We start from the raw sequence: 144,179 nt of genomic DNA, 5'->3' as shown, positions 1-144,179 counted from the left end.
TCTTACCCACGAATGGCGCGCACCTCGGGCATTATCCTATAAAGAAGAAACCTTAAACAATATTTCCATATTTATTAACCCTTACGTTTAAAGTAAACAAGCCTCGGACGCAGTTGCAGCATTCGTGTCAACATGGCCATTGATGTACCTTTATAATAAAGAGAGTAGCAAACTAGAAACAGCATTTGAGGCAAAACTACTGCCCCGTATTGAAAGAGATGATAATAGGCCAACAAAGTGCAGCAATTTCGTACCTTAACTATGTTAATTCAAAGACAGTAACACTACGAAAGTAGCAGCTTTGTAAATTGGTGTACATTGCCTTAACTCAAAAGCAAATATTAAGAAGAATATATCTTATGTAACGACGTCTTGTCTCTGCAGAGTTCGCCATTGAATAAGTGAATAATGTAGCCACGTTGCTTTAATTGAATCCGTAACGAATATATCTCATTGAAACTCAAATAGGCACACCTGAGGATATTGTCTAGCCTTAAATTTGAATCAAATGAAAATTCGGCGATTCTTTCTTCATACTATTGACGTATTAGGCCACCTCCCAATCCTTCGAGCAAGAGCAAAGACAAATTAGAACATTTAATCGTCTAATCTTGGCTAGAAACAAGATTTCATATGAACACCTAGAGCCATATACATAATATGTAGATGTCAAAACTCTAGGAATAATAATATATGACTGAGGAAGTAAGTGATTTTGCTAATGGTCATACATTATGCCCTGTATTTAGCTCTCGGCATGGCGCCTTCATTTTAACAAGAGGCTCAGCAGCACCTAATAAATTTAGATATAGCGTCGTTTTGGAATATCAAAGTTCCTGAAAAAAAAGTGTTCATGTTATATTCACGAATCTAACTTTATTATAATGTTGTCGACCATGGGCGGTTTTGCCTGGTACCCATTATGTGCATGCGTATAGGTAACCATGGAATACTTCCACAGTGGTTTTAAAATGGTCGCTGCTCAAACTTGCCAATGGATAAACATGACCGATAGACCTATGGCTTGATCAGGTTGCTGACACGAGCGTCGTGTTCCCTCAGTGCAATAGTGATGGTTCACTCGTTCTTAAAAAGGCTAACGGGGACCTGACTGTTTCACCCTTCATGTGATTGGTTAGTTACTGGCGCCATCATTGAATGTTCGATGTTTACACTACAGTAGAATCCGCACTGATGCTCATTATAACGATGGAGACTCAGACTAATTTGTCCATCAAGCCTTGGTTAAGACACTATTCAATGAGAGAGAACCAGCAAGGCTGCACGGTCTTTAATTGCTCCTCGCGGGCTTTAATTTTTAAAATCATCTCGAGTGTTTAATGAGCGAATACTGCTATAGCGACAACAACAAAACATCCCTAGGTTATATAAGTTTTCCCGCTCTGAGACACGGTTGCACGTTTTGCTGGAGAGGAAGGTTGCATGCCTCTAACCTCGTTATTTTGTTTTAATCAAGAGCAAGCAAAACAGCAAAATGAGCACCGTATGTGGTTTTATTTGATATATCCTTCTATACCTCACACCTGGGACTTCATCTCACAACAAGCCATTAGTAAACAACACGAGAACAACACAATGTCTATCAGGTTTCAGAACATTCACATTTATTACACTATACCTTGTTACCTACAAATGTTTTGCTTTTGAGGTTCAAAATAGAGCAACCTGAATTCTCTGTGGATGAATTCAACTCAAATATTACACTCAAAAATAAAGCAATATCATGTCTACAAGACACCCTAAGATGTTTCTTGTAGGCAAATATCCTGTAGCAACTATAAGCAAAATATTGGTACAAATTCACTCGTGTGTTTAAGAGTATAATACATCTATAATTAGTAACGTTATACAGTTAAGAGTGTTTACATATTGTTGGTACCACATCAACATTTAAACTCGATACCATTGTACTACACCCACAGTGTGAAGAACTGATATATATATACACACAATCTTCCAGCGTATTTAATTATACGTTAATTAGATTGAAAATAAAATACAGACTCACTGTGATTATTGAATACGTAACACATTATAAAAAACTAACTATCTCATTAGATACTTATACAACTAGAATATTCGTGGACTTATATATATATATATAAATATTTACAGATATTTTACAGATAAATATTTATACTGTTCAAGCAGTTTATATGTAGATACAGAATAACATTCAACATTAGAACTACGCAGAAGGAAAACGATGCCTAAATCATCGTCTGCCGCTATGGCTTACAGAGGGCCAGTTCAATGCATCTGTTTCATTTACTTTGACATTGAAATTACAGCCACCAAGCAGCCATATCCAAGTATTTCTTAATATTGTATCAAATTAAAATATATCATAATCTTCGTGCCCTTATTTCTGTCTAAATATGCTTTGCAACTGTTGTTCTATGGGTAGCCTTCACTTGTTGTTTACACGGACACCAAATGAACAACAAGTGCAAATCTAGTATTTGACAAACTCGAGCACTTTGTATTATCATTGACACAGCAACTGATCATTTGTACACTATTCTTTTTAGATATCAATGGTTGTTTAAACTGTTGTCACTAAATAAGGACACAACAAAAATGAGACCTATGATTGTGGCTCGGCACTTATTTATTTATTTTTGGTCATACAAAAGTTAAAACCTCTCTGGTGTTATTTCGTCGTTTATTACCAATGGCATTATCGGACATAATCACGAGACAAACGTTCAGGTTGTTATTTAAAAAATGTTAATTCTCTAAAGACCCATACTTATAGGAAGATGAAGCGCTAACAAACAAGCACACTTTTCAAAAAGTGTATAAAGTGAGGAATTGTGAAACAGGTGTGATTCCTCGTGTATCATGTCTTGTTCATGCTTTCTTGAAAGCCCACTCGCACTTCGTACTTGAAAATGCACCTTTTTCGAAAAGACAATTGTAGCTTCTTTCCGATCGATACGCCAGTGTGTCCCACTAATGGTGCACGTTTAAGACGATGCTCTCCAAATATAGGATTGATAGTAGGTCTACACGTAAATGCACGAAAGTTGTTAATACATATATATGCCTCTAGGGGCGGGGATGCATGCACCGTCCCTCCCTACAGGCACTGGGGGGCTTTCGATGCTTTTAGGGACATCGAGCATGACGCCATACGTGTTCCCCTACAGTGGACATCTACACAAATCATACAAGGAAACCTTCCCCTAACGTGCTTAGATGTGATCAATAATCACACTCACAAAGTGAAGCGACAGAATTTCTGGCGGGAGTTTTTGGCGGGAAACAGACTAGGAAGAGATACAAAAACGTCCGTGGCCCGGCATGATCATCAGATAACGTTCTTTTTGTAAAAATATCAAAATCAGACGCAGTTTTATCTTTGAGCCTTATTTTGAAGATTGTGGATGGACGGGGCGATGAATTGTGACAGCTAGGTGACATGGTCGATAGTCAGATTTGTTCAAGTGGTTGTTTTGAGCGCGAATTGGTAAAGTTTGAGTGACAATGGCGGCACTTAAAACACTAGTCGATCGCTAAGAGCAGCTTTGGGATATCAGGCTTTATCTCACTACCATTTTTACGTTTTAGAATGACGATTTCTTGGTTGATTTAAAACAAATGAAAAACATACTTGCTCTACCGACTTGAGGGTTTTAATTCGAGCGATCCGTAGACAACCACACGGGCACACGGAGTTAGGAGCGTCAGTCAATTCCTAGATCATTTATATAGTCTTAAACGTGGAAAGAACAAGCCTAGAATTAACTCAGGACCATTTTATCCTATGAACTAGCAGTGGATTTTAAAACTCGGCAAATCATTGTGTTCATTATGTGATTACTTATTTACAGATCAGTAAAAATGATGAATACATATATTGGATATGGTGTAAAAACAACGCCAATTGATGCCTAGTGACCGGAAGGGTGTGGGAAAAAGTAAACTTTCTTTCAAAAGTTATTTTCATCCGATGTCGCGGATTCTTTGAGAGAACCCATTAACCCTGATTTGGGGTGAAATTAGCAGTTGGGATCTTGGAAACTTGCGACTGATCGTAATTGAACTCGTAACAGTCTGGATTTAGGTAATCAAATTGACGCCACTGGGTCATTCTTTTATACCATTGTTATTTAACTGTTGGCCATTTTTGTACACAAATCCTAGTGTGGGTTTATCTCAAATAATAAAGGGAAGTTTTACTATTGCGTAAAGGCGCCACACTGAATGTTGTACACGTGCGATCTACAATCCAATAAAGTTTCCATCAATTGTAAGTAACAGCAGTCTAATTGAACTCCCTAATGTGACAATCTCAACTTCACCACCGAGGTTGCTTCATATCGGTCCTCAAAGACGCGACCAGTTTCTGTCGGCGATGCGGAAAGCTCAATAGGGGCATATTGAACAAGAAGCAAGTGGGACAAAATGAACACCCACTTGAGCCCACGATAAATGGCTAGATCGAGGGTACCTTAGACACCGGGTAAATGTCAAGAAGGCTGGCCTAGATCTATTTTTAACTATATGTGGGAAATGATACGGAGTTGTATGTAATTCGAGAAGAGAACTGTTAGAAAAGAAGGGAACAAACAGACAGAAACGGTTGCAATTCTGCTCCAGTTTTTGTTGGAAATCCAACTCTAACTAACAAACGTTCGGGAAAATAATCTTCTGCCTGGATCCTACAAAGGAATTCTAAAGCAGTGGAAAAAAGCATGGTGTAGAGTTTAGCACAAGTGTGATATTAACAATGCCCGAACCGGACGAGGGCGTGGTCACTTGTTTCAAAGACCAAAAGAGAAACAACCACCACATCAGGGAGTAGCTTCAGCTTTCATTCAATACAAACGAAACTGCGTTCTAACAAAGTGAACATTGGATATTTTTTAAACATAAGATATTGTCGCAACTGATACATAAAGCAATCACAGTCGGTAGTTTGAAAGTATATGGTTTCAAAGTATAAATTTTCCTCTGTTCGAAAATATCTCATTTCAGAAAAAAAGTGCATTTTAGGTTGAAGGCTTGCATACAAACGTCATAACAAAACCCATACTATGTGTCTTACCTACAAAGTTAACCATAAACCTTTAAGTCAGGAATTCACTCGGATTTCAGATTCCCCAGGGCCTGAACCGCTTGCGGGTCAAGATGACCTGAACATTTGACAAAGGTTTTTTTTCTTTGTATTCTGCGCCATTTTGACCCCTTTGTGTGTGGGTAAATTTGACACCGTTTTGGGGCTATACTGACGCACAAGTTTCGTTTTGATGACGAAATAAATGGTAAGTATATTTTTATTTTTAAGTTGCCATCCAGCAGTTTTTATGAAGCACAAACTGTGAAAACCTCATAACAAATTTCCGCATACCCCGCTCGCAGCGCCTCTCGATATACTCTGAGATTTGGGCAGGGCGATATCAAGGAGCACCCCCCCCCCTTTACCCCGCAGAGATGCAAAGCTATACAATTAGATCAATTCAAAGAAGTTGTGTGGTTTCATTATCTCAAGCATTTGTTTTTCAATTCATCAAATTCAATTTATTAAACCGTGTGTGCCTCTCTTTGTCCTTCAGGCATGAAAACATTAAGAATGTGCAAACATCACTAGCAGGCAAAGTACCAACGAAAACATGGAGCATGTGCCACCAGTAATGCCAGTTTCAATGAAAACATTGAGCACGTGTCGATAACACTGGAAGGCATGGGGACCAATGAAAACATCGAGCACGTGCTTTTGTTGAAATTGAATTCCATCTTTAGCCGTTACACGGCAGGGTGTTTGGACATTATTAGGGCCGGAGTGGGTGTACGGGTGTATTGTGCCCTCTAGTTGGACCAAATTGGAGAGAGGAATATCTACTGTTGAGGTCATTGTATGGTAGTTCAGTTTTGGTATCTTTTAGAATGAACTTCATCATGTCTTTCGCCTGCCACAAATTCTTGCCACGAATCCAGAAAAACTTCATACGTGTCAGTTCAAATCGTAAAGCTTCGAAACAGCTTTGGTTTTTCTGATGATCACGCACTCAATCGTATCCCCTCGTCTTCAATAAAGGCATCGTACAAACCAACCAATTAGGTTCCACCAAGTTAGGTTGTCACGTTTTCTAGCGAAGGCAAACAAAGTGATGTTTTTGATCTGTTGGGGATTTTGTGCAAGTTCGTGCGTTTGCTTAGATTTAGTAAAAAATCGAACTTTGAAATGAGTGTGTTGGGACAAATCTCACGCACGTGACAGTATTTTCAAACCAAGAGAGATCGGTGTCTGGTTTATACAGGTGTTCTATCATCAATAAATTCTCCCGATCGTAGCCAATCTGGTAAATAAGACCTGACCATTTTTGTTTGTTTTTGGTATTGCAAATTCGTCGCAACAGGCGCTTGCACTTTCTCCGTTGTGCAACTGCACTTACATTGTACACTAATACGGTCCTTGGGCGGGGTAATATTTTGAAATTAATAATGTCACACTAGACCAAGATGGATTGAGTGCCTATATAAGCCATGCCTAAAGAAGACATGTTTGGAACTGAAAGAGCTCTTCATTTTAGCTTCTGTTAGCTTATATTATTATTGATTGATAATCGTTAATGTCATAGTCCGACTGTGCGTCCATCAGTCAAGCGTCTGTGTCTGTAAAGCAGTTCATGTATTCAATGTTCGTCAGGTCCCTGTTAATATTGTACCCGTTCACATCAGCAATACTTCTTACTGCTTCCAGGCCCCACTTCCCGACCCCACAACATCCCCTCGAAATCAATCATTTCATATTGTTGTATTATTGGTTTTTGGTTTGCTTTCCCGGGGTTTTAACTGCGAGAGTGCTTTCATATGCTTCCAATCTGTTATCTGCATTAACCTGAATTATCGAATTCTGCATATATGCTACCGTCTGAAACATTTCAATAATGACAGTGCACTAAGAACGAGGTTTTTAAATAGAAAACGTGAACACCTTTCCCATGTTTATAGCATACTCTTTGTCTAATCAAATCATTGATTTTTAGCCTCACACAAAAGCCTCCCAAATGAGCCCAAAGCGCTGGAAGTCACGTTCAACATCGACTACCTCTTTGAGACTATTGGGACCTGGCAAAGACACAGACTCTGTCCGCCATTTTAAAGCTGAGCCGAGCGCACACGGCTGCATCATGGCCACCGGTGCCGAAACCTGAATTCACGGTTAGAGATAAGGATTCCAACATGATGGATAGGCTCGGTGTAAAAACGTGACCCTCAACATTCACGCAATTCTGGGTTCGATTCAATAGAAACATGCATGTTCCGGGTTGGAAAATTGAAAAAGAACGAGCCCGAAACGCCCCAGGCACCTCTCGGCCCATCAAGTTTGATTAACGTTTCTTGTTTTCCCCGACAGAGAGAAATCGTAACTAACTATTCCAGTGTGGATCATGAACCTGGGAACTCAGAGCACTTCAAAGGAGCTGACGATAGGGGGGATGACTCAGATTGTCGCCTGACCCATTTTCGGCTTCTCAATCACCTTGAAACTCACATGGCAAAGGGAAGCAGAATGAACCGAGACAGAGCGATAAATCTGAATTATATATTATTCCGCACAGATTGAAAGATACATGCCCTGAATGCACCGGACACACACCTGGCGGGAATTGCCTCACTATTGTGATTGCCACTGGACGCAAAATAAAAACAGCTATTTCTGAAACTGTTGAATGGATTAGGTGAGTCTGCAATACTTATACAGTTAGAATGCAAATATAGTTCACTACAGCAATTCTTTACAGTTGTCATATTTACCGGGGCAACTCTCAGATTGAACAGTCACCCATAGATCATACCAATTATGTTCACATGGCAACTTTGATCTCAAAACGTCCCTAACCCGTTTAAAAAACGCCAAGTGGTTTCACATTGAAGTAATCTACACTGTGTTCGAAGTGTGGTGCACAACAAAATTGGAACAAGACCATTAGGGTCATGTTCCTCACAGTGTGTCCACATTGGGTCCACATCGGCACACAGTATGTACACAGTGAGTCCACACTGCGTCCACACTGCGTCCACACTGCGTCCACAGTGGGTCCACAGTGGGTCCACAGTGGGTCCACAGTTGGTCCACAGTGGGTCCACAGTGGGTCCACAGTGGGTCCACAGTGGGTCCACAATGGGTCCACAGTGGGTCCACAGTGGGTCTACAGTGGGTCTACAGTGGGTTGTGGGTCCACTGTGTGTCCACATTGGGTCCACATCGGCACACAGTATGTACATAGTGAGTCCACAGTGCGTCCACAGTGGGTCTACAGTGGGTCCACAGTGGGTCCACAGTGGGTCCACAGTGGGTCCACAGTGGGTCCACAGTGGGTCCACAGTGGGTCCACAGTGGGTCCACAGTGGGTCTACAGTGGGTTGTGGGTCCACTGTGTGTCCACATTGGGTCCACATCGGCACACAGTATGTACACAGTGAGTCAACAGTGCGTCCACAGTGGGTCCACAGTGGGTCCACAGTGGGTCCACAGTGGGTCTACAGTGGGTCTACAGTGGGTTGTGGGTCCACTGTGTGTCCACATTGGGTCCACATCGGCACACAGTATGTACACAGTGAGTCAACAGTGCGTCCACAGTGGGTCCACAGTGGGTCCACAGTGGGTCCACAGTGGGTCTACAGTGGGTCTACAGTGGGTTGTGGGTCCACTGTGTGTCCACATCGGCACACAGTATGTACACAGTGAGTCCACAGTGCGTCCACAGTGGGTCTACAGTGGGTCCACAGTGGGTCCACAGTGGGTCCACAGTGGGTCCACAGTGGGTCCACAGTGGGTCCACAGTGGGTCTACAGTGGGTCTACAGTGGGTTGTGGGTTCACTGTGTGTCCACATTGGGTCCACATCGGCACACAGTATGTACACAGCGAGTCCACAGTGTTTCCACAGTGGCTCAAGTCACTGTTTCAAACTTCTCCATCGTAATAAAACAATGTGTGACAGTAAAGAAAGATACACTTAGCATTGACAGCCAAGTGAACACCGTGAGAATTTGTCGGGATGTAGGGGACATTTATCTTGAACATCATAGTCTTCTTTAATCAAACTTATTCCTCAAGAAGTGGCTTCTTAAATTTAAATTGCAAATAACTGCTTTGTTTGTTTGTTTTTGTGTGTGTTTTTTTAATCAAAATCCCCCATTAATCATTCTTTTAAATACAAAGTATGTCGGCTAAAGTAATAACGAGGTCGTTTGCCCTCGAGACTAGCCGCTAGAGAGGTTCAACAACTTCAATAACAAAGAATTGTGATGTATGTCGTACCGCTACAGCATTTCATCGGTGCATTATTGCTCACTTTGTGTAACACACTGCACAACACCTCATAACATAACAGTAACCAAAAACTGCCGAATGTGCGGTAAGTGGTTGCACTCAGTCCAAACTACGTACCGAGCGGTAACAAAAACAGGCACATTTTCCTGTTGTTGTATATATGATACTTCACTTAAGGGTTTGTTAATGCAGACCAGGTCAAGTGGATTTTCTTTAAAAGACATGGGTATATAATATCATAATTATATAAAATTCCTTTGATATGCTTGCAGGGTAGTATTTTTAAGGTAGGCGATTGATATATTTCCCACCGTAGTCCGGTCATTAGTCACTGTCTATGTATAGTTGGTCATTCTAAGTCACGTCATAAAAGACCCTTTAAACCTTGACTAGCCCCTCTCCTTAAAACAAAGGCAAGACTTCTTGATTCACACTCATCGACAGATTGTAGTATGATCAAGTTGCCCAACCATACACCACATGAAGTTGAATATATATTGGAAACATAGAAGGTCGACATACTGGCGAATTAAATTGATAAAATACATTGCTCATTTCTAATGACGCGAGTCGAACCAGCTTCTCGTGATACGCTTGTAGGGATTCGCGATGCAAACTCTTAAATATTGTTCTCCCCCCTCCTTCTAAAATTACTGGATCCGCCCCTGGCATTGAAATCGTACTTCAAAGTAAAGCTAACAAGCTAAGCATTTACCTTCAAAATCCGCAAGTTTTAGTGCGTGGAAAATGCATTGATGTTTGATTCATACATAAAACATAGAAGGCTTTGAGTAAACAGGTCTGGAAGAAAGAATTCATGCAACACAACTGTCTTCTTCTTTTGAAATAAGATATGGACCCCATTGTATGTGACGTCACAACCTCATTCAGCGCCCCCTATCACCACGTGCATACTCTGCATGCGCGTTTTAACTTTCTGATGTGATGTGTATGGTAGCATATCAATAATAGTTAACTGCTTGTTGCAATAAATCATTTTACCGATTGTATATCCGCAAGGTATCAAATACCGTCAGATTGTCACATTGTCAGTTAATGTCTCGATCCCCCAGTCCTTGAAGAGTCAAAGATTCCTTGAAGTAAACTGTATAGGTCCGTCTCAGTCAGTCATTTTATTTCCTATCCCATCTCTTTCCTATCCCATGTTATTAGCTTATAGGTATGGTCAATCAATCCATCAGTCAGCATGACAATCTGTGGAGATATCATTAATGAAGCTAGTAGCTACTTGAGGCGCTAGCAATCTTACCCATCAACCAAGAAGGACTTCCCCGAGTCTCAGCAACAAATAACCCCCCTTCCGCATCGCAATGTCCCGTAATGAGAAGGGAAAAAGTACAGCGAACCAAAACGAGCCATTAAGTGCAACGACTTTGATGATATAAGTAATTACTGGACAAATTCAATGTTCAATTTTAAGATTGGAGATTTGCGGGAGAACGAAAATGGATTTTCAATTTGGACAATTACAAGGTATTTCATCATCCGGCGGAGAAGGGGATTCGCTGCAAGACGGTTAACGCCAGGGAAAAACACCCATGATCAAAAAGTGGCGTCTGTCTAGTAAGTCTTTGGGATTTCTGCAGCTTTGCCAGTTAGTGGTAAAACATGTAGGTATGTTATAAAGGATATGTGATAGCTAGTGTGTCTCAAACTACGGTATAGACTGAAGGGTATTGTATCAAGCTCCAGAGTCAATTAAGAACATACTAGCGGGAGTCAGAGTAAATGCATTGTAGGTTCAATCAAAGTGTTTATTCCATTAAGCTAAAATAAGTCACTCCACTACTCCACATCTACTTATTAGAACAAACCGAGCAATAATACGAAGGGGTCGAGTTTGTTGCCCGATGTGCCGATAAATGTTGAGGGTAGAGGGCACCATAGAGGGCTTATGATGTTAATAATAATGGTAATGGCACTGCGTGCTCCCGTGAACCGCCACAATTCGGCAGTTAGTCCAAACAACTGCCCGGGTGCCCTGATCTGTTCTAAGTGATAATGCCTAGCCCTATTTAGGACTCTTCATCTGTGCTGTACACAGATACGAAGGTATGCAATATGAAAGTGAATGGCCGCAAGACCTAGGGTAGAGCCCCGCTCTTATTTTTTATTTTGTAAAGAATACTGTATTTTTGTCCGATTTCACGAGAGCTGAGACGGTATTTCAAGGAACTGATATCAGTTTGACGGAAGTAATGCAGGCAACGTCTTAAGAGAGGTAAATCAGATATATTGGTTCGGTCAAGCGACGGGCAGAAAATCAAGCGAGCGATTATTTCTGTCAGTAGACAGTCTTTTATCAAACCGTGATCAGGATACAGTATTACCACACCGTGTGAAGTGGTGCATGATGTCGCCTTCGCTCGACTTCACTACGCATAAGAAAAGAAAAATATAGACCTCGACCTTCGCATACTGCTCTTGGGGATTGTAAAAGACTGTCAACATTCCCCAGTGTGAGAAAGGATAGTTGTTTGATTAGAAAGGAGAGGAACCGAACTATGATCAATCCATGAGTTTGGCGCTGTCAGTGAAAACATCTAGCCGCGGGATTATGAAGGCATATGATAATAATTACGCACCAAAGACGGTGAGCGTTTTGAATGAGGCAATACAAGTATCGACAACCGCAACCAGGATGCGTCGCAACCGGGGCGGTTTTAAAGTGCGCTGCACTCCTTCTCACACAAAACGTTTATATGTATTCAAACAGGTTGAGATATTCGAGCGGTCTTACCGATAACATGCACTTACAGCTTCTCAAAAAATGCATCCCTCTTGAACATGCTGTTTTCTCTTTCCTTGTACTCAACAATTTCCCATAGAATTTGTACACAATATTTCTTGTTGAGCATCCCAGTATTTAGAATTTCCCTTAGGAGTTTTCCCTTTGTTTTGTCATTGGTGCCCATAAGGTGCCGATAATGGGCATACACGCAGTCATAATTTAATGTTATTAGTGGTCTTAACGCAATTTATTAAATAGTATTCCACATATTGGTAATTGCAAAACAGCATCAGACTCATATTGCAAGCAGGAGTCAGGGGAAAGTATACCCGATAAAATCACGGAGCATGCAGAAATGCGCGCGTTAAATATTCTTTAATCGATTAGCTAGCAGTATGGATTTTGTTAACTGGGGTCAACAAGTTGCCCCGCCGACGGGCAGAGCGATGCGGGGAAATCGGTGTTAAACATCGGCGACGAATCTGATCGGACTTGGTCAGCGTGATGTGGGTTGAAAGAAAATAGAGTAAGGAAATAATTATGGACGATAAAAAAAAGAATCTCGCCAGGCTGCAGCTAAATATCACGTTTTTCCCATAATACAGAATCCAAATGCGTAATTCAATTAACCTTTTAAGAGGAACATGATTATTGATTGATATTAAAAATATTTAAAAAGGGGGGTTCGCATGTCGGATTTCTGATGCAAATCCTGGGACGACAGTGTAATACGCTGAAAGACGCTGAATGACGCTGAATGACGCATCTTACTTTCGTGAAAAAAAAAACATCGGATTGCCGCTTGTTTGTATTCTAAAACACCAGAGCCACATAATAAGTCTGTTGTATTTCGTACTAAATACAGTGTCCGTACATGACCCACTGCAGGGGCTAATTTGCTGTGTTGTATACGCTGTAAAAATTGACATGCATTCTAGCTCGGTTCTGTAACAAAAATTACACATCATAACATTTCGGCCTTCGCAACATTATTTTCAAATTAAAAAGTAAAATTGAACCAGCCGTCTGTGTATGCCTTTGTACGCATCATTATCAAGGCTTAGATTGAGGGAGAATATAAGTTGGAAGATGATATAATTATTGACATATCGATGGTTTTTGATTCTGCATTTGAATCTGCTTTCTGGCAAATTAGTCCCAGCTGCCGGGAACCCCAAAGGCCACTAAGCATTCATGAGGACCTTATTGATTTAAATTCAGTCTGTATGCATATAACCCACATGCGATAATATAGTCAAGTAACTTCACTGAAAACCCAGGGTTTTATCCAAGGATTAATGTGTTCTGAAGAGCACTTGTGGTTGCCGCTCCAGATAATTAAAACGCTCCTACTCTACTGGGCTTGTGTGTTTCTATTGCCAGGTATTGTCTCTCAATAAAAAGAAATCTGAACATTTATAACTCCTCATCGCGTGGTTTGTTTGCCTGTTATTAAAAGAGTCGTGCTCCCGCTGTAGCCACTTGACACCGTGAATTTCTCCCCGTTGTGGGTTAGTTAGCATCAGACATACCAAGGTCTGTCGGCATTATCGTGGATTAGCATGGTAGGTGGATTGGAAATCGTCGCTTTGTTGTAGATGCGGCAGTCCCGTCATGCATAAAACCCAATGCCTGGTTCACGCCACAGATCAGCGTTCATTGGTGCTTGATTTTCTATCTTTTTAGCCCCGAGCGCGGGAAATTAGTGAAAGTATTTTCTCGTCTTCTCGTAGAGGATGATAGTGTGTTAGGCTGTGGTTTATGGGTAGGTTTGCACAAATTCATATAGAGTAGTGCTGTATTCAACAAGCGAAACCTGGCTCTCGAAACTTAGTAACTCTAACGACGTACGTTTTTTCGACCGTACATACCTCCCCCTTTCCCTTCATATGAAACTGAAAAATGCCTTACCTCTTTGTAAGTTCACCAAATCAGGTGAACATTTTTTTTTTTAAACAGAAACACGCATATCGCATGTTTCCACTGAATGCTCTAGCACACATCTTTTTAATTTCCCAATTTGGCATAGAAGGATTGCTACTCAATTGGCGCAATCAATCGCCCATTCATCTTGACAAGCGAATCTTAAGAAGTTATTCCGAATTGCACCAGAGCGATCATCTAGTTTTCAAATCACGATTTTTTAAATGCGACCGGCAAGTCCATCCCGTGTAATGCATTAAACGTTGATTGTGTCCTTTAAGTTTAGTTGCAGGCATATTAAGATTCCTAACGAAGAAATAAACTAAATATGCATCGCTAAAAATAATCGGCGCCGACTGACTTGATACAGTTCTTCCGATTAAAGAACGAACTGTATAATTAGCTTGACAGATCTACATTTTGTGCGGCGTTTAAGGATCGGTGCTTTTCACAACAGAGCTAGCCTTGTTCTCCCTTTCTTAAAAACAAAATCATAGACAAAATCGAGTCATGGCGCGTCTATGTTGAGTTCCCAGGCTAACGGGAGTACTTTCACCATGTCCGTTTTAATCAACGGTATTTTTCATATTCGTGAGGCACCAATGATCTTTGCCTCCTCATTTCTCAATAATTTGATGGAGATGCATTTATGGGTGTTAAGCACACGATGGTTCGTACTGCATGCTCCATAAGTTTGTAGAAAACCATGGACGCAATGTCGTTCATGTATGTTTAATCGTTTGTCTGTTGGGTTGTTAGGGTTGTTTGGTTGTTTGTGTATTGCTTTATCAGGGTTTATCTGGAATTATTATTATTTTTTTTTTTTTTTTTTTCTTTGTCCTTTTTTTAGGTTTGCAAGAAACATAAAAAGAGTTATGTTTACCACTAATGCCACTGGTACTAAATAACACTTTACGTAACACATCTTTATCCATAATAATTACCGGTACACCACAATTCGGCTCAAATTGCCGTTAAATTATTATGTCCAAACATAAAACATGTGCAGCCAACCAAATATAATGACGCTAATACCCTCTAATTATACGGATAATATGAGAGTACATGTAATGTTCGCCAGCCAATTAATGATCAGATAGTGACGTCAGAGCCAACGGGTGATGCGTGCAATTTCTTCCAGACGAAATTGCAAGGCATGAATGAACATGACTTCCAAAGTTTAGTTATTGGATACTGAACAGTGAAAACCGACTTCCGTTTTAGTATTATACATGTAGCTTTAGAAAGTCGTACTTCAAAATCGGCATGAAACATCAGATTCAACCGAGAGTGTTTTTTTTCTTTTTTTTCGCAAGCACCTTCTCCACGTCAATTTTTGTATCCACACGGTGATATCACACCGATGATGTTACACATCAGAACATTCAGAAATCAGAACAACATTCTTCAAAGATACCACAAGGACATGCCCGGCCACGTTTTACTCTATAGACATTTAGCACCATAGGCAATCGGCACAGTCACAACGTGTTCAAGTGTGCACTATTCATTCTTGCATTTGTATAGAGTAAATAAAAAGGCGCAACTTCTTGGAAAGCACTCACGTTTTGTGCGTGAATATCATCTTCTATTTCCATAATGTACACTCGACTAATCCACTTCAATAATTACATTAACAAAAGGTAATACTCAAGTGGAAATTTTACTCTGCATTCAAAACCCAACAGTGTTAAAGGTAGGACACTATGATAATTACTCAAAATAATTGTAAGCATAAAAACGTACTTGGTAATGGAGAGCTGTTGATAGCATAACACATTGTGAGAAACGACTCACTCTGAAAAAAAACGAGTTTCTGAGAAAGAAAAGTTTGTTTTTTTCTTTCGTTATTCTCTTGCAATCTCGATGACCAATAAAGTCAAAATTTCCACAGATTTGTTGTTCTATGCAGATGTTGGGATGTACCAAGTGAGAGTACTAGTCTTTTACAACTACCAAAGGTGTCCAGTGTCTTTAAATTTATTATATGAGTACATGTATCTAAATGTTACAGCACCGACACCGTGTTTCACCAATCATATAGTAATGTGATTAATTGCAACACTTTGTCGGTTTGGTCATAATTTGATACAGAGTTAATTAATTCAACACCCAAGCTTGTGCGGTGGACCAGCTTCAAACCAAAATTTTTCTAGTGAGAACCCTAATTGAAAAATAATCTGTTCTGATAAAACCAACGGACTTCTTCTGAGAATCTCACTTAAAAGAAAAAACTCGATACATTTTGAAAAACATGAACAATGTAGCACAACTTTTAGACTGAATGGCTTGTTCAAACGTAGATGTAAAAGTGGGTAGCTTTATGTGTTATCAAGACTTGGTGACAGATGAAAATGGCAAACGATCCTTTTTTAGTAATCGTTCCCTAGCCCATTGTTCACACTGCGATAAGGGCACATTTTCGTAAGTGGTGCCCATGGTCACGGAATACAACTTAAAAGCGAGGCTTACAATATTTCTACCTGAGTTAAAATTGTAAGACAGGAGAAACAAGTAATTCTAAAAAATAGTACCGAAGTAAAGTTTTGGGAGACAAAAACTTCAAGCGCTGTTTTTTCTACGTTTTATGCTGAACTACGGAAGATATGAACATTTTTTGTATGACTTTTGTTTGTGAAAGGAGAATTTTAAGCAGCATTTGTATACAGTTTTATCTTGAGTCTCTTTGCTCAAACATAATCGTCGATACGAATTCTTGAAATGACAATATCATTACATTTAGGTTCCGTTTAACACACAAGGTTCCACACAGTGTTTAAATGTTCAAACTTTACTTTCTACTAACTTACTAAAATACTAATTAAATAAACCTTAAACTTAGTGTAAACATTAATAGTTTTCTTTCTGTTTAACTTCCTTCGTGTTTACTCACCAATTCATGAAAGCCCATGACGATCAAAAAAGTTTATAGCGAACAGGTTCGTATTTCATCAGTTTTATTCTGTCCATGCTGCAAATTGAAAGCTGTTTTAGTTTGCGATGATTTTGGGAGGGATAAGTTTGATGAGTTTGCGTCACATAGTGGTATCATGCTCGCCACTCTTACCCGATGAGCTCTTCTCGACGGACGTTGGCTGTAGATATGTCGCCATACTCGGCTGTGAACGTTTATCGATCATGAAATTGGTCGTGGATGCCCCTGGCTGTGACGGCTTGACGCAGCCCACGTTCCGGGTTTCTTTCAAGCATGGAATGCAAGGCATCATTCGGTGGAACTCCTTGCGGAAATTGTCATTGAGCCAAGCGTAGAGAAGAGGATTTAACCACGTGCTCGATACGGCAAGTAAGTACACAGCAGCACCAGTAAAGTGACTGGGTGGGTCACCTTCTCCGAGTTCTTGTATGAGACTGACGACATTAAATGGTAACCAAGACACAGCGAAGACGGTAACTACTGCGGAGAGCATTCGATTCGTTCGCCTTCGACGGCGGTTTTCCATAGCGTCATTATCCCGACTACGGGCCCCAGGTTTGACGTTTCGCATGAGTTTGATTGCAATACTGGCGTGTGCAATACTTACCAGCAAAAGAGGGTAAGCAAACTGAACAACGAATAGTGCAATGGTGTACTTTTTTCGATTTTCAAGGTAGTCCCAAATCTCAATGCAGACGATTGTATGTGTGGTTGTGTTATAAATTTCTGCCAAGTCAATGATATAAGATTGCAGGGCAATGGGCAGTGTCATTGCAATGGCTATGATCCATATAATCACTATAGCAACAATACATTTCACTTTGTCAATGGGTCGAAGGAATGGGTAGACAACAAGACAAAATCTGTCAATAGCAACAGCAGTAAAAGTTAGTGACGAAACAAATACCATACAAGCTGTGATCATGCTGTAAATCCTACACGGTGCGAGACCCAGAGTCCATGATGAACTTAGCATTGCAACCAGCGTAAGTGGAGCTCCAAAGCTGCAAAGCACCAGATCAGACAGTGCAAGATTGCAGATGAATAAATTGATAACGGTCCGCATTTTGGGCCTTCGGATGACCACGAGGCAAATCAAGCCATTACCAAACATGCCCATTAAACAAGTAACAGTATATAATATAATAACAATGGACATGGTCCCTGGTTCAACCAATGGGTTGGTAGGCAGATCATTGTAGATACTACCCTCATCAGATTCATTTTCTTTCATCATGGTAGACATGGTTGTCATCTGCATGCTGCTGCAAAAAACTAACTCCAGAAAAGTTTGTACTCACTCGGTCAAGTTAATCCCACACTTCTCATTAATACAACACTCGTGTACATCAGTCATTGGTTATGGCATGTTTGATGTGTAGAATTGGTGGAAGTTTGATCATCCCCGATACAGGGTCGCTGGTCGATGGATCAACGATGTAGCCCGCGAGGAAAGAGAGCCGACTACCCCGCGATGGAGAAACATCTGCATGTAGCGAGTCGAGCAGCATATATCACAGCAGGTAAATCTAGCACAGTCTGCAAATCTCACAGTCTGACTCGCACTGAAGCAATGACTGCTCCTTTCAGCACAAACTCTTTTTTATAAATAGACCTCACTGCATACTCATCGTGCAGGAGGGAACGAGTTACTATGAAAAGCGCATCTTAATGAATGTTATGTTGTGGTGATTTTCTGTTAACCAATGAAGACACTGTGTACGCTAATTGGCATCTTACCATAGGTGTTTGGGAACACAGATACCGTCCGTCTGCTTCCCACTTAGTGACGGTGGGTGTAATGACTGGGCGGGAAAACAGATTCACCACTCTCGCAGATATCACCTGTGTCGCGCGCGCGCGCACTGTCAAGAATCGCAGTGATTGGCTGTTCTGAGTGTGCATGTGATTTACATACCTTGTACATATCATGTGCTGATGCTAGCTCCACACTGTGTGTCCAACAATCGCAAGGTATGAGCAGATGAGAAATTACGCTGAAGCAAGTTGCTTCACAAAGACTCGCCTAATGCAGACTGATGAGTCTGGTGTAACAGTGCAATCGGATGTTTTTTATTTCTTTAATCCCAAGCTTTCCTATTCTAGGTGTTTTTACTGGCAACTAAAGGCAACGTGTATCATATCAGCCTATGATAAATGGAACCGTTCGTTTTTTTAATCATTTAAGAAAGTGGACACTATTGGTAATTGTCAAAGACTAGCCTTCACAGTTGGTGTATCTCAACATATGCATAAAATAACAAACCTATGAAAATATGAGCTCAATCGGTCATCAAAGTTGCGAGATAATAATGAAAGAACAAAACATCCTTGTCACACGTGGTTGTGTGCGTTTAGATGGTTGATTTCCAGACCTCAAGTTCTAAACTTGAGGTCTCGAAATCAAATTCGTGGAAAATTACTTCTTTCTCCAAAACTATGGCACTTCAGAGGGAGCTGTTTCTCACAATGTTTTGTTCCATCAACCTCTCCCCATTACTTGTCACCAAGAAAGGTTTTATGCTTATAATTATTTTGAGTAATTACCAATAGTGTCCACTGCCTTTAAAATGTGTAGATGTATATACAAGAAAACTAAAACATTTTATTTCATTTTATGAACATTTTATTTCCAAAGGTGACCACATTTTCGAGACAGCATCGAATCCGGAGTATGTCCATGTGGGAAGATTTAGCCTTACTTGGCATACACGATCTTGGAAGCGTTTCTTGCTCTGATTCAAAGTTTGGGGCATATCACTTTTATCTTTTTACATAACTAAATTACTTCGAAATTAAACGTTTCTCGAAATGATTTTTACTATCAATGATGCCGAAGTAGGCTTCTCGCCGAAGTTGTTAATTTTAATTGCGATTACCAAACGCAAACATATCCTCTGAATAGACTTGTTCTTGAGTTGAAACTTATTATCCTTCAACAACATGTATAAACTGATTTGATTTGGGAAGTCGTACAGGTTTAAGGTGAAGAAGGGCACCTATTTGGGTATTTGACAATCAAATATATACTTATTCTCTACTTAGACTTCAAAAAAGAGCTGCCATGATTGTTGCTAATGATTCTGATTTATGTAAATTCTCAAGGTGATGATATAATGAAAACTCTTTCTTGGTAGACTTTTGAACAGAGGAGGGATTTCTTTTTTAGCCTGCAATATGTATAAATGTGTTAATGGTTTAGCCCCAGACAGACTTTGTAATAATATTGAGCTGTACTTTGATATGCATTGGTTCAATATCTAGAAATGCTAATTCTCTTTATGTTGTTCTCCCTAAGCCTAACATGTAATGTTTTAAGCAATCTTTTAATTGATCTGGTGCTGCTATATGGAATAAGTTACCTACTGAGGCCCAAAATGCATCGTCTATTGGTGGTTCTAAAAGTATGTATAAACAAATCGATTTTAAGTATGTTTTTATCCTCATGTTGTGTGGTTTTTATAAATGTAAAATCTTTTTACTCTGACTGTTTGTATTTTTTTTTTTTTACTAATGTTGTTGGTTTTGGGGTTTTTTTACCACAGGACCATAATGTTAAACAGTGGTGATTTTTGTATCCTGTATAAAAAAAATTAAATAAATAATAATAGATAAATTAATATACGTATTTTCTTTTTCTGTGCATTTAAATTTCCAAAGACTTGCTACAGTTACAGTGTGGTAATTATTCCGGTGACAATAACCCTCCCATACAGTGACGCTCCTTCTTTGAACAAATAAATCTGGTTTGTCTGGTACAGCAAATATTTACACAACAATACTCATCACTGGTTGATTGTCAAATATGTAATCCAGGTCAATTTAATTAATATACAGGTACTTTCTCCAACACGTGTTAAGGGGAAAAATTAAAATACTTTGGACAGGGTATGTTCAAGCCATCTGGTCTTAAAAAAAGTAATTTAATGCATAAATAACCTAGTTGCATAATAACAACAATGGTCATATGATCAAGTAATGACGTATATTATGTATCGATATGCATGACGAAGCTTCACACTCATCATAGATACAATATTATTTATGTAAAGTGTCTGCAATGATCCTATCAGTGTTTGTATGCCAATTCCATGATACACTGTCATGAGCAACAAATGGCAATGAATGACTGAATAGTAATTTCACATTGACTTGTTATGCTATAGTTATCTCAGTGAGTTTCCCTTGTAGTTATAATATTTAAGTATAAATTTACAAATTCAACCATGTTCCTCGCAAAATATATGAAATATTTATACACAAACGGTTATAAATGTAAGCAAGTAAAGCCCCATTTTGCTTCGTCTTAAGTGTGTACATAGCCATACTGCGCTCATGTCGGCCTACTGGAGAGGAAAACCCACGAGTCGTTTAATGTTCATCTCTATGAATGCAGTTAATACATGACAGGATAATAACGATGATATTACTACCAATTCCCAACTGATGAGATTGGTTTCCAGGTAGGCTACAACGTAATACCAACTAAGCTTCCAGACCACTAATAATGTTGCAGTATCTTCTATTATTACTATTTCATGGTAAGAAATGTTATGCATTTTTGTTAAATCAATGATCCCGGATTCAAACTCTTTTGAAGGGTGTACGTTGATTGATTACAGAAAGATGCAAAGATGACATATTGGTCAGAGCATGCTTTAGGGTGTTTTGTGTTTGGTCGTAGTCGAAGCTAGGCATTCGTATTAAGGAGTGGATTAGTCCGATGACATTAAAGGGTAAAGCATCTTGCTTTAAAGGCAGAGTTTAACGGTGGGTTTTGGAACCGGTCTGGCGATTGTTTAAATCCTAATCTGTAGATGTACACGCTATAAAACAAGGTAATGCTTAGATTCTTATTATTTGAAAGTTTCAATTCAAAAGGTTGTCGGGCTTTTCTGCAGTGAATAGTGTCCATGGAGTAACGTAGAGTTTTGAAACGATGGCAATGTGTCTGAGTATGAAATTATCACTTTCTGGAACTTAAAATACTCTTTAGCTAGCACCATTTCTGAAAACGTGAATAACTTTCATAGTAACTGATAAATCAGGGATTGAAAGATAAACCATTTTATGATTTTGAATATGGCATAATGCACAATGGATATGGATGTTAGTTTAATCTTGCATGTTAATCACGTAAAATCCTTTAAAGACTGAGAAAGTGTTTGGGGGATCTCAACCTTTCTACAAGTGTGCTCTTAGCTGTCGCCCTGAGACATCTTGACTTTAAGTTTTCGCCTCTGACCAATGCATACACAATTAATGCATACTCTGAGGCTACCTACTTCATGTATTAACCTTAAACAAAGAAAGACGAATCATCGTCCGATGATGAATGTGACAAATGAGTCAGGGGCTCAATATTTGACGGTCAGTTTACTAGTTTTCAATAAGATGCCATAAAGCGTAAACATTTCTTTAAGAACTGAGCATTAATTTAAACTTATTGACATTCTTCTTTTTATTGAGTAGTTCGGTATGGGGTAATGATATTAAAATTGTAAGCATCGACAGCGTTATTTAACATCTCAAGAAAGAGAATAACCTATTGGTCAAAAAATGATTCAAATGACTGTAAATCTATCCAGAGTGACAACGAAGAGCAACATCCTAAACGAAGTTTCCACTCAAGTGCATCCTTCATTCTGGCAGAAATCAGCGACAGAATCAATGTGTCTTATTTTCCAGTTACCTTCTATTGTATAAGATCATTGCAAGGCGATTCGTTCAATCGTGCTTCAGAAAAAACGCCAGGCGAAATAATGCACGGCCAGTTTGACACCAGTCATACGTGTAATGTTAAAAGATAATAAATTCCATCGAAAATTTTTAGCGAATGAAAACAACCTTAACTGATTGTTGTGCGCTGGATTTTGAACCAATTTAAAAACGTTAGTCCAAGGGCTGTTCGTTTCTTACTACATCTCCTTGTGGTTGGTAAGCAGTTAGCAATTCTATTTTCTCCTGTCTAAAATGTTGCACACAGACGCAAACTGATATTGTGCAGATTGAAAGTAAGATCTAAAGATGGGCTCTTCGGATTATCCAGCCACCCAGGTTTACTTTTCGTAAAGTATAAATATCTTGACACATCTTGTGAATGTCCCTTAATGATCATACAAATATATTCAGACCCAAGGGGCTTTTTTATAATCAAATTAAGACTCTGAGAAGAAACATATTCGCAGTAGATTGTTAGAGGATGTCGGCGGTGAATAACCCAATAAATTTACGACGTGTGGTTTGTACAATCATGTTTATAAACGTCCACATAGAATGTGATAAAGAACACGCAAGATAATTATGTAAAAACAAAAATAGCCTAAAGAAACACTGACCCGTACTTCGTTTACTAATAATTTACTCCCTCTCTATACACATTGACGACAATTGGAAACTCCATCATTAAGGACAAAATGGCCACTGGGAATTCCGAAGATGCGTTCCTGAAGGAAATATTTACTGACATGTCTGTTAAACATGAACCTGGGGTTGTCAGGAAGCTACTTTTACACGCCTTGGTTAACAGGGAACAGTCAACCGCAGTGGGAAAATGTCAAAGTGGACGTACCTTGATTTATACAACAAAAACAGGGATTTGGATGACATAGGAAACAAGGTTCTGAGATTTGATACAGCACCAAGTCCATCATCTGAAGACTGATAAAGTAAAGGCTTTTAAGGCACTGGACAATCACAAAGATCAGTCTTCTCATTTGGTGAGTCCCAACATATGGATCAAACAACAAACCTGTGAAATTTTGACTCAGTTGGTCATTTGCAAGAGAATAATGAAACAAAAAACGCCCTTGTTGCATTTTCTTTGAGTGCTCTCGCCTCTTTCTCAAAAACTACGTTACTTCAGAGGGAGCCGTTTCTCACAATGTTTTCTCGCAACAGCTCTCCATTGCTCGTTACCAAGTAAGCTTTATGCTAACAGTTATTTTGGGTAATTACAAATAGTGTCCTGTGCCTTAATTTGTGGGATTATATCCAGTGTAACAAATGTCAGTCAGTAAGTCTTTCAGTCCACCGGACTGCCCCGGATCAATAGTTCCATGTCAATCGATATCAATACGTTGCAGCGGGATTTGATCTCCTTTTGCATCCGTAATCGATAAGAAGAGGTCCGGTCAATCCGTAAATTGTTCCGCTTTAAGTTTTTCCGGTTGACGGGATCAGGGCGCTTAAGTTTCAAGGTGAACTTGTTTGTGTGGATCAATTATTTATGTTGTATATTATTTTGTATTGACTAATGTTTTCCTTTGTTTGATTTATTTACTTGTATTGCTTATTTATCTATTTAAAAGAAGTATGTTTAATCATTATTTTGTTTTACTTATTAAATTAAACAACTATATTATTTGATTTGCTTGTTATTGTTATATTTTATTACTTATTTTTTGGTGGGGGTGGGGGTGATTGTTAAACAACATTTTGATGGCTATAGCTTTAGCATGGTTAAGCGTATTCCACTAACTGCAACTAATACGCAATGGTGTTAAGACGTTGATGTCTAGATCTAAGATTATGTGGTTATCAATCTCAATCCAGTACCAATCAACCGGGAGAAATGTTTCCATCTGGAAATACTGAGACAGTAAGGAAAAATTCATTTAAAGACGACCAATGGTACATTTAAGGAGCAGGATTTGGAACACTGAGATCTGGAAAGAAATTAAAGGAGCTAAGAATTGTCACTCATGACAAGAAGCAATGGATGCAAGTAACGAGGGACTTAGTGTGACTTGGGGTAGTTTTTGTATACAAAGTACATAATTTACATCACAATACTATCTGTGCGTATTTGAGTTGCAGCAATCGAAATAAAAACTAAATTACTCACTCTCAAAACAAAATTGAAATTAAAATTAAGGTAAACAAACCCCTGACAGAACAACAAGCTGAATATTTTGGTTGAGTGTCATTAACTCGAGACGACAAAACGTGATGAATTTTTTCACAGGTAGGTTGAATGTTGCGGTGTTTATTAAAAAACGACGTCAGGATGTGAATTTAAGGATGTGAATTTAATATACAAACTAAAGACTAAACTGACAGTCTATAGAGAAGAGATGGAGAGGGACTCTTTAATGTGGTGATAGCCTCAGCTACAGACGATGTTGTTTATCCAGAAGATTCTGTCAAGGTTAAACAACGAGAAGATTGTTGTCTATAATTGCTCGCTTTGTTTTTACTATAATATAATTAACCTTATATTAAAGGGGGACTGTCGTCATGATTAGAGATAGGCTAGTGATTGGAAATGGGAATGGACTTTTCCTGTGTAATATGCAACCCGCACATCACACGTGCGCATTAATAACGCTATACTGGTTGGCAACATGAGGGAATATAATTTTGTCTATTAAAAATTGTACACTTGCAATCATGGAATTTATGTTTGAATTAAAAATTTGCATTGAAAAATGGTTTCAAATTGTCAAAGTTATGTCACAATATCTGGGGATCGATTGTTTTGCTAATGTTTGGCGGTCAATGTCAACCAGCGCGTTTGCATATCAACCATCAACCAAAATTTTTTAAATTCATTTCATTTTTTTTTATTTGATCAATGTTGGATTGTGCAGCAGCAAATGCAACGGCATTGCAATGCCATTAAGAAATTTACCGATCGGAAATGCATCTAATTATTCTAAGGTTAGGCGTTACCGGCAGGATAACAAATGAATTCAAAAATCTTTTAGACATTAGCTTGGCATGTAAAGAAGTCACTTTCATGTCAAAATTGATATGAAATGCACATACAATATTGTGTAAAAGATTATTTGATTACGATCTAATGGCCACTCAGGGATTTGTGTAGAAATTAGGCTCTTAATAATGCATTTGAGTTAAAGATAAGTGCTCACCTTCAAAGCCTTTATCGTAATAGATCCAGCTCTATCAAAACAAAGAACTTAAATTGTTAAGAATAAAGATGATTCTGGGGGCTTAGAATCTTTTCAATCTGTCCTCACAACTTAATAAGAGTATTGAATTCAAATGCTTCATTTCCTTAAAAGCGTCACCTAAAGAATTACCTTAATAAACTGCTGCTCTAGAACAACACGGCAGGGTTATTGATATCCAATTCGCCACGAGTGGCAAAAGTTTGTTCAAAATGCTTCTCCGTAACTTCTTACGGAGAGCAAAAGAAAAAGCAAAGAAATCTCCTAATGCCCTACGGTACGGCAGCTGCTTCTAACGGTATCATTACAACGACGAACTGCAACTGCCACTGGAGGTTTGTTTCTCGTAACAATATACCCAGACAGCGTGTGTATCCATTCCCCGCTGATATCTATAAGGTGTTATACCCAGGTTTCTCGATTTGCATCCAAACTTCCGCCCCTTTATTTCCCACTTCTCAGTGTCAAAGATGTAGAGGTTCCCCAATACACAACAATCAGGTTTGAATGACATTTTCCTTTTCCGCTCTGTGTTTTGAGCAGAGATAGAATATCAACCATAACAAAATCAATTCAACAACTCTTGCTGTTGATTTAACACAGATGTAAAAATACTACTATCGAGTTGTAGGCAATCTCGTGGGAGCTTTTCTCTGAACTTGCGGCAGCGTGGCGTGCTTAACATGCTTTCTAAAGTACGCTTGGTGTTTACTGATATAAGTTTGACAGGTATCAAGTCGGCGTTCATGATGGGGATAAATCAATATAACCCTTTTTTTTAGTCTTTAGATATTGTTTAGAATCTCTAGAGATTATTTCAATAACGCGCAATGAACTTTTGTGGCGCACACCTGCGAAATGGTATAAGTATTAGCCCTTGAATGTCTCCCTTGAATCTCTATAGGTACGACAATGCAATGTGTTCATCAGTCGTACCTGTCTTTTCAATGACGGTGTACATTTTGATTGGGGTTGCTTTCTGTGACAAATAACCGTGCCGTGGTACTTCTTTTTGCGTTTATGTCGCAGGGATAATTTGAGTTCTATTTTTATACAGGGAGTCGGGCTATACTTAACTCTAATGGCACACGTTTTGAGTCTCGATAATGGCTGTTGCGCGTGGTCTCTGCGTTACATCTAATAAATCATGTATGCTTTGTCACCAAACACAAAATGTATTCACATTCAGCGTTCAAAATATCGGCATTGTATTTGTTTTGGACCAAAATAAACCCTGCATTTCTTGTTTAAATACCATGCCTATCGAAGTACATTCATAATACACGCCTCTCTTAATACTTGCGCATGACGTCATAATTCTTACCCAAAATGAGGCTATGGGCGCACGTTCCCCATCACTTGCAGTGGCTGCGCCCATCGCCTCGTTTTGAGTTAGCATTGTGACTTACCTCATGCATATATTAAGAGGTGTATACGCCGTTACATAGAGTCAACTTGGAGCAAGTCACTGACAACTATATAAAATATACAGACTGAACAAAAACACGGACTGTTAATTTATAGATTTCAAGTGTTGGATTGTTGGATCTACACATGGATTGATGGCTCAAAGAGATTGTTTGATCCTACACAGAGTCCTGGGTCCACAACGATTATTGGATCACATTTAAACATAGACATTTAAACATAGACAGGCTAAAAAAGAAAAAAAACATGGACTGTTGATTCATAGATATTGTGGGATTGTTGGATCTACATGGATTGATGGATCCACAAAGATTATTGGATCAAGTGATCAAGTGATCAAGCAATCGATCAGAAAGAATATCAAACTGCAAAGTTGTAACATGACGTCATCAAAAACGTCACTGCCTTCTTCTAGCATAGAGAAAGCATGCAGCAAACCAAACACCGTACAATACATCTACATTCAGTACAACCACACATTGGCAGTGGATAGTGCTTACACTGGTACTCTGCGTACCATCTACGTATTTGTTTGGGAACACAAGTGCTAGCCATTTGTATGACAAGAAAACCTGTGCTCCAGAAATGAAATTACATTTGCCCTTTCATATTTTGAAATTTTCCAATTAGTTAAGCACTGTCGCTTTACTTGAAGAGAAGCGAACTAGTAGATAAATGGAGGTCTGGGAAAAGCAGCACATCTGTTTAAAATCAATGAATATGTTAATATTTTCCAAACCGCATATATTTTTTATAGTTGAACAATGTTATGACCTACTTTAGCCAGTATTTTGACGCGCGATGGATTTCCATGTTTTGTTTTCAATCTATACAAAGATATTATTGACTGTGGTTTAAAATAATACACAGCAAACGGGCACCCTCTTCTTTCTGTTTACTTTTAGACTGTTTAGTTATCGGCAGTAGGCAATGGTTTGATGACGAATGAACTGTGAATAACATTTGGAATAACATGCACATGCCTTGTATTTTAAACATGATTTGTAATAATGGCGGTTGCAATACTTAGAAATTACGTACTCTGTGTGTTTAACAGGCCATCTGGTTTCGTTTACTTAACATTTTCAGCAAATGCACGCATACGAGAGGAAAGCTATTCCTATGTAAACTTAGACCTGTATCATGCTGCCTCCATCTTGTTCATGTTCCTCGTATCGGATCACAATAATTAATGCAAATAATAATTTTGCAAATAGGAACCAGACTATTTTGTTCACCCAGCCTCGGTTGGGTAACATTGATATCAATGGGAGAAAGTAAAGATGGCTGCACCATGAAGGTCTATTGCACAATGAGTAAACGCACTTTTACTTGGCAAAAAGCAATGAGCTGTTAATAATGTTTACACACAAATTGAGAAACGACTTATATTTCAATATTAGAAAGGTTTTTCCATTAGTTTCTCTCAGACTGTGTTTTCCAATTACGGGTTATTCCTCCTGCATGGACATACAGATTTTGGGCGAAATCTCATAAACGCCGTTTGAATGGATTTCCACGGTTTAATTTGATTGTATATACGTTGTAAAGGGTCAGAACATTCGAACGGTTTCAACAACCAAAGTAGTTTTTTGTTTCCTTCAAGAGATGTGTATAATTGGAATGGGAACTAATTGGATAGGAGAAACATTTGTAGGTGTTTGGGGTCCATACCACACTGTGCTTTATTTTGGTTAAAAACTTGGTAGCCTATGAGCATTTTCTGTCTTGCAACTTCGATGACCAACTGAGCCAACATTTTCACAGTTTTTTTTTAACTTTATGCATATTCTTGGATACACCCAGTGAAGAAAAAAATACTAAAAGTATACCGTGGCTTTTTTTAGATGAATCTTGGCGTTTTATTAAATCGAGCCCAAGCTTTCAGCTCTAAAGGAGTGCGTTCGGAAGTGATACGTGAATACACGTACGAATTTGAGCACTGAATAATTATTCTTTACCAGTCCGCCCATCACATGCCACACCGAAAGGGTATCTTCCATAAACTCACATCCTTTACTCTCCGGTATTACCCAAGAAGAAACAAGCTACACCCATAACTATAGTTTTGAGTTCTGTAAAGGGCACATCAATAGTACTAGCCACAAGGCTCCTGCTGTAAACGTAAAACCACTGGATCAAAATTAGATTCCTACACCGCCTGCGTGTTTATTCACTCCCAAGAGAGGCTGCTGATTTCTCGTGGGCTTCTCATTATTTATCATCTTTATAGCCTTATCTAGCAATCGATGAGTTTGGGGGGAATTCGTCTCCAGTTATGATAATTCCTTGCTCTATAATCGAATTGTTTTCGACAAAAAAACACAGTTTTTGTTCTCTTCAGGGGGAACCAGCACTATCTGCCAATCTCTTTCCCTTGGCATTTAGAACTTTTCCTCTTCTAATTTATTTTTTATTTTTTTAATATTTCCTTTGGTAGATGTGGTGATGATTTGACTCACAGGTCGCTGAACCAACTTAAAGATCGCGCATGCACATTTCGAGTGAAATCTGATTGTAACGGGTGTTGGCTCAAACCAGGAAAAAGATGTATTATGCAGGAATGATATTGACTTGTATATACACGGAGAGTGTTAAGCCCTTTCAGTTACTGGAGGTATGCACTGACGAAAGTGCAAAGTGGCGGATTCCAGACTCCATGTCAACTGTGACTTTTTACACCTCATGCATGTAGTAGGCTTACCCTGTACGCGTCAATACAGGTGAATGTAGGGATTTTCATTATTTGGCATCAAATTCTAAACACTTCTGGCTGAAACATCTTAAGCTGTACGTAAGACATGAATGTATAATGCCATGCAAAGAAACATAAACAGAACTTAGTATGGGGTTAGGGAAATGTAGGCAAGTTATTTTCCAAATCGGGTATGATATTTGCCAGTTTGCAATGCATTAGTCCTTTAAGGCATTGTGAGTCTTTGATAAATCCAAGTCCATTGGTGACTTTACAGAACGTTCGTGTAACCCGAGTCTCAGTCTTATTACAATCGATATGAGATACCCGGGAACATGCAACTGGTACCCACAAGGGAGTGATTTGGTTGCATACAGCAGAGTACATAAGTTCACAACGAGAGTCAAATGCAGGGATAGACCTGATTAGGCATTGAGGGCCTTGTGCATTACAACTAGAGACCTGGTTGTTGCTACTCCTACTCGATCTTTCTAGGGATACAATAACTTTATTTTCAGTTCCTTGGAAATTCATGCATCTAGACCTGTCCGGAAAACTTACATGATTTCCCGGAACATACCCCCCCCCCCCCCCCCACACCCCACCAACGATTGTTAATAATAAAAGTGGTCGGAGCTGAGAGGGACCGGGGAATCAGAATGAGGTTGCGAACAAACAGATGACAAAGATGTATGGTGTGGCCTCGTAGTCACCCCGAGCCAGGTTTTCACACCGAAATTAAACATTACTACACTTCACGAAATTAGCATAGTACCGCTTGAGGGCGCTCAACCCCCACACGGCATCCGTTTTGGCCTCTCTAAAAGCAGCCACGCCGAGACGTGTTTAAACACGTCATTGAGTACACTACGTGAAGTGCTTTGCCCTCCAGTGAAAACACACATTTTGTGTTTGAACTTCGATCAGATAATAACCAAATATCTAGCAGAGCAATGGATACGTCAAAAGATATCCGAGTGCCTCTATGCTGGATGTCTCGAAGACAGTGTTGTGTCACGACCTTTTTGAAATCACGAAAACACACATGTAAGGCAGGGATGTGATTTCTACAAACTTTATTTTATTGAAAGGACGGAACGTTTTTTTGGCGTTCAAGCAAACTCTAACAAAGTATTTTTTCGTTTCGGTTTGACTACATTACTCTCACGGTTGTGCGTATCTATGATTTTTGTTTGGCCCGTCGCTGATAACGTGTTTTTCATACTTTGCGAGATTTTATCACAGGGGAGTGAGTGTGTCTGGCAAAGCTGTATTTCTGAGTGGAACCACAATAGGACCAAGGAAAAAGAAAATATCAAAGAATAGCCTTAAACCATCACTATAGACTCCGTTAGGGTCCTTACAGAAAAACGGCAGCACAAAAAAACAAGAAATAGAAATGCCAAAAGAAAAGTTCGGACCTAGCCAAGACCACAAAGATGAGTCATTCATTGAAAAAGGGCAAGAGAAGACACAGTCAAAAAAAATACTAAGAAATTAAATTCAACAAAAATTATTGTAATTTGCACAGGCAGTACCACCAGCTCGCTTGACCTATTTTGTGTAGTCACAAATACACACAGAGTCTACGTAAAATGAGAATTTGTTTGTTTGAAGTGCGCAAGAACCCGTTGCTTGCAGCATGGGATAACCCAAATCTTTATATATAACCCATCTCCCGGGTCTGTTGCGTAGTTCCGAAAGGACCTGGCCATTACGAACTAGACCTCCGAGGCCTAGCTCGGGATCACATTTCCTATCGTGCCCTAGTTAGTCGCGGTAGACTGGAGACGTGAGCTTTATAATGTCTGTCTTTGGTGAAGAAACAACATTTGGGGCTGTGGAGGTTGTATAGAGAGTGGAGAGAGGAAGCATGGACGGGAAAGGGAGAGAAGTGATGTAGTATTGAAGTGAAATCTCCAGGGAGAATGCTGAGAGAGACAAGAAGGCTATGAACTGCCTTATTCAAGAGTTAATTACTATAGGATCATTATGAACTTCAAATGGTTTTTATGGTAAACAAAAACGAAGATATTGTTGCAGAGATACAAAAGTGCTGGAACAAAACGCTTTACTACATAATGGTTTTTCCTGGCATTTTCAGCAAAAGGGAGGTTTAGTTTCATCATCATGTTTCGTACAAATACGCGGATCTTTTGAAATTCTACACCCAATAATTTTGTGGTTAATATTCAAGTTACTTAATTTCGTTTTCGTGCACAAAAAGTCAAGTCAATTTCATTATTTTACTCAAGATTGTTTCGGCAACTCTATTTGAGTCTTCGGAACACCATTCTTAAGTTTACCTAAGTGCTTACTTAGCTGTGTGCAAAAACTTAACAACCTATATTGTATTTTGAATCTTCCTTTAAATTGATATCCTTTTGTATAAACAAAATTGAAATTAAAATATCCCGCTCATATCGTATGTATTGGTTTGTATCGCATTGTTCAAAATGAAAATCCACTCCTTGATAATGTTAGCAAATGTCTACTTAAGGTGACAGTTGTAACAGATCGTGTGTACTTCTGTGTTCTGAGACATTAAGAAATCTTAAGAGACATAAAATCGCTGATGTTACTCCAAAATCAGGGTACAGGTTCTAGAATGGATTTATGCATTACGCACACAGCTTTATGTTGCAGTCACTGTGTATGTGTGGATATCGTTGTTCTGTACAATAATAAATCCCCTTCTACAATACAGTAATGAACAATGTGTGGGCGTGTATAAGTCCACATAGTGTTTCAGTGCCTACATTATGTGGACTTCTGTTGCTCTCAGGTTCACACTTCTGCAGAGGCAAAACCAGACCACAATAAGTTGGTGTCTCAGTCCAACTTTAAAGCAAAAGAAGGCAAGTGTTTCTTCAGGAAGGTAGGTCTACTGCATACTAACAACCATGAAAACTGAGTTAGCATTTACCAATATTGACCATGAACCTATCCCGACTCAAGGATGCACAACACCTGACCCATCCCAGAGTGTTGATTCAAGCCAGGATAGGGTCGTGATTTTTGTTTTCTCACATTCAGCACGTAAAACAAGCCCGTGGTAAACAAACCACCTTAATTACATTTCCCTTGTGTCCTTCTCTCAGAATTAGACATTTATCAACTGGCGCATCTCCTTTTTACTCAGGAACAATCCTGCTTTTCATCTAGCACTGAAACAACACTACAATTCTGATTATCGCCCAATTATTCGCTATCTTTGAAATGGATCATAATCGCCTTACACACGAGTATAAGTACCTGTGTTATTACAGATTTAAAGTTCTTCAATCTCCTGACGATGACTAGAGCAAGCTAGTCTAAACCCGATAGTATAAAGCAGGAACATGTTTTTAATTGTTTTAAGCATGCACTTTACATGTAAACAAGGAATGCTCATGGTTGATGGGTTGACGCAAGGGCACTTTTGGGGTAATTGAATTTGCAATAATAATATTATCCGATGTCATGATGCATTCTTAATGAATGATTGAATGCTTTGAATGATTGCGTCATTCTGCGTGCAATACAAGTGGCACTGCCTGACGTCCTACCAGGGCTAGGTGTGGTGTATGCTTTGCATTCTGTACACACGCTATCACCAGCTGTAGCCGTTGTTCATGAAGAGAATACACAAAATAGAAATGTGGCTACACAAATAGGCACCCAAGCTGTTTGAAAATGGCCTATTAATTAAGCGTCCATTACTCGGCTGTGGTGTCTGTTTTATCTGGTGACTAAAATATCCCCATCGGGACCGATGAAGCAAATCGGGCTAATTGAGTCTGAGAAAGATTTCGTGACCTGCTGATTTTCCCGATTGTTCTGTCACAGATTAGTGTAAAATTTAAATGAATCCTCAATCGGGAAACATTCGATGACCACTTAATGGTCTTCCTGTTGCAAATCTTCAGTATAAATATATTCCATGGAAGTTATATTCCAAGTTGGGAATTATTGGACGACCAACTAGCAAAGTCTTCCGGTTAATGCTCTTTAGTGGGATGATTATTACAGTCGGTAAAAACGTGTAATCAAAGTTGGGTACATTATAACGCGCCAATCGTGTGAATTGTAGAAAAGTTGTAAAAAATGTTTGTAATAATTTCATGATTTTGCAAAATTCTCAATATTCTGTGTTTTCTAGACGGCTCATGTTATCGTCTTAAAAAGTAAAGTATTGGATGTGTTTAGTATTTTTAACATGTGGGTGGGCCCTTATTTATTCGACCCCCGTGTTTTCTCGCAATTCGTGATTGGCAGTGTTTGTTTTTGAAAAGCTAGTAAATGTGAAGCGAATCCGCATTTTCGGGCATCAGTTTTGATAAATAAATAGATACATCTAATGGAAGAAGCCGGTTTCCATTTCCCTGCGTAAATATCACTGCGAGCAGAGAGTGGGTCTTTGTTGAAACATCGTGGAACACTTAGCAGAGATTTGGAAGGCCAAGAGTTTCGTAAAACGCAACAACAAATCAGCAAGAAATGTATACTGTAAGACTTCGAGAAAGGGGTCTTTGGCGCTATCAATATATTAATTTTCGATTTTGATGAATACTTTTCTTAATAGGGTTTCAAACCTTGCATGGGGGGAGTATATTATGAGGTTTGCAGTAACACCACGGAGATGTACATGCACATGTAGGCTTAGTGCTGGTTGTGCAAAGAACCGGTGGTTGATAACTCAACGTTTCGATCAGTAGCTCTGATGTTCTTCAGGAGAAGACGGTACTTTTCTTAATCAACGTTTCTTACTCCTCCGCCATTCAAATTATGCTTTTCTTTCTGTTTTAATTGGATACACAACATTTCGATTTTCAATTATATCAAACATCAATAGTAATAAAAGTGAACTGTGTGGCTTCCGTACACTGTTTGGTTGTGTGCATGATTGCTTTAGACAGCAAATATATTTGTTATTAAAATAATATATGCCTATAATAAATATTATTACCATGTCTAGTCAGTCTAAATGTTGCTTTAGTCCCAGGGTAGTGATAGATTAGATACGGTATAAGCTTCACGTCTCTTGGGAACATTGAGTTTTCCATCATATAAAATCCAGAGAACATAAATCATAACATAACTTCGTTTTGACTAGAATCACCGACGAGATTGACTCATGTATAATTCGTTTCTTGTTACCAATAACTTCAGCTACACACATTCATTTTAAGTATTGTGTGTTGTTCCGTAAAGGTTAATTACTTGTTTGATAATCACTCTTAAAGACAGTGGACATTATTGGTAATTGTCAAAGACCAGCCTTCTCACTTGGTGTATCTCAACGTATGCATAAAATAACAAACCTGTGAAAATTTGAGCTCAATTGGTCTTCGAACTTGCGTGAAAATTTTGATAATTTTACCGAGACGAAGTAGAGGTAAATTATCAAGAACCAGGCCTCGGCGGGTTTAAACCACTAGTTGAAAACTAGTTTGATTTCCATTCATAAATACCTTTTCGGTCAAAAAACATCAACACTTTGGGTCAAAAAGTAAAGTAAATGCAAACATTTTAATTGTTCACTGATTTCTTTTAACACAACACCCCTCCAGCTATGAAATGGTAAGTCCCTCCACCGCTCTCGGGTAAACAACTCCTTATAAGGGAATGCTGTGGGCGTCGCGCGTATCGCGTGATGTGGCACAACTGTGCCGGCCGTTGCTCTCGACCAATAGGAATGAAGAAACTGTCTTATAAGCACAGGTGCAAGCTCGCGTGTCACGCCCATGTTTCAACACTTTTTACCGGTAATAAACAAAGGTTTATACACACCCACGTGACGCGCTCTCCACCAATAGGAATAGCGAGACTTTCCGAGGTATTTATGAATTCATTTTTATGTCTTTTCACTTTGTTTCTACTATAACCTCTAAAGAGGCATAAATAATTATGTAAACCGGTGGGGTTGAAAAGTACGATACACTAACAAATGAACGTCTTAAAATCGGGAAAAACACTGACATTTTTTATATAATCCTTTTACACAAACAACCAAGTCATGTTTCTACCTTAAAGCCACGACAGTGCACAATATGAGTAATGGTCAATGAATAGCCTAAACGTCATTTTTAACTATCTACGCTAAATTCAATAAAAGAGGTTTAATTGTTTGACAGGCTCCTAATGCCTGCGTCGTTCCTATTTAGAATGATGTCATCAACCATTATAACCACTGAGATGATTTAAGTCAATTAAACAATTATAGCCTGCCCTCAAGGGGCGCATTTGACCAGGCAGTCAACGGTTAAACTTTGTTTGGGTATATTAGGAGATGGCTTTGATGAGCAGATAAATGAGATTGAAATGACAACATGCGTGCGATCATGCAAAACACACTCAAGCAATTTGACATGCTTGGCTGCTTTCAATGACTTGGGATGGGATACTGTTTTAATCACAAGACGCCTTGAAAATCAAGGGCTTCTTAATGACACCTTATCGCATGGTCTCATTCTGAGGGATTACGGATTATTCAGCTCCTACCCGAACCGATCGTCTCGCAATATAAAATCTTCCAATCGAAATTCTTTGCTTATTCCGACTGTGGCAATTGAAATAGCCGAAATGAAATGAACGAGCAAACAAATTTCAGCCAAACCGTTCTAGTTTATTTCACTGAGATGTGACGACCTAATTTGATACGCTTTTCACAGATTGACTGTGTCTTAATTGAAATCTAGAAGATGTACAATAAAACCCTTTTATTTTGAGAAGAAGACGCAGTTATCATTATTAAGAGAAGGAGCTCGTCCTTGATATCTTCGTATGGTCGGCTGCCGATTGCACCACGCCACCTTGTAAACCGTTACAAGGTGCTATAAATAATAAAGGATGGCATAATTTAAACGATAACACAGCCTACCATTTGATTCCTGTCATAATACTTTAAATCATATTATGGCAAAGACATTACTTATTAAGAAAGACTGATTAAATACAATATTATTAAAGTGATGAACACAACACATGGGACTCAAAGCTTGATATCCCATCCGAAGGACGAAGCAATAATTGGCCTTGCCCCCGCCCCCCCCCCCCCCTTCCCTCAAAAAGTAGCGCCAGTTTCCAAATTATTTCACAAGATGGCACTCATGTTAGTCCGCATCAATTACATGTTACATTTCTTCAACTGAAGCCTAAGCCACAAGATGGCACTCATGTTAGTCCGCATCAATTACATGTTACATTTCTTCAACTGAATCCTAAGCCAAAGCCGGAGCCTAAGCCCAATCCATGGTTTCATAAAGGGCATATTGGCGTGATAGAATAGAAGGCGGCATTAGGGCCGTAGGCCTACAACTTAAATACTACACAAGTATTTTGAATGCACAAAAAAACCATCTGATAACGCCGATAAATAATTTGTATTACCAACAGTAAGGTTTCATAGTTGTTTTGGAATCATCTATTCTCCTTACAGGCAGTGGACACTATTTGGTAATTACTCAAAATAATTATTAGCATAAAACCTTACTTGGTAACGAGTAATGGGGAAACTACTCAGAATTAGATTTTGATGTCTCGACGACCAATTGAGTTCAAATTTTCACAGGTTTGTTATTTCATCCATGTGTTGAGATACACCAAGTGAGAAGACTGGTCTTTGACAATTACCAATAGTGTCCAGTGACTTTAAAGATTATACTGTGATGACTGCACAGTATGCGTTTCATTAAGGCCATCTGGCAAGTGTGTAGTAATGCTTAGCAAAGGTAATAGATGACTATAAATACATCATCCATTTGGTTTACCTTTTGTTTCTTGTAGTAAATCATAAGTTCCGCATGCGGTAATGAGACACTATGAAGAGTATCTAGAAGCTTGTTTGTTTTTGGTTTATTTCCATGCACACGACAACTTAAAAACCCCACAAAAATGTGAAATGTAAAATGTAAAGCGTAATAAATATACATGGATGTAAAATCCAGAGGAGATGTGAACTTCCTGTAGTGGAGTATCCAAACTGTTCGTTATTCTATACTAATTGCATGTGCTAAATGCATACAAATAATAACAAGCAATATTATCTATAAGTCAGCTAATAATCAGACTTAAAGATGGCTAAAGCTTCATACTGGTAAATTTATTGGTGAATTGGAGGATTAAACCTAGAACTTTCCTTTAAAGGCAGTGGACACTATTGGTAATTGTCAAAGACTAGCCTCCATAGTTGGTGTATCTCAACATGTGCATAAAATAACTAACCTGTGAAAATTTGAGCTCAATCGGTCATCGAAGTTGCGAGATAATAATGAAAGAACAAAACACCCTTGTCACACAAAGTTGTGTGCGTTTAGATGGTTGATTTCGAGACCTCAAGTTCTAAATCTGAGGTCTCGAAATCAAATTCGTGGAAAATTACTTCTTTCTCGAAAACTATGGCACTTCAGAGGGAGCCGTTTCTCACAATGTTTTATACCGTCAACCTCTCCCAATACTCGTCACCAAGAAAGGTTTTATGCTAATAATCATTTTGAGTAATTACCAATAGTGTCTACTGCCTTTAACGTTGAGGATAGGACATTACTCCCTAACGCTCTTAGCAACACCACTAGCCATAGATTCAGGGCTGATATACAATCTGATCTAGGAATACATCATTACAACATGAAAGGGGCTGTAGTTGAAATCTCGTTACACGTGACATTAAGGGACATTCAGATTAAATTGATTGTATGTGACCATGTCTTGATTTGAACTAATAGTGTAAGTTGTATAAGGGTGAGGTGGTGGAGTGTCAATTATAATGCTGGATTAGAAACATAGACTTTGAGGCAGTCTGGGAGTGGTATCCCTAAAGTCACCCGATCCTAACACGCAGTGCGTGTAAGGTTATACTGCATAAATTGACACCATGGGTGTGATCACATAAATATGCAAACAAAAGACTCAAAGTTAACACCATAGGGTGTTAAAATAACATCCATTGTTGCAAAACAAATTATTTGTGTTTTTTAACACTCAATGATGTTAATTTTGATTCTCATCTCTATATCTATTATGTGACATCACCACCCAAAGTGTAAATTTTAACGCCCAAGTGTTTGCAGTGTACAAAGCTCTCTTGATTATCATGTCGCAGGTGTGCATTATTAAAGCAAAATGTTATTATTTTACCTTACAGTACACGAATGCGCCCCCATAATCATATCGCACTCATTGTGGTCGAAAACCCTTGTCATTGTCAACCAACCTCGTCATTGACGACAAGTATTGTCATTGTGAATATGTCATTAGGGAGGTTTCCCATGCCAATGGATACGGTTAGTGCGACAGATACGTCATCATTATGACGTCATGATGACGTCATACCCTATACTTGCTACCGCTATACGTGCATCCTGCTTGCTATACACGTGAAAGTGGGTTACGGATAACTAAACGTATGCGTATCCGTCCGATAGACTTGTAACTGTCCAAACTTCGCCATCTCTCTCATAATCTAGGCCCTACGTCATCGTCGCTACCGTAACTGTTTAGATGTTGTTTTCATCCATGTGTTATACCGCTTGCGAAGGGGATTTCGTTTGTACTCATGATTTCCTTTTATTTTTGACAAATAAAGCAGTTTACCTTTTTGAGCATGCATGAAATAAACCCTCCATGTTTGACACTTGTCTTGTTTGACATTTTAAGCGATTAATTCCAAACATAAACCTTAGCCCGGTGTTATTTTCCAGTGACTAGCTCCCCGCAGTATGGTGCATTAGGTACGATGTACAGATGGTTACAAACTCTGACAGCAATCGGTGAAGATTACGTTTTCATGTATCAAATTGAAACACAAAGTTTAATTTGCTGCAGTCTCTGCAATAAATTTGCGTTGGTTAACTTCTCGAACGTGCACACTAACATAGAGACGTGACCTCAGCGCATACATTGAACTTGTTTGCTTAAAGGTAAAGTTCTTTGCTTCTTGAAACCATTCAGCTGTTTTAATCAAATAATAATGTAGATACACATTGTAAGAATCTCAATTCAAAAGGTGAAATCGTTTGTGAGATATCGCTGAAAAACTGGAGCGGTTATTTCAACGTAGGGAGAAATGTCCATAAACGGAATACACTTCTAATAAGAAACGTTGTTGCAAGAATCGTTCTTTCACAGAATTATAACGTTTTTGAATCCCTTCCTTATCAACCACATTCCTTTAAAATGTTAAACATAATCAAAGGTTTAGAACTTCTTTCAAAGTTATTTTATGTGGCCACTAAGTTGTTGAGTAATACCAAAGGCGTACCCTCTTTTAAAACTAGAAACTATTCACTTGTTACATCAAGAGGAATTATTGTTATACTAAAGCCATACATTATGAGGTTTTATTGTTATAACTGCGGATTACATAACAATCAAGAATAAACCATTATACATGAGGGGTGTCCATCTTAAAAAGTTACCTCAATGTCACCTGATATATATGAAGTTTTTTTATAAATCTGTTTGAAAATAACTGCTTGGGGAGAGTACCAAAAAATAAAAAAAATAATAAAACAGAGACGAACTGTTTTACATAAAATTATTATTTATTGTAGCTGGTGACATCGTTGTGCATTGGGGACAAACCTGATCCATCAGCGTGCAGAAATAACGAATTGAATATTCTTTTATCGGACATTGCAATGCTGTTTTATCGACAGATTTTGATGTTTCTTGTCAGTATTTGATCTCTACCCAGGGATTCATCATGTTTCCCCCGGTGGATGCTTCCATCAACTTGCTTCTGGGGAAACCACGGCAGGTCAAACCAGAATCGATTGGTGAAATGTAACGAGAAGAACTGGATCAGAGAGGCAGCTGCAATGCTTCTCGTCGCTCTCTCTTTCTTCTTTTCTAGCTTTTATTCAACTCAATTTTTTCGACATTCACCTCCGATAAACCTACCCACCTAGGCCAACCTTCTACAACCCTGCATGTAATAGACACTCTGAAAAGTGTTTGGGGCTTAAAGCCATTGGACCCTTTCGGTAAACAGTATTGTCCAAGTCCCACACTTCGTGTATCACAACTAATATATAAAATAACAAACCTGTGAGAATTTAGGTTCAATCGGTCATCGGAGTCGGGAGAAAATAACGGGAAAACCCATTCTTGTTTCCGCGCGTTTCGCCGTGTCATGACATGTGTTTAAAATAAATCCGTAATTCTCGCTAACGAGAATTTATGTTTTTTTAATGTTTTCTCAAAAAGTAAAGCATTTCATGGAACAATATTTCAAGAGAAGTCTTTCACCAGTACCTTCTGTAAACCCTGTAAATTATTTGTAAATCTGTGAACTTTTTTCTTTTTTTCTGTACCGAAAGGGTATAATGGCTTTAACAACTGATATATTTGTGTATAACAACATAACTTCAGAATGAAATGTTTCAAAGAAAAAATGCTGCTGTCGAAAGCTGCTGTATGCTTCAAAAAGTTGTTGCTAATTTTAAGAGTGATTGCCAACAGCCAAAAGGTATAGCTTCCCTTTCAAGTTAATCAATGAAGGGCAAGGCAAATATATCACGTCAGAAAGCTGTTTAAAAATAGGAACATTGTAACTTGGTCTATACGAGGTTTTGTCTTTAAGGAGCTAAGATGTTAATGGACCCCGGAGGATTCTCAGAAATGTCTTAAGAGCGGAACAAGACCAACCACCTACTGAAAACACTCATTATCCCCCCGTCTGGATGCTGCCCGGGCAGCCTCGACCGATCACCGGGAGAGATAGAGCATGATTCGGGGTGCCGTGTTCTCCCGACCACGCTGGAAATCGGGCTCGCGCTCTAATCGCATTGCAAAGATCTGCATATAAATTGTGTTTATGCACCTTGCATATTGCTGGACACGATCGTGCGTTCATGCCGGGGAAGGAGAGGGCGGGGAGGGGGTATGGGCAGGGCGAGAGAGATGTGTTTGTGCGATACACTTTCCAGGGTTAATCATGGAGTTGGGGAAGGACTTCGCAGTGCGGGGAAGGTTTAGTGATACGTGTGAAACACTTGTCGAAAAATACAACCCTCTACAATTGTATTCGTGTTGTTCCCCCCCCCCCCAAAAAAAAAAGGTTTTAAGAACGACTTGCTAGAAACCTACCACCGTGCCAGTTACATGATGGCCGAGCGATCGCGGGAAAATCAAATTGCTCGTAGAGGAAACATGGTAAAATCTATGTACAGTGCTCACGTCATAGAGTGTAATAGGCTTACGACGTTATTAACAAGGTTAGAGAACGAATAAAGAGTATCAAAGTGTTGAGTTTGGCTCTGGTAATCTTATAGGCAGAGGACCCCTTTTCCACATAATTGAGGCTGCTTGTGGGGAACTGAATAGTATGAAAAAAGTACAGCCCGTGTGCGAGCGACCTCTGGATTGGTAATCAAAATCACAGAACAGGGAATGACAATGTTTAAAATAAAATCAACGTCAAAATATTCTCATATTACCGTCTGTTTTTTTATACGTTAGGAGTAACTCTCTGTGCAAGCTGCCAGCTGTATTGGGATTCTTACACAAAAGATGAAATATAAGAGAGTCAGAAACTACGGAAAGACAAGTTCCTGTGTGTGGAAGTTCGTTGTGAAACTACCACCAAACGGATGCTACCCTTACAACAGGTGAACAATTGCACAGGAAACAATGCAACACTGTTCAGGAAATATAAAACAACATGTCACGAGTGTCAAGTTAAATGGTTTGTATGGTTGTTACGAAATCGGCAGATGGACCATCTGAAATCATCTCCAAGTGCCACAGCATCCAAACTCCACACGTAGCAACACAAAACTCACGCTGCAACAACACCCACGCTCGATCGACGTTATTTTCCCGCCAAAAACTCGCCTCAGTGATCAATGTGATGACTATCAGTGAATGCAAGTTGAACACTATTGGCGTGAGCGTGGCAGAAAGTCATGGCGTAAGTAGCCTTGCTCAAGGCAGTCGAATTATTCACTCCGAAAAAAGACCGCCGCTGTATAAAAACCCACCCGTATTCACTGTGCGTAAAACCCACCCGTATTCACTGTGCGTAACATCACACGACACGATGCCCCCGTACACTATCCACATCCCATGCGGAGGCCGTCAGGCCGACAGCCTTGTAGGATCTGTGTTGAAGCCACTGACCTCATTACTATAATAAGCGAGGAGTTCCCACGGTCAGCTCATTACCATAATGCCCGCGAAAGACGAGACATGTTTACCTCACACACCACCACCACGGACGCATGATAGGGTCCAAAGGTCGTGATAAGGGAAGTGCGTGATTGGACGTCAAAATGAATAGTTCATTGCCTCACATCCTGTGTTGTCTGATAGGTCTGACGAACGATATACATATTCATGAGCTGCATACTAGCATATCCTAGAGCCCCCCCCCCCCCAATTTCGTCCACTATTGGAAATTTTTACAATACAACACATTACAACACATTAAAACGGGAAGATACAGACCCGACAAGGCTGTCGGCCTGACGGCCTCCGCATGCGGTTAGTGGTGTACGAGTGCGATGACTTGTGTGAACAGTATTCGTGCGATGTGACAGTGTGTATACGGGTGGGTCATTCGGTGTGATCGCACACACCATGCACAGGGTATACGGCGGGTGGGTTTACAGCTGCGTTCTTTCGGAGCGAATAATGCGACTGCCTTGAGCAAGGCTATGGCGTAAGGTACTATTGTCTCAAACACGTACTGGCAATACACACAATGAAACTGAGCACATTTTCTAGAACCTCCACTAAAGCCTCTGTTATTTTGAGAGCGAAATCAATCCACAACTTTCACCATTGATCACTGACTTCACTGCCCGGTTCTGGCTCATCGATTAAGCCAGAACCTTTCAATTTGGGTACAGAAACTGAAGCAAACTCGTTTCACACACGTCGCACAAAGTAATTGCAAGTAAACCGCCAGTTCACTTGGTTCGCTTATGAATGTAATTAGCTATTTATACTAGTTCACAATGACTCCAGCACGACTGACTGCGCTATGACATGTTGTCCTTCCCACATTTTCTTCACCAAGTTCTTACATCACATTAAGCTGCGAGTGTGGTACACTCTGCTCTTCCAGCCAAGTTGCTATGTACAAGCAGTGAAACGGGGTGATTGTCATGTTGTCATGTTTCAGAGTAATAGTAGTAGCACTTAAAGCCATTATACACTTTCGAACAGAAAAAAAATAAATAAAAGTTCACAGATTGTCAAATAACTTACAGGGTTTACAGAAGGTAATGGTAATTTACTTTTTGAGAAAATATTAAAACAATTATCAATTCTCGACACCGAGAATTACAGATTTATTTCAAAAACACATGTCATGACACGGCGAAACGTGCCGAAACAAGGGTGGGTTTTCCCGTTATTTTCTCCCGACTCCGATGACCGATTGAGCCCAAATTTCTAAAGGTTTGTTATTTTATAAATAAGTTGTGATACACGAAGTGTGGGCCTTTGGACCGTACTGTTTACCGAAAGTGTCCAATGGCTTTAACGTACCCCTTGTGAAAGTTGACTTCTTTTGCTCCATTTTGTTAACGGCCCATTTTGGCTTCCCTCTCAAATTTGTATGGCTTACACACCAAAGGACTCACCACTCAAAGTTCAGCTGATATGTAACTGGTTCTCCTCGTATTTTCGTAGCAGAATTTGTTTAATTTTGCTTGAGATACGCATTTTATAGGCGTTGCTCTGGGATTGGAATACGGTTTAGTACAAACAGTCGGTCTCGTTACAGCGATCGCCGGTACTTGTCAAATTAGAATTACATCTTTATCAGGAATGTTGGTAAGGATTAAGGAAGAAACATCAACGCAAAGACAGACAACACAGAAAATGAGCATTTGTTGTATTAGAATGTACTCCTTATAAAGCAGAATTTCAATGTATGTGTTCGTTGTAACGAGAACTGAGGGAAGAGCTGTTCCTTCTCATTGTAATACGGGTAAAACTCTTCTTGCATGGTCATCACTTTGCTAAGGTGACCTTGAACGGACACACCAATTTAAACATTGACGACACAACTGACGTTGTTGTTGTCCAGTAACATTCACCTCCGTTTTTCTAAAAACTGAACACTATCTTGTCTGTTCGACTTTGACCAACACAGTAGACAGTAAACCGGTAATTACAGCTCGTGGCGCTCTCGAATCCTTGGTCGTAATACTATTATTTAATTCCATTCAATCACAACACCTGGGTCTTATACTAGATTGCATTTGGCATTTTGCTTCGAAACAGATGTGTCCCACCTCAGTGAACTAACAAATAAAATTTCCTTGGATTTTTCACGGTGACCTAGATGAATCGTTTGACAACATTTTGTAGCCCTATCTTGATGGACACGCTTATTGTGGTCACAGCGAACAAGTGAAGGATCCATATAATAAATCACTATAAAACATACGTCTGAGTTACTTATAACAGGAAATAATGTACAATGGATTGATAATTTACTGTTTCGTGCTTTTGACTTTAAAAGGCACTCAAAATGTATGCATACTCACGTACACAGCAGCGCCAATTCATACTTAATAACATTGGGAACCCGTCCTCAGAGCCACTCTGTTATATTCTCCCTAAAGAATCAGATGTGACATTTTACTCCCTGTGGTAGTCACGCTAATCTGGACTTACTCAATGTTTGTCATGTTCACAGTCACTGCAGAAACAGTGCACCATTGATGTTACTCGATCCCAGTCAATATTGTATGGTCATTGATGGACCCCTGGGCATGAGGATGAATGAAGAATGAACCATTGTTTGAAAAAGCCCGCTTTGGGGCAAAACATGAGTGCAAATATTATTATCCATATTTATAGCACGTAATGTCCCCGACGTCATTGCGAGCCAATAGTGTATCAATGGGTAGGTAATGGTTTGTTGGACTCAAAGGCCATATTTGAATCAAGTGACTTCTGCTACGGCTATGACTCTGGCTGTTGGTTTTAACGACATTGTTTCAAAATAAGACTGTTCAATAATCCGGGAATATAGCCACTACGACATAGCCTCGTCCCTGTTCCCAAAATAATGGCCACGAGTGGAATTGTAGCCCAAACCCTGTTCCAAAAAGTAATGACTTCATTCCAAGTCGGACTCCCTCGGTACAAAACACTTATATTCCATGATGGCTTCAATCTCGCCACACATTCACACTTTGGGGAAAAACAAGACATTTTTCTGGGAATTCACAGGGACAACAACTCAGTACTACATGATAGAAAGTATTCTTCCCCAACATACTTTAAACCTGTTGTACAAAACTCTGATTCTCCCTCACTTTGATTATTGTGATGCTGTTTGGGGCAACTCGGCCAAAGCTTTTCTTTCCAAATTTGGTATAATAAAGTTTTATTTCGAGCATCGAAGAAAAACTCATTTATCCACGGCAAATAGTGATCCGGTCCGCTAGGCCTCATTGTCTCCTTGTTTTTGGAGACGCACGGTCTGGACCAATCATGATGCGTGTTTTAAAGGTTCTATCAATTTGAAGAACCAATCACAACCGGCGTAGTTCGATAACGCTTCGGTAAGCCTTGTTACAGTTCACTCTCTGTCTCGGCAACGGATAGAGAAGGTCAAAATATTTTTTCTCCCGATTTTCTCTTACCAGAATTTTTCGAATTGTACGATCGTTGTTCAAAACTACATAAATATTCGCCAGTAAGCCTACGTTACTGTGGTAGCAAGCTAAAGTATGGGCAGAAAACGGGCTCAGAAGCGGAATGAGGGACCGAAAGCAACAAACTCACGAACACTCACTGGGCAAGGCCATGGACGGCAAACAAGGGCACAATCCCGTGCAACTCAACGTTTGGCTGCTGACCAAGTTACTGAGCGCAACCTTAGACGCACCCACGAACACCAAGTCACGGCTGATATCCACCCAGAACCACGGGCACAACCAGGGCAAGACCATCCGGTGGTGGAAACCGACCAAGCCACAGCACCAGCACCGGGTCAGCGACGGCAACCAGGACCGCAACCAAGGACACAGCAGCCCATTCAACAGCGACGGGCCACGCCCAGAATAGAAGCAAACAGACTTCTAGAAGGTAATTTTAGTGTGAATGAGACTCGCAGTACTAATATGAGTGATTATGAGGATAATAATATTCATGACAGTATTAATAGTAATCGTAGTACAGGTAATAATACAGGGACAAACTATCAACCTCAAACAGAGATAATTCCGTTAGGGATATCAGGAACCAATGGTCCGTCAGTCAATAACAATAGTGTGTGTGTTAACAATGCAACCCAAAATCACAATAGTATAGGGGGTAACGTTGCAACCCAAGTGGACGTTAATGGTAACAATAACTTGCCGGTTGTCAATGAACCAGTAGTGATCAATAACACAGACACTTTTGGGATCCCTAGTCAGGAACTATTCCAGCAACAACAGTTAGGTTTTACACCCTTGGTATCAACATTTAGCCCACTGGGAACAGGTGTGCAGCAGAGCGTAAAAAGCAAGATTATCAAAGGGGAATACGTAGATGTGGGGACATTGTTGGAAAAGGGGGACCCTACTTGCAACATCAAGAAAACCGAGGCATAGCTTTATCAGTAAACCAGGAGGGTCAAATTGTGTGGAAAAGTAGTAAACCAAAGCAATTTGTAACATCCATCAATGAATGGACATCAGCCTTTTTAGTCTATACATCCATATACTTGAAAGCACACCCTAGCCGAATACAAGAGTTACTCAAATACATGCATATGATTAGAACTGCCGCCTCGCGGTATGGGGGTTTTGGTTGGCGGTCATATGACCAACAATTTCAATGAAAAACCAATGGCAGGTTTGATTGTATCACCAATAGGTATTATACCAAAAACCGAACCAGGAAAGTTCAGATTAATACAACATCTGTCATACCCAGAAGGGGAGTCTGTCAATGATGGCATTGATCCAGCATTGTGCACGGTGAAGTATAATAGCTTTGATGATGCAGTACAACTGGTAGTAGGGGTTGGAAAAGGGGCCATGATGGCAAAAGAAGATATTGAATCAGCATTTAGCCTACTCCCTGTACACCCAGATGATTTTGTATTATTAGGAATGAAAGTGCAAGATAAATACTTTGTAGATAAAGCACTCCCCATGGGAGCCTCATGCTCCCCAGCCCTATTCGAAACCTTCTCTACATTTATAAAATGGGCGGCTAAAAAGGACGCATGTACAGATAGGATTACACATTACTGTGATGATTTCTTTATGGCTGGTGTTGCTGACAAAAATAGTATTCTGTCATGTTTGTTTGTTAAACGTAGCTTCCAGAAAACATGCAAACAGTTGGGGGTCCCCTTATCGCCAGAAAAGGAGGTTGGCCCAACTACCAAAATAACATACCTGGGGCTGGAAATTGACTCCGAAAAACTAGTTATTACAATACCACACCAGAAATTATCAAAGATTAAAGGGAAGGTGAAACGGGCCCTGGAAGAGGAGTTAATATCATTACAAGACCTCCAATCAGTGATTGGTTCATTGTCATTTGTTTGTAAAGCCATCTCCCCTGGAAGAGCATTCTTACGGCGGCTAATTGATGTGACATGTGGAAAGAGGAAACCCCAACAAAAATTCGTTCTACCAGTAGGTGCAAAACACGACTTAGAAATGTGGCTTCTATTTTTAGAACGTCATAATGGGGTATCAATAATTCCAGACCAAATGTGGGTAGGTGAATCAGCTTTGCAGCTGTTCACGGATGCAAGTGGGGGCATAGGATTTGGGGGATACTTCAAAGGTCAATGGTTCCAAGGAAAATGGCCAGATAGCAAGAAAGCGAGTTCAATTGCATGGCTAGAGTTCTTCCCAATAGTAGTTTCTGTAGTATTATGGGGGAATCAGTTAAAGGGAAAGCGCATAATCTTGAGATCAGACAACATAGCGGCAGTAGAAATAATAAATAAACAATCATCTAAGTGTCCACACATAATGAAACTGTTGAGATTTTTTATACTGCAATGCCTGAAATCAAATGTTGCGTTTTGTGCTAAACACATTCCTGGGAAATTGAATAATAAAGCTGATGCTTTGTCCCGGTTCCAGATGGAGCGTTTCCGTCAAATTGCACCAGACGCAGCAGGAATAGGCACCCCTGTACCACAATTCCTGTGGACAATCTGAACAAGGAAGCCCATCGCTTATTTAAGTCTACATTAACATCAACAACATGGAAATCACATGCAATCAGTCTAGACTCTCTCATAACGTTTAGGCATTGTTATAATTAAGTTCCATTAGGACAATGTACAGTCGTATATCAATTAATTTAACTTAATCTGTCCTTCCACAAGTATACACCAAATGGAATGATGAAAGTATAACACTTTCACCAAACTAGCTAATTTTGTGTAAACAAACAAACAAACAAACATGTGCTAAATACATCATCAAAAATATGTGCTCGTTGCTGTTGTGTTTCTTTTTCTTAATTTTTCAGACTCAATGACAACATGGATAATGGGCGACTCAATCGTAGCCCATGCGGGAAACAATGGAGAACAGCTACCCGGGGGAGGACGTACCATCTGGTCCGGTGTGTCAGGTGCAAGGTGTGCGGGCCTGAACGGTCGGCTACAGAGGCTCATGCACAAGAACCCCGCACCGACGACACTAATCCTCCACTTAGGAACCAATGATATCCTTAAGAGTTCAACCTGGGAGATAGGTAAACGGGTAAAAGATAATATTAAGGGTATCCGCCAGCTGTTGCCTCACACAAGAATAATCTGGTCAGACATTATGATCAGATTAGCATACCAAGATGAAATTAAGAAAGGGGCAGGGCTGGCAGCCACAAGGAATATAAATAAGATAACTCACAAGTTTTGTAGAGAGGCAATAGCATCAAATGCTCATGTGATCACCCATTCAAGTGTCTTTAATGGAACAAACTTAAGGGTAGAAGACAAGCCTATATACAAATGGGACGGCACTCACCCATCAGAATTTGGCTACACTGTATTCAGACAAACGCTATCACAAGCATTAATTTTCTTCAACACAAACCCAGATAACTTCTCTTACCCACCAGGATCAGCAGAAGTGAGCAAAAAATGAATAAAAATTCAGAAAAGGATATTGTAATAAGGATATAAGGATAGTTACAACAATAATAATAATAATTTAAACCCCAATTACTTGTAACAAAAAGGGGAGGGGGGATTTAGCAAGTTGCTAGCATTGCATGACGAGCAACTTGTTTGGTGGTTTGTAAAATATGTACTAAAATTATGATAAAATATAAATAATTAGATGGAATTCATAGTCTCTTTCAGGTAGACTCCTGTGAGAAATGCTTCGGCAGACGCTCGGAGCAGGTGATGTATTATGTATACATGTATACTTATAACAAGAAACAAAAATTAAGGTGTCAGCCATTAAATCTCATGTGCATGCTTGTTTTTATTGCCAGGTCCCTTTGGCTTCACCGGTAATAGACACTGTGAGGTGGAGTCAGTGCTTTGGAGTAGACACTTCCAAAGCCGTTTATATTGGGATGCAATGTTTTGTAAGTCCGCGGCGAACTTATTTGAATTGAATGTTCTTGGATTCCCGGTAGACATCAGGAAGGTCCTCAAGTATTATCACTGGAGGAAAAGAACTGTGTGTAGTGGCATTTTGTCCACTTTGTTGTAAACCTTTTGAGTTGGCTGACTCCTTTCATTGTTTAAATGTTTTCTGTTGAACAAAAGAGTAAAAATTGAGAGAAATAAATTTTGACCCTGTCCGTGCTAGACAGCGAACAACAAATACTTTGTGTCATGAGTCTTTCATTATTTGTCCGGGATAATCCAAAACAGTGCTGGTAAAGCTATCCTTTTCCTCCCCGAGAACTTCAACGCACACTATTTTATCTACCCCTTACACTAACAAATCCCTTGCTTAGCATTGTAGCATGTTTTAAAGTTCAGTACATAAATTTGAGTTTTTAATATGTGGGGCTTTTTGGTGATTTTCCTGGCTGGACCAGAATGTTAACCTTTGTCTCTATTGTATATTTTGCTATTTTTAATATTAATTAATTTTATTGTAAATATATTTTGATATTAATACTTTTTATTTATTTATGTGTATGTAGTTGCTGGGTACCTCTGGAAACAGTGTTTACTGAGAGGTTTCCCCAGGGTAAATAAGAAATAAATAAATAATAAATAAATACTCTTTTTAACCTTGCAAGCTCACTTTAAAGATTATACTTTGATATTAATACTTTTTATTTATTTATGTGTATGTAGTTGCTGGGTACCTGGAAAACTGTGTTTACTGAGAGGTTTCCCCAGGGTAAATAGGAAATAAATAAATAATAAATAAATACTCTTCTTAACCTTGCAAGCTCACTTTAAAGATTACTCTATAATCAGCGATTGACAGTGCGTGAAGGTTGTATCCAGCGCAGCGATATCTACAACAATGAGCGTCAAAACTCTCCAAGGATGTCACATTCTGCCAAAGTCTTCCGTGAGTCCAATTTTAAACCAAAATAATACAAGAGCAACTCGTCACAACAACAACAGGCTTGTGCCTTTGGGCTTGTCCTATCGCAAAGACCATTCCACCCACAGTGCTCAAAGAACGGCATATTGTCTGGCAAAAGAGGAGGGTTGGAACAAAAGGTTGTCATGGAAAGCCCTCAGCTTGGCAACCCTTTGAGACTTGGGCCTGAAAAGGTAGTACACAAAGGTTTGTCTGATTTTCTTGATTTCATGCTGTCAGCATCACCAGGCTTTCTCCCACTCTGGGAGTCTGAAGCGGTCAGAGTAGCCCCCTACAAATGTCAACACTTCTCTCTCATCTTTATTAACGTCCAGTTGACTAGTTTTGAAATGATGGAATTCTTAGAATCATTGTAGAGCGAGACAAATGTTTATCAGTGAAAATAGTGTGCTGTTTCTCATATCATGAACGTCATCAATCGATTAAAATAATTGCCTTTTAAAAAGTCAATTAATATGTTAATATCAATGAAAAGAATTAGCTCGCATATTTATAAACCTCCCAGAATTGCATTTATCTTTTACCATATGTCATTTAGGTTGGTAAACAGTTTGCCTCATAATATGAACTATTGTTAGCTTCGTATGAGGTACTGTTAGCCCAGAAGTTGGAACAAAATGAACGATTTATAATTAATAAGAATGCTTACGCCGACTAAAGTTTGAATTTTGCGACAGACTGTTCAGTAGAAGCTAAAGTTCGTATATTTTGGTCGGTTAAAGACTCAGGACACTATTGGTAATTGTCAAAGACCGTCTTCTCGCTTGGTGTATCTCAACATATGCATGAAATAACAAACCTGTGAAAATTTTAGCTCATTTGGTCGTCAAAGTTACGAGATAACTATGAAAGAAAAAAACCTTGTGTGCTTTCAGATGCTTGATTTCGAGACCTTTTTAGGTCTCGAAAATTAAAAAATTATAAATTTTGAGATCTCGAAATCAAATTCGTGGAAATTACTTCTTTCTCAAAAACTACGTCACTTCAGAGGGAGCCGTTTCTCACAATGTTTTATACTATCAACCTCTCCCCATTCCCCAAGAAAGGTTATATGCTAATCATTATTTTGAGTATTTACCAATAGTGTCCACTGCCTTTAAGTTAACAAAATATTAAACGGGAAGAAGTTCTTTTGCGCTTAATCATATCCGACGGGGGCCTCAATTTACCCATCATTATCATCACTATTTACTATGATTTTTAATTTTTTTACAACATGACGTACGAAGATCTCAGTTTAAATGACGATAGCCATCAATACAGTATACTGTACTGTATTGATTGTTACCAATGGTATACCATAATATAAAGGATTTGCCAAGCAATGCCATGCACTATAGCCAGACATGCCAGAAACACCAGCGGAGCCCCTCATTTTCCTATTGAACAAACCGTAACAGTTTATTAACCTCTCATCTGAAGGACGAAGCAATTACGGTCAAGTGTCTTGCTCTAGGGTACATGACCAGGAACCGAACCACGCTCTAACAGCACCGGAACGTGAATCAGGTGCACTAGATTGCACGGGTTCCACACTCGACGCGTACCATTAGCACAAGCGTGCAACAATTAAACGTGACTAAAATATAAACCGTCATTCTCCGTAAACACGAACAGCTAAACTAATTACAATGATCACAGATTGGTTGACCCGTGCTCATGAAAACCAGAAAAAGAAACTATACAGGATAGCAAAGAAAGTAGAGAATAACAAAGAAACTAGAGGATAGCAATCTAGAACATTAAAGAAAGTACATAGTTACAGCAAAGACACCATATATAGAGATTATAGTGAAGCAGTACATCCGAAAATATCGAAGAACTTCTCTTGAAACCAAATCGAAACAAAATTCACTGAATGTTTCTCGACCAGTTTCTCTTGTTACGGTGCGTGAAGTCCCTTCACCCTCCCAATTGTTCTTGCACGCCAACCCCCCCCCCCCCCTTATATGAAAATTTCTAATTACGCCAAAGCAAATCCGTATTTGAGGGGTGGGATGCGACAAAACTGTTTTAAATGGAGGGAATGACATCCTTTTTTTCAGTGAGCTATGCACAAATAAAAAGTTTACTTAATGTGGGCGTAAAACTTTTCATTTTGTTATCATTAATGATCGCGTAAAATTGCTGCGGATTTAATCTCAGTTAAGCAGCAGACAATTAAAGCTAAATTCATTAGTTGCCGCGTCAAAAAAAGGAATGAACATCTCATAAATAAAGGATAATTTGAAGGTGAGTTGACTCGCCGAGAGGGTAATAGATTTCACAAACATAACCTTTAGTTCAACGGCATTCACATAGTCGATTGACAAACGAGTTTAATTGACATGAGATTGATTGCAACGGAAGCCTAATTATTTCATTCCAATGCCTATGAATAAGGTGTGTGTTATAAGCCTGGCCTAATTAAAGTTTGAATCAGCAAAGGTAGAGTGTTTAAAGTGCGGAATGCCGCCGCAGTAAATAAACAACGCCAAAGGAAATCAGGCCAGGTTTTCTCGCATAAAAGCAACCAGTCGATAGGTAAATATCACTTCATTAAAGGCTCCATACACGCTCGATTGGTTATCATCAAAATATCGAAAAGAATGTCTTTTTCTTACTCTTATTTTAAAGTTGTATTTTTGTTTTATGAGGGATAAAAATCGGCAGCGTGTGATAATAATATTGCCCTCCCCAACGTTCAATTGTCATTTCCCACTAATTGAGAGTTCCTTCCACAGAATGTAATCAACTCAAATACAGAACTTTGGTCGATTAGTTCAATAAGGCACCCACAAGTTGGTGCAAAACAAGGTGTACGCTGGTTATCGGCTGATTGTACTTTTACAGGTAAAGTGTAATATGGGGGCAGTGGCAGCTACTGGAGGATAAGAATAGAACCCCCCCCCCCCCCCCGTCAGTTTCCCTCCCAACGCCAATCTTCGAGGAAGGTTGCGCCGTATATAAATACTGTGATGTAGCGGTCTAGAATTTGAAAATAACACCGTTTCCGGAAATAACTACAGACTGAAGCGAATACTTTTTTAATGAAAACACGACGGGCCGAATTTGATGGAACTTGGTCGTAAATGCATTATTCAATCGTTTTAAACCATTCCAATCCTTCAAAGTTTTAAGTCATTTACTTCTAGAATGGTTCCTGTATTTCATTAATGGGTTGAGATTTTACTACGAGACTGTACCTGTATGGTGATCTTTGAACTAATTATTCGTCCGATCAGAACGAGACAAATCCATAGTCATGGAGATGTGGGTATTACAAGTCGATTGGATTGAATGCCTTCAAGCTGTGCATCCCACGCTGTCCTTCAGAGCCTCATGGGGAGTTTATAATCGTCTTTACCTGATTGCAGACATCATACAGAGTTGGGTTTAGTCTCTATACTTGCCTGGTCACTTAAAGATGCTATGTCAGATTTTTGGCCCCCAAACATTAAAAAATTGATTTTTGTTTTGAGTGAATGGTATTTCAAAGAGCATCACCCGCTCTAACGAAGCAAAGTTTAACTTTTGCTTTTAATGGTCAGGAACCATGACACAAATTTAAAACGTTTCTTATAAAACACATAAGAATTGGTCACGCGAAAAAAATAATTTTGAGCACTTTATTTCACTGCTACTAATAATTGGCGGACTTTTTCGAACAATGGCTCAAATGAAAGCTTGTAACTTTCTCGACCTCCATCAAAATACCTATTGAATTGTAAATCAACAAAATTTTGGGGTCAAATTGGCCAACAATCTGACATACATCTTTAAAAGCAAGCAGCTAAAGGTCTGTATATGGAAGTCGTGTTTTGGTGTGGCTTCCATCATGGTTCTCGATCTCAAATCATTCCCTTCCCGATAGATCGCAGCAAGATCCAGATACCATCAACAGATCGTATAAGTTTCATCCGATCAAAATGTTACACTTGCATTATTTTATTTTCTGGAACATGCCATTCTTTTAGGGTACTATGTGGAAGCTGACATGGGGGAATTGATGATATTTTGAGGGGGAAACATGCATAAGTTAATAGTAGAGTATAGTTTAGGCAACAGTGGGGTACGCCTACGACACTAGATCGACCTGATAAAACGGTCAGCAGTGTCGTGTGTATTGGGGGTGAGGTATAAAGAGATAGAGGGCGCAACATTAAAGCAGTGATGGCATAGATAGATAAATTTTGTGTTGCTGTCGTTCGTTTTCAAAAAGCCAAACTAAAAACATTGCAAACATTTATTCTTCTGAGTGCCGTTTTACTCACATGAACCTGTCAATGTTGATCGGAGGTTTGGCGCCAAACGACTGGTCTGATTTGCATATCGTGACTGTTCTTGCACATTGTTTTGTCCTAAGAAATGTCGAAGCAGAAAAGTCTCGTCCGAACTGAAAGACATGTATTGATTTAGAAGTCACCAAAACAGACTGACTGCTTGGATTTTTTGTTCTTCTTTTTTTTTGGGGGGGGGGGGACTTTTGACTGTATTTTGGGGAGACACTGACACTGTTCTTTATCCCACCGTGCGATTTCTGTCTTATATTTCGCCTGGGGTTAAACATAGGCAGCTTCATGAGTGACATAGAGTTCATCAGGTCCTTCTGTGTGATAATCAAATGCCTCGTCTCTCCAAGGCGCTAAACTCACCCCCCCCCCCCTCCCCCCACCCACAGCGTTCATTAAACTATGCTCCATTTCAATCTGCCGGGGTAGAGTGTTTCTAGGCTGCGGTATTGAACACGTTCGCGGGTGAAAGTGGTTACATGACACAAACTGCTTACTCGTTGTGACATAGCATTATGTAATCAGTATGTTGAGACACTGTAACTGGATTGATTAATCTGTGGCATTACGTGTTTAAAGAAGAGTCAAATAACCTGGACTTGCTGCAGGTACAATTTGGACATTCATGTCCAATATCCTCAATCTTAGAATAAGATAAAAACTGTCTGAAATAAATATACCAAAGGAGGGGCACATCTTAAAACTTGTTCAGCAGTCATAACTGTAATTCTTGAGTTTGTGTGGAAATGATGACACAAAATGAAAACAAAATGAACCAATTTGACCAGTGTAGTCTCTTGCATGCCAGGAAATGCACATGAAAGAACAAGGTCTCTACTTTATAAGGTTATGGTCTGATATGGGGGAAAAGTTTAATTTGAAAGTTCAATGCTTGGTTCACGCTAGTTGTATATACTATCTCCTACAGAAAAATACAAAAAAATACTGTCGAGAAAATGTAATAAAAAATAATATAAAAAACACAGGCTACTTTGTAGTGCATTACTCGATATGAACCACTATCTTGAAGAATTCGCCGAAAACACCCAAAAAGTAATCACCTCGCTTGATGCCATTCACACAGATAAGTCCATACCATGTGCCAATTGAAATCCCTAAATCATTGAATGTTTGAAGGCGCCGATTGATTAAACGAAGATGTTGAGTATCAGGGGAGCAAGCTCTCATGGGATGTACGGTCTGGTTGAGCTGAATACACAAGGGGCTAAGACGGGGGGTCTAAGACGGGGGGGGGGTCTAAGACGGGGGTCTAAGACGGGGGTCTAGGACGGGGTCTCCCGTGGTATGACATTAATCAAGATATGCTGCTCAAAAGAGACATTGTCCTCAGAATGGATTGATAGAAATCGAACGCACTTAATGCCAACATTTACAGTTTGGAAACTAGTTGGGTGTGTCACATTTTATCTTTAACAATCTAAGCAATGACTTTGACCCCTCCCCCAGCCTTTGCAATGTACAGATTTCCTCGACGATGCAAGAAATATCATTCAATTCAATTCAGTTCAAAAATGGTTTATTAAAACATGACTCGCAGTTAAAAAACTGAATTGCACATGTCAACATCATAATATGTTAAAAAAATTACATCAAGTAGAAGTTAACAAAGAAAAGGACATCAAATAAGAAATTATTATTATATATACATTGGCAAAAATACTTTGGTAAAAAAAAACAGTAGGTACAATTATTATATATACACACATAACTTAAAGGCATTTAACAGACTGACGATTTGAGGAATTGCACTTTGTTTGTAGCGAACTGTTTTTCATCTGGGTGGGTCATATTTGTTGGTGTGTCTTAATCCTCTTTAAGTTTCAGACTAAAATTGATTCTAATCAACTGAAACTTAAGTGACAACTGAAGACGATTTTGTTTCACGTTTCTATCGACTAGAGTGAATTTCAGTTTATTTCTATGAATGTACCTGTCACTCACATTCGATCCTTCCTGCAGATTCGGAATATTTTGTTAAGTCTGAATTTTATCAGAAAGTAAATCTTTGACAAACTTGAGTGCTGGGAACGGATCCTTTGAAGTAATAACACGATAATGACGTTTGCTTCTACATCCGGCAGTCCCTCAATGTTTGATAAGTAAACTGTCATCAGATACCAAAAACATCACCTGCGCACGTTTTATTTCAAGAATCATACAGTCTGTCCTCGAACCATATTTCAGTTTCATTATTTTCATCTTCTTCAATTATTAAAGCATTTTAAACAAACGTAGTCCATTAGGCATCTATTATGCATGGCAAACATTGCTAGCAAGCAAAATCGGAGCAGCCCATCCCATTAAAAAACTGCGACTTCATTGTAAAGCAAAAGTAACAAAACGATGAACCAAGCAACTTTAACAGACCACTTATTTGAGAAGGTAACACTGGAATTGGGTCAGTGTTGAGTGTCCTTAGTACTCAATAAAGAATAGACCTTGGAAAGTAAAATTAAAATGCCACTTCATGGTCTGCTGAGATCATAATCAAATTAACATAACAGCGGTAAGCGTTTACACGAACGCGTTATAACTGATTGCCACTCGTGTTAAGGCGTTTCGATTGAGATGATATCTGTTAAATAAATTTCCAAAAGACCGCCCATCAAGAAAAACAATTAAAGCAAGAGGAAGCCTGTTTTTTTATCCTGACCTAAAAACAGACAACTCTGATTAATTTGATGAGGCATAACATGTTTCATAGATTAATCATGTTAGTGTATGAAACGCAGGTGCAGCGCTCATTCTGAAATCATTAAATCTTATTCTTGAACCACTGTACGGTAATTGTTTGTACCCCCATTTTAGTTCCGAGCCATGTTTTGAGTAGCGCAACGGCAAAAAACACACCACGAATTGGACAAGGAAAAAGTTAAAGACAATTTTATGCACACAAGAAACTTGAGGGCACATCGTTGCACTGTGCAAACTGAGTTGTTAAAACCGACACCATGATGTTGTCAAAAGGGAAACGTGAAATCATGTAGCTCTTTGCAAACAGACCAGGAGATGAGAACAACCGTTTTGATAGGAAAAAACATATGAATATTTGCAGTCATTGGATCACAACTACAAATGGGCCTGAACATCCACAAAGGAATGTTTCGGTAGTCAAAGTGATCAACTGACATTGGCCTTTGGATGAGAGCATCCAATAATAATTATCACCCACGACAAAACTAAACTAAAACTGGCAAACTTTCATACCAGTAGGTCCGTTACTTTTCGCAAAACACAAAAACACGTTTGTGATCGTTTCCGAATTTAGCGGCTATCCGCTGAATCTGCAGCTTTGATCTCAACGCCTTTACACCATATTGAAGTACATGTTCCCCATTACCAACACCCTTACTAACAGCTGCAGCCAGAATAGCCAATTCGAACACGGTCCATCGTTCTGTGAAGGGTTTGATGCACGTTGTTATCAGCAAATCGAATTCGAAACAAGCCTTCCCTCCCGTTTAAGACTTTCAAACACCTTTTTTTTTGGGGGGGGGGGGAACCCGGTTTTTTTCTGTTTCTGTCACAATAAAATTGCCTCTCCCTTTTAAAAGGTATCGTCCTTCATCAGTTAATTACCTTTTCTTCTTCCTCTCATCTTTGATTTTGTCATTCTGTGTTTCCAACTTATTGTGCCCAAACCAGCCTTGCCTTTTTTGTCTTCACATACTTTCCGACTCGCTCTCCATCTCTATTCATGTATTTCAAGTTGCATGTGTCTGTTACGCTTGCTTGCATGTTTATGTGTATTGCCATAATAGCATTCGAAAAAGACTCTGCTGGGTCAAAACGTCGGGATAATAACTATTTTCGCCTACTTTTAAATCATAAAATCTTTTTGCTGAGTGGGAGGGGCATCCTATATTTCCATACATTATAAATAAATGGGAAACCCAAAGTCAAATTGATCTGATTTTGCTCTTTATAAATAAACAAAGTTCAAGCACAGTTGGTCTCTAAATCAATGTCTCTTTGTGTCACTAGATGAATATTTCAAGGGGAAAACGTGCGCACACAAAAGCCCCCGAGTTGGACCAGGCAGGTCTAATTGAAAACACATCGTCCCTTTGTACTGCGGACCATTAGCTAGGAAAGATAAGTCGTCCTTCACTGTAAAACCTTCTCTTGTGTTTACACATGTTGACTTCGACATCTAACTTGACTTGTATATAGATCTATAGATGCTTGGGATGACTATGGCATTCATATTTTATGTATGTGCCGTGCCATTGAAATGACTCTATTTTTTAATAATTCAGGAGTACATCCATCCAGTCTGCATGATCTGTTTGGCAGTATTAGGGCGCTTTCAAAGGCGAGTTGCCAGAGTTTTTGCCAACCGTGGTTGGAGTATATTGACAACCATAAAATGCAAAAAAAAACCAAAAAAACAAAAACAGATGGCCACAGTTTGTAACAATCTCACACAACTGTTCAAAACAAATGATGAATTTGTTGGAGACAAAGCAACCGTTCATGTAACTGTAAGTTTGCAAAAATGTTGATATAGTCAGAACATCTGTGTGTTTACAGATTTGATTGATTTGCTAACATTTGGCCGTCCATGCCAGCCAGCTCGGTTTGTTTATCAACAGTGGAAAGGTATATTATAAATGCGTTCCATTGACGCGAGAGTCATCTTTATATATTGTTTTCATGACGCAAGTATACAATTTGCCTTTATTCGGCAAATTAATGCTCACGACTACTCAGCCTTTTATGCCAACAGAGGGCGCCAGGCAACTACGCAAGTGGCTCGGCACAAGATTATTCAGAAGCAGTTTCACGATGATTGTTATTTAGTGAAATCCTTCTACACATCTTGCAGCTTACCGTACCGAGTACCATGTCCCAGGACTTTCTTTCAACAGAATTAAACTACCCATACGCACTAGAACGTCAGTAAATTCATCAAACATTTCTAACAAACTTAATATGGATCCTAATAACCACACAACTATTAATTACAATTTTCTAAAAAAAAAAATAAAAAAAAATTACGGAGGAGAAGGGGTATCATGGGCTCCGTCTCTCGGTGTGGGGTTAATCTTTGACGTTATTTTGGGGATGGTTTGAACATTCTTTGATGTTTGCATTCCAACGGTTGGGGATGGATCCTAAACTAAAGCGCAGTCGACAGAGCGCGGGCAAGAAACGACAGATAACGAATGACAGAAAACATTGTTGTAATGTGAGGGCGACTGCTGATAATATATCAATCATCCTAACTCATCTTTCAACTAAGCAGGGATTGAGGTAAAACAATAACACAGGCTATAACAAAGTGGAAAGCATAAATCAGACAAAACTTACTTCCAAAAAATAAAGTACATTTTATTGATAATCTACATCCACTTAAACCGCAATAAACCGCAATTCTATAATCTAATAAAGCAAATAAACAAAAAACATCAAAATCATTAAAAAGTAAAAGTTCCCCAATGCATGTAGTGCATTCATTGGTAAAACACACAATAACAATGTCCTTATAATGGAAACATAGTCAATAATAATGTCCTTATAATGGAAACATCGTCAATCTTTTCACATGAACCTCTGCCTTAGAATAAGGAAATAAGTAAAAAAACATATAAATAATTAATAATCAACAATATTATCAATAATGAAGTAATAGGGGCCTAAATAATTCACAGTAAGACCACGATTGATTGTAAAATATTAAGAGAAAAGGAAAAAAACTAATAAACAAATAAAATACTATGACTTATGAGACTTCTTGTGGCCATTACACTCAGGGGTTAGTTTCATAAAACAATCTTGAGAATTACATGATTGGACTTAAACTAAATAATGGCGCAGCAGAACTCCTGCCGTACAAGAGTGTACTAAACGATTGGTAACAAACCCAACTGCGTTATAACAAGAACATGCAAACTTGTTGAGGGCATTTATTGCTTTTAAAGTAATTGTGCTTTAGAGTAAGTGAAACTGCACAATATGCTGAACTTCTCGGTTGACACAAAAAGCAATTAAAGCAAACTTCAACGAGAGGTTATAAAAAAAGGTTAAAGGGAAAACAAGTTTGAATTTTTACAGAGATCCACCGAAGAAGCTTGACAAGAGCAACTGTGGTAGACCAAGATATACAGTAATGGGAACCGTGACAATTAGGGTTTAATGTAGAATGTGGATTTTATAAAATGTGGGTAGAAATGGGTCTAGTCAGGAGTAAAGTATATGGTACTGTGCTACTCCTGCATAAATTGAACTTAGGGTGTAATAAAACTCTCAATACCAACTTTATCAAATAAATCTTTTAGAGCATCAACTTCCATCATCAAGACGCATTACGAGTTTACATCCAGTACAGTTGATGTAAACTTGTGACTCATTTATCCTATGACACCACCATTATCTGTTCTGTTCTGTTCTGTTCTGAGAGCAAGCGAAATGCAACAGGACCCATAACGACTGTGAATTCAACATTATAACATAAACTTTGTTCTACACGTCGGATCCTCTTTCATTCAATGCGACTGCCGATTCATATGAAGTTACATTCTAATGCTTTCGAAAGCATGCTTGTTAAAACCTACACACGCACATTCAAAAGAAACGAAGTATGGCCGTTTTGATAAGTGTGACTTTGACAGGCAAGTGCTTTCTACTTCAACGTGACGTCGCTTCCGATTAGAGAACATTATAAATTGAGAAATAATGCATTAAGAAGGTAGAGACAAGAGGCTGGGATAGACTTCAACATAAACATGGACCCTTGGAGCAGGGAACACTAAGGAAGTACCCTTTGAGCGTGGAGCTAAGGAAGTACTCTTGACATTTGTCAATGACAAGGTCGCTCTCCAAGAAGCCCACGTGTCATATCTACTTGTCTCCTCAACATACAATGGTACCCAGTCAGGAATCAGTATTGAACTTTAAAGGGAGGGTATACGTCTTGTTACCACTCTTAAAATAATGACAATATATTTTTTTGATAGAAGCCTAAAGCAGCTTTCGACTGTATCAAGCATTTTTAAAAACATCCCACTCCGAAGTAGTGTGGGGTTATATGTCGACAGATAACCGTTTTTATGCCCAACAATTTGAATCCAAGGAGCATTACAGCCTGTATTACGTATACATCTACAATTGGATTTAAAAAAATCATAGACCAAAAACCAAAGATATACCTTTGCCTTCATTGAGGAAAAGTATATACATCATCTATGGCCCTTTTCAAAATAACGATTTAATCTTTCTTCAGGCTCTGTCAGTTATTAAGAAAACGTGCGCATTCCTAACGGGGCTTTAAACACAGGGATGTGGAGCCCCAAGCTCAAAGCCTTGGTTTCAGAGGAGCATTATTACGAATATAATACACGACATTGAGAAGGGTGCCCTCGTCTAGAGGTCAAAAGAAGGTTGGCCATTTAACCATACACAGGTCCGGTCATATTGATGAATGCGGGGAACAATGCCAAACTTTCTTCATGTTCTTATGAAACAAAACCATTATTTTGCATAACGACAATAAATAAATCATTGATAAGCAAACTGGCAACAAGCAGCAACAAGCACAACTTTACTGACTGGACCTGTAAATTAAGTCAGTAAATGTCAAAACTAAATCAATAACAGCTATATTAGGTTTGGGTAAATTGTCTATAACAAATACACCCAAACCAAAAAGAGTACACTCCAACAGTGGCCATCATATCTAAAAAATGCCATAACCGAAAAGTAATCGAGTATGGTTTGCGGTATAGCCACCTTGGACATAACCCTTTTCTTAATTAGTTATTTCTGAAAACCACCAAGACAACGAGAGAGATGTTTCTATATTGTAAAGGATGCACAACTTTACTATATTATCCCACCACATAGCTTCAAATCATGTAGAGAACTATCGTTACAATGTATTTATCAATATTACTCATAAAAAGTTCCCTTGATAAATTTATCCATATCTGGATGGCTCAAATGCTTTTCAATAAATCTATAATAATTTGCATCGTGGGAAACGGAATACTTATAGTAATATTTTAAGTTTGTACGCCTACACAATACATGTACCTTATCTTTTTTGGCACAACATTATGTCTGTATATCGGTCACACACTATACATTTTGCGATATCAATAACATCTAAAGATAGAAACAAAAAACCTACTCAGTCAAACTGAAATCATGCACCCCCAAACTACAATTCAAGTCCAAATATGTACAAATTATATCTCAATCAAAGGGATGCCGACAAATAAAAAAAAAGTAACCCTACCACTTAATAAAATCAATGATCAGAACCCAATTTCACAAAGCTGCCTAAGCAGAAATAATCACTTTAAAACTACGTATAAAAATCAAAGAGGATACCAGTAATAGATGCCACATGTGGTATGGTATTTTGGCTGGTAAGCTTAATTTGTTTGCAGCTCTATGAAATTGAGCCCTGTGCCTAATAGAATAGAGCTTCCAAGCAGAAAATATTGCTTACAAGTTTTCTCCTGAACAATGAGGTCTTTGACTTTGTTATGTTGAGATTAAACTTGAGGTTATTGGTTCCAATCCCGCTCTAGTCAACGTGTCTTTGTTCAATGCCACATTGTTGAGGTTTTGAGTACAGAAAACCTTCAAAATAACAAATGAACTCGAGGTCCGTCAAATAAAGCTTCAGTCATCACTGGACGTAAGAAGCTTTCTCTTGTTCAATGTTTTGTCTTATTACTGGTTAGACATTCAAGTGTTGCCTTCTCATCTTTGATTAGTGCTTAATTAACTCCTCAAAAAACAACCGACAGAACACTTTAAGATGGTTGGTTAACCACTTAGACATATCAAGAGTGTCATTACGAGCGTCTTAAACACTTACATCTCTCAAGTCAATTAAACAACAATCTTAATAACTTTAAAATGATTATTACAAGAAATTCCAAAAGGACGTTTTTTCTATAAATAGATGATGCTTCAGGACTGAATATATCGCAAAACCCAAGAGAGACGAAGGATTACAAGTTGATGAGGTTAAGTTCGCATCTGATTTGGGCTCGTTCAAAGATGCAAGTGCTAAGAAGTCTTTGCCAAACTTGAGGCATTTCAGCACTTTTCCACTGTATCTCTTATACCCATGGAATAAAGCCAACACTTCTAGCAAGAGTTTTACACGTGGTTGTAGACTAAGTTTACTAACAAGTTTGTCTTCAGAACTCGAGTAAACTGTAATTTTCAGCTCCATGTGGAATATTCTCAAAATGTAAACATTTTTTTCTGAATAAACAAATGTAACAAATAAATGTTCCAAAACAAATAAATGAGACCATTGTTGTAAATGCGTCACAATGACGTTATGGGTGAAGGGTATAGTCACATGACCATCATACTTGCACAGACAATGCATGCTGCATCAGGCATCATTTGGAAAAATGATCAGTTAAATACTATTGTGTATGTACAGTCTGCGCAGCCCAAAAAGAGATTTTTTTGTGACTGACAAGTTAAAAGATGTACATAACAGCCAATTTGAAAATTACAAAAATAATGGATGAATACATCGTACAACGAACATCTTCAAACTCCTCAAAATGTATTCAATTATAGAAATATATAGATATATAGAAACTTGTTTTTACATCAATGTCAAATATACGTACAATTTAGTCATTCAGGCCTCTAGTTAGTTAAGCCCCGTACTTAATGCTGTTTGGCCAGTGGCTATGGCTGCTGCAGCCATTGGCAACAGCCGGAGCCAAAGTTGTTTCGATCAAACACAACCTTAATATTCTCCCTAACGTGGTAAGTTATCGTGGTGAGTATATCTGGAAATAATATGTGTCAGGTAGTAGACAGTTACCAGCTAAATGTGTGCACAGACAAGTGACCAAAACCTAGTGAGGTAATCCCATACCATTACCATAACTACATCATAAAATACTCGTTATCATTACGCCAAGATAAGAAGTATTGTCGATATTACTGTAGTTTAACCCTTACACCAACGTTTGCAAAGCACTGTATTTTACCCCATGCTTTCCACAAGCTACTGTCATATCAGATTTTCAAAAATTGACATGAATCAAATAGTCCCAAGATATATTTACAAAGAAACTTTTACATGTACTTTCAGACCTTTTCACCACAACAAAAAATCTATAAAACATTTTAACACTAAGCCATTACTCGCACTAATGTTGGATCAAATCACCTTATGCTATTACTATTGCGATCATTAGGCATTCCCAAACCATCTTAACTCCATCTGGAGTATCCAGCACCGAGAGCCAAATGCTAAGCATTTATATCAACAATCTCTAGCCATACAGGTACTCATTAACTCTATGGTAATACAAACATTTGTAAGTAAAGTGTCAAGACCAGGATTCGAACCAACAGTCATGTAGCTCAGCCATCAGGAATTGAGTTTGATGCTCTAGACAGAGCCAAACATGCTACGAGCAAACCTGAAGGAGTAGAGAAATTTGGTGGGTTTTTTCAGTAGTTAAAACATGCAATATCAAATGCATTATCACTGAGAAAATAAAAAAGATGCGCTTCAAGAATTTAAAGGGTCTAGGTACTTTTTGTAGGACAAAAAACAATGTCCACAGATTTCCATTAAACTTACACAGTTTGGAGATAATGATAGTAGAAAGCTTCCCTTAAAATATTAGTTGCTGAAGTGCTTGTAGTTTTTGAGAAATTAGTAAAACAATGTCATGAAAATAATTTATGTCTTGTAAAAACGTATTTTCATGACATTGTTTTACGAATTAATTTTCTGTTAAAACTACAGCACCTCAGCAACTAATATTTTAAGGTTGCTTTCTACTAGAATTATCTTCAAACGGTGTAAGTTGAATGTAAATCTGTGAACACTGTGTTTTGTGTTACAAACAGTACACAAATGCTTTAAAATATACATTGACAGATTTGAATAAATTGTGGAATCAGTTTGTCAACTACTTATAGAGAAAGCAATATGATGTTAGGAACATCCATGATTTGGTCACAAACCAAAAGGAATGTTATTACACCTAGAGTCAAAATACAGTTTGCAGCATTGGTCGTGCTGACAAAACGTCCACTACAATATGACTATACTTCCTTTGAATCAAGCTAAGGTACAGCATTAGTAATGGTAGAAAAGTGTTTAAGAGTCAATCACTTTCTTTGATAAAGAAGACGCACTTTATTATTAGTGATGTAAAAACCTATGGTATTACTTTGTGATATAGTTTGCCATGTGGCTTGGTAACACTGCCCCCTATTGGACAACAGTGCACAGTCTGGCTCAAGAGTTGTTCCTATTACTTTCCTACAGAAGATCCAATAATAATTGTCAAATCTCTAGAGCAACCCTTGATGAGACCATAGTAGCCGCAAGTGGATTGTGCCAAAATGCAAATAGCGTCAGCAGGATTTGACAGAGCAACAATTTATGTTCATATTAACTATTCAGGCATTATATATTTGGTTTGCGGTAACACCATGTAAGTATCTACTTGCCAGGTAGAGTATATAAACCAAATTTATATTGATACCTCACCATGCAATGCCTCAAGTATAAGTGTGGATAACCCAGCAATATCAGACATGCGTGGGCATATAATATAAAGTTTAAGAATTAGAAAAAGTCCCATTGTGTATTCCGCAGTAATTTTTTGCTTGTGCATGCATCCGCTCAATGCACTCACAAACTTGAGCTAAAGATCTCTTAAGAAAAAAGTGAGTCGGTTGCTTTTAAGGGTGAAGCTCCACACCCAGAGATTTACAATCAGTAAAAAACGTACAAACACCATCCAGAGTGGTGATTAAAATGTACAGGTGTAGAAGATGACAACTTCTTTATAAAGTTGCAACAACAAATTCAAAGGTGATGGCTATTATGAAAGTTATCCGGGTAAATTGATCCATCCAGTTTGTACCACAAGGGTGGCCTTGGTTGCAGGCAGCGTACATTTACAAGTTGCCCACATGCTCCAAATCAAACTGTCATTGACTGCCATGGACTGACATTGACTGCCATGGACTGCCATTGACTGCCAATGACTGCCACTACTGTAACTGGCATGGACTGCCACTGACTGATATTAACTGCCACTGACTGCTATTAACTGCCATGGACTGCCATTGACTGCCAATGACTGCCACTACTGTAACTGGCATGGACTGCCACTGACTGATATTAACTGCCACTGACTGCTATTAACTGCCATGGACTGCCATTGACTGCCAATGACTGCCACTAACTGGCATGGACTGCCACTGACTGATATTAACTGCCACTGACTGCTATTAACTGTCATTGACTGCCATTGACTAATATTAGCTGCCATTGAGTGGCGCTCAATGTATCCTGGGAGGACCAAATAACCAATGACAAGCAACCTCCCTAGGGTCAGAGACAAAATCGCAGCCAGTCGGATGCAGTTAGCAGGCCATTGTTACAGGCACCCAGAGATGGAGGCAAACAAAGTCATTCCCTGGAAACCAACTCATGGGCTCAGAAGATGAGGAAGATCAAAAATATCTTACATCGGGGTGCTGCTAAAGGACCCTGGTGTAGAATCAACAGACGAGCTGGCCACCTTCATGCAAGACAGAATTACTAGGAAAAGCCATACCGGAGCCTGCCTGTGGGCTACCGAGTGAGTGAGTGAGTGAATGACTGCCATTGACTGCCTCGGACTGCCATGTGTACAAGCAGCTGGAATACAAGTCATTACTTAGAGAATAAAACAAGTTGAGTAATTATTACTAGTGAAAGTTTGTAGGCACTGTTTCTGCATGTGATATTTACCCACGGTGGTCTGGTCTAGAGTTCCAGCTCAACAGAAGTAGCAGCCAAACCACCGTCTGTAAACTAAAAACAGAAAAACAAAAACGAAAATTATTATTCTGTCAGTAAAAAAACGATTTGGTTTCAACAGAGACAAATTACTAGAGCAGGACTTGAACCAAAGACCCCTGGATTAAAGTTCAGGCGCTCAACCAACTGAGCTATCCAGCCCTATGTTGGTAGTTGGTTCAAGCATGGATGAAGGAAGAGAAGGAGTTCAAACGAAGGGATTTTAAAAGCTGAACCCGTGGTACCGCGGTCATTTAACGACACCTCGTAATCACTCACATACCTCATACAAACAATGGGCGACCCGGCGTCTGTGAGTTTGTGCGTGCGCACTTGGTTTTTCACGCAACTATGGCGGTGTATGTTGTATGGATATAATAAAGAAACAACAACTTTTTTTGGCAACCTGATAACATTTTCTGATGCTTTCGCCCACCAAAACAAAAACCCAATTGAATACAAAACACCCTCGTGTGCTTATCCCCAAATTTTGATCCACCGCTAGGCTAGTGACAGGAAAGTCGCAAAAAATGTAAAAACATGCTACAGTATGACATTTCCATGAAAACACCACAACCAGTAAATGAAGAAGTCAATTACAACTCACCTTCTACAACTATGATTTTCATGTGAAAAAAACAAACAAATGAACTGGAAAAAAACAACGCAATTGTTTGTACCATGTGCGCATCCATGAAAGACAAAGAAAACACACTGCACATGCGAAAACTGTGTATTTTCGCAATTCTTGTCTCCAATGATTCAAATTTACACGCAGGCAACAGTGCAGAGCGGCGGTACCACTCCTTCTGTACAAAGAGATCTAATCCCGCTAGTTAATCGGCCGTCCAGCTGGAGGTCTCCTATCTTTTCCCACTGGTCAAACAGGGGCATTGTCAGGGTTTTCTTTTGTTACTCTGCTGTTAGTCTTGTCGTTCGAACTCCTTCTCTTCCTTCCTCCATGGTTCAAGTTCCGCTCAAGTAGTCAGTTTTTATTTTTCTACCCCAAATTGTTTAAATCTACAGTTTCCCTTGTGATTTATTACTTAAAAAGGGCGCTTGACTTAAGTGCGGAACTCCCTGCTGATGTCAGAGCCTAATTTTTTCTTACTGGTAAGCAGCGCCATGGATTGGGCACTGGTTATAAAGCGCATTGAACTGTTATAATATGTGTGGCATCCGGGGGGAAACAAAAAGTGGGGTCAAATGAGAATGACAAGTTCGGAACTAAAAAATTCGGAAAGTTTGCATGAACACAGAGGTATCATAAAACTGGCATAAAATTTCAAGAATTCAGAGAAGAAATAATGCGACTTTAAGTGTTTTTAAAGAACGTAATACAGTATGTTGATTTATTTCGTGAAAAAGTAGCTGGTAAACCACAGTTTAAAGGAGAATGCTGTTGAGAGTTAACTTGTAATTTCCAAGAACTTTTAAGAGTAATATATGTTTGTCTGTAGGGTTATGTTATACTTACTATCAATGCGCTACTAAGGCAGCAAGTGAAGCCAGCACTCCAATCATCATAATGATGAATCTGCTTTGCCATACGCCATACACAAAGCGTGGTCCCTCACGTCACCCCAACCCCCATTAGGTTTAGACATCTTCCTGTACAATGCCCTCGTCATTGGAGTCTTGGTGAGCGTCTCAGGGAATAAGAAGTCTGCACTAGACGCGATGACCTTGTCTAATTGATGGATAAGCTCCTCTGAATTGCACTTTCCTTTGTGGTGGATGCCACTAGAGAAGGAATGGAAAATGTACAAAAATACAAAGTGACATCAGTAGGATTTGAAACTTTGCATGGTGGAAATACGATATGGAAAGGTTTGCAGTAACACCATGTAATGACTATTTCTAAATTAGTTGGGGCGGTTCTGACATAAGCCGGTGGTTTCAACTCTAGAGTTGAAGAAGAGTTGAAACCAACGATTCTTTTCAGAACAACGCCAACTCAAGAAGAGTTGAAACCAACAGTTCTTTTCAGAACCACCCCAACTCATTTAGAGATAGCCATTACATGGTGTTACCGCAAACCTTTCCATTAAGTGACATCAGGGATCAAACTTCAACAGAGATTTCAGTAGCGTAAAGCCCTGTTCATACTTCTTGCGAATGCGAATGCAATACAAATTTTAAAATCACAGGGCTGTCTTCGCAACAAATGTTTGACATAGTTCAGCACAAGTCGAATGAGTGATGCAAGTTTGTGACGCCAAAATTTGCATCGCATTCGCAGGAAGTATGAACCGGTATGAATGCGATCCTGTGTTAGTTTTAAACCCTGATATGGGCTAATAACAACACAGTCTGCCCAACACAGTATGTCCAAGTGAGGCATGTTTTACAGTATATCTTGGGGGGGAAAGGTCGACAAATTTTTGGTCATCGGTCTGCGCGTCAACCCAGTTGATTGTTTGTTCGTTTTATGTTGTTTTTTTACACTTTTGCCCCTGGTCTCGGCCTTGGTGCCACTTCAAAAATTCCCATATACTGTACTTTCCCATTTCCCACTATAATTGCAAATTCAAATACAAGTTTGGCTGATTACATAACAGCTTACCATTCTCCTATATGAAAGATCCTGGGTGCACGGGGTACCATGACAGTCAATGGTGGCTTCAGACAATTGACACTAATATACTGTAACGTCCAGTCCCAGTTGTAGTCATCATACTTGCAAAACTCCTGGATTACCACAAACAAAATAAAAACAAACTAAAGTCAGAAATATTATCGAGAATAACAAATAGCAGAATACAATAAAATATTCATAATCCTTATCCAAATTTTACATAAACTGTCAACATCAAGTGTAACATATATAATTGAATAACTCAAATGTACAGTTAAGCCTGAATTGCTGTGTATATATAATACAAAATTGAAGCAAGGACACCCTCGCTCTGTCACAACACCCAACCCTTTGTATTTAAGTCCCCGTTTTAAAACCAAGACACACAATTCGTTACATGTGTGCAGTGAATACTAAACACTAGGCCTGCATTACTCCACTACAATATCCACACACATACCTACAACTGGTGTTAAATTTAATAATCATCACAAAACTCCTCCTCATTATCTACACTACTCATAACAACCAAATCATAGAATAAACCCCTTTCATTCAATCTCATCTGTTACTAAGCTACAAGCCTACACCTTTCTTTTGGTATTAAATTGACATATTACTCAACTGTGTAAAAAGAAAACACACAAACAAAATAGCACAGGGCATCAGTGGTATGAGTGGTTGGTCTAGGGGTCCATGGAGACTTATAAGCACGCTCAGACTTCCTGCGAATGTGTAAGCGATTGCAATATAAATTTGGCGTCACAAACTCCCCACTCATAATTGGCATTCAGTTTAAATGTCAGCTGAACTCCTCCGAAACATTCATAGCAATGTCTTTAATTCGTATTGTATTTGCATTCGCAGTAAGTATGTACCGGTCTTTAAAGTCAATAGTCACCAATGGCTCAGATAATAAGAGTTCCAGACATACCATGATACACCACATGTATACCCTTGCACTTGATTATAATAATTACATAGATTAAATTTATCTAGTCGTCAGGCTTAATCTTAGTCTGGCTGGTTGTTGTTGGTTAATTTCACCGAGGGACAAGATTAGTATTTTCTAGATTAATCAGTTGATTGGAGCGCCCCAGCCATGGCAACAGCGCAAGCATGGTTAAAGACGCTAAAACATTCTTATGCTCCGTTTTTCAAAGGGCACGGGCACCAAGGCATTTTCTCCTTGGTAAAAGGGCAACTTTGAATTTATACTGCAGAGCATTTCAAGGGCATCGATCCGCAAGCCAATAACCTGAGGGCCCTGGTGTATTGTGTAAATGCACTTAAAATAACCCAATACATTTGAAGCATTCTGAGGAAGGTGGTTTGCCCCAGTGTTTTTGGTAAGATTGGCTACAGATTGCAAGATGAACGCTTAGTGAGTTTCATAATTCAAACATAGTTTTTTAATAACTGTCAGACTGTTGTAAAGAAAAACTAGTGTTTTGAGATACCCTCAGGTGTGGCAAAGCTCTATAAGAGAGTTTTCATTATTATTTATTTTATTAAAGCCACTTACATGTATACATGCACCCCTTTAATGCAAGAGTCTCAGGTTTTAACTGGAAGCTCTACTGGAAACTAAGTGCAAGATAAAATCTTTGCAGTGTGGATTGTAATGCATTGGTTTCAAGGGACATGTTCTTTCTTTGTAAACCTCGGGTTAAATCCTGAGATGTAGTGATATATAATTAGTGTTCTTGATTACCAAGCGCTGGCTAGGTAACGCAGCAAACATTCTGACGAAGTCTCATGTCTTAATTTATCCTGAAGATCATGCAGTCAATGAATGATTAAATAATGAGAGCCTCGAGCGTCATGTCTGACTTGATTTGAGGAAAGTGAGTGTCACAAAAAGCCTTTAGAAACTGTATTCTAGCTTGATGCAGGTGCACTCTCTGTGTTTCTTGTCATCAAGTTATTACTTTTATGTGACATTGACCTTGAGGTTTTTCCCTTTTTTTCATTTGGATTCAAAATGTCTGCAAACATTGACACAGAAATCTGTTCCCTCTTTTCTAATCCATTTGTTGTACACTAAAGGAGTCTTTGTGAATATGGCATGCATGAGGCATAAACCTGTACACTATTCCAATGATGTGGTTATAATACACACATGATGCACTCTAGTTCACAAAGTAAAAAACAGCTGCTCAAATATAGCAAGCAATAATTATTATAATTATAATCAATATTATTAGTAATAAAGGAATAGCTGTTACTGTCTCGTCATTGCCTAAGGTGGATTTATAATAAATGATGAAATAACTCAAACAGCAAAATTTGAAAAAGGCACACTGGTAAACTAATACGACTCAGGATACATCCCCCTCTCCCCCTTTTTTTGTAGACATGGTATATGGAAAAGAAAAATTTAAATACAAAGGCAATAACAAAATTTAGTTTTGTCGTAGATGTTTAGAATAAAATGAAAGATCACAAGTACTTTGAGTGAGAAGCAAAGACAAGTGCGTTTAGAAGCATTAGCATCAGAGAATGCACGACATAATAAAAATACACTTGGAGAAAGAAGGGAAGGAATAGGGAGTGTAAATGTGCACCTGGATAAAAGTTATTCAGTAATACGTGAATATTTAAAACACATTAGATAGTATACATGTATGCACAAGAATCAAGACTTTTGACAATCTTGCCAAAATTACTTGAACTTTCAGCAAAATACACCAAAACACAATAAAAGAATATTTGCATCTTGATAAACAGTATAGAAATGCAATAAATACTTGGCAATATGGAAATATAGGAAACAAGGTATGTAAATATCTTGCACAAACATTACTTGAATTGTTTGTTTTCAAGCATACAAAATACACACAAAAAGAAAGACAATGGAGGGGTATTTGCACATTGATAAACAGTATAGCAATGCAGTAATAATGAAATAACTGTTTGTCTTCAGGCATACAAATATTATACACAAAAGGAAGGATAATAACAGAATAAAGGGGTAGTTGCACATTGATAAACAGTATAGCAATGCAGTAATAATTAATACAAAATGATAGAATGCAAACAAGGTAAGAGAAAGATATCGCCAAAATTATAGATGGGCAAATATTTTCAGTTTTTTTTCTGCAAGCATACAATACACACACATGATAATTGGAGTGTACACAATAATCAAAATCTTTCAATGCAGTCAAACTTTACCAAATATACAATAATAGTGAATGATTTCCTTGTATAGCAAATTGCTACACAAAATGTGACGGTTGCTTATTTTTTAAACAATCGTCATTTGCAGCTCAATATTAGCAATTAGCATTCAGTTTGCACTTGATACAAGTTCAGTCTTTACTGCAAAAATGTTGGCCGATTCCTGGATAAGAAAGAAGGCAAGCATAAAAATTACACACACAAAAGGGGACAACAAGAATGTATCATGCACACATTGTTAAATTAACACAGATTGTGAGAAAACTTTCAGAACATTAAATTCAATTGTATCAAACATTGCAAGTAATACGAAACACAAACGCATTCAAAAAATACATGAATAAAACACATAAAAAGTACACAAACAGAAGGGAAATTAATGGCAATTTATGTACACGTTAAGACAGCTGACGTGAGATAGAAAGTATTAAAATGCATTAAAATTCATAAACAAATTACAAATACACACAGCCTGTGTACAAAATTCAGAACATTCAAGTCAATTGTTTCAGCATTGCAAATAATTAGCACAAATGCATTAAAAAAAGAAGATTCAGACACATAAAAAATACACGTGTACACATAAAGGAAACTAATGGCAATAATTATAAGCGTTAACACAGCTGATGTGAGATAGAAAATATGTGAATGCATTAAAATTTCACAAAATTACAAATACACGCAGCCTGTGAACAAAATTCAGGACATTCATTTCAATTGTACATATGTCACAAAAAAATAACGCAACAGCATTGCAGCACATTCTAATATCGATGTGACATTTGACTCAAAGACGTACCTTAACACATGGTTGCAGTCTCTGCCAGGTACTTCTATCTAGGGCCATTCCCATGTTATGCTTAGATGAATACCATTGTAAAACATCAACCTACAAGGTGCAAGAAAACAAGAGGATATAAATCATTCACTAATCAAATTAACTCTGAGACCTAAATGAACTTCTCACAAAGCCTAGACCACCTCACTGAAGTCAATAAAGCAACATCATAATTATACAAATTAATAACACTATGGTGTTTAGCTATTTATAAGGCGCACTTTACCATAAAATGAATTTAAAGGAGCCAGCCATGGGGAAATAATGTTGTCAGATGGTGTGAAGAAATGTGTTCTCAGTTGGCTATTAGAGACTGATGTGGTGTGGGTGTATTTTCCAAGGTTTCCAGGTACATGTACATGTAGTCAGTCTCTAGGGTGCAATAGAAAATGCCCAGGTCTTCGATATTGAATAAGCCAGACAGGGGATTTTGGGCACCTTGGTAGCCCATCTCAGAGCTTGTCTTGTAGTATGGGGGCATCAACAGGTTTGTTTCAGGGTGTAACTTAACTCATGCTTGCGCCCACCTTTCACTAGCAACTGGTTTAAAAATCTTCGGAAAAATTGTTATAAAACAACAGTTTTCAGAGTGGGAAAGAAAACTCTTTGAGGGTTCTACCTATTTTTTTATATTTTGTTTTATTATTATTTTTTTTTTTTTTGGGGGGGGGTGTCACCATTTGCAGAAAATGAGTAAACAATTGATGTGTCCGCACACGCCGTAATGATCAATTTATCATGAAACACTGTTGCATGAATGGGTGGGTTTAAGGAGATTCTTAATCTGAATTGAACTCGCTGATTGTAAAGAGGAAAGCCAGTGTAAACTTATATATGATTTGGAAACTTAATAAAAGGGACTGCTGTCAATCGGTCATGTTGTCAGTTATTCCCAATGTTTCTTAAGTACCTGAACCCACACAAAAAGTATTCCATCATGTGAATAGTCAGGCTTTTACTAGACTTATGCACGCAGTGAGATAGTCCAGTTGTGGCGGTGCTAAGGCGAGTACACTGCTCTCGGTCGAAACGCTATCACCGCGAGAGACATTTAACGGCTTGTCCACAAGTCTAGGCTTATGCTGACAAGAGTTTGACTTCAGTCACTTGTTTTGGTGTGGATTTTTTCTGCTCTTTTGTTAAACCACCCTAAAATTTACATCATGAATGAGCAGATTAAGCTACCCTATTTTTCCATCCATTATTTAATTGAAATTTAAGGGTAAGTAACAAGACTAAAATAATAATCTGAAAACTAATTTCAGAGTACATATGTACATGATGGTGTAAACCTGCATCTCCATTCAAATTGTGGAACACATTTTGGTTGTTGTTGGTATTCAAATAAAATTTCAAATGAAACCTGTAAAACCTGTTCACAGATGTAGAGGGGTCCCCTTTAATGTCTTGTATAGCACAGGGTGACAAGGTTTTATGTCTTAGTGTTAGTCACATGACATGCAGCAGCGTTTGAAGTATCTGATTATGAGATGCTTTGCCTGTTTCATAAGAATTAAACACCTTATTTTGGCAATGCATCTGAGGTCCACATTAAGGACATCTGACAGACACAGTATACTAAACATATATACTTAACAGTATACTTAACACAAAACATATTTTGAAAGGTTTTTTTAAAGGCAGGGTGCTTATGGTACATGTACATGTATTGTCACTTGGTGTATCCCAACATGGTGTAAAATGTACAAAAAATGTAAAAAAAATTGACTCAATTAGTCATCGAAGTAGCAAGAAAAAAAGAAAAAAGAATTGTGTGGCTTCTAGCCCCATAAATCAGTCCACTACGGAGTGGATTGGACCGTTTTATGGGGCTATGTGGCTTCATGCCTTTCAGATTAAAATTTTGTGGTGAAAAATTACCTTTCTCTATGACAACATTACTACAAAGGGTGTCATTTCTAACCATGTTTTATAGTATAAACGTTTTTTTACCAAGTATATTTTCGTGATCATTTCTAATCAAACTAATTTGCCGATGGTAAAAGCTGCCGGCGAGGCGATCGGATTAGAAACAGGAAAAACACCGCTATCAAGGTAATAAACTACGGCACTTATAATATTACCGATATCGTCCTTCACTCGGCACGCATTATCATTTGCGATTAGCGAGTCATAGAATCATTAAGGGTAATTGGAATTCCAAGCAGCTCCCAAATGAATAGGAGTGAGGACTGTAAGACTGTTAGACTGCAAACAACATGTAGAATAATGTACACTGGAATAGTGATTATAGTCATAGGGTTTAGTTAGACACTATAGCACCATGTATGTAGTGGGGTATGACCACCATTACGTCTACCAAATCATCACTTATTTATCTTTCTATGTCTTGCTTTTTTTTAAGGGGGGGGGGTTAGATATATAACTGTTCAGAGAACCCTTTCAAAAATATTTGTCTTCTCAGATAATCCTTTGGGAGCTGTTAAGCTTTAGCCCTCCAGTTGTCTAAACATTCCCCCTCTGTATATTGTTCACTTCAATACTACTGTAGCTATTTGTATCCCAAAGTCAATATGTACTTACCATATCTGCTCTGTTTTTATATTTTCTCGTCTTGTCGTAAGTTCCTAGCGTCAATATATCACACTCAGGACAGTTCCTTTAAAATAAAATTTGCAAATAAAAAACAAAATCAACTCATGAAATAAAATGTGGTGTAATATCATCAACCTTTGAGCAGTGTTTTCGGTGACATTTAAGCTTGAGACTGTCTTCCTTCCTTGCTACGACAATAAATAAAAAAAACATGTAGTTGTTGCCTCAAGTCATTTTTGGCATTGACACTGCCTCAATATTAAAAGAAAATGTCATACTGGATACGATTTGTCAAAAGAAACATTTTGTGTGATGAGAAAAAGGCTTTTTACTGTAGTCCTTGGTCAGCAGAGCTGCCGACATTTGCAATCTTGCAATCACAGAGATTTTGTATAATGATCAGGGAGATACGTATTAGAACTACATTCAACCTAACAGGGACAAACTTTCCATAATCAGAGAGAGAGTGCCCAGTTTGTTCTTGTTTTCTTTCTGGTCTCATAAAAATGTTTCTTGTCTAGCAAACATTTTGAGCTACAAGCCCAACACTCAACAGTCTGCAAATTCCAACCCTGATGGTTCTATGTAGGTACTATGCACATGATTTGTGGCATATTTGTACATGAGTCACTTGGAAAGTACAATTTATTCATCAACTTACGCTGTCACTGATTTCCTTATGAATAATTCAAAATACAATCTAAGATACACTATAGATCACAAGCTTGGGTGTAACAGCAAATATTGTACACAATACATACATGTAACAAAGAAAATACAAGATAGGCCTAGTACAGCACAGAAGCTCGTCTCCAATGACAGAAGAGCTTGTCATAATACAACACGTTAAAACCAGGGCCCAAATTCAAGAAACTGTTTTTAAAGTAGGTGCATAAAGCACGTAGTTTTACACGCTTTACAAGGCTCAAACTCAGCGCACAAATCTGCATTAGGCAGTACAATAAAATTGAGCCCAGGGTTTTACAAATCTAACACCAAAGTCATGCTACAAGTATGCTTTTGTGTACACTGCCTGAATCTTTTAAATGTTCCCAAATGCAATTCAGTATTGGATGGGGGTATGTCGTCATGATCGAAGCAGTCTGTGGCTGTACATGGAATTATACTACCCTAACAAACTTACTGCACGCACGCACAAAACTCTCCATTATACACGTACATGTACAATCATTGTAGGATACAGCGAGCGGGAGGGGAAGGGCACCTGCTTAGAGTAACTTGGTGAGAGTTCATATTCAATGTACAGCCACAGGCCTACTTTGATCATGACGACACAGCCCCTTTAAGTTTTATGATTGTTGTTTGCCAGTGCTTGCAGTCAACAGTTTCAAAACAAACAACCATGAAATAACATCAATGATGATAAAAACAAAACAAAATTAGAAAGAAAGGTCAATCCTTTATCAAATTTAATGTTCAGAAACTCTTATTCCTTTCTATAAGATCAACATTGTATTCAACCAAGAACAAACAAATAAGCTCACCTTTTCTTGAGTTCATACATCTTTTGGAGCACATAGTACGAGTCAGGGGCCATGTAGTGATCTTCCTCTATAAGTAGCACCAGACCATTGTGGTTCTTAGTGACACCCAGACTCCCGAATACATGCTGCAGCTGTTGGTGTTGACAGAAAGAACATGCCAACATCATACACTTATTTTACTCCAATGTTATCTTTTGCCTGAGACTCAAAGATTAACATACAATGAGAAATGATTGAACTATGGGGGAAGAGAAGTAAATTTACGATGATTCTTTGTGACAAAGTCTGATACAACATTTGTAGAATGTGGCATATTCAATGGTGATCTTCATTATAGTGAATAGACTCTGGCAATGCAGTGTGGCCACCATTATGAAAGTCCCCAGGGAAATAGAAAGGCACTATTGACCTCATTGCCAGTCAATATATTATATGTAAATACAATAGACCTTTCTATATACCACAATTTGTATGGTGGACCTTGAACACCACCAACATTATAACAATTTATAACAGTTTTGGAACAAGTCTACCATTATAGGATTTGAGGCATTGCATGGTGAGGTATCAATGTATATTTGGTTTGCGGTAACACCATGTGTGTATCTACTTGCCAGGTAGAGTTGTTCTTAGAGAACTGTCTTGCTTTATTCTACTGCCGCGGAGTAGATAAACGGAGGTTCGGGAGACTTCTCAGTTCTGAAAAGAACTGTCCTGCTTTTTAACTATTACCAGGGCGGATGGTATAGAAATTAGACTGGACTACTACTTTAGCTTATAGGATCGTAATTAACTGTACTGCCGCGGAGTCAGTTCTGAATTGGTCTCAACGTTTCGACTAGCTTGCTCTAGTCATCGTCAGGTGAATAGTCTCTGGCAAGAGCAAGCTAGTCGAAACTCAGAACTGACTCCGCGGCAGTACAGTTAATTCTGATCCTATAAGCTAAAGTAGTAGTCCAGTCTAATTTCTATACCATCTGCCCTGGTAATAGTTAAAAAGCAGGACAGTTCTTTTCAGAACTGAGAAGTCTCCCGAACCTCCGTTTATCTACTCCATGGCAGTAGAATAAAGCAAGACAGTTCCCTAAGAACAACTCTACCTGGCAAGTAGATACCCACATGGTGTTACCGCAAACCAAATATACAAGTGTAACATTTCCAACCAAACTGATACCAGGATTTACATTCCACTTTGTCAGCATGGTCAGTGCCTAGCCAGCAGGAAGTACAACATAGTTAGCTTTTCATTTTACTGGTTGATGAACTTTTCACCAGTCAATATTTCATATAGAATATTCAACACTGAACTAGCCAACCTGACCACTTGCAGGGAATTGGTCCTCTGGTGTTTTAACTGGCATTAGGCCAGCGGACCACTAGTAAATCAGAACGCTGTTTATACATGTACACTGTGTTTCAATGGTAAAATTGTTTTGGGTTGCGCTCTTTTCAGTGCTACAATGAAATAGCTAATTTTACATCTTTCAAAAATAAAGGATTTTTTTTTTTTTTCAGTGACAGCCACTCATCTGGGCCTCTCTTTTGTACATTGAATTCAAACGCTCTCCTGGAGCTTAGCACCTTGACACGCCAACAATAGCAACCTTTCAACATCAGGAAATACCCTGGTAGGGCGATTTGTATGAAATATGAAATGTGTATTGTGTTGCGGCTTCCACATGAAAAAACAGGGAATTAGTTGTTGTGGCAACAACTGGTTTTAGCTGACAACAATGGCAAGTGGATTGAATGCAGACTTTATTTGAAAAAATGACTACCGTTTCGACTTCAGCAGAGTCTTTCTAAAAAAACTCTTTACAGGTGGATAATTGGTGTAATTAAAGCATGAATTAGGCCTAGCCCTATATAGGACTCTTTCTCTGTACACAGGAACAGAGTCCTAACTATTGAGGCCCGTTTCTGGGGCGGAAAAATTTCACAGCTTCATAACTTAAATCTTACCTGCAACAAGCCACTAATTTCAACATATTCACATTCCATGGCGGCATATATTTTTCTGCGGTGGGTTTTGGTCCTCATATATTCCTCACAAATCCGTCATTTTCGTGAAATAATGCAGCTTCCAACATAAAAAAATTCCTGTTTCGATCGTTTTCTCACAGTGTTGTCTGTTGTCGTGCGTACGCGTATACATTCGCGTGCAAGACGCATGATGCAAGCTTAGACGCATGAATTCTTGGTCACCGTATCTTGACTGCACAGCGTTAACACGCAACACAATTAAAAATGTGCGCGTCGTGCGTCTTCCGTACACACGGTAGACTGTGAGAGTACATGTACGAACAAAAACGGGAATTCCTTAACCTTGGGAGCTGCATTATTTCATGAAAATAACGGATTTGTGAAGAATATGACGATCAAAACCCACCGCAGAAAAACATATATGCTGCCATGGAATGTGAATTTGTTGAAATTGGTGCTTTCTTGCAGGTAAGATTTGAGTTATGAAGGTGTGAAAATTTTCCGCCCCAGAAATGGGCCCTGATATCCAGGACGTCACTGTAGTATAATACGAAAGTGTAAGGCCGCCAGGGCTAGAATTAACCCTATCAAGATAACACATAGTAAAGTACTCAATGGGTACTCATTGTATATTTTGTTAACTGCAAGGATTTGATAAACTAAAGGCCGTCCAAGTTTGCTGGAAATTTAATAACTGGGTGTCCAAATTGTTCATTTACAATATATTTACACTAGTAAATGACATTTAAAACATGTCTCTACATGTAAATTTATAACAGGAATAGACACCCAGATAACCCCCTGGGTAACACTATGCATTAAAGACACAGGACACTATTGGTAATTGTCAAAGACCAGTCTTCTCACTTGGTGTATATCAACATATGCATAAAATAACAAACCTGTGAAAACATTAACTCAATTGGTCGTTGAAGTTTGAGATATTAGTGGAGGAAAAAACACCATTGTCACAGGAAGTTGTGTGCTTTTAGATGCTAGATTTCAAGACCTCAAATCCTAAATCTGAGGTCTCAAAATCAAATTCAAGGAAAATTACTTCTTTCTCAATAACTAAGTTACTTTAGCATGTTCAGAGTGAGCCAATTCTCACAATGTTTTATACAATCAACAGCTTCCTTTTACTTGTTACCAAGTAATGTTTTATGCTAATTAGTGCTGGGCGAATAGTGAAATTTTGTTATTCGGATACCGCTGGCCAACTATCCGAAATTAACCGGATATTCGAATAGCTTTTTCGCCGCAAGAGGGCGCTATTTAAAAAAAAAAAAAAAATCTTTTTTTTTTTTTTTTTTTTTGCCGCTAGAGGGCGCTGTTCGTTTGTGAATGAGCTCTTATGGGCGGATTGATATTAGTTTTAGACAGTGTCACTCGGTTCATTCATAAAAATGACCGGATCTAATTTAAAGATGGCGATTTGCTTTTTGTTTTGATCGTGATTGACTCTACGTGAAGGAAAACTTTTGTAATCTTTGAACCAGTTACGTGTGAAATGTCATTGTTTTAACTCTTCACGGAGGTGAGCATAGTTAAATACTTAATTTATGCTGTTTTATGCTGTTTTTTAATAGAAGTCTCATAAGAATTCAGACAAAACATTCATATCAGTTGTCGCCCGACGTCCGCGGATATTCGGATATTAAAGAATATCCGGTTACTCGGTTGTAATTATAGAATTATCCGGTTTGTAAATAGGTATTCGCGCCCTATGCGGATATCCGGTTAAGAAAAAAAAGGCATTCGCGGTTACGGATAGGAAAACCTATTTGCCATTAACCGGATATTCGAATAATTCGCCCAGGCCTAATGCTAATAATTATTTTGAGTAATTACCAAGAGTGTCCACTGCCTTTAAGCATAATGCTACTCTATTGTAGTTAAAGAAGATTTTAAATGTAAACACTTCCAGAGCTGCCAGCCTTGTATTTTATAATTAACAGGGAATAGCAGTGTGATGACGTGGTCTTGACTGCATAGTAATGACAGGGTTGGTGGTTGGCAGTTGTTAATGGACAGAGGCTAAAGGCAAGGTTCATTAACAGCAGACAGCCACCAAGGTTAAACCACGCACACAGCGGCCAGCTAGTCAAACCACGCATTGGAATACCAGGTCACCACACTGTTATTCCTATTAGCATGATTAATAAATCCTTTAACAAAAAACAGGGAAAGAGCATATCACATTTTTTTTCGCCAACATTTTGTAAAAATTTTCTTTTCATGGTCAAGGACCACTCATTAGGCAGTTAAACTTTTCGCTTGGCACCTGATCTCTTTCCTTAAATTGTGATGTACATGTGTTACATGTATGCATATTGTCAAGAACCAGACCACGTCATGAACTCTGACATTTACAAATGTAGCAATACATTGATTGGTGTTTTTGCATATCAGTTATCTTAAATGTATATATTTTTAGAGCATTAATAATACTGTTGGAAGTCTACTCCACGTTACACTTACCTTCCAAAACCAATGATGTTTGGTCATGACAAAGCCAACCTCCCTATAATGCCCATACTTATCAGGGTGTTCCCAGTTATTACACTTCAGTTTCTTGGCTCTGTGGAATAATAAACAAAGTGTCAAGAGTCAAGAATCCTTTTGACACTGTAGTATAAATGACCTTTAAGGTACAATACATCAGGTAACACATGGCAGGCCATTTTATATGTCATGTGAAACTTTGTATTGGTGCACAACCACAATGGGTACACACATTTTTTTTAAAGTAAAATATAAACGTTTATTACTGAAAATAATGGAGGAAATGTGGTTAGATTAAATGAAACCAGAAATCATCACAATACATAAATTTTAACTGGTTCAAATTAAATGCCAAATGTCCACCATAAAAGTTGCACGGCTCAGCTACAATATTGGAACAAATTTGGCAAAAGCTGTAACCTTTAAAATTCTTACTGGCCATGGGACGATAATGACAGGCAACAGACATGAACTATGAACTATACTGGGAATGAAATGTCCAGTATTGGATTTTGTAAAAATCCAGCAGGACTGGATGAAAATGTTCAACTCGGTGAAGTACAGTTTTACACACATTGAAAAATAGGTATAACGTCAGGGTATGAAATATGTAAAAGATAATAACATTGAACATTGTTTGAGGACGGACAGGTGATATAAGCATCTTGAGGAATCGGAAGTTGACAAGCTGGCTCCCGAGGCGAATCGGAGGGCCAATTGAGGGGAGCTAATTTATGTCCATGGGTATTAAAGGAACACGTTGCCTTGGATCGGACGAGTGTGTCTATAAAAAGCGTTTGAAAAAGTTTGTTATGAACTGCATGGTTAGAAAGATGTTTTAAAAGTAGAATATAATGATCCACACAAGTGTCACTCAAAATTGCACGGTTTTCCCTTTACTGTACGTCGCGAACTAACACGGTCGGCCATTTATGGGGGTCAAAAATGGCTGACCGTGTTAGTCGACGAGGTAAAAAGAAAACCACGCAATTTCGAAGCATATTTGTGTAGATCATTGTATTCTACTTTTACAACATCTTTCTACCCTTATGCATTTTATAACAAATGGTTATGGAACGCTTTTCAAAGACCAACTCGCCCAATCCAAGGCAACGTGTTCCTTTAAAGCATGTCATTTGTTTTACTAAATAACTCAAACTTCTCTAGCACAGCGTCATTGAGCTTAGAAACATGTGGCATTATGTGAACACCATCTTTTCATGTGTTTTTAAGTGATGCTAACACGTGTTATTATTTGTGGTTTATTAAAAATCAAGTTTGTTGCCACAAGAAAAATTGCATTGAATTGTACATAAAATACAAATAGTGATAAAAATGTAATTGTTGCCACAAGAAAAATTGCATTGAATTGTACATAAAATACAAATCGAGATAATAATGTAATTTATTACTTCCGTGCAACAGTTTCACAGCTGTTTCGTAAAGAGCATGCATTAAAAGGAAGGTACGTGTTGTGTACACGTTTGGTAATTACTCAAAACAAATATTAACTTAAAAACTGATTTGGTAACGAGCATTGGTGAGCTGTTGATAGTATAAAACATTGTGGAAATGACTCCCTCTGAAGTAACGTAGTTTTTGAGAAAGAGGTAATTTCTCACTCAAATATTAAAAGACTAGCTAGAAGTCTTTTATTCCTATCTAAAATCACGCAAATTCGTCCAACAAGGGTGTTTTTTCTTTCATCGTTTTCTTGCAACTTCGATGACCAATTGAGCCCAAATTTTCACAGGCTTGGTATTTTTATGCTTAATGATGGGATACACGAAGTGAGAAGACTGGTCTTTGACAATTACCAAACGTGTACAGTGCCTTTAAAGACAGTTGCACACATGTATGCATGCGTACTGCAAATGCAAAAAGTCTACACTTAATACTATTTACCCTGTGTGCCACTACTAGCATATGCCTTTAGTAAACAGCAAAATAGATTATGATAGTGAATGGACAAGCAACAAATTCAGCTCTTGTTCATGATTGAAGATCGTTTTAGTAACATACATTGTTTAACATTAACATTGTGGTCTTCATCATGTATGTCAAGCACTGGTAGACTCCGGACTTACCCTAAGTCCTCTGGCAGGTCTGGGAAAGAACAAACCTACTCGTATCGAGCGGGATTGCAACCCTCAACCTTTGCCATTCTAAAGCAGATGTCTTATCACTACACCATCCTATTTCTTCACTTTCATATCACTCAGAATGATACAAATGGCATGTGGGATACACATGGAATTGAAAGCATTCTGAGACTCTGTACTATGATTTAAGCTGGATTCCAAATGTACTTACTCATCTCTTTTCATATCTCGCTTGCAGTCACCAGGATCCAGTCCCGGAAATTCACTCTCGTAGACTTGTAATAAATACGGGTAAAAAACTTGCATAGACTGCAAGAAAACAGATGGAAGATTGGAATAAATGAAACAAAATGAAACCATAATTGCAATAAGATCCGTGTAGTTCCTGAAACTGAACACCAGCAGTATGAGCAACTAAGGTTTTGGCTTTGAGTTTAGCCAAGCCTTCGAAATTGGGTACACAGCAAGAAGGTTCATCAACCATCATGAAAACAATTTGATACTCTCGCAAGCCGCAAACAGTACTTTCGCCCAAAAATTGCACACTCAAAAATGATGTATTATTCCTATTAAAGATGGCTAACTTTGCACTGTGTGATGCCAAGTGGGAAGTATTAACAAATATGATACTTGTTATTTATGAACATGTTCTTTTATTTTATCATAAACAAATAAAACGTCTGCAAACAATGTCCATCTGTCTGTAACACTTTTTGTACTATAATATCTGCATGGACAGCTATAATTTAAAGGGAAAACCCTTATGGAAAAAGAAGTAAAGAGGGGAAAGAGGGCGTTGAGGAATGTGAAAGCAGAAAAAAATACAAAAATAATTTGTACCTGACAAAAGTCAACAGTTTTAATCAAAGCGTTGATCTCCTCATCGTAGTAATCATGACTAAAGATGATCAGAGCATCTCCAATCCCACGCACTTTACGTAACGAGTTAATGAGATATCGTAAATACTCCAGTCTTTTATGCACCATTACTAAGAGTACTATGCTTTCATTGGACCGCGATGGGAACCGAGCGAGGTTGTGCACCTCCTCCTTGCTGTTAATGTCTAAGGCAGCTTGCCTGATTCGTTCACTATCACCCGTCCTGTTAGTTCTGACATTCACAGGGTTATGAGGCACATCGTTAAGAACCTTGTCTTTCTTTACTACTTCAATCGGAGATTGCACAATGACACCAACCCCCTTTTTCTCAACGTCTTTGATTTCCGGAACTTCGGGCGGATGGGGTACCGGTGGTTCCGGTTGAATGGGGTTACGAATTTGTTCTGGAATGGCGTTGTGATCTCCCTGGTTCCCTGTGTTGAAATCCATTGAAACCTTGTAGACGGTGAATGTTACGAGGCATATCATAGCCATCATGACTTTATGGAATCTCCGGAACCTCATTATGAAGTCAGGGTTCTTTAGTACGTGATGTGGAGAAAACACTTCACTCTCATCACCTACAGATGATCCTCAGGGACACCGGCTAAACCCTGGAGATATAGAATCAGGAAGAAATGTTTAATTAGTAAAAAGCACATGAAACTAATTACTCATTAACTGTATTCAATCTAACACAATGAGTTTGTGTTTATAACACCTTCTTCAAAGCAATTACTTACCGAATTGCATATAGAGTGTTTGTACATCTACTAAAAATGAACATTTTAACAACTGTACGACAACGTCTGTAAAAGCAATCATGGTTATGTCATTTTACAAATCTAACCAATTCTTACAGGACATTATTATTCAGAGTAATACATGGAAGCCACTTCCGATCCATATTGGTCACCAATAATCAATCATTTCATTCCACGACACATACATGTAGACAAATGCTTCTGGGTAAATTAGTCCAATTAAACTTAATGCATCCAACTGCTTACTTACATACACCTGGCAAACTATAATTGTATATATTCAATGCACAGCTGTTCAGTTAATCTTAGTACATTTCTGCCTCTTAAGTCTGTACAAGTATGTAGCTGATTTAATAGCTGAACAACCTCCACTACAGTAGGCCTACATGTATGTACATGTACAACGTACAGTTACTAGTTCTGTAGCTCAGAAACACCACGGGCCAAAAATGTTGTTAAAAAATATTTCTTTGTTATGTTGAACTTCTAGGAGAGGTATGTATTGAAATGCTGCGTTGTCATGGTTGTATTTGGAAAAGCACAAGTCAGGGGGGGGGGGGGGCATTCATGGTTGGGGGTGGCGGTTACTTCAATGTGAGAAAGTACTAATTGTACTTGGCCAAATGCTGCATCAACTACTGGACTGTGACCCAGTTGGTATTGTAAACCCTGAAATACGTACATCCTGATGCGCCTGGGTAATCAACTTATAAAACACTTACTACTCTTTTTCTTATTCATAAGTGAATCAATCAATCAATATTTTATATCCACTCAATCAAACAATAATACATGGTTAAAGGCAATGGACACTATTGGTATTTACTCAAAATAATTATTAGCACAAACCTTACTTGGTAACGAGTAATGGGGAGGGTGGTAGTGTAAAACAGTGTGAGAAACGGCTCCCTCTGAAGTAATGTATACGTAGTTTTCGAGAAAGAAGTTATTTTCCATGAATTTGATTTCGAGACCTCAGATTGAGAATTTGAGGTCTCGAAATCAAGCATTTGAAAGCACACAACTCTGTGTGACAAGGGTGTTTTTTCTAGCATTATTATCTCAACTTAAATGACCAATTGAGCTCAAATTTTCACAGGTTTGTTATTTTATGCATATATGCTGAGATACAGCAAGTGAGAAGACTGGTCTTTGACAATGACCAATAGTGTCCAGTGTCTTTAAATATACAGAATAGGAGGAGATTAAGTGGTGGGGGTCTCTAAAAAGCAAAGCTTAATCAGGTAGAGACCTCAATGACATGTGTACCCCTGTAGCTTAAATGATGTACAACTATGACTGTACTTGTATCTTTGTAAAGGTTAGAAAGTCTACTTATGTCAATTGTTAGCTGCAAAAATATTGCTGTACACATAATGTACTGTCAGCTGCAACCATGTATGTAAACCATTGCAATTCATTATTTACCGTTCAGTGTGCGCAACTCTTTGTCAAGTCTAAACATTTTGATATTAAGATGTAAACATGAAATAGTTCTGTAGTATCAGCTCATCACAGACTGTCAATCAAAACGATCACAGCTTAAAGGCAGTGTACACTATTGGTAATTAGTCAAAATAATTATTAGCATAAAACCTTACTTGGTAATGAGTAATGGAGAGAGGTTGGTGGTATAAAACATTGTGAGAAACGGCTCCCTCTGAAGTGACGTAGTTTTCGAGAAAGAAGTAATTTTCCACGAATTTGATTTCGAGACCTCAAGTTTAGAATTTGAGGTCTCGAAATCAAGCATCTAAAAGCACACAACTTCGTGTGATAAGGGTGTTTTTTCTTTCATAGTTATCTCGCAACTCCGACGACCATCGAGCTCAAATTTTCACAGGTTTGTTATTTTATGCATAAAATATGTTGATATACATCAAGTGAGAAGACTGGTCTTTGACAATTACCAATAGTGTCCACTGTCTTAATAAGTGCGTACAAATAGCACTTGTAACTCAGAACAACATTCAACCAGAATAATTTTGAACAAGAATATTTCTTGGTTTATAATATTTGTTTAAAAGATTTTAGGGAGAGGACAATTGTAATTGAACAACATTAAAATGTGTAGGGAAAATACCAGTCAGCAGTCATTACCTTGGTATCTTTAAAATGTCAAAGAAGAAGAGAAACATTTCCTTGATAAAGCTTGCCCTTTAAAGGAAAAGCTGCCCTGTCCTAAAAGGACAAAGTACCAAGCCAGTTTATAATGTCACATTTTGAAGGTTACATTCTTTCATATTTATTTCATATTTCATCTAGATTTGATGTATTTTTGTATGAAGGGTAAATTTTTACTGTGTACTTTTTTATAACAATTTTTAGACACGCAAAACCAAATCGCATTTCACTGTACAAATATATTTTTTTTTACAAGTGACAATAAAACAATATTCATATTATTCATATATTCATCTTTTTGTAATAGATTCTCTTTAACTTCAACATGTTCAATGTCCAATACATCTTGACAACAGCTTAAGCACACGGTGATTGCAACATCCAGAAAAGGCCAAACATCGCTTTTCAAATGTTACTCAGTAGAGCAAACCAGCTGTTTTCAGTTAGACTAAGATTAGGAGCAAACACTCCAACAAAAAAGTTGTACCCGCAAGTTTACTATTTATAGAACTTTCTTCCTGTGTCTCCTGCCTACTTCTGTATTCAACCGCAAAGTGAATCACCTTGTTACTGGCAGTGTCTGACCCCTCACTAATTATTTGCTAATATCACCATCTCACTGTCGAATTGCCACAGTGAAAGAAACATTTAAGGTTACCCTTCATCTTGATGCCCTTACCAGGCTGCAAAAGACCTAAAACCTTCTAAATCCTTTAAGTGTAAAAACAGCCGCTTAAAGCCATTGGACCCTTTCGGTACAGAAAAAAAAAAAAAGTTCACAGATTTACAAATAATTTACAGGGTTTACAGAAGGTAATGGTGAAAGACTTCTCTTGAAATATTAGTCCATGAAATGCTTTACTTTTTGAGAAAACGGTAAAACAATATAAATTCTCGTTAACGAGAATTACGGATTTGTTATAAACACATGTCATGACACGGCGAAACGCGCGAAAACAGGAGTGGGTTTTCCCGTTATTTTCTCCCGGCTCCGATGTCCGATTGAGCCTAAATTTTCACAGGATTGTTATTTTATATATAAGTTGTGATACACGAAGTGTGGGACTTGGACAATACTGTTTACCGAAAGTGTATAATGGCTTTAAACAAAAACTCATGTAAGCCCAAACCCTTCTAAATCCTCCTGTGCTGCAGATCCCTACATGAACAAGCCAAAGTCCCTCTCAATCCTGCATATTGGTAATGAGAATATTGAAGGATTTAGGCTCTTTAATGTCCCATTTTAAGGACAAAGTACAATGTAAATATTATGGTGAAGTTTCTTGCTCAAGGCTACAAGTATTTAACAAGTGGGACTAAAACCCACACTCGGCTGATCAGACAAACCAGAGCTTGACTCTGTTGCTCCTTAAATCACTCGGCAAAGACACACATCATAAATACTGAGTTACTTTAGTTGAGATGTGCACTGCTGGGATAATCATTGCGCCATAGTAAGTACGCAATGATTTCTTATCAGTTTGCAATCTGTGTGACTTGAATGCTTCAAACATCCATTTTAACTTTGTCACCTCCCTCAGTATATTAGCCACAAAAGACGCAGGTCAGGAACTTAAGCGTTTTGCAACATACAAAACAAAACATTCTAAAAAGTATTTCAAAATCAAAATCATTCCAGACCTAGGAATAATTTCCCATACAGCCATTACTTAGTACACAGTACATGATTTCAGATTATTACAGAGTATGTTTTGGCACTGGATTAAAGTTTCTGATCAGCTGAGGTTAAGTCAGGTCTTGATGCTTGTGTCCTTGAGCAAGACACTTGACTGTAATTGCTTCATCCTTCAGATTGGACTTCAAGCCATTTTTGTTCCATCCATGTTTTATGGTTATTGCAACTGCAAGTAAAGGAACCCAGTACACTTGTCCTTAAGAGAAGGGGTTTGCCCTCGTGCTTTCTAGTAAGGTTTTACAGATTGCTCCACAGCAATTTGAAGATTGTTCCATGGAGCTACAAAGTATGTAAATAAATGGTTTAGCTTTCTGACTTGGCCTTTGAGAAAAACTCTGCTAAGGTCAAAATGTTGGGCCATTAACCAATTTGTTTGCTGTTTTATACAATAAATATGAAGCTTTGCCATTTGGTTGGTAATAGTTTGCAACAATTCTGTTTTCTCATTTAAAGACAGTGGACACTATTGGTAATTGTCAAAGACCAGTCTTCTCACTTGGTGTATCTAAACATATACATAAAATAACTAACCTGTGAACATTTGAGCTCATTAGTCGCTGAAGTTGCGAGATAATAATGAAAGAAAAAAACACCCTTGTCACACGAAGTTGCGTGCTTTCAGATGCTTGATTCAAATTCGTAGAAAATTACTTCTTTCTTGAAAACTACTTCACTTTAGAGGGAGCTGTATCTGAAAAAGTGTTATACTATCAACCTCTCCCCACTCGTTACCAAGTAAGGTTTAGTTTCCATTGCCTTTAAATAATTATGGGTCTTATATTTCAAACATTACTAATGCATGCCTTGTAGGGGGGAACATTAGCACTTAGCTCTACCCTTGGGTGTGATTAGCGCTTCGTGCCAAGTATTATTAAATATCAATTATGTCTTCCCTTTTAAAAGCTACTAGGCACTTAACAGATTATCCATTAGCAGAATCCCATGAGGTGCCAGTCTTTGGCACACTGTTTTCAAACCAAGTATTCTACCCATTACATGTATGAGTAATACAACACGTATAGTACAAAAATTCAGCAGAGTTGCCAAATTGTAGATGTACATATTGTTGACTGAACATTTTTGTTGATTTTGTACAACAATCCAGGTGGTAAAGATTCAACATACTGTACATGTAATAAAGGAAACGTTTCCATAATGTATATTACATCTGAGCATGGAAAAGTGGTTTATTTCAAGGAAACTTTCTGCAGGAAGTTACTGAAAAGCTACATGTACAAGAAAATAATTCCTTTCCTGTCCTGAAATGAAATCTACCACCTTTAAGAATGTGCAATTTAAATGGAAACTGTTGTACTTCCTTCAATATGGATGATCCGGCATATCCAGTAGCAGTTGTTGAAATAAAAATCATATGGAGTGTCAGGAAATTAAATTGAATACTGTTACTCCCCGTCATACAAAATACCCAAAGGGTCAAAACTCAAGGATTGAATTTCAAGTAAACATCTACAAACAAAAGGGTTCTTAGTCTGACATCTCAATTGAACATTAAAAATGAAACAATTACTAGACGTCACCAATGCCTCAAATCATATAATTACTCGCCCTTCTTCATGACCACAGCCACTTTTTGTTGTTCAGAATGTCACTTGCACCTTTTGGTTTGAGGAATTTAAAACCACAATTCTGAACAAATATCCAAAGCCATGACGAGCAAGGTTTTAAAAAAAATATGATTGGGGAAACTAATAACGGAGGAAAAACAAAAGTCAATTAATAACTATATACTTCCTTTATCGGTTTTCGGCAAAAATTTGATCTCTGTAGAAAAAAACTTCGTTTGAGGTTCTGCATACTGTACATTGGTTTTTTTTTAACGTATACATACTACAAACAAGCATGATCCTGCTGATACTATTTTATTTTATTTTTGGTTTGATTTACTTGAACATCTTTATTTAATTTAGCTCAACTCCACTAAGCACCCAGCACTGCTTTCCAAAGAGGCCCTTGGTAAAAATATCATATTAATTACTGTAGTTAAATCTATTATTACACGGACCATCAAAATTGTTTTCAAAGAGAAAGACACCATAATAGGCTTCCTTTTTTTTTTATTTTTTTTTTTCAAGGATTGAGATTAAAAGACACTTTAAAACAGAAATCAAAAGTAAGTAAAATAGGTTCAAATTAAAAGACCTTCGACTGCAACCTGTCTGCTTGAGATGCTTGACGGAAATATCAGCCCTTAGATAAAATGCTAGGCACGTCTATTCACAGATTGTACCAAAATGCAAGGACAGCAGTTTTTATACTACATGTAGACTCACATAACGTATACTACAATGTCATGAATGTTATAATGCATCAAGGGGGTACAGCCACAATTCTCACCCCCCCCCCCACACTTTTGTAATGTCCTCATTTTCCAATAGAACCCCTGGATATAGTCATCGTGTGATTGGGGGAAAAGGTCTTTAACCTCCTATCCTATTAAAATGGTGATTGCCATTGTGTTTGATACATCTCAATTCCAGTGCATCCAAAACAGCTAAAGACTTCATTCTGAGAAAAAATGATCAGTTCATGACTTACTTCTCCGTAGTGAAATTTGTTGGATTTTAACAGCCAATGATACAATATTTACACTCACAGGTGGGATGTTTCTTTAGGAGTCCAAAGGTCAACAAGTCAAGGGCATTTTGATTGGTTACTTGAGTCCGGACTTGAGTCAGACTCTGACTCTTAGTCATAATTCCTTGAGACTTCCAACTTAAATGTTCTAACACTCTCTCTGACGTGTCTGATGCATTTAACTAGAATACTGCAAGCACAATGCATCTCAATTTGTCTGTTTCCTTGGGGAGTAGCAACACATTCTTTAACATTATTTATACCCAGCATCTTGTAAAGTAATCTCCACTCCACTGTATTATCACTAACAAATTCTCCGGCTGTTGCATTTTAAAAATTTGCTGGCTTGATTGTTTCTGTTATAACACCCCGAGGTTCAAGTAATCCTTTTACAGTAATTTTCGGCATTGGGTCATTGAATTAAAATTTACTTGTATGATTTAGAATAGTCCTACTGAAGGATCTGTTGAAAATGATTTTAAAACTACAACGTACATGTACATGTACATAGGAGTTGAGGCATTGCATGGTGAGGTATGTTTGGTTTGCGGTAAGACCATGTGGGTATCTACTTGCCAGGTAGAGTTTGTTCTCAGAGAACTGTCTTGCATTTATTCTACTGCCGCGGAGTAGATAATAGGGGATTCGGGAGACTTCTCAGTTCTGAAAAGAACTGTCCTGCTTTTAACTATTAACGGATGGTAAAGAAAATAGACTTGGACTACCGGTACTACTTTAACTGTACTGCCGCAGAGTCAGTTCTGAATTGGTCTCAACGTTTCGACTAGCTTGCTCTAGTCATCGTCGGAACTGAGAAGTCTCCCGAACCCCATATTATCTACTCCGCGGCAGTAGAATAAATGCAAGACCGTTCTCTAAGAACAAACTCTACCTTGCAAGTACAATGTAGATACACACATGGTGTTACCGCAAACCAAATATGTGTACATGGAATACCGGACACTTCGGCACCTCGCAAAGTCGGCACCTGCAAAGTCGGCACCTTGCAAACTCGGCACCTTGCACACTCGGCAGCCACTCGGCACCAAGAAAGTCGGCACCATACAAACTCGGCACCAACCTTTTTTTGACTAACAAACTCGGCACCAAGCGAAAAATTAATATCACCTCGAAGAGTCATGTCATTACAAATAATGTAACGTGCGTTTACTTACACAATAAAAAATGGTTTGGTAGTTTTAATAGTAGCTTTGTAAACTATCACTAATTCTATGGGTGATGAAAATTCTGAACTTTCGAAAACATTTGGGCCCCCGGAAGTTTACCGTCCGGTGTGGCCCGCATGTGCAATGTTTAGTCAACAAGTAGGCTCAGTGCACATCGTTGAAAGTGCGGTGCCATTTTCTTATGATTTTGGCTCTGAACAATTTTAATAAGGTTTTTTTTAGTTAGGTTAATAATTTTCAATGGATTTTTGCTTCTTAACAACAGAGCGTGATTTGCCGAAAGGCACTGGCCGGATAATTTCCCGAGGGCTCCGTTTTGTGCGTGATATAGACGGCACGCACACGCCACCAGATCGTTTGGTGTGCACACTTCTTCCACCCAGGGCTAATTTTTTGTTTGTTTTTACGATAATCATATTCCAATAACATTTGCAATGTTTTTAATAATAACTTTATAACAGAATCAAGCTTTTTATGGGCAGGTCTTTTATGGGACTATGACAGTATGATGGTGGGACTGATAACATAAAAATGAGGCCTACCACACAGTGTGAAAATCAAACTTTTTCAACTGGGTGCCGAGTTTGTATTTGTACATGTGCCGAGTTTGTGGGTGCCGAGTTTGCAAGGTGCCGAGTTTGCAGGTGCCGAGTTTGCAAGGTGCCGAAGTGACCGGTACCCTGTACATATGTACATACAGTACATGAATAATAAATGGAGGAATTTTGATAATATTTGGTTAAATCTTTTGATGACGGCCGATGGTGTTTGATCAAGTGTTGCATTGAGGATGATGGATGAAAGTCACACAAGTATACTACTTGTTTCATTTTACATTAATTTAAACATTCTGAACCAAAACTGTACTTTTTGCACCCTGCGCAGATAGTTGTTTTTTTCTCCCAATGTTTTATTGAGTTTTCTCCCAATGTTTTATTGAGTGCCGACTCAATTTTCTCATATGACAACATCAAATCAAGGAACTAATTGTTGCCTTTCAGAGTTTCATTGTGGCGACGATAATTTAAAAGGAAAATATTTACTCAAGAAGCTCAAAAAAATGTTTACAAATAATAATGAGGGTGGGCCAGGACTACTCCTAGAACTATGAGGTTCGTTCGGCAATCATCTCCCGTAGCCGAACGAACCTCGTCTCCCGTTACGGGAGATGATAGCCACTCAAACCCCATACATGTAGTTCCAGGAGTAGGCCTGGACAATTTAATATAATTTATGTCAATGATTTTTGAAAGTGGTAAAAATGGGGCAAATCTGGTGATTAGCTGTCGAAATTCTACGTGTTGGACCATTTCCCTGTGTCCAGACAACTCGTCCATTGGACCACTCGACCGTTCGGACAACTTAACTGTTGAGATAGCTAGACTGTTCAGACAACTCAAAGGACGTTTTTTTTAAACTATCAGACAACTCGACTTAGGACCAAGAAAAGTTGACGGATTATTATAATATTATTATTTATTTGGCCAAGATTTCAACAAACAGGATACAACATGACCGAAAAAATATAATAGTATAAGAAACAACAAATGTAAAATTAAAGCCATTGGACCCTTTCGGTAAACAGTATTGTCCAAGGCCCACACTTCGTGTATCACAACTTCTATATCAAATAACAAACCTGTGAAAATTTGGGCTTAATCGATCATCGGAGTCAGGAGAAAATAACCGGAAAACCCACCCTTGTATCCGCGCGTTTCGCCGTGTCATGACATGTGTTTAAAATAATTCGTAATTCTCGTTAACGAGAATTGATATTGTTTTACAGTTTTCTCAAAAAGTAAAGCATTTCATGGAATAATATTTCAAGAGAAGTATTTCACCACTACCTTCTGTAAACCCTGTAAGTTATTTGTAAATCTGTGAACTTTTTTTTTTTTTTCTGTACCGAAAGGGTCCAATGGCTTTAAAAAACATGTGACACCTATCAATAGTAAACCAATGATGGAATTGAAACAGACAGGCAAACCAAAGCAAGACAGTTATAAAAACAGACAGGACAAGCCCATTCTAAGATGGCCAAGATTAATAAAAGTGAACCAACCAATGTGACTCCAAAGCCTTTCACGGATGGCCGTGACAGGGGACTCAGCACGGGGCGTGCACGGGGCCGGGAAGGGGGAGGGGGGGTAGGGTTAGGGTTAGGGTTAGAGTTAGGATTAGGGTTGGGTTAGGACTCTCAGGAAATTCGTGTTACATGTCAGTAACGGAGGTCCGTTTAACCGTCGACTTTTCTTGGCCATCCGTCGAATTGTCTCAATTTGAGTTGTCTGAACCGCCGAGTTGTCCGAATGGTCGAGCTGTCTTAACCGTCGAGTTGTCCTAACCGTCGAGTTGTCTTACCATCGAGTTGTCGGATGGACGAGTTGTCTGACATCCATTTCCCCCTCATTGCACTGGGTGTCAAAAATCCATCTTGTAAACCCTCCGGCCTTGCGACGGTGTCGGGAGAAGGAGAAGGGTTACGTTATCATGGTTATCGCAACTACTAACGATGGTCATGACACATGACAGCTACCAGCGCTACGAAATGGAAATCATGCAATGAAAGCACAAAATCGGCCGTTTAGCAGCTCTATGAGTATGATTGAAATGACCTTTATTTTGCCTTGCCTTGATTGATAAAAAAAAGGATTTACCAACCAAATTTCCACATGATTTTCAGAATTTATTATAAGCAAACAACAGCCATGAGTATGAGTATGACAGCTGAATACCAGTAACAAGCAGTTATGCACAAATGGAAATTGGGTTGGTTCTCCTGTATTTTATCAAGGAAGAAATTTCCTGCTAAGCAATTAAATGTGACAGTAACACATGGTGACACGAACATAAAAATAAAATGTCAACACGTCGTTAATTTTACTTTTTGTTAATTTTTGTTTAGTCGTTAGTTTTAACTTTTAGTCCATGCCATTTTTACCCTAAAATTAAGTATAACTTACCATGAAATGTCTTTAAATTGGGCCCATGTTGCCATTGTTATTGTTCATTTTCAGTTGACATCATCATTGACAAAGTTGCAAGTAAATTTGGGGGTTTCCTGAAGAAGTTGTTGGTTCTTCTCTTTGCAGTGTTGCACGGTCGCTCGGTGTCGCTCGGGCCGCAGTGGACTGCACACACATGATTGTGTATGTGGGATGTGCCTCCCGAACAACGAGTTGTGTCTCAACTGGTAGTACGGTTTTCTCATGAAGATTACACATAAACTGGTACCCATTCAATAAATCCAGCATCAACTGTTTAGTGCGCCCTCAAGCGCTAGGCACTCACCGTTAGAAATATTGGAGGATATTCCTCTTCTGGGCCGAATGATTTCACAAAGCTGGTTCAGCAGCAAGTTATGTTTGAAAGATGTCTTTGTTAAAGCAAATAATGAGTGGGGCACTGGCCATAACAATGCAAACTCAGTGGAATTTTCATGGTAGCATGTTTCTGCTAAGCAGATCTAGTTTGTGTTAAGCAAGTTGTTATGTTTCTCTCTAGGGATAACTTTCAGTATGGCGCCACCACTTTTTCACTCATTTTTACAAAAAGGGATATATCAATCAGGTAAATTAGATACTATATTATTTTATTTCGAATGAAAAAGTGGTGGCGCCATACGAAAACTTTTCCCTCTCTAGGAAACTGGTCCTTGTTTTGTCCTGTATTATTTTTCTCATTCGGTATAATAATATTTAATAATATTTAAAATTTAGATTGCGCCCCTTACATACAAAATTATCAGAGGCGCAGGAAGAAGATACATAAATGGAAGAAAACACAAGAACCAGTGTATCCCAATAGTTTGACAAACTAAACTATATAAAGAGAATGAACCCCTCTTTTTTCATTAATGCCTGAACATTATTTTCTGTCTCTTTTCTCTTAGTCACTTAATAAAACCTCTAATTACAAGAGACAAACTGAACTTGGGAGTTAGGCCCAGTCTTATCTCAAGTTAAGCAAGCTTAGAGTAAGGACAGAGAAGTTACTGGTCCTAACTTGTAACTAGTCATACGTTTTAGTTGTCTCATGAGACTGGTCCTAAACTGGTCCTGACTCTGTGATGAGGGTGACCCCCGATATAATTGCTATTTTTGCTAAAAATGTCTATTTCCGCTGCACACTTTTTTTTCACAAGTATTGTATTTGTAACTTGAACTAATATTTTTATAATAGTGCTTTTCCATAACTTTTTAAATATCGTGGTGTGTGGTTTTAATTATGGGTGGTAAATTTTTGTGGTGTTTATATTTTTAGAAATCTTTTATGCTCTTTGGTTAATTCTGCCTCTTGTTTTGAGCTATTTTTAATTTGTACAAGGCCTTGGGGATCAGCTTTATAAGCTTTATCTATTATTATTTATTATAATAACAACTAAACAAAAAGATTAAATAACCAAAATATTGCTTTATTTATTTATGCCATGCCATTACAATGCCATTAATTATGCTTGGTTTTCTGCTGAAATGTTGCTAAGCAGTTTTTTAAAGCATTTATAGACACACAGAGGCAGCATTATAAATATAATTTCCCCAAGGACTGGTTAGCTCAATGTGTGAAGCATGCAGGCCAGAAGTCATTTCATACAAGTGTTTGTGTAAATAACAAACAAATTTGATTAAACTGCTGGACTTTACCCCTTGTGAATTTTGTGTAATTTTTAAACAAAACATAAAAATATTTCAAAGAAATAATAACTCAGTCAGAGACATTACATTAGATAAAATGTGACTTGAATATATTTGTCATCATCATTGCCGCAAAGAATATCCCGTCTGATTCAAGTCCTAAATAACTTAGAAGCTTCAGCAATTTTACAAGTTACAGTCTGTAAATAATACAAGTCAACATACTTTGTTCAAGTATTTGAGTGCTGTTAAATTTTAAGTACATGAACCATTATATACAACATAAAACAGCTATTAATTAATGGACGAAAGGTTTAAATCAAGGTGAAATCAAACTATTCAGTGGTCTCCAACATTATTTTGTATTTGACTTCTTGTACCTAGGTTTACAATTCATAGAACTCTAATATAACTGCAAATGATTACTCTACAGTTTTCTTCTCGACAAAAGACTGACGAGTTTATACAAATTGTCTCTCAACATCCCAGGTCTTTGTTATTCAGTATGGACACACAACACTTTAGCTTTTAGCTTTGTTGTGGCTTTGTTGCTTAATTTTCATTTTTCGTCTTTTGAAATTGGAGACCAGTTAAGACCACTGTCATGAAGCATCCACTATTTTTTTGTCAATGTCATGGAATGACGAGCAAACAAACCAGTCGAGAAATTTATAATTAAAATTTAGACCCAACAATAAGTACCTAAAGACACAGATCCTTCAAATTTTCCTTTTGCCATTACATCAGTTTGTGTTTTTCCCAAAATTTTGAAATCCTCACAAACAATCATCCAAAACACAAAACAAAGGACTGCAAGTTAACTTCGATTTTGTCAACAAGTCATTGTGAAGTGAACAATTCTGATGACAGAATATCTCATCTATATCGACAATTGAGAAATTGAGAAAATTTAATTTTTTGATTAGCTGATTGACCTTCATATAAGTGCTCCATGACAGTGTTCTTGTAAATATTTATAACAAAACAACAGATAAGCTACAAATGACAATCTACACATTCATCAAATTAAACCATCAATTACATCAAAAGAAATCAGTACTATTATTACAGGTGTTGCCGTATTTAGAAAATGGAGGTTGCTTAACTGTTCATCATTAAACAAATTACTCAGAAATATTAAGCACTTGTTTAGCAATTTCACAAGTTGGTTTTACAATCAAAGTTCCTTTCACCCTCTGTGCTGAAACTCAATGATTACAATTACCATCCAGAGTTTTTTAGGGATTTACAAACCTACAAACTTAGTCTAAGTACATAATTAAAGGTCACCAAACTTTCATAAAATTTGTTATTAGTCATAGAACATTGCCAGCAAGTGGTTTCCAAAAGGTTTTAACCTAATGCGCCCAATTAAAAAAACAAAGCATTTCATAAAAAAAATACAAAGAACAGAGTACTGAATACGTATTATTTTTTTGCTCCCTTGAACAGGGCACAATACATTTGAATATTTGTTTCTTTGAATAACTTGCTGGCAATGGATTCATGTTACAACATTTTAAGCTTATCTAACATCTAGACACAAAAAAGGGAATTTATACATTGTTCCTTTACAGGTTGGAAATCATTAATAATATAATACAAACCACAATGAATACACTGATGCCTGTTTTAAGATGCTACCTGTTTCTTGAACCCCCGTCTTAACCCATTAGAGACCATAATGATCACAAGAAGCTTGTACAAAAAAAACCAAGAGCCGCAAACAGCCGCAAGATTTGACCTTCTTCATTCACACATTCACATATAGCGGTCAGAGTAAAGGTCATGATCGGATAAAACATGAACGTTTCCTTAGTTTCCTATGTTAACATAGCGTCCCAATTACCAAAAATAATAAATATGATTTTCACTTTATTTTTGTTGATATTTTTACTTAAAGCAATTTGAACAATAGGCCTATATGGATAATATTACTTAGCGATGTCTGGGCGTTTGGTGATGATTCTACAGAAATAAACGGTCTACAAAAGGGTTATAGTACTGACATCTCTGAATACAATCATTTGAGCATCTCATTATCCTCACAGCTCCTCAAAGAGCACTGCTTTAAGATGAGTGGTAAGCCTGATTGGCTTCATCTACCACTGCTTTAAGATGAGTAGTTAGCCTGATTGGCTTTGTCTAAATGTGATTTTGATATTTACAGCTATTACAAACACGCCAATGTAATGTCACAAGATACCACCACCTTGTGTACAACATACAATGAGAAACAGGTGTTACCCCTGCTAAAACATTCAAGGCACAATTATTGGAAGTGTCAACCAATCAATAACCAGAGAGAAAGGTGTGATTTCTTCCTTCTTCTTGATTCTTCAAAATATTGAGGGACTGAATATCAACTGGTTGAAACATCAACGTTATTTAAATTTATAACATACAACACTGATCCTTGTTATTTGATCAGTGAAACAGGCATCACTTGTCATCCTTTATCTTACCGTGTATACTGCCACAATGCTTTAACAATTTATATATAGAGTATGGGGGTGGTTGAGTTTTGTAATCAGTTTTGTATTATTGTGAAAAATATTTCAAAAATGTTGAAGATTTGCAGTACCACCATTTATAAGGAAAGATCTTTGTCTGAGTTGTGGTATATCAGAAAAGAACCTGTAGTGCTAGTGTAACAATAATTCCAATTAACCACAAGTAAATGTCTCTTTTCAGAACGGCCACAACTCACCAGAAAGATGTTTTTCAATTGTGTTATTGCAAACCTTACTGGATTGTATTCCCTCTAGATGCAGTTTAAAATCCAACTGCTATGTACCTACATGTTTTTACACATGTTTGTGACAAACTAAAATATTGGGTAATCAATCATAAGGTACTTTTCTAAAATTCAACAAAGAGGCGGGAAAAAATTACGCATAATCAATTACCAGATGCAATAAAAGTTAAGAAAGTAATGAAAGAAAAACACCCTTGTTGCATAACTTTGTGTGCTTTCAGAAGCACAACAGAAGGCTTCAGGCCTGAAGTCTTTTATTATTTGAGTGAGAAATTACCTGTTTCTCAAAAGGGAGCCATTTACCTCAATGTTTGACACGATCATCAGCTCCCCATTGCATATTCTAATTAAGTTTTTATGCTAACAATTTATTTGGTTAATTATCAGTACCGGTAGTGTCCAGTGCCTTGAATTCATGCATCAATCATTTTAAAACACACTGATTGTTTTACATAACAGGGTTTGCCCTTTTTGGTGGCTAGCAAGCAGGAATAGTCAGCTTGTCATTTGACTTGTCTAGTCAGCTTTTACAGGGGGTCCATATTTTGGGGTTTACTCTAAACATGTACTAGCATGAGCCTGTGTGGTTTGAAGCAATATAGACAATCAGTGGTTTACATGGTGAGCAGTGGCATGTAATCAACAAGCCAGCTGGAATAGTTGGACAGAATTCTGACTGGTCCTTGGTTGTTTTAACAGTGCCATTGGCCAGCGGACTGGGGGAAGGGAAAACTCTGCAAGTTTTTACTCATGGGGATGATTGGGTTTATGAGTTTTATAAAAATCTTTTAAAATTAAGCATCTAGCCTGAAACTCTGAGTAATTTACCGACAGGTTGAGATGATGAACTGGTGACTAACTTCAAAGTTTGACACGGCGTATCAGCTGGTACTCACGCTGCTAGACAGTAGTTTCACTGATGCTTGGGTGATAACCATTCACAAAGGATGTCTCAAGGAATGTCTCGAGTTAAACGAGACACGCTCAGTCTCTGAGAAGAACTACTTCTTGGAAATATTACTTTTTCTTTGTCTGTGTTTGTTTTATTACCCAGTCGATACCATCCTGCAAACAAAAAAGTAACCAGAGATGTTGTAGTTTAGTATAAATATAAAAGCTATGAAGATTTGTTATTGCTAAGCAACATTGTCGACAGCCGATATTTGTATCCACACTTTGATACCTTGATACGCTTAAGCCCGGTTCATACTTCCTGTGAATGCGATACGAATGTTGATGTCTATTATTCGCAATGAATAATTCGTAGCAGTTGAGTTGTGCTCAACTTTTGTGAAACATTCAGTGCGAAAACAGGGCTGTGACGTCAAATTCGCTTCGCATTCGCAGGAAGTATGAACCGGTACAAAGAGTGACATAGAAAACATGCCTTGTAAACTCCCTTTCCAGGAGTTATTGTAAAAACCTTTGTCAAGTTCTACAAGTGTGGCATACGAGAATGGACTGATTGCCACCCATGTTTGTCATTATATTCCGGTCAAGGGAAGGTAAGTGTGAGCATAAAGAGATTCTAGCCATGGCAGTTTATCAGCCTTGGCTCTCAGCCGAGATGCTGCAAATTATGGTCAGTGCCTACTCAATGTTTTCACACAATAACATCAAAAATGTGAAGCGATTTCTTTTACTTAAAGCGATTTCTGAAATGGGCTGTTCGACAGCTTCTAAAGTAACATTGGGAAGGTAGTGCTTTCTGCTCTACCAGCCAGGCTTCTGATGGATGATACCCAAGCCTACATTCGTATGGACTGTAAAGGGGGTAACCCTGTTTCTGGCCGAGGAATATTTGGCAACGACCTCTGGAAAATGGTTGTATATAGCCCACACCTTGAAGTGGCCTTCAGGCCTTGTGTGTCTAGGCGACTTGCATTAAAAAATATTTTAAAAACATCTGTCTAAAAACTCCTTACCGTTAATCCTTCACCTCTTGATGCGGAACAGGCCTGAATCTGCCAAGCTCTGTGTCTGATTTTAGTGAGGTCCATCATATCGGATATTTCACTTGGGTGGGCGGCTAGTGCTAAGTCTTGTTTGTTAGCATAGATCAATACTGGAACATTGTGTAACTTCTCGTCTTCCAGCAAATTATTTAACTCCTGGAGGGAGAATGAAAATATTTTCATGAATAATAATGATTGCAACCATGTTAACTCAAATAATAATAATATTAATAATAATAAAACACAGCATTTGTAAGGCGACTTTCTCTGTATAAACATTCAAAGGCGCCGGTCCAGGTCAATTAAAGAAATCTTAGATGTGTTCAAAGGCCAGTCTGAAAAGATGTGTTTTAAGGGAGTTTTGGAAATGAGAAATGTCATGTGTATCTCTTAGACTTTGAGCAGAGTTCCAGAGGCGGGGGGCAAGTTTAGAGAAGGCCCTATCACCTTGCTACACTATGCTACACGATGAGTTGAGATTCATTTGTTATAGATTCATTTATCGTTTGTTTTATTACACATCCAACAGCGCAAACATCAGGATGATGTATAGAAAAAGAAAAGAAATGCTCCGTTTTAGATGAAAGAGGAAAACCCCAAACAGGAAACCCCAGTCAATCAGATAGGGTCTGAAAACCCAATCCCCATGCAAAGCTCAAGGTCAGCGGTAGGATTTGAACTAGGTTCCACAAAGGTGAAAGGTAAAAAAAGAAACCTTGAGTCAACCTGAATGTCGATACAGTTATACATCAGGCCTGTAATTACACAGAGGACAACAAGACCATTGCCTCCGTTGCCTCTGGTCTTGGACTTGGTGCCCCTTTCAAAAGATTCCCATAGACTTTAAGATGGAAGTGCCCTTTGCAAAATGAGAATGGCCTTTGTTAAAAGAGAAACCTTTTTACTACTTATGAACTTCAGCTGTTTACTACTAAGTTTGCCAAGCTAGCAGAATGTTGTCTGAGCTATTCATCATCCTGCCAGGCATCCCAACTAAGAATTAAACACTTACAAGAGATGCCTCTTCGATTCTCTCAACATCTGAACTATCAATGACATAGATAAGTACTGATGTGTTCTCGTAATAATTCCTCCAGAACTGACGAATGGTCTTTTGTCCTGAAGATAGAAAGGGGGATAAAACATGTTAGAGGTTTACACAATTGATTATTTTTCACTAATAATTCACTTTAAAAACATTTGTCGAACCGTTCAATCCGAATATTTCATGAAGAAAACACTGACAATTGCCTCAATCAATGCCCATGGTCATTGCAGTGGCGACCATTGAAATGTTCTAGTAGAAATTGATTTTTCTTCTTCGCCCTTTTCTGAGGAAATTGTGAATCTTTAGTAGCGTGTTCTTTGCTTTGTTATCAAAATATTATTATTTTCTCAGATTTCGGAGGGTTGGTGTCCATTTGCGAAATGCTGCAGCCAGAGATGCAGTTGGTACCTGCTGTCACCTCGCTTAGCGTGGATGGATTAGACGTTCCTGTGAAAAAACAGTTATGCTGTTTTCTCAGCAAGTAGACTCTGTAATCAGCAGAAACGTTTATTGTACCTTTCTTTATAATTTTGCCCATATATCGGCAAACATCGACAAAAGCCAATCTATGACCCTAACTTTAAAGGCACTGGATACTATTGGTAATTGCTCAAAATAATTGTTAGAACAACAACTTACTTGTTAGCGATCAATGAAGAGCTGTTGATACTGTAGTATAAAACATTGTGAGAAACGGCTCCCTCTGAAGTAACGTCGTTTCGTTAAAAGAAGTTATTTCAAATTTTTTATTTGAATATTTGAATTTGATTTTGAGACCTCAGAACTTGATTTTGAGGTCCCGAAATCAACCATCTAAAAGCACACAATTTTGTGTGACAAGGGTGTTTTTTCTTCCATTATTATCTTGCAACTTCAACAACCAATTGAGTTCAAATTGTCACAGGTTTGTTGTAAGTGCATATGTTGAGATACACCAAGTGAGAAGACTGGTCTTTGACATTTACCAAAGGTATCCAGTGTCTTTAAGGTGTACTTGACCGGAAAATAAATGTTTAATTTTTTTTTACCTCCGATGTCCCAGACTGTGAGATTCCAGTTACAACACCTAACACTCTTGACGTTGAAGCCTTGTGTGGGATTAATGTGGGTGATATCTTCACTCGCCAACGCCTTCAGGATCGTAGTCTTACCAGCGTTGTCCAAACCCAAGAGAAGAACTCGTAGATCATTGGTCTGATCTGCCTTAAGGCTTCGTAACAGTTTCAGCAAACCCTGCCAAACATTGGAAAATAACAGTTAAACAAGGTCAATAACCAATCTAGGAGTATATTAATTAAAATTTATGGCTTGTAAAGTAGTAAAGTGGTCAAGCGCACTGGACTCAAGCCCTGGTGTTTCTGATCAGCAGAGTTTGGGTTCAAGTCCTGGTCTTGACACTTGTGTCCTAAAGCAAGACACTTACTGTAGGTCCTGTGTTATTTGTAATGTACATGTACATCAAGAATATGGTCTGATGTGCCACCTCACCATGTATCCCATTCTAGGTCTTGTATTCATTATCACACGCACGCTCATGGAGATACAAACAAATGTAGCCGTCTTTGGCCAAGTTCAATATGGGTCGCAGAAATGCAATGCCAATATAGTTCTGAGCTGAGGATTGAGCTGAGGATGATTTTTTTGTGTTAATATTAATAACAAATGTCATCAAAATGATTGCAGAAGACCTTAGAACACATGAAGAATCACTTGAATCAGAGTCAAATCAAATGCATATCATCGTCAATTGATATGATTGTCATGCGACATGATTGAAACATCCACATCATACATAATCCAAGAAAGGCGATTTGTTTGTGCAGACATATTAAATTTAAATAATAATAATATCAAGAAGAGCAAGACTCAATCATTCAACTTGAATGCAACAGAGGAGTCCAACCTGGGGCTGGGGTACTCCTAGAACTATTTCGGTTTCGTCCGACCTCGTTTTGCGAAAATGCGTCACGAGAGGGCGGGTACGTAAACGGCTGTGTACAAAAAGTGTACATACTGGTACCCTGTGTGAGCTTCGTGGTTCCGTGTATGTTTTGTACACAAATCACGGATCGTACCCGCCCTCTCGTGACGCATTTTCGCAAAACGAGGTCGGGTAATTTTCAATTATTGTTGGCAGAGGAGTAACATGTACAGTAGGTAGGGAATCTGAAATTACGGTAAGAATTTATCATTTTTAACAATTTTTGAGATTGTGGAGTGGATTCTCTGGTCGAAAGATTACACATTGATACATCAAAGGACACATAGAGCCTAATTTGGGCGAGATTAAAAAAAAAAAAAAAGAGAGATTCCTGATTCCAAAATTCATTGAACCATGGGTCGTTTAACGCGTGATTTGAGAGATATAAACCTATGAGGTTACGGGAGACGATAGCCGGACGAAACCGAAATAGTTCTAGGAGTAGGGCTGGGGGAGTTCACTAACTCAGTTCAGTGAGGAGTGAGTGTTACCGATGCAAGCCAATTTACACTCCACCTGTTACTGTACTCGCTTCACAATCACAGTGCACTGACTATTCGACTGAGTGACGCCTGCATCATTTTTTGCATGATGATAATTTTTGACATTTTGAATAATTTCTGACCATATTTTGTAAGGTTTTCATCTAAAACAAATTGCTATACCACCAATCAATACTCACCATTGTAATGTGGAGGAACTTTTTCAGTAAATGACAAAACAATGACCAGGATAGGAACTCTCTATTTTAATTATTTGTAAATTTTAACATGCGAAGAACGCCGTCTCACAGTGAAATGTGTGTGCGGAGCAGCAGTAACTATGTATGTGACGTCACAACAATCCAGGATAAAGAAATTGTTTTTCTACGATTCTACTGGACAACTTGTAATTATCCGAGAAACACTTATTAGGAGTACTTGTAATGTTTATTTTAAACTATTTTTAAATATGCAAGTTTTAAATACTCAATTTAACATCATAAATTTGTATGGAAATTATCAACCAATGTGTTTTATTTACCTTATTCCAAATTAGTCGTGGGAATTAAATTTTGTGTACAATAAGGTCTTGTCTGTACCCCAAACTGGTTGAACGCAATTTGATGAAAAAATCAATGTGCACCAGTCTGTTTTGTATTTTTATAACCTCTTCTCCGGGAGATAGAATTATTTTTGTGTGAAACTGATACGACTTTCGACCTTCTTTGGATACGAGGTTTAAAGTTGTTGACGTCGCGATGAGTCTCTCCTTGATTTATTGAGCAGATTGAGTGTAAGTTTGTAAAAGTTGTAAGCAGCGTTTGCGCAAGTTGTGAGTGCTGTTCCCGGTATGAGATTTGTTTTTCACAATGTTTGTTTATTACTAATAACGGAATAATTTATATTTTATTATTTAGTGCAAGTATGGTTTGTCCAGAAATTGAACTCTGCTGTTTGCTGCTCTCTTCACAGTTCGACTTCGGCGCGGGGCCGATCAGTCAGTGATATCGGGTGTGCAGCTACGGCCGGTCGAGTTGGGACTTTTTCAGTGGGCGGGGGCGGGTAGGGCATTTTCTTGGGGTGGAGGCGGGGTTAGGGAGCAGTGGCAAAGAGTTTGTCCCGGGGGGGGGGGATGCTATTGCTAGCCCACCTTGTTGAGCTGTTAATCATTTAACATATCGATCTGATGAGACCGCGTGTAAAACTTAAAATAAAAAGAGAGCCATTATGATTACATTACAATTACATTAGGCCTAACACTATACTAGTATTAGTAACAGTAACGGTACACTAACGGCTCAACAAAAGGTGGACTAGGCTAGGCCAGGGGGAATGCATGCTTTTTTTTTTTGGATGGTTACGCTGCACTCCCTGCAGGGGGCCGCATTCCCAGTCGCGATCATTCCCTGGGACCCTGCATTTTTGGTAACTAATTTTACTTTTATTTTAGGCCTATTTTTTTGTAAGCATTGATTCTTTTCTTTTTGTGGGGGGGGGGGGGGGTGGGGATTATTCATAGCTCAAGTTAGCTCAGATCTGTTCAAGACTCCCCTTCACTCTCGCTCGGCCTCTCACTCACTGCCATGATGCCCATGATCGGTCGTCAAGTACATCAGCTGGAAGAATAAAATGATGTCATTGTTTTCAGTTTTCTTCCTGTGATAATTTCTCACTCTCATACTTACAGGCTTACAAGACTGCGTCTCTCTTGGAAAGATGGCTGAATCACTGGTCAACCAGGAGCAAAATGTTCAAATGACGCCCTTTGGAAAGCCTCCAAGATTAGACTTGTCCAAGCCACGCTGGGACCAAACAACCTTCGTAGGCAGACTGAAGCATTTCTTCAATGTGACTGACCCACGTACTGTTATATGCAGTGACAAACAGCTGTATGCAGCGAAAGATTTGGTCAACAACTACAAGTGAGTCCTCATATCAGGCACTTTGAAAGGTCAAGGGCACCAAGGCATTTTCTTTTTGGTAAAGGGCACCCTATGAGAAAATTGTAAATTTCTACTGGACCATTTCAAGGGCACCAAGGCAATGACCAGGATGGAGGCAATCGCCTTTGTTGCCTCCGTGAAGTGTAACGATGAACTCTATTCCAGTGTGGTGGTTAATTCATAATTTAAGAATTTGTCACCAAGCGGTTATCTTTCTAATTAGTAACACTTATTACAATACAAATCTCTGTCTGTGCGTCGTGGTGGTTCTGAAAAGAACCTGTGGGGTGACAACTCGATGCTTTGATTTTGTACCAGAATCTGCGCAGCAAACTACAAATGGACATTCTGAAGGTTTTGTGTCCTGGAAGATAATTGGGAAGATGGTCAAAAGTAGCAAGCACCCTTTGTGAAACATACAAGTTGGTATTTGTGTATTTTTGGTTATAGAAGAATAATTGCCTTCTGTTTTGTTTGATAGAATGGGCCTTGAACCACCGGGTACCACAGAGGAGCAGCTTTGGTTTGCACAGAAGCTTTATATGTCAGCTTTCCATCCAGACCATGGGGAGAAAATGAATCTGATTGGAAAGATGTCATTTCAAGTTCCAGGTGGAATGGCAATAACGGGGGCCATGTTGCAGTGGTACAAGTAAGTAGAATGGCAATAACGGGGGCCATGTTACAGTGATACAAGTAAGTAGAATGGCAATAACGGGGGCCATGTTACAGTAGTACAAGTAAGTAGAATGGCAATAACGGGGGCCATGTTACAGTAGTACAAGTAAGTAGAATGGCAATAACGGGGGCCATGTTGCAGTGATACAAGTAAGTAGAATGGCAATAACGGGGGCCATGTTGCAGTAGTACAAGTAAGTAGAATGGCAATAACGGGGGCCATGTTTCAGTGGTACAAGTAAGTAGAATGGCAATAACGGGGGCCATGTTGCAGTAGTACAAGTAAGTAGAATGGCAATAACGGGGGCCATGTTTCAGTGGTACAAGTAAGTAGAATGGCAATAACGGGGGCCATGTTGCAGTGATACAAGTAAGTAGAATGGCAATAACGGGGGCCATGTTACAGTGATACAAGTAAGTAGAATGGCAATAACGGGGGCCATGTTTCAGTGGTACAAGTAAGTAGAATGGCAATTACGGGGGCCATGTTACAGTGATACAAGTAAGTAGAATGGCAATAACGGGGGCCATGTTTCAGTGGTACAAGTAAGTAGAATGGCAATAACGGGGGCCATGTTTCAGTGGTACAAGTAAGTAGAATGGCAATAACGGGGGCCATGTTACAGTGGTACAAGTAAGTAGAATGGCAATAACGGGGGCCATGTTGCAGTGGTACAAGTAAGTAGAATGGCAATAACGGGGGCCATGTTTCAGTGGTACAAGTAAGTAGAATGGCAATAACGGGGGCCATGTTGCAGTGGTACAAGTAAGTCAAGAGACTTCATCAGGGCTATAATGTGAGGATGAGGGGAAATTTATTCACAAGGGGTCATGGCTCACATTTTTTACTGGAATAACACCAGGGGTCGATTTCACAAAAATAAAATTGAATGCAAGACAAATTGTCAGTATTGCCATAGTGATTTGATTGATTTGCAGTTAAGATCAATCTGAGCTCTTTGTGAAATCAACCTCAGGGCTATATTTATTAAAGCAGTAAGATTCATCTTAGAATGACTTGTCAATATAATCATAGTGATTTGTACCGTAGCATTTAGCAGTAAAGATTGATTCACACTTAATATCAATCTTGGCTCTTTGTAAAATCAAAATGAGAATAAACAATAGTTCAACTTCTAAAACCATAAACTGGTATGAATTGAACAAACACTAAGAGAAGTCTTATTGGCTGTTCCATGAGCAATGGCTTAAGCTGTCATTTAACTTGGACAAGGCCTTGTTTGAATATTCTTGGGTTTCCTCTTTTCATGATTTGTAAACTCTTTATTTTTCTTGTCCTTTAGAACCATGCCTGCTGTTATCTTTTGGCAGTGGATCAATCAGTCGTTTAATGCACTTGTTAACTACACAAACAGGAATGCTGCATCAGCAACCACCAGCAAGTAAGTACTAAGGATTGTGTCACATTGTTTACCAAAATATAGTGACCTTGTGCATTCCAGGGTTTTCTTGCTAGGCAGATGAGAAACTTGTTTTTACAAAATCAACATAGAAGGAAGAAATATGTAAAATATCAATTGAAAGTTTTGATATGTGCCCCCTTTTCTCGTTTCAAAAAATCTTAAAAATTGAACTGTGGAATCTTTGTAAGGTTTTCTGTTTCTTCTTTTGAATATGGGTTCTTTGTAAACATGTAATGTCAAAGGTTGCAATCATGCATGTCACCTCGGCAATTGATGTGGGTGCGATGCAGCCAGCATGCACATCAGGACTGCGCAATTATTTACACACATGAATGACTTGGCCTAATTTTGTTACATTTGTCACAGATTTTATTAAGTTTTCTTGTCGTTTTCAGAGAAATTGGTATGGCCTATGTTACAGCTACCAGCGGTGCTTTGGTAACGGCTCTTAGTCTGAACTCGTTAACAAAGGTAAACTCAGCTTAAGCTGTGCCAAATAATAATAAATAATAATAATAAATAATAATAATAATAATAATAATAATAATAATAATAATAATAATAATAATAATAATAATAATAATAAATATTTATCCTACAATTTGTTTTCTCTAATCATAAATTAACAAGCTATAATGAACATTAGCTGGGATTTTGGCTGGCACTCTGTTTGTAGAGTTTTCTTTGCTCAGCCATATAGTTTTACAAGATTTAACACAGAGGGGTGAAAATGATGAACCAAGTTTGACTTGACTGCTGACTTATTGTTGATTTTCGGCTTATCTGAACCGATTTTTGTCTTTATGACCTGTGCAATATGCAAACAAATTGTAATTTTAACAAAGCTGTAAAGGAAATAGAAAACGAGAGACAGTCAAAAACATATGACATGCTGTTTTGGCCGGTAACTTTTCCCAGTAAGTAGTTGTTTTTTTTGCTCAGTTTCTATTGCGTAAACAGTTCTATAAAAAGGCAGAAAACAATAGGGTAACTCTCGGTGACATTTTCATTTCTAGGCTATGAACAACGTTTCTGAAAAAGTTTCGATGTATTTTTATGCAAGTCTCTTGGTTGTTTTATAACAGAAATCCCCACCCCTTGTAGCCCGGTATGTACCATTTGCAGCAGTTGCAGCTGCAAACTGTGTCAACGTTCCAATGATGCGTCAACAAGAAGTCCTCTCTGGAATTACAGTTTGTGACTCTGAAGGGAAGGAACTCGGTAAATCACAAGTAAGTCAAAATGGATCTATCATTTTCCGTCGTTATTGTATCCTGTGAATTCACTTAAAGGGTTTTGATACCTTTTGTAGATCAAGTTTTTGGCCATGACATAAAACCCACTGAGAATGAAGATGTATGTAATATAGTTTACCTGTAGAAGTTTCAGCTTCATTAGTTCTCAAGTTTTTGAGAAAAATAGTGAAAATCACAGAGTGATGTTTTCAGGAGAGTCATGTGTATACCAGTAATGGTAAATACATTGTACATGCTAAAATAGTGTACGTCTCCTTTCTGTACACAGTTAAAGGAACACGTTGCCTTGTACCGGACGAGTTGGTCAAAACAAAAGCGTTTGTAACCGTTTTTTATACAATGCATATGGTTGGAAAGATGTTATAAAAGTTGAATACAATGATCCACACAAGTTTGCCTCGAAATTGCGTGGTTTTCCTTCTACTGTGCGAACTAACATGGTCGGCCATTTATGGGAGTCAAATTTTTGACCCCCATAAACATGATAAATGGCCGACGTGTTAGTCGACAAGGTAAAAGGAAAACCACGCACTTTTGAGGCATGTTTGTGTGGATCATTGTATTCTACTTTTACAACATCTTTCTACCCATATGCATTTTATAAAAAACAGTTACAAACGCTTTTCAAAGACCAACTCGACCGATCCAAGGCAACGTGTTCCTTTAATGAACCCTACACAAACCAGATAGTTGAATGGTTTTGACTGGTTGTTAAACTCAATCAAAAATGTTATGGAAACTAAGAAGCTGTAATGAAAATTGTTCTTGTGTTTTTTGTTTTTATCTGATTAGAAAGCAGCTAGGAAAGGTATAGCCCAAGTGGTGGTTTCCCGAATCACTATGGCAGCTCCAGGAATGTGTGAGTAGATCTTGTGATATTTGGGGAGTTACTTTTCAAGAAAAAAGTACTAAAATGTCTGTAATAGATTTTGCATTGGAGATATAAAGTATTGGTTTTTACTCTTACAACGGTATGTGTTAAACACAGACACCTTTGACAACAATTTATTTGCCAAATTGTTGGGTCAGTACAGAAAGGAAATGTAAAGTTGAAAGTTCAAAACATTTACGCTCTTTCTATTGTATAATAATGGGACAAACCTTATCTTCAAGTCATGGAAGTCTGTGAAAACAAACATTTCTACATCAGCATTCTGTACAAAAGCCTATTACATGTACATGTGTAGGACATGTATCTTGCTTTCCACACCCCTCTTCCCACCATGCAGTAAAAGTATTACCACCTAGACATGTTATATTTCACAAATTGGAAACACCCACAACAGGGTTTTATGTCAGTGTAGATTTGTTGCCCGTGAGAGTTGACATGTTTGGGCTCCATAATAAAAACAATTTTGTTGTGCTTACATTCGTATCAAGACTACTATTTACTGTCTGTTTTATTTCAGGTGTGTTACCTTTGATCATGGAAAGGCTACTCAAGTTCCCTTGGTTTAAAAGAGTCTCTGTTCTACACGGACCATTTCAAGTCCTGGGTGTCGGCTGCTTGTGAGTATAAACGCATGTTTTCACCCATAGCCATGTCTGAATTAGCGGCTACAGCTACGGCTACATTTTGCCTCTATCATGCATTGAAGTATAGTACAACCTTAGCAACACCCATAGCAACAGTTGTAGCCGTAGCTGTAGACGCCAATTCGCATTCTTTGCAAGTTAGATTCGTACAATGTATGGTACTTTGACTTGCTAAGTCACAAGTTATACATGTAGCTGATTCATCTGACTATACATGTATGTAGAGAGGGTTGGTGTGTTGCATGGTTCAGGGCAAGCTTTGGCATAGATAAAAAGACAGTAAACACTTTTCCACAATTCTGAATTAATGTGTATTGCATAGTGTGTCCCAATGTTGTAAATGCTTTCTCTCAAACTGTGTTGTTTGATGAAACTAAAGGGTAAACCTCTGAAAACTTCAATTCTGATATCAAAGCTGAAGTATTTGTCAAAACAGCATAGAACTTTTACAAAACTTGTTTGACATGAGTCAAGACCAAGCTGGAGAAAGTTGGACAAAACCATGTCAGCGCAGTGTTCTTAACTAGAGATAACAGTATTGTATTCAGTAGGCTGTCTGACAGCATACATTCAAAAAAACTAAATTACAAACCTCTCAACTAAACCACGTCTTTTGAATAATCACTTTTTTCCTTTTTTTACAGTTTGATTTTTATGACGCCAGTGGCATGTGCCATCTTTCCTCAGCAGTGGTAAGTTAATTAAATATTGTTAATTACTGTACATCTTGGAATAATGGTTCGGTCCCAGTTTCAAAAAGCTGGGTTCAACTTCATGGCCTTGCTCAGCTCAGAATTTTGTAGAGCATACAGAAGATCACTCCATACTAATGATGTCAGTTTTGCTCAAAATACCCTAATGTCAGACTAATACATTCAACACCACTCACACTATCATTGCATACCCTGCACTCCAGATCAATAAAATAGTTCAGTTTGTACACAGGATTAATGAGCTTCTATTTTTAGCAGTAGTTTTTGTTGCTATTCCATGGTCTGTGGAGCCATGTCAAAAGCATGGGGAAAAATGGGAAATTTAAGGGAAATTACCAAAGTGTTATTAGAACGGTAGGTAAAACTTCCACCATCAAGTTTGCAACAAAGACGCTGGACAACCAAGAATTCATTGAATTTGGTGATCACATTTTAGTGACAATGAAAACACCTGTACATGTTCGGTAAGCCCATGATGAATTATTATTGATTTTTTTGACCTCCACAATATTTCAGATGGATATATTTCTATGGAGGATTGGTACTAATTTAAACTTTAATGCCAGTGAGCTTTCAGATGTGAATCAATGTTTGTTTTATTTTGTTTTTCTTTTTAAATTTATGTTTCCCATCTTTATCTTTCAGTTCTTTGGCGGTGAGCAAGTTGGAGCCAGACTTACAAGCTTCAATCAAAGCAGAATTCGGAGACAGTATTCAGACAGTTTACTTCAACAAAGGCTTGTAACGTCAATCACTTCTTAGACATTATAGTCATTTATACAAATTGTATAAATACTGCAGTTTGTTCTGCAGTTTGGGGTAATTTTCAAAATGATCTTGAGAAGGTTGCATTTTGCGGATGAAAAGATGCTATGTCAGATTTTTTGCCGATTTGACCCAAAAATTTTGATTTAAAGTTCGATAGGTATTTTGATGGGGGTCGAAAAAGTTGCAAGCTTTCATTTGAGCCATTGCTTGAAAAAGCCTGCCAATTATTAGTAGCAGTGAAATTAAGTGCTCAAAATTAGTTTTTGTCCCGATCCCGACAATAAATCACGTGACCAATTCTTATGTGTTTTATAAGAAACGTTTGAAATTTTTGTCATGGTTCCTGACCATTAAAAGTAAAAGTTAATTTTTTTTTCGTTAAAGCGGTTGATACTCTTTGAAATACCATTCACTCAAACAAATCTATTTTTGAATGCTTGGGCCAAAAATCTGACACAGCATCTTTAAGCTGAGCACAGGATATTAGCTGCTTTTACTTGTGCCATGGTTAAAACTACGACCACAGTATTGTGTGCTCTAGACCTTTTCTTGCCCTGAGTTTTTGTCTATGGGAAGCCATACATACAAATCAAAACAAGATGGCCACAATTTGTAACGATGTTACACAAATCTTACAAAATAAAGTTTAATTTGTTGGAAACAAAGCAACCAATCATGGGAGATGTTTTATTTCACAGAAAGTTTGGAGAAATTGTTGAATTTGGTTAAAGCATGTTTTAACATGATTGAATGTTTAACTAGCATTCAGCCATCCATGCCATCCAGGGGAGGGCAGTTTGTGTAGTAACAATAAAAAAGGTCTATAATAAAGCTGATTCTCTCAGGAAGTGGTCGCCAGTAGGAATGCCATGTTATATGTAACCTGTTGCCTGCTAATTTCACTGAGTGACTGTGACTATATCTGAATGAGGAACTGTGGCTTAATCCAGGCCTGTCTGTTTCGATTTTGAAATTCTGCTTCGATTTGGTAATGGGCGCCCTATGAGGAAATTTTAAATTTCTACTGGAGCATTTAAAGGGCACCAAGGCAATGACCAAGGGGTGCAGAGACAATCGCCTTCTTTACCTCCGTGAAGTATCGGGTCAGCTTGATCAATGCCCTTAGCAACGGCCATAGCCAGCAATTTGAACACAGCCTTAATTTCTTTATTAGTCATTTTTTTCTTGAGGTATTTAAAATCGGCCATGGAGGGCAACTTAGTTGCTGACCAGAATCAAATTTTGGCATGAGGATTTGCCTAACAATCATGAGTTCTTCCTTCTTGCCTCTCTGCTGAAAAGCTTGAGATATTTCAATAATACCTTAAGCTTTATATGATGTATGTATTAAGAAATGTATAATGAATAACAATATATTTTTATCTGAGAAACAAAATCAGCTATTGAGGTCATCGCATATAAAAAGATAGTTACTGTCATTAAATTATGAAATTACTAATCAACCACTTATTGTCGGTGTAACTTTTTCCAAGTTCAGACGCAGGAAGGGATCATTGAACATTTATTTGAACCCCGTACAAACCCCCATACATTGTACATGTTTTAAACACAGCGTGTTCCACTTAAACGTGTAAGCATATTGCACATTTTAAAATGCTAGCGTAAATCGGAACGGGAATATTTGTTTTTAAATCACAAGTGAAAGGACCGAAGACAAATCCTTAATATGCTGCAGCAATTGCAACCGTCATTTATTTATTCTTAAAATAATACAGTAGATGGTAGAGACACATAACAATACATAACCACAGATTCCTTGTATACAAAGCTATCTTTTTACAACTTAAATATCTTTCGTGTATGCCATGCATTCTTTTGACTTTTTCTTTGTTTTACGCAAGTTCACTGCTTTGAATAAAATGCCCATTTTTAAATCACAAATACTTACAGAAGTCCACTTCTGAAGACTGCCGTCTACAATTAGTGTGCATGTAAATGTTAATTCATTTTCATTATTCACTTTTTAATATTCACAATAACAATTATATTTTGTCACCAATAAGACCTCGATATGTATCTCTGCAGATTATTTGGTAAGTTCGTTCTTGTACTGTAAACTTTCAAGATTACAAGTGCTTTTCCTGAGACTTTCAACAATAAAATAAGGCACCTAATAATATGTCTGGGGAAAAACACTTGGTGCATTGTTACCTGGAGTGCATGAGAGAACTTTTAACAGTTGAAACGAACTGCATGAGACGTGGTTTTAGTGGTATAACATTTCGAGCCAAACAAGACCAGAGGACATGCACCATAGAAGTTAATCATGGCATTAATTCACTTTGTTTTTACAGACTTGGTTAACAAATTACATTTACATAAGTCACAGGTTGTAGGCATTGCTACATACCCAAAGTTCATGGCACTGCTTTTATCTTAGGGCCTTGTCACACCATAGAGTAAGGACAGAGACCTCTATGGTCACACGAGGCAACTTTTACAGCGACTTTGAGGCAACCACCTGCAGTGCATGCTACAGGACCACTTTGGTAGCACATGAGTCAATTTTAAAACATTGTCTCACGATCCACAAGAGCAATAGGCAAACAATCAAATGTGAATGCTTTTTTTTCTTGGAGATTGCCTGGAACTGGTTGCCTGTAAATTGCCTTGTGTGACATGGCCCTTAGGGAAGAATTTGCATTTACAGGTGGAATGCCAGGAGGCAAATCAATCCACTTTTTGTACCAACATGAACAGTGTTTGTCTAAAAGCTGGCACAGAAGTCAAGCTCTATAGCCTCAAAGTGGACAGTGGTGTTTTATGAGGATGAAATTTCAGTTAACAGTGCCATGAAGTTGGGCCATCTTTGCCTGCCATCTCAACAAGTACGACATACATGTACATGTAGAGAAATTACTTTCAATAAATACCAGTTAACCAGAAAAATACTACGCATGATTGAGAAATATCATTTGCATTAAAAGCTTCAAAATAACGAAATCTTTGATAAACCATCCCAACTGTAAAAGTTAATTATGAAAACATGCATTTACTTTTTTAAATATCCTACATTAATAATAATATACATTATTGATACGTTTCCGTGTTTAAATTGACACACAAACACATTGTCTTTACAGTAACCAAACATGGGAGGCCTTAAATGTAGGATCATACTTTAGTACGTGACCCGTAAGACGTTTTGGTGTGTACATATTTGTTCATGGCAAACACGAGGCAGCACAGCCCATAACCTAGTTCTGTAGAAGCTTGCAAGTACATGTACATGTGCTAGATTATCAAATATAAATTTGCTAAAATCTTGGCATAATTGCACAACATTTTTGTTTATAATGCCGACCAGTGTTTACAGAGTCAAGGGCGGCATCACCTTTCCCATGACCAGAGTCAAGGGCGGCATCACCTTTCCCATGACGTCAACTTATTAATTAAAACAGACCCTTCATATTTGTGGCTGATAATGCCGGCTGCCAACTTTGAAAATGCCCTCAACAGATTTAAGATGTTGATTCATAGTTTAAAACCAACGCCTACTTTATAGTCAACTTTTGCTGACTATGTAAGCCTAATGCGTAGTCTCCTTTCCTTCCAACCCAGATCTGTAGAACTCAAGTCCAGGACCCGGACTCGGGTCCATCTTGAGTCACAATTCCAATCACTCAGACTTGACCCCAAGGATTTGTGACCCGGGAGTCATTTATTTTCACCAACAATACAATTTTTTTTTTCAATAATAAAATCAATTCTGATGATTTGATTGACATATTCACAGAGAAATATTAACATTTTGCACATGACTCGACTGGCCATGCGACTTAGACTTGACACAGGTGACTCGACCGCAATTCTCCAACCATGTGAAGAAAAAAACTCAATCATTAAGAAACAATGGGTTGATGTATTTATAGGCAACCAATATACATTGCACATGTAAATCAGGTGCATAATCAGAAGTGACTTTGACAGGTAACCCTGGTAACCCTAGTTGGTTACATAAAGATCCCCTATTTAGTCTTGAATATTAAAATGCTTAACAAAAATCTTACCTATAGAAGCCTTCTGAATTTCATAAAATGTTATACTATACACATACAACAAACCTGGTTTTTTTACCTACACTTTTTGAAATCATACTCAAAAGGCCAAGGATGAAGAACCCATATACAGTTAAAAGAAAACAAAGGCAGTAAATACAAACTTTTACTCCTTAATTTCATTTACTTTTGTTTAAGATGTAAAGCTTCCCTTTGGGTGAGACAGTACGCCATTTAAATCTTTTTTTAAAGAAGGAATAGTCATGTCAAGTGACTGTCAATTTCCTTTCCATGAATATTTAGACATGCATTTAATTATAAAATCAGACAGTCCATTTTACGACACCGTTTTAATTATCCCAAATCCGCCTTTTATACATGCAGCATAGTTTAAATTCTTTGGAAATAACTTTTTTTGTCAACAACTAAATAAATAAATGATTGAATCACTTCCCTACAGGTCAGATCATGGGGTCACATTTGCTAAACAATGGTTTCTTTGTCTTCTCAGGCAACTTCTACCAAAAAACAATAACGATTTCACATTTTAGTTCAACCAATTCGCCGTCGTGGTCAGACTCAGTTTCCTCCACAGGTCACACTCATCTGATAACACTGGTTCATATATGGCAGCCACAAAATGTACACTCAACACAGAGCATAAGCTTATGTACATGTAGTATTAGGAGATCTATCAAAACTAACGGTAAAGTATGGTGAATTGCTTTACAGCAGTTTGTAATCATACCATTGAGAGTCATAAAGGCAGTTACTTTTTGTTACTGAACGAGTAAGATGTAGATTACAAAACATGGGTCCCATGGAAACATGTTTAGTTTAGCATTTTGCCACAATTGAGATGACATTCATGGTTTATCGTTAACTATTGTGTGTAACAGACAGCAGAACCAGTTGCTATGGTTACAGTTTGGACCTGGGGATGACTATAGCTGTGATGACGAATACACAAAGGAACATTTGAAGCTGAGACACCCTTGAAGCTGAGACATCTACGATGAGAAATCTTTCATCTTTCAGAACAATAACCTTATCTTTCAAAAAATAAACATTGAAAAAATACAATTTCAATATCAAATTGGAAATAACCCTAAATTTTATACCAAATTTACCTTCTCAAAAGAGATATTAACCAGTCTTCGTTTTTGTTTCAAGGCTAGTTTAGAATTCATTGTGAAAAACTCACACAGATTGATATGTTTGATTGATAAAACATCAATCATAACTTTTTTTGCTGAAACTCACTTTAGATTTGTGTGCACAAAAAGTAATGTATTAACCTTGTAGAATAAACTGAGTTAACTCTTACACCAGTTTACTTGGGGCTCAGTTTCATAAAGCTGTTCAGCAGAAGATATTTCTAAAAGGCACTGTACAAGTTTGGTAATTGTCAAAGACCAGTGTTTTCACTTGGTGTATCCCATCAAAGCATAAAATAACAAACCTGTGAAAATTTGGGCTCACTTGGTCATCGAAGTTGCGAGAAAATGATGAAAGAAAAAACACCCTTGTTGGACGAATTTGTGTACTTTCAAATAGGAATAAAAGACTTCTAGCTAGAAGTCTTTTATTTTTTTAGTGAGAAATTGCCTCTTTCTGAAAAGCTACGTTACTTCAGAGGGTGTTTCCCACAATGTTTTATACTATCAACAGCTCTCCAATACTTGTTACCAAGTCAGTTTTTAAGTTAATATTTGTTTTGAATAATTACCAAACGTGTACCTTCCCTTTAACAAAAAAATATTTGCTGAGCAAAATTTGACAGGGAACCTGTCAGGAACTACCAGTAAAAACTGCATGTTTATTTGGCTGGTAACCTGTGTTTGTTTTAAAAGCAAGACTTTTCTGTAATATATGCTTAGCAGCTTTATGACATTGGGCCCAATTGAAAGAAGTGCACATAATGTTGGCAACGTACCCTGACCAGGAGCACATTTATTTTGTTAGACTCTTGAGTTTAAAATCAGATTGTAGCGACATGTCTTAAGACTCTTTACAAATCTCTTCAATGGTAGTTTTTTTTTGCACTAGTTGGATTCGAACAGGCTACCTTGATGAATGCATTATGCTGCTTAACTTGATACTCAACTTGATCGTGGGGAAATAACACGCAGGCCAATGTAGATACTGCAAAACAACAACAAACAAACCCGATTTATTAAAAGGTATTAACTTTATATGACATGCATGATGGTTTGGTGTATAGGCTAATGAAAAATATTTATAAGTTTATTTATTAACATAATTTTAGACATGTTGGCTCAACTTTGACTTTTGTTTGTGAAAAGTTTGGCTGCCATTGTTTGCTCTTCTACATGTTCTTTTGTTTTGAAACGACAAGACTGTAATGGTCCAATAGCCAAACATCTTTTTCTCATGACATGCTCCGACTGTGCACATAGTGCGTGCGCACTACAATTTGGTTGGCAAAAATGAGGAAACTTCGCGATGTTTTGTACACGGCTAATGGCTGCGTGACGCATACGCGATTGTGCGTCTGCTTAGTCATGTTAGTGCACATCTCTATGGCGTTTGCCAACCAACAGGGTCTGTATGTACGCGTGAATGTATTAAGCATATTTCATGAAAAGGGTTGAGATTTTAACATACTTACCCAAGTCCCAAGGTGAGTAAATTGGTGAGGATGAGGGACGGAATGAACACACTCAGGACTTCAGCTGATAAGAAGTTACTTTTCATCGCTTTGGACTTGCGGATACTCAGCCGGGTGTGGTCAGGATGCTTGAAACGAAACTCCCTGAAAAATGAAACCAATCAAGAATGCATAAATACATGTACACTGATGAAGTCAGTTCTCCAAGAACTAAAAGCCAAACTCTTATGTGTACGTTTTCCATCCTATTCGACATGTTTTGATAAGATCCAACTTCACACACATGTGATTGGCATTTGAGTATGAATATGCTCTATTTTGTCAGGCTCTTTGTTTAAATAATATGAATACATGTAGGCCTATGTAAAGTACATTAAATGTAGCCTGTGCATATAACCTCTAATCTAGACAAATTGTTAACAAAACTAATAATGAATAAGCCTATATAGTTTAAACACACTAAAGTTAACGTGAAGCAAAATTTTGTGATCAGTAAGCCCTGTTTTCCATATACATTGTAGTGACTCCAAAATAATGGGTTTTTTTGTCCTCACATTTCTATTTAAGTTTGCAGCAGGCTTTAGAAAGTTGGTGTGTGAAATTTTAAGGGTGTTAGATTTAAACCTTTACAATATAACATTTAGTGTACATACTAAATAAAAGTAATATCTCTAATAAAACAGATTCCAAAGGTTTACCTTACCGTGGCCCCTTTATAAAACAACACTTAGACAGTTCACTGACAACTGCTTATTAAAATGATGGAGAGGTCAACAAACTATTTTAAAGGGGCACATCCCATGGGCCTTTCTCAAATCTCAGCTTGGGCAGGCTGCGCGCTGACGTCAGCCTTTAACCTGCATTTTGGAGCAGTGCGTACTGCATGCAGAGCCTTAGCAGGAGCCTTAGCAGAGAAGCCCCGAGATTGATTGATACTTCAGCGGAAATGATCGTGAGAAATCAAAGCCTAGAGGACATGGCCATTTGATGACCCCTTGACCATCTTGTAAATTGACCAGTACCAATTGGTCTATAAGGGCCGCAACAATGACTAAGATATTACTGTTTAAAGCAGTTACTGCATTCACATTAAGGCCCCATTTCATGGCTGCTTCCAAAAGCACACAATCGGTGCAAGCAGGGAATTCCGCGCTTACATCTTTAAAGCATCTCAGGGAACTTATGCTTGTGCACACTTCACATTACTTAGGCATTCTTTGCTTACACAGCTAGCACAGACATTTGGCGCTTACACAGTAAGCAGCAAATGGTGATTGTGAACGCAGAATTTGGCAGTAAGCAGAGCCATGAAATTGGGCCGAGAAGCCTGAAGGGTAATCCCTGCTTACTGTTTAAAGGGAATTCATACAACAGAAAATAAAAACATTACCTAATAAAAGGCATTTACAATAGGTACAATATCCCAAAGTATCTCACAATAAAATGATTTGTATCAGATTGACTTAATGCAATGTGTAAAAAGGCAATTGAATAAAATCCGAAAATAAAATACAAAAGTAACTTTTAGTGCACAGAGAATAAGCCAAGTACTCAAACACATCAGTAAAATACAATAAAAGGAAGTTCAAATGCAAGATGATAATGTAGAAAGCTCCCTGAAAAACAACAAATCATGTTCTGATTCACCAATTTGAAAACAAGAGGATATTCCAAGATATTTATCAAGACATTCAAATTATTTAACATTATAAAACAGTAAAATGTGACAATTAAAGGAACAAGTTGCCTTGGATCGGACAAGTTGGTCAAAAAACGTTTGAAAGCGTTTGTTATGAAATGCATATGGTTAGAAAGATGTTGTAAAAGTAGAATACAATGATCCACACAAACATGCCTCGAAAATGCACGGTTTTCCTTTTACCTCGTCATATAAACACGGTCGGCCATTTATGGGAGTCAAATTTATAGTCAATAAATGGCCGACCGTGTTAGTTCGCAGAGTAAAAGGAAAACCACGCAATTTCGAGGCAAATTTGTGTGGATCATTGTATTCCACTTTTAAAACAACTTTCTATCCATATGCATTATATAACAAACGGTTACAAACGCTTTTTATAGACCAACTCGTCCGATCCAAGGCAACGTGTTCCTTTAATTACAGAAGATAAACTAAACATAAAAACACGCACAAGGTCATTACTTGATTTACTTACTTTGGAGGGAGTGGTTCCGGCCTGCTGGACCAATCCCAAATCCACTCTGTACCATGACCCACAGCAGTACTAGAGCCGGGTAGAAGAGGAGCGGTCTAAAACAGACAAGATAAATAGCTTCACATTAAAAAAAAAAACTGCTACAGAGTGGTTTCAAGCGCCAAAATGGTTTCAGTGCAGTTGGAATCAATCTCAGGAAAGGTTCTAAAGTTAAAACATCCTTTAATAACGTCAATAACTCTTATATGCAGTAGGCCTACATACACAGCATAAATACGGATTGTTGAAACTAATACTATGTAGGCCAATAACTAACATTAGGTTAAATTCTCCTTGGTTACATCTCTATGTTACAACATCCCTACATTCTGAGACCCCCTAGTGTATTTTCCTACTCAACCCTAACCCTAACCTTGCTGTGTGAATCAAAAGTGTTTTTTTCAAAACATTAAAGGGTTGTCGAAACATAGGGATATCAGAATATAGAGCAGTCTATCCACTTAAGTGAACAAAATTAAATAAAAATCTTCTCTGTTAAAGGAAATCAATCAAAATCTCAGATAAGACACAAGAAAATGAAAATAAAACAATGGGAATTTGACAACACAATTTGACCACCTGAAAGTTCAAGAAAAATTCTTCGCTCTAACTTTCTTCATTTTTAAAACTCTTTTGGTGACCTTTACAAAAGACCAAAATCAGAGCACACTGTGCATACAAATGACTCATCAACCTTAAGGGGTAGTGTTAATCGTCACGTACACTTGTATGCATGTCCTTCATTATGGTTAATAAATACACACACGAACACACAAAGATAAGAAATAAGTGCTGGTACTAAGCTACTTATGTAATATCTAGGGAAGTCACATTAATTCATGCATTCATTTGTAAAATAGAAAATACAGCTACAGGGAATGGGAAACACATTAACATCAACAAATTTAAAGTCACTATATTTCAGCACAATCTCAACATTAACTGGATCAGTACGGTGACAAGTTTGGGTTTGATTTTATGACTATATCAAACGCAATTTTGAGTCCGTTTTGTCACAAAACAAACACAATTCACAAGGTAAAGTCTTGACTATGGCATGGACGAAGTGACAAGCCAAGTAGTGAGTTTTGTGTGTGTGACAATGTACAAATGATATGCATAAAATTTATCTTAATCACATACATGTAGATCTTTTCATTTGCATTACTTTCACCCCCATAAAAGAGACAAATCTTTTTTAATTCTAGCCAATGTGGAAGACCTTTCTATGCAGACCTTTTCTGACGTGACACACGTGCCATACCTTGTTTGGCTGTTTGGAAAAAATGTGCGGGGAATGCTTATTTTGAAGAAAAAAAACCCTGAATTTTAGAGCATCGAGGGCACCCATGGCAAAATAAAGGACGACACTTGACATGTGTACCAACAATCAAACTACAAGGATCTCTGTGTGGTATAAGAACAGTGAGTCACCAAGGAGGTTGGAATGCATGTCTCCAGAAGGAAGAACCCCTCCGTTCCAATCCATACAGCATTTTATACCCAAAAGGTCAAGGGTTGTCACAATGTAAAACAGAGATCACACATAAATTACCAAGTTTAAGGTTGGCATACATGAAGTACATTCCATTTTCAAATAGTAATCATGCATTGTGTGGAAAACAGTCAACAACATTCATAGCTTGAACAAAATAATAAAATAGTTCAGACTCCAAGCAGCCAGAGACAGTTGTGAATGGTGTCTGTAACAGGCTGGTACAGGGTGTTATTTGGCACGTAGACATCCTAGACAGACAGCCAGTTTCTGTGTACTTCGATCTCTGGAGTATTATTCCCAGGGAAATAAATCAACTCAACACATGATTCCAGGCAGATCTGGGTCAACTTATAGACCAAAACCCATGGCATGGCCACCTTCTACATTTATGAGCACTCTACAAGAAACAGTTGCATTTTAAAGGAACACGTTGCCTTGGATCGGTCGAGTTGGTCTTTGAAAAGTGTTTGTAACTGTTTTTTATAAAATGCATATGGTTAGAAAGATTTTGTAAAAGTAAAATATAATGATCTACACAAATTTGCCTCGAAATTGCGTGGTTTTCGTTTTACTTTGCGAACTAACGCGGTCGGCCATTTATGGGAGTAAAATATTTGACTCCCATAAATGGCCGAGCTTGTCGACGAGGTAAAAGGAAAACCACCCAATTTCGAGGCACATTTGTGTGGATCATTGTATTCTACTTTTAAAACCTCTTTCTAACCAATATGCATTTCATTACAAGTGGTTTCAATTGCTTTTCAAAGACCAACTCGTCCGATCCAAGGCAACGTGTTCCTTTAAAACTTTCAAACTTAGGGATACAAAGCACACAAATGGAGGGTCTGCTGGATTTAAAAAAAAAAATTGTTTAAAACTTGACTTACCTGTGATCTGTCTGAGCCATTGCTGTAGGTAGACCCTGGGGCACTGTTGGCACCACTGCCATTCGGACTGGGTGGACCTTTGGGGCTACAAAACACATGCAAAAAAAGGATCAGTCAAATTTAGTATACTCTGCTCTCAGTGCAAACATTATTTGAGGGACCCAAATTTAGTATAGGAAATCAAATCGTCTCTGTGATCAGACTGGCAGTGTGACTAGTGGTTATGATCCAATCAGAATACAGGTAATGGTTCACATCTTTTCAATCTAATCAATCTGATCCAAACAGTCATAGGTTACAACACAGTTTTGTTTTCTTCTTCTGAACTGCAACATATCGAAGAGAGGTTTCATGCAGAGTTTGACCTCCATCAGTAATCCGCTGACCAATCTCTAGTTCAAAAATCACCTGTCGAAATGATCTCTAAGCAGTGGTTCGGCTGGCTAGTTCATAGCCCCCCATACTTGTGTGGCTATAACTCTCTGAATCCTTGCAGAGTTGACCACACAAGTATGGCTAGCTTAGTGTAGAAAAGCATCCCTCTGGAAGCTTTATTTATAAAATATGAACCATGGACCAATACTTGGGTAAACCCTGTCATAAATGGTGGTTCTGAAAACCTTACTATATTTTCATATTATTTCAGGCCTGTATACTTCGTTTTTAAAGAGCAAGTAGGGCACCAAGGCATTTTCTCCTTGGTAAAGGGCATCCTATATGAACAAATTGTAAATTTCTAACTAGAACAATTCAGGGGCACCAAGGCAATGACCAGGGGCATAGGGGCAATCGCCGGTGTTCCCTCTGAAAAGTATCAGGCCTGTTTTAGTTTGTTTTGTACCTTCCTCCCTGTGAACTTCCCCTTGATGTTGATCTTGACTCCCTCTGAGCTTCCATCAACAGCTTCTCCATGTTACCATTGTAAATAGAGTGAGGTCTGTTGCCATCACCTCCTTCCTGATTGAAAACTACCCAGGAATCTGCAAAATAAACATGATTCAAATCTACAAAGTTTGGTATTGACGGTATTTAATTTAATTAGATTGGAACCCAAACAGTTATCAGAATTGAGATTTATCCTGCTGTACGGTTACATAATGTTATTTTTGCTTAGTCTGGACTGGTGCATGTAATTGTCTGGATGCCTGGACTGGAGTAGAAACAAGATGATGTTCATCTCCATCTCCATTGGTTCAGTCAGCAAAATATCCTGCTGGATACATCATCACAAACAATTGATTTTGTCGATATTGTCATGGAAGTATGGAAATAATAATTTGTTTTTATTTATATACAGCTAGGATGAAAACCCCTCAAACATATTTTGTTCTAAATTTGTGTTAGTTTATTTTAAGAATCAGTATGTATACTCCCAGAACTTTAAGATTACGTTTCGCAACAAGGAGACCTAAGCAGATCACTTTCCATATCAATACTGATTTATACTGCCAAGAATCAATCCATAATGCCATACAGTTACACCCTTTTTGATTTTGTCATTTGATTAATTTCAAAGGGTTGCCTCACAGTCACATCACACATCAATCCTCCCATGTATCATTAACGATTGGAACATTCTCCCACACATAGTCAATGCCAAAACAGGGTCAACTTTCAAGAAAGAGCTTGATGCCTTTATTGGAAGGAATCAATGATAGGATATGGGGTCACAAAGGCATAAGCCTATAAACAATTTCTGCCATCAATCGTAAGTAAGTTAGTAAGTAAGTAAAATATCCTCCCAACAAGTTAAGATAATCTGGATCTGGAGATATGGATAAATATTCTCCCTCAATGCTCTTACCTAGAGCAAAAGATTACAGAATAACAATACAATTACAAGAAGAGCCCATCACTCAGCCCACAAGGAAATTAATTTTCTTCCTCCATGATGACAAGTGTCACTACAGCAAATAAAATTCATTGTCGAGCAAAAGTTCAAAGCATAGAGAAAAAGAGCAGTAATCTAATAACTTTATAATTTATTATAAAAGAAACAATTTATTGCAGATTAATTACACACGAACAACTGCTCGTTTGTTTGTGACCTGACCTGGTATGAGGTTTACTGGTTATTCTAAACCCAATCTTGGACAGTAAATTCCCAACTTGTTGAAAAAATGTTCAACGAGCCACGTCCCTGCATTTTCGAGCTGACGTTGGCGACCAAGCACGTACAAACGTCATGCAGTGCAGTGGCCCCTGCTGGCCTAGAATCCAGATGTTTCTATATTGTTTTTCTAAACCAACTGCAAAATGTATACTGTGAGCCATGCATTAGAAACCGAAAGACTTGGACGAAAGCACAAACAATCCAATCTATGAATATTTACCATTTAACGATTCCTCTCCATGTCTTCGTGGTGAATTAGTAGCCATTTTCACGTCTGTTTTTGTCTGTCGTATGTGAAAAACCTGTTTTTATTACGCACGTAAAGTCGTACCATACACACAGCGTTGCAATGTTTTGCTTCCGTAATCCGGACAGGGGAGACCCTCCTATTTTTGAATGGGAATGTTTACAAATTGTTTCTTCGTTTATTATTCCCTTTCGACATTTTTAAACATAAACAAAATATAGTAATAACAAAACTGTTACAAAAAATCTAAATTTGGAAGTAATTTGAGTGAAAAGTATAAAAGTGGTATAATTTAAAAAACGTAAATAAACCCATACTGAGACTAGGAGTGTGCACTCCGTAAAACTGCGCTAAACCTGCCTCCCTTGACGTAATTAGCATAATAAATGAATATTTTGACCAATGAGAAAGCTCGATTCGGCAGGAGAGAAGATGGTCCGATGAGACACGTTTGACGTCATTATGTAAACACACAACATGTGGCAATAACAAACTAAAAGTAAAGGTGTGCCATTTTATCCTTATTTATGCGTTCTTTATAAACAAATGTAGTTTATTTTACTTTCAAGCTATTTTTTTTCTCCCAAACCTAATAAAAAGAAATAGTATGAATGACAAACTGTTTGTTTCTGATGAACATAAATTTAAACACTGTTTTGGATAACCATTGAAAACGAGTAATAACAAATAACAAACACAACAAAAGCATCTCTCGAAATTCAATGTGCTTTTTATTTCATCAATACACTATAAGTTTTATAATTATTATAATCTACACTATAATTTTTCTCATTATAGTTGTATTTTATAATTAATATAGTCAAAGTCGTGATCAAATTACAGACTTTGGTGTCAGTAACAGGTTACACGCATGTTACCATGTTACACACACATGCTCTGACCCCCTCCCCCCCCCCCACACCCCCCTAATTTGTTATTTTCTCATCCTGACCATCTAACCTCAACCATGCTACCTAAACACTGTTGTGTAGATTGAGGGGGTTAACCACCACATGGTTTTCAGAACAATATATAGGGGTGTCGAACACAGAGCAGTCATCCCCAAAATAACAAACAATTCTTATTGTCTATAAACCAAATGGGGTGCTCTATACACAATTTTCAAATAAATGTAAACAAGACATTTCAGTAAATTGTATGATTTGAAAAGGGAAGAAAGGGAAAATCAATCAATAGATTTTGTTTTGCCTGAAACTGATAGATTTACATGATCCTGCTTAGCAATGTGTGTACAAATAAATCTGTGTCCAGTTAGGATTGTGAATGGTTTACAGGTATTTTAACTGTTGATTTGGTTACACAGGTAACAAATATTTTATTACAATAAACCTTTTTCTAATTATGCAAATATACTTCAAGTGGTGTGTATTTCAAAAAAGTAAAACAAATTAAAGATAAAAAAATTACTCACTTCAAATATATATGTATTTTTCAAAACAAATTGTGTATTTAAAAAAACAAATTATAAATATTGCTGACCACTTTAAACATTCACTCTTGATATATTTATCCGATCTATCCATTCTCACATTATTCCTGCACTAATTATTTTGCAAGTATTAGATCAAATATAAATTGTCTCAAGTTAGTTTTAGCAAACTACCACTGTTAGATGGAAACTAACGATTTTAGAGTATGATTATAAATATTTGTATTTTGGCAAACCCTTCTAAATAAGTAACTACTCCTGTCACCTTGACAACAATCCCTGTGATATTCCACAAACTAATAATTAACATACAAAAGGTTAAATATACCTTTGTGAAAATAGATTATGTGCATAGATATTAGTATAGTTTATAAATCTGTGTGCTAACCCTTTAGGCAATTAAAAAAAAAAAAAAAAAAAAAACACCACACCCTACCCCAATACATCCCCCACCAACACTTCTTGAAAAGAATGTCTTCACTGTCAAAGTGGACAGGGAGGAAATAATGCTTACCATTTCCAGCTAAGCAAAAATAAGCAGGACACTGGTCAAAAATTGTACAGGTAGCTTGGTATTTTGGTTGGTAACTTTAATCTGATAGGAGTTGCAATGAGCAAGTTTTTCTTAGATGATTAACAATGTATGTAGCAAGACTGAACTTGGATTTTTATGTTGTTCAAAGACCTGAGGTCTTCTTATGAGGCCAAAGTTTCTGTCATAAGAAATGCTTTTGAACGCTGAAATGGGTGATTTTTTTGTAAAATTACCCACAATTGTATGCCAGCTTGAAGTAACAAAAACTCTGTGCAGCAGATACATAGGTGTTAACTCTGTGCAGCAGATACATAGGTGTTAGACACACTAAATACCAATATGATAGGTTCATGTTTAGAAAGTTATCAATTCATAAACCAAGTGAAGTTAGTAAGTGTTTTGTGATTTTGCTCGAATATGGTAAATCAAGGTTACATATAAAACAAGAAGCTCCTCTGTTGTACATTGGCTTTTTCCTTATTAAAAGTATGTTTTATAATAATTAATTACTTTTTAATTGTGATTGGTCATTGCTAAATATAAACTCCTAAATGGCCAAACAGAAAAGATCCATGCACAGTACATAAGTAAACATAGTACTGTGTTGTAAATAATTACATGTTTGTTTCTGCTTGATCATTTATATTTAACCAAAACGTCATCTACAAATGTATTTCCTAACTCATACAACCTTTATTGAGTTACCTTTACTCCAAAACAATTGCAATGTTCCAAAGTATGACATCCAACTTGTTTACTTTAGTCTCCCATGTACCTACATCTCATCAGCTACATCATGACAGTTAGTCATCATTACAGTGTGATGATGCACTCTTTGTATCAGACCTTTAAAGACACTGGACACTATTGGTACATGTCAAAGACCAGTCTCCTCACTTGGTGTATCTCAACATATGCATAAAATAACAAACCTGTGAAAATTTGAGCTTGATTGGTCGTCGGAGTTCCGAGACAACTATGAAAGAAAAAACCACCCTTGTCACACGAAGTTGTGTGCTTTCAGATGCTTGATTTCGAGACCTCAAATTCTAAACTTGAGGTCTCAAAATCATATTCGTGGAAAGTTACTTCTTTCTCGAAAACTACGTCACTTCAGAGGGAGCCGTTTCTCACAATGTTTATACTATCAACCTCTTCCCATTACTCATTACGAAGTAAGGTTTTTTGCTAATAATTATTTGAGTAATTACCAATAGTGTCCAGTGTCTTTAAACAAAGTTTCTACAAACCAAACTTTGATGAAAATAAATCCGTCTTTACCTGGCATTACACAGGATTAGTGAGAATAAAAAAACTCAGATCTAGGACTCTGTATCTGTGTAGAGCACAGACGAAGAGTCCTACAAAGGGCTATCATAGGAGTCAACATTATTTCAAGGGTGTTCAATCTAGAAATTTTACAAGGAAGGCAAAGGAGGGGTCACAACCAAAGATTTAGGCACAAGATGCGGAACTGAAGCTTTATCTATTTTTAAACGTGAAACACGCATGGGCGTCATTTCAGCAAGTGAATGTTTTGTTTCATATATTGATAGGAATGGCAATTGTCTGCACTGATCTGCACTGACCCATTGTTGTATCAAAAGAGTTACTTGCCGAAATGGCATCCAGTGGGATTTTACATTTCAGCACGAGTTCCGCAGCTAGCGCTCCATAATCTTTGGTCACAACCGGATAGACCTTTATCATGGTGCAGCCATCTTGAATTTCTCCTATTGATATCGATGTAACCAAACCGAGGCTGGAAAAACAAAATAGTCTGGTATCCTATTAGCAACGTTATTATTAGCATTCATTGTTGTTATTTGATACAAGGAACTGATCACGATGGAGGCAGCATGATAAAAGTCTATAATGCCTCATTAAAAGAATTTATAAAAATTACACAGTGCGGTGTAAGGTACTTTATTAAAAAATAGATTAAGCAATAGATGCTTACGTCAAAATCTAGCTGCAATTTGAGGATGGGTGGTCAAGAGAAATTAAAGTACGTAAAAAGTGCTAGTTTAGGCTTCAGTCGCTGGTAGAGGCAGCAGCAAAGTACCATATCTGGGATAAGTAGAAAAACAAAACACACAAATTAATTATGTTTGTAAAACTGTCTGACAACTCAATAAAAAATCACTATGGTTTTGAATGATAGATAAACTGTGCCAGGCTACAATATGACATCATGTATTGATTGCAGACCTACACACGGTACTTAGTGTCATGATTTAAATTTAGCTTTAGTAATGAATATTGGTTGCATAGCCTGTAATTCACCAGGGAGCTGAGATGGTTTCAAGGAATGAATAAAATGGCCCAGTGACTATAGGATATAAATGATAGAAGCGCTTTAGGACGCCCTTCGGGTGTAACAAGCGCTAAATAATTATTATTATCATGACATAAGGCCAAGTCCGAGGAAATATACTCAGTCAACCAAAGGTGTGTTTTCTTATGAATTTTGTTCACTTGGTCTCAATTAGTTTTGTGCTCTTAGTTTGTTGGTCAACATGTCTGGCAGATTGTATGAGAGTCTCTATTGAATTATTTTCATGTAAAGTCTCTGGAAGTTTATGTTGGTCGGTTGGGTGGTTTCACTATCTATCTTGTTGTTTTATTTATAACAGTTAATTGTCTGTCAATTTGTATGCAGTTTGAAAATTTGCAATTTTTTTTTTTACTAGAGGGGGATTTGAATCAAAAACCTCCAGATTAATGTATCAGCACTCTACCAGCTGAGCTATATATCCATGTGCTGGCATTCTCCCTACCTTATCAAAATCTTTGGAGCTTATTTTAAAACCTTACCTTTTGTGCCTCTACCCATGTGTCATCCACCTGTCTCTCCCATCCTGTGGTCACCATACCTCGTTCTTGAAGCAAACTAGCACAAACCCGACGCATGAAGTGTGATGTCATCGACATCGCCGTGAGACCCTGAGCGTCAAGGAACCGTCCGATATTCTTAAGAACAGTGAATGGTAATGTTTCAAGAGTAGGTTGCCAGAGCAGTTGATCAGGCTGTGGGCTCAGTGGGGACAGCATGGCCGCCTGGTCACCTTCTGCTGGCAAAGGAGATGTTGGATCGGTCGATGTTTCCATGACTTCTGATAAGAGGCGTTCCTTACCCTCCCACGGGACCTTCCAGAGGTCATTATTGGGTCTGCTAAGGGTCGGTTTAATCAAGAGGGTTCCGTACGTCCTCATTGCTTCATCTCTCTTCTTCTTCTTCTCCTCCTGAATTCTGATGCGATCTTCGTTAGAGACCGTCCAGTTATCAGCCGGGATGTTGAGATCATACTCCGACTCTTCACCAAGTCTCTCCGCTGCTTTGTGTCTGGCGATCTTCTCAGCAAGGATGGGAGAGCATTTTTGATCATGTTCGCCATCAGACTGGAAGTGCCTCAGCAGCTCATCCTTTCGAAATTCCTGAAATAAGGCCGGGGTATGAAGAAAGAAGAAATTCAAAATCCTGAAAAATGCAAAATAGTGTCTTTTGGGGGTTGAGATGAAATTTATTAAGAATCAGGAATGAGATTTTCCAAAAATGTGAACAATTCCTAAGAAATGCATGCAGTGGGTTCCCACTTACAACTTATAGACCTGGAACCTACCATGAGTTATTATTCATCTTATTACGGACTGTGTGCATCACCTGTCTACATATATTGAGGTTTTTTTTCTCTGGTATCTGTTCTACTTATGTCAAGAAAAAGTAAAAGCAAAGGAGATTTTGAGAGAACTCTGAAATCAGGAAAAGTTTTGAGAAATCATATACAATGATAGAGTGTGTTGAAAATAAGAATAGAAACCTTTGCATCACACTGAATCTAGAATTCATTGGTCTCTACAAGATCTTCGTCTTTTTGGCATTGTGCCTGTCTAGTTGTCTTAGGAAAAAAAGTAGCTATTGGGTGCCACACTCCAATGCTTACCACTCCACACATGACAACAAAGGCTGGGCAGTGAATGAGATGTTTGGCCGACTCTTTACGCAGCATGGTGGCTGGGCAACCCTTGTTCTTGTTGAAACACTCAATCCGGGTGTTGGGGCACCGAGTTAGATGGTCATTCAGTTTACAAGTGTGTAGTCGAGATCCGCAGTCTTGGGAGCAGCTAATGTTCAGACATGACACACCCTCTTTTTCCTGTTCATTGCACCACAACTTGAAACAGCTATCACAATGGCTGTGAATGGATGATTGTAATTCATCCATGCTTGCCGTTAGCACCACTGGCCGTTAGGTTTTAAGTTGCAGGTTCACCACCAGAAGGACGGAAGGAGGGTCACTTTCTAAAAATAAAATTGATTAGCATGGATCAATCAGAAAAAAGTTTCCGTACGGCCTACCACATATTGTATCTAATTTACCTTAATGAGATATCCCTTTTTGTACAAATGAGTGAAAAAGTGGTGGCGTCATACAGAAAGTTATCCGATCAATCATTCAATTCAATGGTTCTAAATATAATAAACCCCCAAAAAGTTACTTGACTCTTAGCCCCACTTGTGTGGCCAAGGATAGCTGAATCCTTATCCTTGTGGGGCTACTTGACTCTATATGTTGACACAATTTCAATTAACTATCATTAATTTAGACCCAGTGACTGGGGCGCTAGATTCCTTTTTTTCAAAATTTTGACATTATCGGTCATACGACACAGTCCTTTGTTTGAAATTTTTACATTATCGGACGTACGACAGAGAATGTCAAAATTTTGAAAAAAGGAGTACAGTGCCCCAGTTACTGGGTCTATCATTAGTTAAACTTACTATTGTCAATAAAAAATTGTATTATTGCAAAAAAAATTCCCCCCCTTTTTGTCAAAAAGTCACTAAACACAATACAACAGATAAAGTCACACACCCCCGTAGTGAGTCATATTCCCACACAGTAATATTTAGTAGTACAATACAGTCACAGTGGGCATAATTAAATAAAATAATATAAATGATTGAAAACATTTATAAATTCATTAATTTATGGAAAGTTTTACTAGAACTAAACAATGGCAAAATAATAAATGTTCTCACCAATAAGGAGTTGTGGTTGCATTACTTATTAAGGAAACTTACGATATGATCTTGTATTTTTGAGTACCAGTAGTCAAAAACCGACAAAACAGCACCCAGTTTTCCCAGGATGTCTCGCCCTAAATTCCTTTTCTCTTTTTGCGAATATTTGCGACAGCGCCCTCAACAGTCGACCGATACCGATTTGCCTTTTTTACAAGTCTGGTTTCTGCCTCTTTTATGATGACGGATAACACCATAGAATCTGGTTTCGATCCCATATGACCAGTACGCGAGTCTCTCTGATGACATAAGATGGCGGGTGCTAGTTACGCTGCGCAAGTAAGTCAAAATTTGTGTTTTAAATCATGTTGTTGGCTTTGTAGAAGAAGTTCTTGAACGCTAGTGTTTGTTAGACTAGTGTGTTGTTAAGACTAATGTGTAGTTTCGGTGTTGGTTCAATTAGTTATTTGTACACCAGTCTGTGCTTGTTTCATTCATTAATTAAAAATTTAGAGTAGACAACAATTAATTATTGTTTTCACAAACACAAATTTTCCGCAAACATTGTATCCTCCGTTTGTGTTGTGACTTTAACTTGTGAAACATCTTGGAAAACTCTGTCATATAAGTTATTTTTTAAGCCTATTTTATATGCTAAATGATAAGTAAAAAGAGCTGTAAAAACGTACTTTTAAGTAATTAATTCTTTATTTTGTATTTGTTTTTTTCGGAAAACTTTCTGTATCCTTTTTGTTTTTCACTAATTCAATTTTTGTTTAGTTTACAAAAAGTCAAATTTTCCTTTTTTGACTCAAAAGAGGAATATCTGGTCATTTATTAATATTGCTATTTTACCATGATTACTAAGGTAGTTAAGTTAGATCTACCTGGCACTACCTCGATATTAGAATTAGATTGAGTTTATTTCACGAGTTCAAAAGTGTTCCAAGCTACGGAAACTTTTCCAAGAGCCCCAGTCACTGGCACACTGGTATAGTCTCTACCGGTCAAGCCCAGGTTGGACTCCTCCGTTGCAGGAACCAGTGGCACTGACTGCGTCCTACCAGGGTTACTGGTCCACATACTTGCGACAACCGTCGTGATGAGGATGGGAGTTACAAATTTGCACAACTGAACTAAATTATCAATTTCTTGGCACCACCATAACCATGACTCAAGAGGCATAAAAATGCTCAAATAAAATAAAGATAAAAATGGCTGTATATATGATAATATAGTTTTGATAAAGTGACCCTTCTCCCGCTTCCCAGTCGGCTTGAGGGTTACGTTATTGCAACTACAGTGTAATAATAATATTTATAATATCAATATAATAAAATCATAATCAATACTAAATAACTTTAATATTTTTTTTTTCAGCCAATGGCCATGGAGAGTATACAGCGGCAGCCCCATCCAATCGGCAAAGTTTTCGTCCAAAGAGATTACTCTGATGGCATGGTGGTTAAATTCCAGACCAAACTGCCTCTAGATATTAATGACAGGGTAGGTATTTTTATACAAATTGTTCACCCTTTTTTTATTTGTTCTTTTGAAGGTCAAGTAGAAATCTTCAGTTCACTGATTCTTCTGTTTTGGAAGTTGATTATAATGGCTGGTATTTTGGGTAAAGTTTTGGGGTTACACTACAGCATGAAAGATAAAACTGATGAGGAAGTTATCCGATTTTTGTAGGATTTTAAATTAGTGAGAATACAATGAAGTGAGGTTTGCAGAGCCACTATTGTAAATAATTCTCATATCAACTGTGGGGTTCTGAGAAGAACCGGTGAAACACCTCAACATTTACATAGATTTAGACCAGTCTGCTTTGTATAATGTGTTTGTGTTTATTGGAATTTTTACTCCATTTGCTTCTGTTTTTACTGTTGTGTATTTTAAACCGAAATGCTGTTCGTGCTCATGTTTTTATTCCGTATTATGATGTATGTATTTGACTGCAAATTGCTTTGAACCTGTATTAACGCGCTTAATAAATGCAGTTAAGCTTTAAGTGCTGTGATCTTCATCAGGAAAAATTGCTTAATGCTTCCAATGTGTTGCTAACATGTTGTACTGTTATGCACCAAGATTTTCAGTCAATAATTACGGTCAACTAAAAAGTTTGGAGTTACAAGCCTGTGTGGTCTGTTGGCAATTTCCTTGAAATTGAAGACCTATATCAAAGCAAAATGCTACACAAAATGTGTCAGTTTTTACTCAACAGCCATGATTTGCAACTCGAGCAAATTCTGTGTGTACAAAATGAGTTCAGTCTGAATGTATTGGTAAGCCATGTTCCTCCTGGATGAAATCGTTCACTGCTGATGCTTTATTTTCCCTACCTCTATGTATCACAGGTGGATCAGAAGACTTTTGAGACCACTATTCACCGTCTGAATGAAATCTACGGCACTGCTGAATCGCTAAAACTACGGGTATTCTGTGAAGGCTGCTTGGCTTGCTTGACTGGCTACCTGGCTCTCATATGTCTAGAAACACATTATGCAAAGGTAGGAACCAGACTAGTGGGGCAGGTTTGATTCAAGAAGGAATGAAGGTTGAAAAGTGTGCACTTATGCACACATATGTTCTAACACCCCTATGTTCTGACACCTCTACAAATTCTTCAAATTTCACAGGCCTCGAAAAAAGCCCACAACAATTGCTGTGGTGCCCTTTGCTTTTGCTGTTGTGCCCTTTGCAAAGTTCCAATACAAAATAACACTTTCCTTATAGAGGTGGCCCTTACCACAATGGAAACTGACTGGTTAAATTTTAAATTGTTTTTACAACAGCAGGATTTGAACCAACGACCCCAGATTAACGTGAATACGCTCTACCAACCGAGCTATCTAGCCACATGTTGTCAGTCTCCCTATTTTGTCAATGTTTTTGATAAAAAAAGCAGATCTTGCAGATAAACAATTAAATTGTACATGGCAGTTAAGAAAGATTGTACTTAAGGAAGCAAATCAAAATAACTTGATCAGGGTTCTTTTGACCTATTTTCTTTTCCGTCTCTCTCAACTTTTTAGCATGTGAAAGAAGCAGCGACATACATCCAAACAATGAACGAGGAGGTCTTCGGTCCCAGGGGGCTCATTATAGTTGACCCCTATGAACGTGGGCTCAGAGTCGTATCCTTTCAAAAACCTTTTCATATTTAATTTGTAGGTTGGAAGTGTGCCTTTAGGTGGTTTTAAGGCTCCCTTGACTATAAAGACTTAAATGCACAGTCACACGTCACACAATTAGCTGTGAGTTAAATAAGCCCGATGCTTCTTGCTCCAAGATCCCTTATCCCCCCCTCCTCTAATCCTCTCTTCCCAATACTCCCTTCCTCGCCACCAACTCCACATTTGGGCTCATTAGGCATGCCATTCCTCCTATTCGAATTGGATTTCCCATTAATTTTTTGTTTTGCTCTCAGAAATTTAGTAAGATCATTACTATAAATGGCCCGAAAAATTCCCCAAAAGCTTATGCCAAAAAGGTCAGCGCTTTCACATAACACAACTTTCCTAGGTGGCAGCAGACCAGGTAAATCCATTGCTCTTGGTAATGTGCGCATCCTCGGAACTATGTAAGCAATGGAGATTTACCTCGCCACCCAGCGTTCCAAACTTTTCCATTTGGAGTGTGTTTTTATTTGGATCAGCATTCCCATTTTTTTATCAGAATTCACAATTTGATCAACATTCCCTTTTTAAGCATTTTTCCTAATTGGAGCTGAGTATCTAGTTTGAGCAGACTTGACTCAAGTCCCAATCCCGTGCCATCCCCAGAAAACTACTGTTTTGTGATGTTCTGCATTCCAAAACCTGTTCCGCATGCGGGACAAGGACTTGACGATGTCGAAGTCACCTGGTATGTAAATATATTCACTTATGAATATGTAACATTGTTACGTGATACGTTTTGACCAATCAAACGCACCCAAAAAGAAGACTAGTTCATTTGTCACTTGTGGGTTAAGTACTTAGTTGATGATTGAAATACAGTTTTTAATAACCAATTAATTATAAAAAAGAAAGCACTAAATGTTCATTTGAATTTAAGTAATACGTTGTAACATACATTGGGGTTGGTTTTGTTTGCAAAATTTGAATTTTGGTAAGTGCAATAAAACGACTTATGACACCGACACCCCCCTTGCCTGCTAATGAGTTTACCCGACCCAAGTGCGTGCCGCGTATAGACGCGTGCCTTTACAATGTCTTCTACTGTGATGTCACAGTGTATAATGAATATTTTACCGGCAGGGCAGCGCTTCCACGCTCCCATTGGTTTTGTACATCTCCCCATTTGGGGAGATTTTCCAATAACAACGTGCAGAGTAAGAAACGACTTCGTCAAGTCCCATTCTCGGGACCACATTTTCACGGCGAGCGCGCACTGTACTGTATGCTACGGGTTGTTTCATAGTAAGTTGAGGTAATAGCTTAGGGACCTCTCACACGAGAATGGGACTTGAATCAAGTCTAGTTTGAGCATAGTTCCTAGTAAGATTAGTGTTTAAATAATAAGTAGATTTTGCATTTCCTAGCACAGAAACATCCTTAACTATCACCAACAGATCGAGATTGCAATTCTACCCCAAGAAAGAGGCTGACGATGGGGAACATGATCTCAAGACGTTTCAACTGATGGCATCTTGAGAACCTTTACAAGATAAAAGGAACATTTGTACAAAGGCAGACTACAAGTGCTGATATTAGTATTTTTTGAAACAATGTGTATACAATTTTATAAACTGGTGTTAAAGTGACTGGAGGTGTTTCCCAAGATGGTGTACATTGTTCAAGGCGCGCTGATTTACAAACATTGGGACCCGTTAAAATCCACAACTTTGTTTCCATGAGTTTGTTTCCATTAAACGTTGATTTTTACACAGGGTTTTCAAAAGGTTCTCACATGTTAGGATGTTCTTGAGACTCGCACAATCTATCATGAAAAAAAATAGGACATTAGGTGGGGCTTTATCTGTTTTTTGTTGTTGCTGTTGTTTTTTGTTTTTCTTTCTGTCTAACTATTTTCAAGAATATCCAAACGTGCAAAGCCACTGTGTTTTGTAGTGTAGATGGAATTTCTATCAGAGACATTCATTATGAATGTGGTAATTAAACCACATTTATGTTATAAACTTAAGTTGTATATGCCTGCCTCCACCCTAACCAAGCTTTGTTGTGGCTCTTCTGAATCCTGCCTAGATAGAGACGGCACTGTTGAAGATTTTGAAAACTTCAGTTCAATGGTTTTACTGTAAAATCATCACATGACCATGTCCATTGAGTCCTTAAAACAACCCCCCCCCCCCCAAATGAAGGACTGCCAAGAACTTTGGTTATGACTTGAAGAAAGGCTGTGGACTTTGGTTTTAGTGTGTGGCACACGGTGTATGTTGTGGTGGGTTATCTCACTGTCAGTTTAATAGTGAAATTCATGAAATTAATGTAGAACAAACAAAACAACATACATGTAGGTGAGACTTGCTGTGAATTCTGCACACTGCTTAATACCAACCAAAATGACCTGTGGTAATAAAACTGAGCTAAATGAACATGTAGGTCTTCGCTGAAATGTCTAAGATCATGTAGGTCTTCGCTGAAGTGTCTAAGATCTTGTCTGAATCAGCAGCTGTTGCTAAGGATGTTGCTATGAGTAGCCTATACTTGTTGCTATGGTGATCTAGCTGTAACCATAGCAAATTATAGTCTTGACTAAATCAAACTAAGGACCATTCCAATTGTTGTTTTTCTGTGTTTGAAAAGTACCCATTTGTTTTATTGTTCTTTTCCTCAGATCAACCTTGATGAACAGAATAAGATTTGTTATATCTGTCCTTCAGTCTCTTTTGTTGTAGTCAAAGAAGTTGGAATGATAGGCTTCATTTGTAGTGGTTATCTGAATTGTGCTTTCAAGCCAATACACATACACTTATTGTGTGTTGAGCCATTTTTATTTTCTGATGTTGCAAAGTATCACTTCAGTTTTGGTAAAGAAATAGTCAAACTAGTCGAGATTATTCCTAGGTCATGTAGTAATATTACAACCAAGTGAGCTTTCAGACTTTAAAGACTTTTGAGACCGGTCGGTTTCTATTGTGCTCGTCGCTGAGGATGGTTACCGTTTATGGCAAAGCTGATCAACAGTGTAATATCAGGGAAAAATCTTAAAGCTGCGAGTAAGGATGATTAGCCCCCCAAATTATTATTATAATATTTGTGACAGTGTTAAATTATAGCCAGATTGTTGAAATAAATTAATATATTATTGAATATAATGCGTAATTACTTTCCAAAATAGCTTGTAGGTAAGTTAGTCCACAGTTGACAATGTACTGTTCCCATTTTAGAAACTTGAAACTTTAAAAAATAAGCTTAAGTTTATTGATTTTCCAAACCAAACTTGTGCTGATGTTTTTTAGACCTTGTAAATATTCACCAATAAGTCTGTAGTCTTTTGATTTAGTGTCAACTCGAGTCGATTTAGAAATTATCAATGTTGTACAGTTCAGTTTGTACATATTAAATGAAATGAATTAAATTATGTAATGTTTGGTAAATATGAACACCATACGTTTGTTTACTATGGAGTAGTTGGTAAAATAAATGTACTCCCTATTTGTATATCAATACAAACATGAAGATGTCAACTGTGTCATTAATTGATTGTATTATATAAAATAAAAAAATAAAAAATATGGTCGAATCAATTAGAGCTGGTAAAGTCACTTTTGGTATTAGGTTACTCATAACAAATATAGCAAAAAAACTCACTTGGTAACAAGCAAGGAAGAGCTGTTGGTAGTATGTATAACAGGTCAGAAACGACATCTCTGAAGTAACATAGTTTTTGAGAAAGGGGTAATTTGCAAAAGACTTCAATGAAAGCACACAAATCTGTGCTCACAAGGGTGATTTCTTCCATTATTTTCTTGCAACTTCGATGACCGACAGCCCAAATTTTCACAGATTTGTTATTGTATGTTTATGTTGGGATACACAAGAAGGAAAACTGGTCTTTGACACTTGTCAAACGCGTCCAGTGCAAACAGATTAACTAAATACAACACAACTTTGCTTTCCAGAACAAGGTTATCAGCCAAAATACCATGTCGTACATTATGTATCGTTTGTACTGACTGATTGTCCAGCTGTTTACCAAGAAGAAATATTTTAGGCAATATGGACCCTGCTGCCCCCCCCCACCCCCCCCCCCACCCCCCCCCCCCCCCACACACACAAACAATGAATGCAAGATGTGATACAACCTGCATCTTTAGAATAGAAGCCCACACAAGCTAATGTGTTTTTTTACAAAGTGGTAAGACTGCAGGACTTTCA

At 38.1% G+C, this 144,179-nt stretch overlaps 7 protein-coding genes across 10 annotated transcripts; 2 read left to right on the top strand and 5 right to left on the bottom strand.

Annotated features, from left to right (window-relative positions):
- Positions 1–16,977: 16,977 nt before the first annotated feature.
- On the bottom strand, positions 16,978–18,437 carry LOC139940983 (neuropeptide F receptor-like). Its single transcript, XM_071937389.1, has one exon. The coding sequence runs from the start codon at positions 18,178–18,180 to the stop codon at positions 17,020–17,022; it is 1,161 nt and encodes a 386-aa protein (XP_071793490.1). The 5' UTR covers positions 18,181–18,437; the 3' UTR covers positions 16,978–17,019.
- A 42,609-nt stretch (positions 18,438–61,046) lies between these two features.
- LOC139940441 (alpha-1,6-mannosyl-glycoprotein 2-beta-N-acetylglucosaminyltransferase-like) lies at positions 61,047–98,181 on the bottom strand. Its single transcript, XM_071936689.1, has 10 exons — positions 97,998–98,181; positions 86,630–87,282; positions 86,001–86,098; positions 83,664–83,763; positions 79,200–79,330; positions 77,683–77,758; positions 75,100–75,189; positions 71,106–71,230; positions 70,017–70,282; positions 61,047–68,554 (listed from the first exon to the last, which is right to left on the bottom strand). Exons 2-9 carry the CDS (start codon positions 87,191–87,193, stop codon positions 70,063–70,065), a joined length of 1,404 nt encoding a protein of 467 aa, XP_071792790.1. The 5' UTR covers positions 87,194–87,282; positions 97,998–98,181; the 3' UTR covers positions 61,047–68,554; positions 70,017–70,062.
- A 1,575-nt stretch (positions 98,182–99,756) lies between these two features.
- LOC139941113 (ADP-ribosylation factor-like protein 3) lies at positions 99,757–108,232 on the bottom strand. The gene is made up of 5 exons (XM_071937549.1): positions 108,093–108,232; positions 106,458–106,662; positions 105,394–105,500; positions 104,352–104,537; positions 99,757–103,491 (listed from the first exon to the last, which is right to left on the bottom strand). Exons 1-5 carry the CDS (start codon positions 108,093–108,095, stop codon positions 103,444–103,446), a joined length of 549 nt encoding a protein of 182 aa, XP_071793650.1. The 5' UTR covers positions 108,096–108,232; the 3' UTR covers positions 99,757–103,443.
- A 387-nt stretch (positions 108,233–108,619) lies between these two features.
- Positions 108,620–116,875, top strand: LOC139941111 (sideroflexin-2-like). Of its 2 annotated transcripts, none has more exons than XM_071937547.1 (10): positions 108,620–108,685; positions 109,580–109,814; positions 110,317–110,487; positions 111,818–111,916; positions 112,333–112,408; positions 113,023–113,169; positions 113,986–114,052; positions 114,603–114,702; positions 115,374–115,421; positions 116,088–116,875. In XM_071937547.1, the coding sequence occupies exons 2-10, from the start codon at positions 109,609–109,611 to the stop codon at positions 116,185–116,187; spliced, it is 1,014 nt and encodes a 337-aa protein (XP_071793648.1). In that variant the 5' UTR covers positions 108,620–108,685; positions 109,580–109,608; the 3' UTR covers positions 116,188–116,875. The 2 variants fall into 2 exon arrangements, with proteins under 2 accessions (XP_071793648.1, XP_071793647.1); XM_071937546.1 differs by having other exon boundaries at positions 108,659–108,740.
- A 1,017-nt stretch (positions 116,876–117,892) lies between these two features.
- Positions 117,893–129,930, bottom strand: LOC139941112 (BCL2/adenovirus E1B 19 kDa protein-interacting protein 3-like). Its single transcript, XM_071937548.1, has 6 exons — positions 129,793–129,930; positions 128,301–128,439; positions 127,460–127,544; positions 125,036–125,130; positions 122,862–123,005; positions 117,893–122,374 (listed from the first exon to the last, which is right to left on the bottom strand). The coding sequence occupies exons 1-6, from the start codon at positions 129,836–129,838 to the stop codon at positions 122,332–122,334; spliced, it is 552 nt and encodes a 183-aa protein (XP_071793649.1). The 5' UTR covers positions 129,839–129,930; the 3' UTR covers positions 117,893–122,331.
- Positions 129,931–130,749: 819 nt separating this feature from the next.
- LOC139941000 (uncharacterized) lies at positions 130,750–136,987 on the bottom strand. 3 transcript variants are annotated; one of them, XM_071937406.1, is made up of 4 exons: positions 136,891–136,987; positions 135,749–136,107; positions 134,622–135,242; positions 130,750–133,874 (listed from the first exon to the last, which is right to left on the bottom strand). In XM_071937406.1, the coding sequence occupies exons 2-4, from the start codon at positions 136,028–136,030 to the stop codon at positions 133,839–133,841; spliced, it is 939 nt and encodes a 312-aa protein (XP_071793507.1). In that variant the 5' UTR covers positions 136,031–136,107; positions 136,891–136,987; the 3' UTR covers positions 130,750–133,838. The 3 variants fall into 3 exon arrangements, with proteins under 3 accessions (XP_071793507.1, XP_071793509.1, XP_071793508.1); XM_071937408.1 differs by having other exon boundaries at positions 135,749–136,103; positions 136,891–136,975; XM_071937407.1 differs by having other exon boundaries at positions 136,849–136,954.
- Positions 136,988–137,088: 101 nt separating this feature from the next.
- LOC139941059 (golgin subfamily A member 7-like) lies at positions 137,089–142,150 on the top strand. The gene is made up of 5 exons (XM_071937475.1): positions 137,089–137,169; positions 138,211–138,336; positions 139,191–139,343; positions 139,869–139,970; positions 141,410–142,150. Exons 1-5 carry the CDS (start codon positions 137,143–137,145, stop codon positions 141,443–141,445), a joined length of 444 nt encoding a protein of 147 aa, XP_071793576.1. The 5' UTR covers positions 137,089–137,142; the 3' UTR covers positions 141,446–142,150.
- The last annotated feature ends 2,029 nt before the right edge of the window (positions 142,151–144,179 follow it).

The sequence above is a fragment of the Asterias amurensis genome, chromosome 8, assembly GCF_032118995.1.
Source record: "Asterias amurensis chromosome 8, ASM3211899v1".
NCBI lineage: Eukaryota > Metazoa > Echinodermata > Asteroidea > Forcipulatida > Asteriidae > Asterias > Asterias amurensis.
This window is presented reverse-complemented; position numbering and strand designations above follow the sequence as displayed.

Bases quoted from the DNA above. Each gene is read 5' to 3' on its own strand.
- LOC139941112 (XM_071937548.1), bottom strand. From the start codon at position 129,838: ATGGCTACTAATTCACCACGAAGACATGGAGAGGAATCGTTAAATG. The intron at 127,545-128,300 runs GTACAAAACAAA...TGTGTTTTGTAG, and splicing joins GGAAGTTCACAGGGAGGAAG to CCCCAAAGGTCCACCCAGTC. The intron at 123,006-125,035 runs GTAAGTAAATCA...TTCATTTTTCAG, and splicing joins CCGGAACCACTCCCTCCAAA to GGAGTTTCGTTTCAAGCATC.
- LOC139941000 (XM_071937406.1), bottom strand. From the start codon at position 136,030: ATGGATGAATTACAATCATCCATTCACAGCCATTGTGATAGCTGTTTC. The intron at 135,243-135,748 runs GTAAGCATTGGA...GCCTTATTTCAG, and splicing joins TTGTTGTCATGTGTGGAGTG to GAATTTCGAAAGGATGAGCT. The intron at 133,875-134,621 runs GTAAGGTTTTAA...TACTTATCCCAG, and splicing joins CATGGGTAGAGGCACAAAAG to ATATGGTACTTTGCTGCTGC.
- LOC139940983 (XM_071937389.1), bottom strand. From the start codon at position 18,180: ATGCAGATGACAACCATGTCTACCATGATGAAAGAAAATGAATCTGAT.
- LOC139941059 (XM_071937475.1), top strand. From the start codon at position 137,143: ATGGCGGGTGCTAGTTACGCTGCGCAA. The intron at 138,337-139,190 runs GTAGGTATTTTT...TATGTATCACAG, and splicing joins CTCTAGATATTAATGACAGG to GTGGATCAGAAGACTTTTGA. The intron at 139,971-141,409 runs GTATCCTTTCAA...TATCACCAACAG, and splicing joins ATGAACGTGGGCTCAGAGTC to ATCGAGATTGCAATTCTACC.
- LOC139941113 (XM_071937549.1), bottom strand. The intron at 105,501-106,457 runs GTAAAAAAAAAT...TTCTATCTTCAG, and splicing joins CACAGTCTGGGACATCGGAG to GACAAAAGACCATTCGTCAG. The intron at 104,538-105,393 runs GTAAGTGTTTAA...TTCTCCCTCCAG, and splicing joins GAATCGAAGAGGCATCTCTT to GAGTTAAATAATTTGCTGGA.
- LOC139941111 (XM_071937547.1), top strand. From the start codon at position 109,609: ATGGCTGAATCACTGGTCAACCAGGAGCAAAATGTTCAAATGACGCCC. The intron at 113,170-113,985 runs GTAAGTCAAAAT...TTATCTGATTAG, and splicing joins AGGAACTCGGTAAATCACAA to AAAGCAGCTAGGAAAGGTAT. The intron at 114,053-114,602 runs GTGAGTAGATCT...GTTTTATTTCAG, and splicing joins TATGGCAGCTCCAGGAATGT to GTGTGTTACCTTTGATCATG.
- LOC139940441 (XM_071936689.1), bottom strand. From the start codon at position 87,193: ATGAGGTTCCGGAGATTCCATAAAGTCATGATGGCTATGATATGCCTC. The intron at 75,190-77,682 runs GTAAGTACATAT...TGCACCTTGTAG, and splicing joins ATAAAAACAGAGCAGATATG to GTTGATGTTTTACAATGGTA. The intron at 70,283-71,105 runs GTAAGCTGTTAT...TTCCTTCTCTAG, and splicing joins ATCTTTCATATAGGAGAATG to TGGCATCCACCACAAAGGAA.